This window comes from Ylistrum balloti, unplaced genomic scaffold, assembly GCF_031769215.1.
Source record: "Ylistrum balloti isolate Yb309-2 unplaced genomic scaffold, AGI_CSIRO_Ybal_v1 Utg370332, whole genome shotgun sequence".
NCBI lineage: Eukaryota > Metazoa > Mollusca > Bivalvia > Pectinida > Pectinidae > Ylistrum > Ylistrum balloti.
The window spans coordinates 1150656-1294834 of record NW_026782241.1 but is presented as its reverse complement, the minus strand read 5'-3'; the positions used below and the strand labels follow the sequence as shown (position 1 = coordinate 1294834).

Here is a 144179-nt window from a genome sequence, read left to right as displayed (position 1 = left end):
TGTTTCTATGGATAATAGGTAAATGTTTTGTGGAAGTTTCTGATATAAAGAACAAATGATTAATAATACTCGATCGTAATCCATGTACACGTTACGTTTCCGTACAGTCGAATCTCTTTATCTCGGCAGGATCACGGGAAAACCTCGAGATAACCGAGTGTTCGATTTATATGAGTTTGAATATTTTGTGTAAAGTTAGGCAGAGGCCCGACAAAATGTTCCGATTGAAAAGGTGCCTTCGTTATAAGAGTTCGAGGTACCGAGGCTCGACTGTTATTGTAAAATTTTTAATTTTTACATCAAATGAAACAACAGGTGATATTATATCAAAGACTGTAAATGATATTGCAGATGAAAACGCAAGACATATATTCTGCATGCATTCTATTTCGATGCACATGAAAATAATTATAATTCTGTACGTGATTATTGTGGTGATGACTATATCATATTTGTTTTTATTTCCATATGATCTGATATGTAGGGTGTTAAAATATTTACCTATCTAGATAATATTTACCTGTAACAAGGTTTGATATGAGTGGAAATAAAACAGATTTACCTCATTAAAGATGAAATTGCATAGGTATTAAGGTTTGATAGCGGGTTTTAAAACAGATTTACCAAACTAGATGACATTCCATTCGCTTTAAGGTTTGATATGGGGGAGATGTTAAGCTAACTAACGCAACTTTAGATGGTAGATAATTTGTATAAGGTTTGATACGAGGGAGGTGTTAAGCTAACTAACGCAACTTTAGATGGTAGATAATTTGTATAAGGTTTGATACGAGGGAGGTGTTAAGCTAACTAATGCAACTTTAGATGGTAGATAATTTGTATAAGGTTTGATATGGGGGAGGTGTTAAGCTAACTAACGCAACTTTAGATGGTAGATAAATTGTATAAGGCTGGATATGGGGGAGGTGTTAAGCTAACTAACGCAACTTTAGATGGTAGATAAATTGTATAAGGCTGAATATGGGGGAGGTGTAAATCAAAGTGACTTAATTGAGAGTATTTTTATTTGATCAAGGCTTAATATGGGAAGAGGTAAAACAGATTTATCGTGCCGGTGCCGAGGACTATCTTCTGTCAATTTGGAACCTGGTCGACTCCTTCATGCTGACGTTCCTGTTAGCGTCCTTCACATTGGATGTAGTACTTCCTATCAGGATACGGCAGATGATTCACCACTTCCAGCCAACTATGAACGCTTCCGGTAATCTCCTCAGTATGACGATGTTACCGCTCTGTTACTCTAATGACGTCTACAATATGTCCACGTCATACCAAGACTGTCAAGCTCCAGCCACACTAGCAATGATGGGTACGTTTATCAAGGAACATTTGATGGTGTAGACATAGTTTAACCTTGCCGTTGTTTTTCTTGTGTATTGTCAGTTCATGAATGACGTAGGGATGTTACAAATCAAGTTAACAAATTGTGATTGTCTTTCTTGTTAACATGATAAACATGTAAATGATAAATATAAACAGTGAACTCCTTTTAGTTGACATTCCTAATCATTATGAGTTTTATCTTGATTAAGAAAAATTAAAGATAATGGACTAAATTCATTTATTCTTAATCTTTGCTCACGAAAGAAGACAGAAAACTAAATAATGAGAGAAATCACACAAAACAAAAACAAACTTTAAAAACCCAGATCGATGGGTATACATATCTGTACTGTTATTGTTTTTAAGTTTCTTTTTTAAAGATATGATTTTTTTGCCAGATCACTATACAGTCTATGTATATACAAGAACAAAAGCATATACGGCAGGGACATTATTTATATCATACTTCAGGCTAGAATATCTATCCAGAGTTACCATTCTTTTCATAAAGTCAATCAAATAAAGCATTCAGGATCTACAACTCTAGAAAGATATTCTTCATCCTAAAAACAGAAAAACAACTTTAGTTCATCAGGAAACAAAACATTTCTGTGTTGTCTGTGAAATAAGTCACGGGAACTGGTAGCTATACATACAGATGTACCATAGATCGTAGTATTTTTTTTTTTTTTTTACATCGTTGATCTACATTTTCAGCCGAGTGGTCTCCAGCTTGGGTACCCGATCCAGAATTTCTGTCCGATGTCCTTTTTTCTGCTGGAATCATCTTGAGTGTGAGTCGTATATCTTTCATCATGCCAGCCAATGAGACGTTTGGAACTATGTTAGTGTCTTTTCAGAGGACGTTCTTTGACCTCGTCAAATTGTTTGCAATGTTTGTCCTGATCTTACTTGCATTCACGTGCGGGATCGCTGGTCTATACGCCGCCCATGCGTGTCAGACAGATAGTTTTAAGGGGTAAGTGATTGTATTTTATCGATTTGTTTTATTCAAAACAAAAATGGAAGAAAACAAGAAAATATCGAAATGTTTGCAAAACCTTAATTCAGACACAAAATAAAGACCATTGAAATTTTACAAAGAAAATAAGACCAAATGTTCCGAAAGGTTTAACTTCATCTGCTTCATCGATGAAACCTAGCACATAAAGCTTGGTCTATGCGAGTCAGCAATGAGACAAGAACCAGACTTGTCACATTGATGGTAGAAGATTCCTGCACTGAGCCATTTTTTCGGATCAGGGAATAAGAAAAGAACCTTGGGTTAACTATTTGATGAAACTGTTAGACAGCTATCAGGGATACCCATTGCGGATCTAAACATTGTCACCTGTACCATCCATTTTCCTGATTAACAAATACGTCCTTTGTGTCATATCGTATCTTAAAATCCTACTTATTATAACAGAATTTAGTTCCATGGTAATACATCTTACTATTTTGCCAATTAGGCGTTGATACCTAGGTTCTTGTGAATGTTGGTTTTTGCTCAAACATGACCACTTTGATAAGAAGACTATATCTGTTCTATTCTGTGCTAATGTTAGGCGGTAATTGAACTCTTTTGGCATCCTTATATTAAGCGTGTTGTCTAAAAACGTCAGAGTGTGTGTTTTGATAAATACATTTTTTGTTCCTTTATTTTCTCTAGTCTTCGTCTATGAATTCAACATTTGTGATATTATTCGATTCTTTCCTATATAATATGCTAACGTATAACCTGTTTTACATGTTAAATAAATCGATGAGAGACTAAGGCAGGGGTTTGTGTTCAGGAGGGAGTTTTTTCATTTTGTAATGTATAAGGTATCTTACTTACGAATCTCGTGGTTTCGGTTTAACAGATTTGGCGGGACATTGTTCCTTCTCGTGTGGTCATTGCTCGGATTTGGTCCAGGAGAGGCACCAGATCTACGCCATGATGCACCCATGACATCGTTAACGAACAACCCCTCTCGCGGCACGATGGTTGTCGCACTTGGGTACATCCTGTACGGAATCTATGTCTTCGCGGCGCTTGTTGTCCTCATGAACCTTCTCATTGCCGTGATGTCGAACACATTCCAGGAAATTCAGGTGAGTGATCAAAGGCCAAGCACAAAACAGTTGTACGAAAGACACACAAGCGAACAGCAGTTGTAGGATTACATATAGTTCTGCCAAATAATGGGGAAAATGCTTCGTACTGCTGTCTCGTCCTTCTAGTACCCATCAGTGATACGGAGGACCGAAATTTAAAAACCTAGGAGGCGACCGAGGAAAATCCAGTGATCGAAAATAAAGATCAAAATCTTGATGAGAAGGTGCACTTACCCCGTATTTCAATAAATTTCTTTTTAGACAGGACAAATGTAGTTGATTAGCATTAACGTTATGATTAAATTGCACAAAGCTTAATTGGATTTTTTAAATTATTATTCATTCAAAGATGATATTGATAATTATGTGCAAAGGCAATACAAGCCTGAAGTATTATATATATTATATATACATATATAGTGAAAATGTGATAAATTCTCATACATATATACAAAATCTTGATATTCAGCTCTATGTGTTTTTTTTGTTTGTTTTTTGTTTTTATTTTTTTGTTTATAAACCTTCAAAATAATGTTCGCTTGTAACGATCAATTCCTGTGGTACTGTGGCTCACTATAAAATATCTTGGAAAAAACCCAGAAATATTTATGAAATAAAAACTTATATGCCTAGAAGTTAAGATGAATAATTTCGGAGTATTACATTATATATAGTATCCGTGCTATGATATATACTGTTTGTGTATCGTGTGATCTGGGGCGATTACATCACGGCTTATTTAATTACACATATCACTATTATTACACGTGTTTGATCTCCATTGATCAGTTAGATTGTCCTCTTTAAATCTACTTATGTCGTTATACACTACATTAAATGCCACTATTATAAGGATCGGTAAGGTCAGAACGTGCAATGTCCATTTCCAATACGACATACTTGTGATACATGTACTTTGCTCATAAGTTTCCCAATGTTATACATAAGTTGATCAGAAAACTGACGGTTTGTAGCATTTAGAAATGAAAACGACTCATCTACGAAACATTAGTTGCAATTTTATCAGAACAATGAAGAAACTAAGCACGACAGAATATCTAATTTGGCACTAGGCATGATATTTAAGAATTGACAGATTTTCAACTCATAGTTGGCTTTGATACAACATTTAAATCTACCTTATTGGTCAGTAAAATGTATACTTATGTATTTATAATCACTTTCCAAAGTGAACTTATGTTCAGTGCATTGTCGCTGGATTACCGACAATTACGTATCACTTTAAAGTTGTTAAGTGACCTGTGTTCTTTTACATGGCAACTGCATTCACAGGGTCTTTGCTTGCCAAGACATCCGAAGCCTTTCAATCCCCTACCTTTTCAATCGGAGCTGTCAAGGACACCCAATGTGTAATGTTAACGACGGGCCTGCAGTAGAGATCATAGTTTTCTCACGTAATTGACAAAGAACAACAGAAGATTCAAATCATATTTATGTGCATGATGACAACAATTCAATCTAAAATATCTTTCAATCACTTTTCCTCAGTTGCCTCCTAGGGATTAAAATTTAGGCCCTTACCATCACTGACGAGCCGAAGTAGAATGAAACAGTTGTATGGTGTTTAATTAATCATTAAACACTGTTTCTAATTTTAGCTTGTATCATAAGATGTTTTCATTTGTACTTTTTTGTACAATCTTTAACGTCACCAACATGACATACTTTTGACTGCAACATGGCTTTGTCTGATCGTTCTGTTTACCCAAATAATTTACAATCTATAGCCACAACAGCTACACGAGATGAGACATATGCCGGTGTTTCGTATCTGAAATCACTTTAAGTGCTCCGACATCAATATTGAAATGAATGGCAGAACAAAGCCATATTTTCAGGGCCCCAGGTTACTAGTTTAACTGAAAAGAAATAACTGCATAACACTGCAACACCTGTTTGTTAAATGACCGCAGCATTCTGTCTTAAATCGATGATGTAGATATAATTATACATACTGGTAGATTTATTAGGCCAGCGGGAGTTATCGACCTTACCACTGTATTTAAGCTACGAGTTCGGTAACAAGTTACTTACAAAAGTACAATTTTATTTGATTCTGAATGACGCGTATAATTCGAAATATGTATCAAATATAATAACACTATTACATATTCAATTTTAATGTACATTTCATATTTTAAGGACGAAAGAGACACGGAATGGAAGTTTGTGAGAACAGAATTATGGTTAACGTTTATAGAACCCGGATGTTGCGTAGCACCACCATTCAACGTCATACCAACCCCACGTGATCTCTGTGCATTGATCAAGACCATGAGGAAATTCTTCCGCCGACTTTTCCGGAAGTGCCATAAACCTAAACACAGGTGTACAAAACGAGAACGCTCGTTAAAGGTAATGTAAACACAGGAGATCTGTCATTTAAAGTAATCGCCCTGGAATCATTAAAATAAAGTAAAGAAATATCTCCTTGTGTGCTGTAGTTATATACGGAGCTCGTATTTCTGTATACATGTATGTACATTTAAACCATGAATACTTGAAAAGCAGACGCATCTTATTTTCATTAGTAGTGAGCACTTTTACAGCTTGAACACGGGATTATTTGAAAATAAAGATAATTTTGGATGTAGTTAGAATGATTCATGATGGTTAAATTGAAATTGCTTGTTCGTTGTTATTGATTCTACTGAATTTACTTTACACAAGTGTCTTAACGTGAGAGACTTTCCTTGGTTCTTTTTAAATGTTAAAGAGACTTATTAATATGATGATAAAATATTTATGATGACTTTACTTTTCAAAATGTACTTTTCAATGTCAGTGACAACTCTGAAAATAACGTTCATCAGTTATGTTCATGTGCCATTGAATGATATACCAATATAATATTGAACATGTTTCCTCGCAGAAACTTCAAGAAAAGATAGAGTTAGAAGAAAAACAGTATACTGCTCGTCAGGTAATGTAAAATCAAATGTACTCCCACAATTAAATTAACTAGCAAATCTTTGCTCCCACAAACTACAGTAATTAGAAGATATTTGCTTTGTTGTTTATATTTTTGCTTTCAATTAGCATAATTTTACAATTATTTATTCGTTCTTGTTGCTACAAACTACACTAATCATCAGATATTTGTTTGTTGTATATGTTCCCACAAACTACACTTACAGATCTTTGCTATAACGTATATAATCTGCTGTCACAAACTACAATACTCAACAGAGAGTTATTTGTCATACATGTGATTGCTCCCACGAACTACAGTAATTAGTACAAATTTGCTATAATGTATATAATCTGCTATCACAAACTACAGTAACTATCAGTTATTTGCTCTACTTTATATAACCTTCTATTTCAAACTATATATTTTTTTGCAGATATTTGCTTTGTTGTATTACTTCTTGCTACCGAAAAGTACAGTAATTAGTAAATGTCTGCTATGTCGTATGTATTCATGTTGTGTGACTGACTTGTTCGATTTTTATTAGAAACCAACCTTCCATTAGCTTCCAACCTCGAATTACATTTACTGGTTTTGTTTTTTATTGGATACAAAATGACAGCGGGAGATAAATGACAACCTTTAATCTTGTTTTGAAAAAAAAACAATCTTTGAAAATCATTTCGATACATTTAAGCCTAGTGTTTGTTTGTGGCTTGCCATACCTACCAGGCGCTTACTGTTGGTTGTTCACCTCTGTACGGTGCACAATTCACACCTAGAGAACAAATCAATGCAGTACTGTAATACAAATTGTAGGGCGTTCGGTGCAATGCATCAGTGTTATCTGTAGCATTCCTTTGTTTATGCGGTGTCGACACTCTTATCTCCCCCGCTAGCTCTGCACCAACATAATGGTTTGCGACAAGCGTCACCAGCAATTTATGATTAACAGTCAAGACCCTTCAAATCTATTAACGATTAACATAATGCTACAGGAATCTTTGCTGTATTCTGATTTTGCTTCAGTATACCCTTGGTCATATGACCATCGTTAATACGACAACATGTTGGACGCCACTATATATAACATTTTATCCATCTATTAAGAACATATTGTTCTACCTCAGTCTTGTTTAAGAGCTTCAGCTTGTTTCCATGTTTTGGTTGTGAAGCTATTGCGTTGTATAAAATAAAGACGAGACCAGCTGTAATTGGTAACGACAACACACGCTGTCACTAATCTTAACGAGTACTTTGTCATTTTCGGGAGAGATTGGAAAAATAATATCCTTATTTTTGGAACGTTGCTTCTAATATGTAGACCTGTTTGCGTCAGCAATGTTCAGACAGTTCTCCACTTATCATCCAGTGTTTTTGCTTCTAAAGATGAAGATGAGAAATAGCTTCATTATTCCATTTGAAAAAAAAATCTTTTAAGTACAGAATTTCAAATCTAAATATTTTGTCATTGTATGCAATTAAAAAAGTGAATATAATGTATATTATGCAAACTACATTCCTGTCACGATAGCATGTCCTGGGTGATTTCAGCAACTCATAAAGCTACTGACTTCATTGTGTGAATGGAATTCAAACGATGCCTGTATCAATATGTTCTTATTTTTTAGGTAGCATACCAAATAGCCAAAGGAAACCATCAGCGCATTTTATATCTATTATAGAACAAATAAAGTAGAAATGTTGGAGTCTAGCAAATGTACAAATCTTATCAGTACATCTACATTTCCTTTCCGAAGCAACTTGTCTATATTCGCGATTTATTGTTTGCTTTAAAATAATCTGCGAAGGAGTATGGGATTAGGCTAAAAAGGTATAGATCGATTTTTCACTATCTCGTACTATCTAGGCCATAAACAACAAATAGATTTAATAGTGCTCCTGGTATCAATATCGCGGCCATATTCAGGACTTTCTCTGTGGATAGCGTGACGTCATGAATCGAATATTTGTTTTTTGGCACATACAGTGTAAATGAATTGGTGAAATTTACGGACTTTGGTATTGCTGATCAAAATAAGAACAGTGAACGTACAGCTACCGGCAATTGTAAAATATTCGAAACATATCACTTGAAAGTCGTTGACAGTGTCCTGTCGGTATACAGTGTATAGTATACTTTAGATTATTACATTTTCGTGAGTCTTAATTTTCGTGATTTTTCATAATATTACATCCGCAGTAGGTGATAGTTAATAATAATAATGATAGATAATAATAGTGATAGCTCAATAAATACTGATGTAAGCAGTTCATGGACACAGATATTTAGACTCGCGTCATCAACGAAAATGAATCCCCCACGAAAAATACTGATTTACCGTAATTTATTTTATGTTCTAGGCGAAGCAAACAAAAATACAGAATACTGAATAAATGACGTACATATAGGAATGGAAAATACTCAATGTTTTATTGCAAATGATCCAAACTTTATCAGAATAAAATACAGTTGTATTACCTCACTATGGGAGGAAATATCACACTTGGTTCTCACAAGTCTAATCAGCAGATTGAAACTGTAATTGATCGACAAATCATTTAATTGAGAAATCATCATTCTGTCTGCATTGTATTTCTGTGTATCATTGTTGCTCGGTTAGATTATCTTTTAGCAGTAAATTAAACGCTGCCCCCACCAATCCAATTATCTGTGATATCAATTGTGCATAGAATACAAACCTTGCTTAATTTTTATTTCGTGATTTCATTGCATTAACGAGAGTACCGACAGGACGAAACCTTTTGAAAATATCAACCCTTATATTGATATTTTACCCTATATCCCCGACAGAATGTGATGTGTAGTCTGGTGCGAAGGTACATCCTAGAGTCAGAGAGGGAGAAAATCGAGGAAGGTGAAGGTAAAGTTACATATAGCACAAAGTATATACTATAAAAGAAAATATGAATATGTCAACACAAGAATACGATCGATGATGGAGTAGAATAAGGCCCGGTTACTCATAAGAGGTAACGTCTTCTCCATATCCAACATCCGGCATGTTAGCGAATCTTAGTAAGTAATGTGGTGTTCTCGTATGAGAACAAGATTTACGACAGAAAGACATCAATTAGGGAAGGGAAAAAGATAATAACATGTCAAGATGATCATAATAAAAACTCAAATTCAATAAAACTATGACAAAATATAAACAAGAGAAAGATTTACAAGAAGACTCCTGCAAAGGTACAAGGAGAATAAGACCAGGTGTCCCGAAAGAGTAAGTATCTTAAGCTTCATCGATGACACCCATCACGTCAGTCTTGGTCAATTCAAGTATGTAATATCACGTTCTCAAATGAGAACATGGTATACAACAACGGAACTAACATGCACACTAACAAGCATCAAACACGTCCAGCTTCATAACGTACAAACTAATAAATCATTTCTCAATGCGATTACTATGACGACCATAACACGTCATCATAATTTTCATCTACCAAGCTTACTGTAAAAGCTTTAATTTGCATTGAAATTTTATTTTCGTTAATTTGTAAGAACACTTAGATAACAAAATCATATGTTTACGAAATGATAAAAATGTAAGAGTGTTTATGTTGTCTTAGTATTGCTTAATTCCGTGATTACTATTGATACAGGAAATTAGATATCACGGAATAGGTAACCACGAAACTTCAGCTCTTTTTATCTTGACTAAAATCTGCTCTATACTACACTACCATTCTGTTGTTTATAGACGCGGCAGAAGATAAATTAAGACGTCTGATTGAGAATGTCGCTAACAAGTTGGACGAGAGGATCGACTTGATCGAGAAGAACCTACAGACCGTCGAGGACAACGTAAATAATGTACAGAAAGGCGGCATGAACATACAGACTATGCAGAAATCTGAAATCGACCTCACTCAGACTGTAAGTCGTATGTCTTATAAGCGATTTCTATATGGGTTATTTATTGATTAGCACAAATGCATCACATGTAAATGTTTATGATTATTACTAATTAGAAAATATGTAAAAATACACACACTTTGTATCATTTTATTGTATCCATAGTGACAACCTAAATAGTGTAATTAAACATACATCTTTATGAACAAAGATGAGCCGCGACAGGACAGCTCATTGGGTCAGAGCGTTGGCTTATAAAACCTCATTTGAAGATGCAAGGTGCGTTGTTCAACGCTCTCTACCCGTAACCGTTTGTGCCTCTTAGGAAGATGAGAGACGGAGCAGTCTAAACTGTCATGGTTGTATCCCCGTGCAAGATTTTTACCCTCATTTATCTGTACGGCATGCGACGGGCCTCCCGTATTTTCGGGGAGTTAGTAACCATCTACTACGCTTTTTTCATGGGATGATAAAGTCTACAAACAAACACACTTTTTTTACATAGAATCATTGCATACCATCACGTTGTTTCCTGTCGCGGTGCGTCCATTCCAAATCTTGAGAACCTCTCCTTAAACTTCGTTCATATTTATCCCATAGAATTATATCATCAATTTCTACACCTGACCAAATTCTGGTTTGTATAGAAGCAATGATATCCATACCTTATATATATGTATTTATATATTTAATTCTGAATAATTTAATGATAAAAACAGGCATGCCATAATTCACTAGAGTCAGGTTTTAGTACAAGAGCGTTCATACATTTCCAAACCTCTAACTACGTAGTGTTAAGAAATATTTTATTTACAGCTATTATCATATATAATGTACCTTTACAGCTAATAAACACACATGAAGGCTACCAGACAATGGTAAAAGAGATCTGGGAGGACGGAAAAGCCTTCCGCGAAACCAAGATGGAAGCAATTCGCGCCATGAGGGATGAACGTCTAAAGCTTATTGAAGACATGAAGGCAGCGGAAGCCCAGGCCCTAGAGGACTCTATCATAGACGTCTATGATGAAGCTGACTTCATTCCGAGAACTACCATCAATTGATAACTGTATATTGACACGATGATAAGGAAACAAACCCTAAGGAGCTGCTCAGCGGCTGTGTTTGTAGTAATCGCTGTAAAACAGTATACCAAACACTGTGTTAAGTCCTGTGAATACAGTGGCTATTGATTGTCGACGTTCTAAGCATGCCGATAACGCCGATTCATGTGATTTCGAGTTCTGAGATTTTTCTAATATACATATGTATTTCTAACCACAAGAATTTGAAATATAGCGAAAGGTGCACTATTCATAAATAACATGACGAAATAAGTTTTGAACACAAAAAGGTTGCTTGTATCACAGAAGAAAGAGACAAAGGATTTCAGAAGAGTGTTGAATGGTGATAATGTTGGTGATAGAAATGTATGCTATAGTTAAAACAACGCACAGTATTACAGAAGTGAACAAATATCATGTATAATACACTATGTAAGATGTGAAACTTGTGAATCAAAATACGAAATATAGTGTTAAAAACCTTAGAGATTCTTGATTCGAGAAGCATGTTTATACATAATATTTTATCATCGGATTTATTTTTAAACTGAAAGTAATAATTATCGTGAATATTGATTAACGGCAAATTATCTGTATTACAATATTATACGAGCATATAATATGCTTGTTTCATCATCTACAACGTGTTAATTTTGAACATATTTCAATGTGAAACATCAATGATATAACATTTCAATTTATCACATAAGCTGCCTGTTATTCAGCAAATTCATCCTTGTAACATCTTTGCATGTATGTCACTAGTGTAATATATCATAGAACGTTTTTCATTGGCTGCGCCAGTCAGAAAACCATTGTGATGTCATAACAATTATTTACGTCATTAATTGGGAATGGCGATACAGTATTGGATACCAGACAATTGCTGTAGTTTGTAGAATGAGCTATGAAGATGTGTAAACCATTAGAACTTTGATAGAGGCGGCCATTTTTAGGCGATTACATTGATGTCATAGGTACGTTAGACAGTAACCTACATTATGACGTAACGCTATTGTCCAATATGTGCGTTTAGGAACGGGTTGAAAAGTTTTCCAAACATTTCTTCTTTACTTATTCGTTTTGATGTAGTAGGCTCTGACATTTTGTAAAAGGTGTATATCCAACCTGCCTATAGCATCAATGCAACAGCCTGAAAGTGACCGCAGGATTGGAAACGTTAATGATTGTGATTTGGAATTTTACTTTCAATGTTAATATTTAGATTTTATATTCATATGTAAGATACTCTTATTTGAATTATATATATATGTATATTGATCTAATGTACACATAACCGAGAAACTTGTTTGAGATGTCAGAAACGACAAATAATTGATTGTCGATTTCATTTGACAATATTACAGGATTGATAAAGCCTTCAAAAAGTGATAAAAATGTAATGCATCTTGCTGTGTTTTGACTTTGTTATTATGTGTATTCATCATCATCATCATGAGAATATTGGTATGCTGCTCTGTGTAATTCATTGTTGATCACTTGGTTACATTTCAACCATTGTAGATGTAGGACATTATAGTGTTAACTAATACAACCTCATACACTTGTTTCATTAAAATGATAATAAATTCGTCTGAAATTATACTTCGCTTGACACACTTAATGTGTCACGCTTGACAGCGCTGACAAAGCATTTCTGAAATGTGTTTCAGGAATTACAAAATCAACCATTATATACTATCACTTCAATTGAATCTGATTTAATACAATTTTATACATTGCAAAAACAATAGGAACATATGTATCTATGTATCATAGACGTCTAGTGATTTCCTGACAAACATATATTATACTTTTCATGAATTGTTTATATTGTTAATTCGTGATGTAAATGGTATTGAGTCGCTAGACGAGATCACAGAATAATTGCCAATAAAACCACATGTCGTAAACTAGTCTCATTTTTTTTATTTCTAAACGAGTCACATTATCGCGCTCCACTGGACCTTCTCTAGTGTTATTCAACAGATATAATCAATGCTAGGAAATCAATAAACACTGTTTATTTAAGCCTATCCTTGTATCTTGTTTGTTGTTGAAAATATTGTTGTATATTTGGAATAAACATAAAACTCTTTTTATGTTCTTCTTTTACGATAAAATCCTTTATTTTGTGGGTCTCATGTTTTTCAATGGTATTTTAAAAATTTAATGTTGTAAACGTACATATTTACCGTTGTTGCTAATATTGCTTTATATTTCATTGGAATAAACATAAATCCCTTTTCTGTTCTTCTTGCACGATAAAATCTTTTATTTCGTGGGGCCCAAATTTATATATATTTTTTTTATAAATTACATATTGTAAACGTACATATTTAGCGGTTATTTCATTTTAGCGCTTTTCTCGCTAACGATATTTGGAAAAGATATGATTGCAACAATTGCAGTTTACATATGTCGTTAGTGAATTAAATGTAATTATTACGAATACACAAATATGTCATTGTGGTTAGTTGTCCACAGCTGATAATACGCTAAAATGCAGTTACTTCGAAATAAATACGTTACAGCACTTTCGCGCGCACTTAATTTCGTGGATAAATGACACTTAAATACACAATATTCATATCAATTGACTCATGATGGACTAAGTATACAGTAAGAATACCCACGAAATCAACGTAATTATTTTCTTCGCGATTTTTTTATCTACATAATGGACTAGGTCCGTGCAAAGGTGGTGCACTGTATATGAGATACCCTGTATTTAAGGAGTATATTTCGTTTTTGAAATATTTATCCAAACCAAAGCACCTTAATATGCTGAATCGGAGAATAAATACATGTCATTTTGCACAAGCTATTAATAATCATTCATTTTACATTACAGCATTCGACTTTATATAAGAATGCAAAAACGGTGATATATTAGTATGAGTATTATTAATGTATTAAACCAAAACTTATCTATTATTTCATGAATGATTTAAGAAGTGAATATAAAGATGTTTAATCTCAACATAAAGTCATTCCATTTATCATGTAATACACTAGGATAAAAAAATATAATTTGTTTCTACAAAATACTATTCTACTATGATACAATTCATTAATGGCTTCCAAAGTTGTAGCAAATTACATTTTACTCGAAAAGCTTTTAGCTGATCAGGCGTTTATGCAATGCAAGAGAACGGATGTTAGTCCAGATCACTACTCCGTCCTGTTTCGATTGGGCTATAAACATACTTGATAACATGGGAAATCAATGTTGTTGAGCCGTGATTATACCTGGCTCTAACGTGGTTAATAACTGCGTTAGTGAGTTCCTTCAAACTTACACCGTTATGTTCCACGATTTGGTCGATGAAGTGTCCGAACATTTACGTTCTGCTGTGTTCACTGTCCAACAAGACACGGCGTTAATATGTTCTACTACGTAAGTATGACTACTATTGAAGTCCAGACTCGTGCTGACCAGTCTTGTGTTTAGAAAATGTGGTTAAGCTATCACGTTCTACCAAGATTACCCACATATATTCACGATTACTGTCGCGGTCTTCCTATGGATTCGCTATATATCTACACGAGATATTACATTGACCCTACAAATAGACATGTTCTGGAAGTTTACTTCCTATAGCCAATGCCACTCTCAGGAGTTGAATGTTAGCGTGATGACAATGCATTTACCAAGTGTTCTCAGGAGCTAGAAACACCCTGTATCAGCGTCACGTTTGCTTTGCGTTCCCCAAAGGATACTCACGACTCGCTAGTCGTTAATCAGGTCGTATAGACATGAATCTGAATAGGGCTTTACCGTTGGTCAAAATCTAGCAGTGGTATACGATGAAATAATCACTGAATACTTTTTCTCCTCTAATAATGAAATATGTCGCATTGTTTACGAAAAATTGTTAAAATTCTTTTCTTCCCTATTGCCCTCCAGACACACACAACACACCGTCAATATTCAACTCTTGCGTCGTCCAGCGAGAGGTTAGATTGAAATGTCATCATTCATTGACGTCGCTACTCCAGCAAGGATTTGTCAAGGGTTTTATTGCATGGTAACGGTAGTCTATTTTAAGCAGGTGTGTGAAGGTGAACTCGCTTACTATTGGATATTACGAATTTTCTGTCGACATTGAATGGCTACACAATTATTATCTCAACAGTATTGCTGGTTTTAACGGAGAAACATTTTGATAAGAATTCGTTGTAAACAATGAACAGCTGATTGCTTAATATATATCGTGATTCGTTATGATTTAGGTAGGGTCTCGGCTATTCTCATAATCATTTGTTGATAAGGCTACCGTAAATAACCACAATGATATATTTTTGTATTCTACCTTAAGCGTCAGGATACCCAAAACACACCCTCAATGACATTTTTTATATTCTACAATAAACGTCATGGCACCCACAAAACACCAATGCTATATGTTTGTACTCTACATTTAACGTCAGGCTATACGTAAACAACACTCAATGACATGAATTTGTAGTCTACATCAAACATCAGGGAACCCGTACATGACACTCAATGACATGTTTGTATTCTACATTAAACATCAGGTTATCCGTAAACCACTGATAGGACACGCTATTTATAATTAATACTTAGAGATGGAAGCCTACTTTTGGTGCTCCATTGAAAATTCACGCAACCGTCTGTTTCTAAGATCAGAAGTCAGATTCTTATTGCTTTCATGCTTACATTTCCCTAACATGTTATAATAGCAGTGACCTACTTCATAACATTTGTTATGCTGATGTAGCAGTGCCGTATATTTTTAATTTGTAAACTCGGCAGCATGTCATGTTTCTTTTGTCAGTTGTACAGATTGGTGATTGTACTGAAACACCAAGGTGTGTATATTACGGGTCGGTAAGACTTCTTTGTATAGCGGGAATGAAAGTGACACCTACACAAGGATTTTGTCACAACTTTGTAGTAATTGCGTCATGTATTGATTGCGGTTTGAAGGATGAAGCAGCACAATGGTTATATTACTTGAATTTTTTCATCTGTCCTATTCTTTTGACCAATAGTGTTGGTTGCATGGAATTACAATTAACATGCGTTTACATGGTACTGGTGGCAATGATTGATGAAGATGTTTTACTTCGGTAATGAAATCTTGTTTTTATCTCCTGTTATGACGCCGGGTCGTTATTTCTGAGCTGTTTAACAGATTGTTTCCAGATTACTGTTTGGATGATGGAATAATGAAAGTCTTAAAGATTACCTGTCACTCAATGTTTCAGTATCCTTTTCTTTACTGTAAACGAACATGTTTTTGCGGTACTTCTATTTTAGCGCCATTCAGGCCGAAGATACGACGCTAAAGTATCATAGCTATAATTGCTGCTTCTGTGTGTAGTTGATGCAGAAAATTCAACATTTTGCTTTTTGCTTCAAAATCGATATTGTGAAATCGATGAAATAGGAACGTTTACAGTACCTACCTTTCAGAGATTTAGAACTTTTAAAGTGTTATGATACTGGAATGCGTATGAAGTAAAGGTTCAAGACAATGATAAGGTTGTAGGATTAGATACTTATAGATACGGACTCTGGTTTAATAACGTTTTAACAATGTATCTATTAAATTACTTACGACAGTGTTATAATATTAAACCTTGCCTCCTCAAATTTCTAAACGGGTTCCTTGTATCATTTCATTTCTCTTACACGTGATTAACCATCAAATGTGATAATTTTACAGCAGTCGAAAATGTTTCCACTAGCGTATTTCATTGCTATATAGATTTGCATACAAATATATCAATAGATAAAAATATCAAAAGTGATATGAGAAATAGTAAAATAAGATTGAACACACACAAATCAGCATTTTATGAAATACATTCTTCTACTATGTTAAATCAAAACCAACCATATTATCAAAACATTGTATCATGGTAATCACTTGGTGATCAGGTGATGTTCTGTCCTCTCTATGACCCCTGACCACCCTATGACCCTTGATCACTCTATGACCCATGTTGTAACAACACGTGCCATCTCCTTTTTACAAAATCTAAAAATTAATATAGCTAGCTCTGGTTCACTGTTCGAACATGAGATGTTCATCCGCATAAAGTGCCAAATTCTCCATAGCGCCTAATGACGTCATAAAAAAGGGCCAGTGTGAGGCTTATTCCTGGCCTTATCCCATTGATTTCACTAAGTGAAATATTAGGTTTGTTAGGATATGTATGATATAATTTTGTATATCACAACACTTAGATGTGTGAGATTATTACTGTAGTGTAGCCAACAAGACCTGTCGATAAGACAGTTCTATTGTTTAATGTGGCACGTGTTGTATGAAGCCGAAGACTCTTGCCCTTCCGAAATACTCGGTCATACTCCTCTATATACTTTATACAGTAAATATGAAGAAGGGTTGAAGCACTGGCCTCTTTTCCCGAACGTTGTGAAAAGGTATGGGGTCACCTATCCTGGAAAGGCTTTACCCAGGTACTCCGGTATCAATCCACAGCAAGACCCCTCGTTCGGTTCAATCCTGGCTTACCAGAGAGACTAATATAAATCTATAGCTTGTTTCGTACTTGTTCTAAAATAGATAAAGGTTATCTTTACATTAAGGTATATATTTTCCAAGAGGAAATCGTCTTTAACTTCATAATGATACCGTAAGCTTTATTTCCGTTATCATCATTATTATTTTTTTTTGTTTTTTTTTTTTTTTTTTTTTTTTTTGTTTTTTTTTTTTTTTTGTTTTTTGTTAGGGTTGACTCGACAGGAAACAATTATATATATATATATATATAGTCTATTTCCACTTGACATATATATTCACGCACTGTTTACAGGTCAAATTAGCATAAAACAACAATAAAAACACCACCCTATGAACAATATCGTAGTTTAAACTCAAATAAAAAAGGAAGATTTACGCGGAAACAACTAAAAACAGTACGAGGAAATGAGACCATTTTATTCCAGAAGGATGCGCTCAGCAATTTAGATCTTGTTCAATCTTATGTAATAGTATTGATAAAATTAAATCCTTAATTAAAAAATCTCATAGTGAGAACAAGGTAAATTACACAGAACGGAACCAGCAGGTAATTATCAAATATCGTATCAACAAATATTATATTAACAATTATCAAATAGCATATTAACAAATATATTAAAAATGATCAAATAGCATATTAACAAATATTATAGTAAGAGTTATCAAATAGCATATCAACAAATGTTATATTAACAATTATCAAATAGCATATAAACAACTATCAATATCATATTAAAAAATACAAATTTCAATAAGTGGGTTTATGACTATTTAGAAATGGTAAGTGCACTCAAGGGGAAATGAGATCACTCTGTTCCTGGCTAGTATCGTTGCAGAAAAAAATCGATGTAAGCGATTGATGTAGAACAGTCACTGCTAAGTCTTTGATTTTCCAATTCTGATGGGTTTATACGATGGACATGGTCAATACATTTCAGGTTATTAAGATGCATTAAATCATATTTTCGAAGTTATGAATATTATTCTTATTTATCGACATAGTCGACAAGAAAAAGAAGTTTACCATTCCGTAAAACCAAGGGCTATCTTTTAGATATTCAACGATGTTTCGGCGTTTTTTTTTGTTCATATTTTGCCCTCAGTGTACTGTTTTTAATAACAATTTTGATGTCATATTGGTATTTTTTTTATGTTTTCATAAACATTATTTTTTATTTATTTATTTCATTTCTTTATCCATTATTCAGACTTTTTCTGTTGAAAAACAATTTTCCATACTATAACATCACAATTGATGTGCAGCCGATGAAAATGCTTCAGAGTCTATCACACAGTTCAAAAATGTAATTCCTTGCCATATTTGGCGTGTATGAAACGGTACAGCTGCATTTTAATTACTTATCTGTCTATACTGAAGCTACTTATAAATTTGTATTGAAAGATGATATTTTCTTGTGTCTTTCGAACAATCCTTCATACTTCGATTACATAATTGTTCATCTTAATAGCTTTATAGTCGTGACTTGGTATCTTTTTTTATTAATTATATTGGGCATGCGCTTTTGAAAAGACGTGACTGGTAATTTGAAATTTAAAGCTGCCAATTTTCCAATAATAAATCGACATTTAAGTAACCATTGATAGTTACATTTTAATGAATTGCAAAAGGGTTGTTTGCAAATTAGTAATAGACAGGGAAATGTTTACCAACCATATCGACCATAAATCTGGTTAATTTCTTCATATTGATGTATCAACACATACAACCTTTTTCGCCTTCTATACTAGCAGGTTATTGAGAAGACGTATCCGAATTCTGCATATGCTTCTTCCATAGAGATGTTCTGGAAAATCTCAACTCATTCGCTGACTAGACACACGCACACTGTGTGTCAACCTTCGATCGATAAGGAGGAATTGGCCTTTCACGGAGACAGCTCTACAGACCTAAGAAAAATAAACGCTCAATTTACAGTGTATCAAGCTCAAGTAGGAAACTGGTTCAAAGAAATTGGTGTGAACAAGATGTTTTGAAGGCGTCTAGTTTGTCACAATCTTTGTTGGACTTTAGTTAGTCAGCATTCGTTATTCAATGCAATACTACCATAAAAGGCTTGCAGAGGATTTGGAACTGGATCAATTTTGAGATTTTATATTTTCATGTCAACATTATATTGCAGACTGCGGAAGATATTTGTTATGAAATAATCTTCTGAAAACGCCTACTACTGACAAAACATTCCAACTGTGGCTCAACGGATAACGATTAACGATTGTGACATGCTATGTTTTAGTGCTATTACCTTTCATAGAATTGAGTTTCTTTGAAGGAAAAGATTAACGTTTAAGGTCGTAAATGATACAGCAATGCCTCTGTGATTTGTTTGAAAACAGGAAAAAAGTCTTCACGATATATTCACGCCTTGGTCATATCACCGATATAAACGGATCTACCTGAATATTCTGTAGGATACAAGAATGCTGAAATGGATAGTAAGAATCACATCCTTTAATGGTGCTGGATGTTACTGATTAAAGGTAAGATACGTCACTGTGCACTACAGTATATAGCTATATCTAAATATTGCTTGTCTATCACGTGATATTTCAAAGACTGGGCGTTCCAAAATCAGTTCAGGAGATTAGCTTATATCAGTTGTAGTGTCAATCTGTTGGCTTTTCCACTTCTGTATCACGAGAATTTATTTCTATACTGACTGGTCGTCATGAATGTACAATGAAGTTGGAATTACGACAAGGAAGTAATATATATATGCCCTGTAGTCTAAGTCCTCAATGGAAATTGCATGAAGGGACGTAAAAGACCCGATTTTATATTCACAGTTTGATTAAATCTCCATGGTGGTGTTAAGTGTGTTCGATTGAAAATTCTCCCAGGAAACATCTGGTAGGGAGGGTTTCTCTGAAAGAATCTATGCTTTAATGATTACGAGGCCGATACTTCTGATTGTGAGTCTCCGACTATCTACCAGGAAGCCCGACCTAAATTGTCATTTTGATATAAACCCTAGGTATTTTGTGATATCATTAATATATAAATATATATACGTATGTATGTGTTCCTTAAGTACTTTTTAAACAAAGTTTGTAATCTTGCATGAAATAGTACCTGTATGAAAAGCATGCATGCAATTTATGATTATTATCAATATCAAAGGACAATACCACGAACGCTTTTCTATAATCTCTAGATATTTTGATATATCATATATCGTATTGATATGCTTCTTAAGGATTTAATTACAAATTTTATATACGTCACGTGGTACTTACATGGATAATAGTCTTTATCATTATTGATAGCATACTGTCAATACCACAGATGATAAACGAACGTTTTATGACATTTTTAAGGCGTGTACATTAGTGCAAAAACGTAGTATTGACGAAATACGACATTATCAAGTTTATAATTATGGAATATATATGATAGCTAGCGTACAATGCATTCTGTTTTGACCGCTGTCTCTATATTAATGACACATTAATGACAGCTGCATGCCTGGGGATCGCTGTCCATTAGATATAGTGCTTTCCTAGACATTTCTCAATATCATTCAATACTACCATTAACCCATTCCACTTCTACAAATTATTGCACACGATAGAAACTAGTTCCAGACTTGAGTATATAATCGGCAGCAATACATTTACTCCATACCGACATGAATTTTTCTGATATCGATATCATTTTTTTGTATACTGAAGAACTTCACCCCTCGACCTACCAGACAGTCCAATGATATGTACTTCTTAAACATTATTTTTTTTCTGAAAGGGCTCACTCGACATGAAACGTCAAGCGGGTTTACGAACATTTTATCATTAGGAACTTTCTTTGGCTGATTTATTGAAATTAATTTTGCATGTATTCTCAGTCTTTCGTGATTTATACAGAAATACTGTCCCTGCTATCATTTACGGTTACAGCACCTTCGTAATTAAACTTGCTATTTATATTTGCATTCCCGTTGTGTAGATCAACATATGTCGTTACAATCCAATAACAGCCATCGAGATAATACGTGATGGATTTGCAATCGGAAAGACATCAGGATGTGACGTCAAATTATGACGCCAATTATTGACTTTTTTCCGGATGGTGCTTCTCATCTAACAAAATTGGCAACTATACCAAACATGACATTTCTTCGTGTGAAAAAGTTTAAGCTACATAATTTTGTGTATCTACTATTGAATACGCAATGATTTAAAACGAAACCAGTCCATTTTAATTCAATTATATTTATATTTACATTTTTTTCAACCTTATTATCGATATTTCAATTCAATAAGTGTTTTCAAAACCATGTAGATATGTTTAGCGTTCCATGCCATTGAAACAAATGAATAATTTCCGACTTATTTGAATATCCAAATATGATGTTTCGAAAACTAGGGTTAAAATGCGTTCATTGTCCGTAAGCTATTGGGCATCGATTAAGATTGTACAAAAGACACACACGTGATTAGCTCTTTATAATCAAAATTTAGTATATATAGTCATATAATGAATTAAACTGCATCATAAAGCAGTTTGGTCTTTCTAGGATTTGTCACTGATGATAACGGCCTTAAATTATGAAATCTAAGTATAGAATGAGGAAATTCAAAAATGACTGAAATCAATGTCAAAAACCAAATGGAGAGGGACGCTGACGTGAAATTCAATATAACCCTTCTAGAACTTGTCTATGGTGCAAAGGGCCTAAATTTTGAAGCTTATGAAACGACTGAGGAAAATCTGATGTGATCGAAACAAAGTCAAAATCAATATGGGAAGGTGCACTTTTTCTTTTTTTTAGATTTTTAGATATTCCAGAACGATGTCAAGTACATGTGTGTATATAGTGAATCGTGCAATTATTCAAATTCATTCACGATAATTTTCGGGGTATAGGTCCACTACCAGTGTCTTTTGCTGGGAACAGGTCATGTATGACTGTCTATTATAGATTGCACTAAGACGCTTTATTGTGTTTGTAAATGTCAATAAAATCACAATTAGAATTTAAAATCACTTAGACAAGAACAAAAACCTAAGCAGGGAAAGATTAATCAAGGAGATTATCAAGTTTCCCAATAGAGCAAACATCTTCTACTTTTTCTATATCTCCAGTCATACAATCTACGCCAACCCATATAATGTCACGATTTCAATATGAGAATCATGGTTATAACAAAACATCAGGTATCCCAATGCGCATCGAAGAAAACCATTTCGTTTTATATCCCATCAAGGAATAAGATGGACATGGAATTGATTCACGGATGTATTGTAACATTACTTAGGGAAGGAGCGGAGGGTAATAAAAGGAAAAAGAGTCACACTTTTGGTAGGTGTGAGAGAGGTTCATCCCTTATCAACAAAGACAATATATTCAACGGGGGGGAGCGGGGGGGGGAGGAGGAGGCGGGAGCACCTTCAGCTTGATGGTCAATTCTTGAATTCCCAATGTTGACCTCAACAGTATTTATCAGAGAAACAACCTCCGTTACGTTCCTGTAGTTAGGCACCAAGATTATCATTTTCTTACGTCTCGGAAAGACATTCAACTGGTATTATTTGTCCCCAATTCAGGATGTATTTGGAAGAGAAAATCAGAAGAGTTTATAATTTATTAGGAAAAAAATCAGAAATAAAGTGAATTATTTTGAAAATAAAATCGGTTAGACATTTCTTCACTTTAAACTTTCTATCCATTTTCAAAATGCCTGTATTTCACTTTTTGCTGTATGGTATCCGGTATCCCATAATTGTTTTCCATAGCCTCTTAATAATATTAAGCATTCGTTATTTAAATTGCACTCGATTGTTTTATATCTAACTCTCCAATCATGTCTTCTAACTATAAAATTCAAGACCAAAAGTCTCTTAATACTGTATGGCATAATGCATGGTTTGTAAACAATCATTTTTTTTATTTATTTAATTTTTTTTTTTTTTGCTGCATTGCTGATCCTTCTATCAACACTTATGCTTTAGGTACGTGTCCAAATGCATTAAAAGAGAAAATAGAATAATAAACATCCCGTATCATTATCAGTCGAGGTAAGGATGACATATATTCAATATTTTATACAAACTGCTGGACTCTAAGTGCCTGCAGGTTTTCAGCATACAAGTTAATGTTGTAAAGACCTGCATTTTATAATTACATAAATGCACCAATTAAGATGAGTGTCTATGCGGAGACATTGCTATTCACTACCCTCATTGTAATGCTATTCATGACCCTCACTGTAAATAGGTGTTTTGTCTTCCGTCCTGCACTTAAAGATTACCATAAATTCTTTTGACTATATCTGCGTGTTGTTACAAAAGAATAAACTGACTGATACATTATCAAGGAAGCGACATAAGTACTATTAACACAAAGAAAACAATCTGAAGATTATCATAAAAATATTCATACTTTTCAGTGTAAACACTGTAAAACCATTTATTTTCCAGGGGGACTGATTTTCATTGGTATAGTAGATATTCTTAATCCACGAACTTTTATCATAAGTATAGTAGATTTATAGATGTCCATGAAAAAGTTATATTTTAGAAGAAAAAAAATCGAAAACAGAGCTCCACGAAAATATGTGATTTTACAGTACTCCTATTGTTTTTTCCCAATATATATGCTAGAATACATTGGAAATCAGTAACAGCCATTCCAAATCCTCTCTGAATCATAAAACAGTTCTAAAACGTTGCTGTTTCTATAGTAAGACAATAACGTGGATGTGCTGGATCTCAAGATGCCTATTAAAAATATAATTGGCCGACTGTTATTGTGGCACTAGTGATTAGTACTACTAATCTTCGACTGGGTGGTTTTTTGTGGAAGACAGACTCGAATGAGTTCACGGCCTCAACATCCTCAATAAACAACCATATCACATGTCTCACGAAGAATCGCAAAACAATCGATTTACAGCTGCATTGCCACTGAAACCTCCAATTGTGTGGAAGTAAAGAGGTAGTGTTTGTTTTTTTATACATGGGAGGTAATTATTTTGGAGTAAATTCACAATGGAAATTGGTCCCAAAATGAATGTTTTATTCGGGAATATGTACAAAATTACGAGGTATATGAAAATTGAAATTTTAATTGGGCTAGTGCACCATCTAGATTTTGGCATTTCTTTTGAATCCTTGATAATTTCCTGAGTCGCCTTCTCGGCTTCAAACTTAATGTCCTCAGCATTGTTGACCAGTCCTAAGTTGTATGATACAGCTTAATTCATTGCTTGTCTTAAAAATATTACATATTCAGAAGTTTCGTATTGAATTGCCGTTTTGACATGGAGTTTCTCAATTGTGGTTATGCAGAGATAAACTGTAAACGTATGGATGTATTATATAAACCATGTTATCGAAATGTTGTTCGTTTGGACATTACTAAATGGGAAAATGGTTTTAATTTTTGACAAATCTATTAAACGCCGTATATAAAATCAAATTGCGTTGTACAAGCTATACTATCAAGTATAAATGGATGCTTCTAAAGTCTGAATATGGATTAATTGTAGATATATATGATACTGAAAAGAAGTATTTTAGAATCCTGAAAATGTTTGCGCTCTTTGAAAAGAACGGTTGTATGTAGCAGGTTTCAATATGAAATAAGTAGTTAGTTCAGAAGGAAAACATAGGAATAAAAGTGTATCTTGTAGTTTTTATCTATAATTGCTCAATGGATTAAAAAACGACAAGAAAGTACCGACATGTCAGTAGAATCTTAATCTTATCTTAGATTCAATAAAAATATCGCAAAATATGAATAAAAGATTCACACCCAGACTTCAGGCAATATTGCAAGGTGTTTTTCTGCTTCGTTGACGAAACATCCATGTAAATGCTGGTCAATTTTCCACTTTCCCAAATGTGACATGAATGTACAAACGAGCATCAAACGCGCCCAACTTTATATCGCACAGTAAAATTGATAGCCGAGATGCATTTTTTTAAAATAGAATGCTGACATCTAAATGGAAAATCCAAATCTGTCTAAGCCATTTCCGTGCAATGCGAGCTCATTCTATCATTGTTTTCAACATCTTTCTATCAGACACGTCACCGCATTGTAAACCGATGTCAATCTCAATTAGGAGTTAAGTCGTGTTCTCACAAAAACAAGAACAAAAATGAATGTAATGCAGCAACAGTGAAATAGCTGTATTTCCCATTTAATGCCACGTGACAAAACGTAACTGCCATTTTGTGGTTGCCTAATTAACATATGATTATTTTCCAGCAAAATGACGATTAACAAAAGGCCTTAAGAAGATACGGGTTGTTCGAACAATATACAATATTAAACGCATTAGATGAAACTTGGTTCATAAACTGACTTTTTAAATTACTATTTCAACTTAAACAATCAGTTTTGTTATGCACTCTGTCTTGCATACGTGGTTTCCATATCAGTTCTTATTGTGAAATGATGGAAACTGCAATACACTTTCCAAAATCAATTACGGTTGTTGTATTGTGTTTGTTTAACCGAGGAAATTGTTTCTTGTCAAAAGTGCAAATAAGGTCTGTGTGCACTCTTCTTCCAATTGATAGTTTGCTTTTCCGATGTCGTTTTTATCTGGTAAACACAACTTTGATTTGAAACTTGTAGGTGTTAATTGGATTATACCACTGATTCTTCACCTTTGATTAGTCACTACGGTTTCCATACTTGTTGCGATCATATATGAATGAAGAAATATAGACCTTGGGTACAGCGTCCTTTCCAATAACGCTTGAAGATACCATTACTGAAACATCAATTCAAACAATTCATTTACAGTGTGCGTATAGTTTCATCGATTATGAGACTTTGTAAGCTTTTTCTTATTATTACGACTGTAGTAAAAATTGATAACATCGATAAAAGCTTGCAATTGTAATGAAGAATTTCCACTTACAACGACCAAAAAGACACCAAATACAAGGTGAAGGTAGGACTTTCCAAATGTCATTTTCATTGATATGGTAGGTCATTCCATTTAAATATCAGTAATGATGAAAGCCTAAAAGATTTTGTTAGATGAACATATTTGCAAGAGTGTAAACTATTCCCGTTAATGACAAGAAATGAAGAGGCTAAAAGCGTTACATGCCAAGTATACTGATATTATTGGATTTTACTTCTTATAAGATAACAGTAAGAGGGTAAGAGATTCAGCTTTTGATATCAATTGCAATTAAAGTGTAAAACATGATGGGGATGGGTATCCGCTTGACCTAAGTGCAGCATTTAACATCCATCAATGAAAATAGAAATAACAGTTATAGAAAGACTGCTTACAAGGTAGCTGTAATACTTAGTAGTGGAATTACGTATAAATCGGACAAAATAGATTTTGTGCTTGAATCATACAATTTGTATCAGTGTTATTCAGTGCTGTACCTCTCCATGAAGGAAAAAAATTCATTTAAGACTGTTTACCGAATAGGTTTGCCATTTAATAGAAAACAGAATGTAAAATTCATCAAGCAAAAGCTGGTAGTGCCGCGGACGTAAAACATCTTTTATAACAAACAAACAACAAACATTAAAAGTGCAAATGAACTGTAAATAAAAGTCTTTAAAAAATCAAATACAAATTATGAAATGTCGCATGCACCTACATCATGTCCATATAGTAGAAGTCCATAAAACACAACCAGTATCAGGTTTGAGAGGGACGATTCTATGACTAACTTCATCAGACAAATGGCTAGTGTGGAGCGCATTAGAGACCTTGTTATTCTTGATCTCATTTCTAAAATGTAGGATGAAATCTTGTTTTCTGTGTCTATAAATAGTTGACCACGTGATCAATTATCTAGATAACACAATATATGGATTGAGAATACATTTGTTTGAGTGATTGAGTGATCAGTACTAAGAAAATAATATGAAATAGGACTAAAGAAGGACTAATGTAATGTAATGTAATGTATTACGTAAGTTATCATCGTTTACCGCAGGACAGGTGTCTTGAGATGACATATTCTATATTTGGATCTATGCGTCCTAAACACACGCAATTTTGATCTCTTGAGTCACCTCGACAACCAACTAACTACGCTGAAATACAAATATTATTTATATTGAACGATTTTGTGCATCCTGTTAACTATGGACAATTAGTAGAATACACATAAATGTTTGGGTTTGGTTTTGCATTTGATTGTCATGTCATTGCTCGCTACCATGTATATTTTTGTTTTTATTATTGTTTTGTGGGCGTGGTTCCTTGACCTCAATATTCTGTGTTGGTGAAGTGACTGTGATCATCTCCTTGACAACCGATTGTATACATATCCTAAAAATAATCAACCAATGCAAGAACTTTAACGCATAAACTTGAATTTGAGTACGTCTATCAGCTGCCTTCGTATAAACAAAAACAAGGAAATACCTACTTATATTATACTAGGGCACAATATGAACAAAAGAAATATTAACGCGGATAATTCTGAAAGCGCAGAAGGAGAATAAGACCAGGTGCTCCGGAAGAGTAAGCGTTTTTTGCTTTATCGAGAACATTCGCCATATTAATCTCGGTCAATGCGATTAATAAATATTATCACAGCCTTGGAACCTTTATCTTCTGAAAACAAGATTGTTGAAGAAGTCACACACTCACAGATTAGATTGTGATGAATAAAGATAGAGCCGAAAGATACTCCAATTTTGACCTAGAAATGTCATTATCTACAATTTTTGTCTAAATATCTGATTCTATGACAAAAAAGGCATATGAAGTTCGTTCCCATTTCATATGTGATGAATATACCGTGTCCTTATCTACCCTGGATGTTAATATGACTCTTAACAGCTTTCCCTAATATCATTGAAAAGTGTCCATTTAAGTCGTATATTCGAAATTTCGCATTGCATTCCCTTTGAAGGTGATTTCAGTTCTGTCCTCATATCTCATTCTAAACTGAAAAAAAAAATTCATTCTCTTGTTACGAGAGCATTTTTTTCTCCAAGAAAGGTGAACGGAATTACAAATGTGTGACAGTGGACTATGCTAAAGCATATTTCGGTCAAAATAAAAAAAACATGGACGGAAGATGAAATAAAAATAAATGACAGAGTTTCTTGTCAACATCTCCGTCGAGTATGTTGATAAAATTTTCCTGCAGAATATTTGTATACCTATCGGAAAGTACTTTGTCTCTCTTTTGACCTACTTGTTCTTGTTTTCATTGGAGGAGGAGATTATCGCAGAGCTTATCGAAACAGTTAACAAAAGACCTTGCAAAGTCTTTCAATTAATTTAACTTACAGATGCATATTTACAATGATAATATTTTGTCTTAGAATAACAAAGAGGTTTATTGACCAAGTCCATCATACACGAAAGATACTCCGCCACCAACCGCTTATCTTGATATGTTCTTACAAATAAACCAGAGTTGACCGCTTTCCCTAAAATCTTATGATAAGCGTAATTATTTCAATTTTCTCCATTTCTGGATAGCAACAGCACTGTATATCCACCAAATTCTGGCAACTGACACATAAACTCACATCAAAAGGTTTCAAAAGATGCTAGTTGATGTAACAAAAGTTGAGGAAAAGCCTTCAGGTCGCCATAGTCATCTCATTAAGAAATGACCTATTTCTTTTGTGCGAAGTTTGCCTGTTCATTCTGTTGCTGGCAACCTTGTTGTCATGTTAGATTGTAACATTAACTGACCAAGATTTACATGACGGGTGTCGGCGATGAAGCAGAAAACGCTTCCTCTCCGGAAAACCTGGTCTTATTTCCTATGTACTTTTCCAGGAGTATTTGTGTAAACCCTTTTTTTTTCATAGTTTGCCCTATTTTTGTTGAATATGAGTTCGGATTATGATCATGTTGACATGTTGGTATTTTCTTGTCATTTCTCCATACAAACTTGGTACTGTGTACATTTCATCAAAATTTTTAGCCATCATTAATCTTCCCTTTCAATTGTTTTTTTCAGAATTCTTCCAACCCTGTAATTTGTTACGTGACCACTTATAAAAGAGTCGACAAGAACAGCTTAATAGCAGGGTTGACTGCCATACCACTACTGGCACGAGCCACCATGGTGATGGATGGTGGAAGCGTATACGACGCTGTGACTTTCTAATGGTACATTAACGTTTTATACGTGGGACAAAACATTCTGCAAAGCTGAGATCACAACAGCATTACTGAAATCAAACAAAAAGATGATACGCGTGCATGAACAATATTTTTGCAATGATTTTACAATACGACAAAGTATGTATATCTACTTCCAACTCATTACCAATGAACTATTGTAACCTTTTTAGAAGGCTTCCGCAGACAATTGTTGGCCAGCATTTTTATGAAACACGACAGTTTGTCCAGTACTACCAGAAGCATCATCCAAATCTTTAAACTTGTGTAGAAATACACAGAGCCCGTATCGCTGGATCTTAATGGAAACGACATGTTCGTTTTGTTTGTTTTCCGATGAAACAATGTTACGAGAGTCGATATGGTATCAAAAGAAAACGTTTCTTTAGAAATGATGAATCATGGAAATCATTGTTTTTATAAGTGGTAAAAATCTTATTGCGAAATTGAAAACTTAATTTCATTCTGAAACAAACGCTATTATTTGTTGTCGTTTTAGGTATTTTTCAATCAGTGTTAACTGCAATTGGTTCAATTCGAATTAAACTAAACAAAAAACAGCATATGAATAATTATAGTGCGCCTGACTTCCCGGAGCCATGACCGAAAGATTCCACTTCAGATAAAAGTAACATCGATAGATTTTACTCCTGCAGTTTACTACTACAGAACGACGACTGTAACAAACAAACAATATCAGTCATGTATCCACGTCGTATAGATGTTTGCCTGTATATTGGATAAGGATACTAAGTCAGTTTCATATTTTTGTTTATCTATTGGATTGTAAGGCTAATCTGCTGTTTATGATTGACTTAATAACTGCAATACTCCTCCACAGACATACAAGCGCATGAATGGTATGACACATGCAGTTAAAATTTTAAAATGCATCTGACAAAGGTAAAAACATCAAAATGACAACGAAAAACATTTTTCATTAACGACTAAATCCGGATAGCTTTATTTCGTTCATGTAAATTGTGTTTCATATCATACTACCAATGTTTTAAGCGCGATGCGTACACACAAGCACGTGACTTTTTGAACCTGACTGGCTAATAGATAGAAATCTATACAAACACTTTTCTATCAAAACTCCCTAGTGATGTGTTTGTTGACACACACGCGAACAGCTCAACACCGCATCATGGATGTGTAGCCGTATTTCAATTAATGGAACATAAATTATCGACAGCAGCATTAAAACCTTGATGTGGATGTCGCGTTACCGAAAGGCTGCCCTTAGTATTCTGTCTTTCCGATCAGTTATTGTAGAATGAATTCCCCACTAATGTCGTGTTTGATTAACCTTGACGGGAGGTCTTGTCTCCCATGCTAAGATATGCCCTTAACGGATTAACCGGTGAAAGGTGTCTACAGAATTGCTTTCTTCACGTCAATAACTAGCTATTTCGATTGTGTTGAATTGGATATGATCATCGATAAAAGACCCGATTATCTATTGCAACGCAGTGGACCTTTGCACTAGATAAAAACGACACCTATATGTGATCTGTCAATGCAAGTTTAGACCTGCAAAAAGCAAGTTAAATCAACGAACAATTGATGCTTAGAAAAGAGACATCAGTCTCCTCACATATCGTATATAAATGTCAGGTTGTAGCATAGAGAGACCAATGCATCAGCCGAATGCTTTCCTTAATATAAACGGCGATCCTGTCGTTATTAATATAAGCGGAACAGTGTATCACCTCAAACGGGGAACATTCCGTCGTCTTCCGCCTTCTTGCTTGGAAAAAGCCATAAAGATAGACAGTGGCGTTCATGAAGAGTATTACATCGAGGGCCATGCTCAGTGCTTTAGTGCCATTTTGTGGTATTTCACACATGGGGAACTCCACATGCCTACTTCAGTGTGTCCGGCTGTCTTCAGCAGGGAATTACAGTTCTGGAAAATTGATCCTAAAAGGTTATCTCGTTGTTGTAATATGAGGTTTATATCCTTCTTCTCGGATCAGGCATTGCTTAAGTCGATGGAAGAAGTGGAAACAAAAAACGCCCTTATAGACAAAGGCATTCATCTTAGTAACACAAAATGGGAAAGGTTCAGAAAGAAAGTATGGGACATCTTAGACGATCCGACATCTTCTACAACAGCAAAGGTATGTCCGTACTCATTTGTTTCTTTAATATTATTTTTAAACAAGTCTAATTACTCGTTTTGGAACAGTGAGGACTTTGGGAGGTTTCTTTTTATACTTAAAGAAATTATTGCATTGTATTGTTTATAAAATGGTTTGTTCGTTTTCTTCCTGACGAAAAAAAAAACTTAAATTGAAATTTATCGTTTTCATTTGGTAGCTGAACATCGCTTGTGCAGCCAAAGCATAAGGATAAATTCAATTACAGAATACAACTGTGATAAATATGAATTTTTGGGGAAAATATTTTTCAATCAAGCTTTTTCTTTTTAACCTAAGACAATCATCTATCCTGATTGTAAACTTGGTAAATAGCTCTCTTTCAAGTTAGATGCAAAACCGACGTTTGCTTTTAATTTCTGTCTGGTCAGTAACTTGATTTTTCGATTGTGTAAGGAATTTACGGTCTGTGAAATCGATAGCTTTAAGCGAGGGAAGGAAAGTGTCAATGCAGCATTCTATTGTAAATAAATTCTGTAATGATGGAAATAAAGCGAAAGTATGTTCCTGTATATCATATATATCATATAAATAATCTAAGGGCTAAAAGCTGGCTCAGACATTTTGGTATTACTACAGTAGTAACTTTCAACTCTGATGTTCATTCAGCAAAGATTCTATTAAAAGCTTTCTGACATGTTTCCGATACACATATATCTACGATCACTATATTGAATGATTTGAAACAAAATCAAAAATATAACATTGCCATCATAAGTATAAATCATGCGAGTTTTCTCATTAAACCGTGTTTTCCAAAGACCGGATGTAGCTAGGGCTGACAAATAATCGCGAAGTCCTGATGAAAAAGGCAGCGTTACTAACGTACCCGTCTTTTACAAATATGACAGCTGCCTTTCCAAGTCGAAAGAAATCGTGGAAACTGGGTGAACAAGTGAAAGGTCGAAATATATAAACACTTGAAAGGGTAACGTGGAATATGAGGTATGGTTGCGATTGCAGCCCAGCAGACCGTAAGCTCACCCATTGCTTAATGTACAAAGACTCACAAGTTAATGCCAAAGCCAAATAATGTGTTTAACTGCATCATACAAATGATTCGTTCTTAAAGGACTTGTCTTCAAGGACAGAAGGAGATGCTAACGGCATACATTTTGGAACCTAGGAGGCAAGTGAGGAAAATCCATTGATCAAACGAAATCTGCAAATCTTGACAGGGAGGTGCACTTAATTCATGGTTCAATAAATTTTGTTATTTCAAAATATCTGATAATTTCACGGAAGCATCAAGTCTCTTTGTAATTTTTGACAAATAATTTCTGAGATATGATCATATCAGGTTGAAATATTGCCGGGTACCATTCCCAAAACATCAAAAGCAAGATCGATCTCTAGTATGAATACATTTCTAGATAGTAAAATCATTGTCCACAGCGCCTATAGTGTTACATGCTGCTCCTGATACGATATTCCAGGACTTCTTCCAAATAAAACAATTTTTGTGATGAATATCAACAGATATAGTAGATATGCATACAGGACATCGATATACAATTTGACAAAAACTATTGAAGAAATTGTATGGTCGCCTTCATGATTCATGTTCCATTTACTCTTGCGATATGAAGATAGCAGTGATCGATGCCCGCTGACTTCGTTTTGAGTGACTCGGTTCTCAATTAATGAACATGACATAAACTGAAATTACATATTTGTACATAGTGAGTGATGTTGATGCAAGAGAATACGTCTAGTTTTTAATCATATTTCAAGGATGAATCAGAAGAAAACCTTTTTTTTTTATTCTTTCGTGATCCATGCTTATAAGACTACATGATACCATAGAAAGTCCTATTTTCTACTAAGTCAATTAGTGTTTCTCATAGAATTAATCTCACTCTGTCAGTAATTGCTAATGATTGCATCCTAAAGCTTATGTCTGGTACGGTTACTTTTGTACCCGAACGCGTCCTAAATCACACTTAAAACATCTTGAAATAAATTACAGGTAGTGTCAGAAGAATACATGAAAAGTGTTTCAAAATTAGCGGAATTTCTCGTTATTTTATAGAAAACGCGCTATTCGTCTGAAGACGATATCAATCCATTCCAAATTCACCCTAGGGATTTTGCCAGAAACATTCCACTACATCGCATCGAATGCACCCCCAAAAAGCCGTCATTATCCGGCTGACAATGCAATGAAAACGTCGAAGACTGATGTACTGATGCTAATTATAGAAAACAGTCTTTTCTTTAAGCACTATGTACTCAAACATGTACTTAAATCATTTCTTTTCATTATTCGAGTCTTGGTGGATCTTATCTAGGAGGCCAAGAAAGCCTTATACATGATTGATGGCTTTCCCTCAGTACTTTTAGACGTCATCTTTCAATGAAAGCGAGGCTGACAGTCTGGCCCGGGGTTCGCTTGCGTGTCAATATATAATGCGTGTACAAGCTCCTGGCGAAAGCTGTCTGATCGTAAATATCAGACAGCTATGTAAAAGAATTTTTTGGCAGGCGCATTCTTTAATATGCATACATAACTGAATATTTCATGAAGTTTATATGCAAGAGATACCATTAATAACTACTCGACTTTGTGACATCGACAAACACGTGCCCGTAAACAACCGTATTTTCCTTGACATGGTTTATATGTACGTGTTAGTATTTTATTTTTGCTGACGTTCACCGTTTCCATTTTGAAAGTCTAAACATGACATGTCTTAACATATTTTTTTTCAGTATTTCATACTGGTCACATGTGACAGTTGCATTTGTTCAGCTTAACATGTTCGCACTGTCTCAGTTCTATCTATGTATATTTATTTTCTTATTTGTGACATATTCATTCAAATTAAAACTTTTGATGGCAATTTCATGCAGTTTCGACACAGAAATAATTATACCATTTTTAGGTCACGATACTTCAAGGTCATACATATTTTGAAGAACATTTTTCTTTTTTCTTTTTTTTGGCCGGGTTTGGGGGGGGGGGTATCTTATTTTTTATGAAAACTATCGTGCTTAATTTTTTTTCGTTGAAAAACATCATATCACGTTGCTTTCATCATATTCAAACGTATTGAAAGCAATAAGTTTGTTTATTGTTTATATACCCAATTGTGTCTGAGATGAATGACTTCTTGGATCACGTAGATGGGTCGGACCAACTTCTAAAATATAGTACAGATATATAATGGTTCATTATACATTTCAAAACGAGGCCCTTATTTGTTATGAATGGCAGATATAAGTCTCAATGACAGCAGTGAGTAAGATACTTTTCTTAAGATCTCAATTGTAATTAATGGCGGATGTAAGTTTCATTGACAGTAGTGATTAAGACAGTTTTCGTGGGATGTCATTTGTAAAGATAATGGAATACAAATGGTTGTACGATTCAATTTATTCATCAAATTCAGTTCAGAAAAAAAAATTATTCAAACATTGTAATTTCTGCCTCAAGGCGCCGAATCTTTATCGCTTTGTAGCGAATGCAGTGACTATTTTGTTCCCTGTGTTTACCTCGCACTTCGTTGTCTATAGTAAAATGCTGCTTGGTTTTATGCTTGGTCAGTTCCTTTTCATCGGATCAACAGATATTTTTCGTCTGCGTGCACATTTACGATTTTCAGTAACACTCGGTCCCATGCCTCATCTGTTTATTCAGAATTTGGGAAATGAAAAAGAAAAAAAAAAAAAAAAATCACGTGACCATTTTTCGTTATCGTTCATGTTCACGATATCATTCATTATTTTTAGTTTTCGTTCTTTTTGACATAATTTTTTTTCTTCTGTACTCCTGACTTATTCAGTATTGCACTTTTACCTTTGGCGCCGATTTCATTCCCACCATTTTCTTTGATTTAATATGTCGTGTTAGGTACAGAAATAACAATAAATCTTGGCGCCACGGCTTATCAAGCTCCACAAGGCTATAGTAAAATCTTGCTTAATCTATACCCTAGTTGGTATAAAAAAAAAGCCAAGCGTGTATGATTTTAGCAATGTTGTCTAAATGGCAGCGTTCAGTATCAGTTGGAATGGCATACGTTCATTGGTGTTGTCTGCAGAAGCAGAAAATAAACGCATGAAATGGTTTCCATGAACAAATGTCGATTAACTTACACGTGCGGGTATCGATGAATTGATAGCAAGGAAAAAACGACTAATTTGATATAAACTTTGAAATAGACGACTGCGGGTTCTGTAATCCAAGCGACTCCTTGTCTCGGGAATTATACGGGGATCAAATTCTGCTTGGTGATGGAAAGGCTTCGTAATCAGCTAGGATGTCGCAGTTCACACGGAAAAATCTTCGCTATGGTTAAGTAACATTCGACAGAATATCTGAATACGGAATTAAATCTATACACAAGAGACGCCTGATGTGATGAGGGACAATCCCGTCAACCCTTTCAGAATGTTGCAGCGACTAGACAGGGATGATTTCTACGTGCTGTAATGAGGCATGGTCAGTGATTTGCGCCTGGACAATGTAAAATGTCGTAATGCATAGAGTAATTTGTTTTTAGTGTTTAGACCTAGCTATCTTAGAGCCTTATATTTATATACCTATAGTTTAGAACAATATTCCTGTCACGTTTAGCGATTTATACAGTACAATATATTTACATTTTACGACAATGTTACTATATCAACTAATTGAAAAGAAAACACAAATCACATAGACGCATTAATGTATGGATTCAAGATGGCGATGACCCATCTTCGGTGTTATTTGTATTTACTTTCCTTGATGGGGTTCTATTGAATACCACTGAGTATCCATCCTGCAAGTTCTCTCCCACTCAATAAGGTATGGTAACTGAATCGGGACATCGTAATATCGCTTCGTTTAATGGGAATCGAGATTGCGATATCACGATAGCACGATGCGATATCACGATGCGATACCACGATAGCGCGATGCGATGTCACGATATCACGATGCGATACCACGATATCGCATCGTGCTATCGTAGTATCGCATCGTGCTATCGTGATATCGCAATCTCGCTTCCAATTAAACGAAGCGATATTACGATGTCCCGAATCAGCCACCATAGTAAGAAGATTTTATTAATCGGAAAGAAGTATCCTTTGAGGTTCGCCAAATATTGTCCATTATGTTGTCATTAGGACATCAGTTCTGTCGGCATAGCAACAACTTCGGTCCGCCATCTAAATAGGTATTCCACTTGACTGACTACTTGTCAATAACAAAATAATTTCTTTTAGTTGAGATAAAATTAAAAGCGGTAAAAGACGGCCACTTGTGTAAGGAATGTATATATTACAAGCTAAATAGCATACACACATGATGCTTGCCTGCAAAATTATTCCATCTATAACGATCAAGATTGTTCAGTCTTCAACTACATCACTAGCTTCCAGCGTTAACGGTCGTATTGATAAAACGACTATTTCTACGACTACAAAAACTAGTTCGCCGTTTAATTTAAGAAGACGGCAAGGCGAAAAAAACAGTGTACATAAAGCAAAAAAAAGTACTGCTAACATCTATCTCATGCATAAGCGGAATGTAATTTCTGCTTTTTTGCGCTCTGTCAAGGGACCGTTCAAGTAAGTGAAATGGAGTTTTATCTCCTTGCCGGGACAAGTATTTCGTTGTGAAGCAGGAGATATTTTGTAAAAGAGATAAAAAAAAAAAAAAAAAAATGGAAACCAATGTCGATTATGTTTTTATTGTTTAAGATAACTGACTGTTTCAAGACAGAAGGAACTCTGATATGTACCATACACTGATCCCAGCTGTCTGGCAATTAATACACGTGAGAGGGGGTAGAGTCAGTATTCAATTTATAACTAAGGTTTCAAACCTGTTTCTTGATATGATACATACGGGCTGCAAGTCTCCATATCCAGATCATTACATACAACAAAAATTATATCATCAGCTGTTTGACGTACCGGTGATCTTTTACACACAGACGCACTCCTCTGTCTTAATTTTCTGTCCAGGTATAACGAATTCTGATTTGCTGGTAGGTATATATTTTAGGGTATGTTTCTGCTATGATATCGCTTTTTAGTACCTTTGCTTTATTCATTAAACTCTCAGCATATGTATATAGACATTCAAGAAATTTCTCATCCTCATTTTTTGTTTAGCAAGATAGTATTGCGGCGCAGACTTCTTACTGCAGAAATTTAACGGACAATGTTCCCGTTCAAGGATTGGCCTTTACAGGGAAGATGTATATCTCCAATTGTGAATTTTTTTAGTTGTTAGCCATTTTGCTTCTTCTCGAAGTGTTGTATTTCTTCTTCTTTCTGTTATTGAGAGGGCGTTACAAATTTGATTGGTTTGTAGATTTCATTTTTTAAGTTCCAAGATATTTTAGCAGAAATATTTCCGATCATCTGTGGATTTAAGTGCAACGAAAATTGGTCTTGTTGCTTCTGCATTATATTGATATCTTCCCAGTCTCCAGAAGCTTTCATTATCATTTAGACCTGCAGAATGAGTTTGCATATTGGTAATAATTTCTTCTCGTCCAGCTTATCTGCTTCCCTTCACTCCCCTATCCTTCAACATTGTTTCTTAATTCCATTAATCAAGATACTATTTTCTCCACGTTTTCTATCCTTATTTTCAGTATTGATATCAACAGCTGGTTACTGTTCTCGATTTTTGTGTCAATTCCTCATGTACCAAGTATCAAGTTCCTTGTTACATGTTCTTTTAAGTCCTTTTCTATATTTTTCACCTTCCCATGATCTGTTTACATTTCTGCTCCAGCAGTTTTTTTCTGAATGAAAGTTCTTTTCTGTTGTTACCCGATACAGGACACAGAACTACATAGAGTCTGAGGGTGTCAACAATACACACTGATTCTCTCCTTTATCATTTCGTTAAAACATGGCCTAGGCAATGTCGACATTGCAGCAGTCTAGCATCCTGTTTCTGAAATATTAGTTTACATATAGTGCATATCCACGAATCAGCATCCCATGAAAGATGTGTCATCTTGGAACTGTCCTTGGACGTTCCGGAACACAGACTTTCCTTTCTGTTGTCATCGGCATTTTCTGTTTGTTTACATCGCGTCCAGCTGATATCACCGTGATATACCACTTCGAGTGAATATCCTTGAGATATTTTACGCAGAGGCGCAAATACTACCTAGCTACTTATTATATGATTTCATCATTCACTTCAAAACTCGCATGTGTCTTTCTTTCATCATGTGAACTATAGCAACATTAGTTTCTTACTCCCGTGTTTACCGTAAGTGGTAGGTGGGTCATACAATGACAAAACCCCGTCAAACCATTCAGCAATGATACTCACACAGAATAGATTTTATACTTTTAATACCAGACGTCAAAAAATTTAATGACATTTTGCCATTTTGTTCTGTAGGTCTGACTCGCCAGGCGAATTTTACCTGGAACATTTAAGACAATTTTAATCATTATCAACAATTATTGCAAGTTGTACAAAGTGCAGTTCATGTATGTTATAAGCTATCTTTCCTGCAACAACTTGGTGATGAATCCCTCGGTGCGGTTTATCGATTTTTTTCAATATGATATTGAAAGGTGAACATGCGAGAATGAACAGACTACTGAAATGGTTCATCATCAGTATAAAGATTATTTATGATATAGTAGAACGTTATTTGACAGTTGAACATTCCGGATTTCCTGTTCTAATCCGGGTAAATCAGTACCTCTCTTCATCTTGTTCCGGTCTAGGACTGACTGAAACCGCTTTAACCGTCAGTAACTGATTCAACATATCATGATAATAAAATCGAATTTGGTAGAGGACAACCCGTGGAATTAGTTTTTCATCATTGATTGCTTTCAGGGAAATTCTGAATAGTATTGGTAAGTCATTCATTTTCGGCGGGATAACTGATATAAGTTGACATGGTTAAAAATTGTAGCGGATGCGTGAGCAAGACAATTACGGAATTAATTGCCAACGAAAATGTATATATTTAGATAACCACAAAATTTCAGCCTCGCGAAAAAGATATGATTTTACAGAAGTTTATTTCATTTACAGTGTGAGTGCAATAGAAAATAGCCTCTCTCGTTTTCTTCTAAAAGAATATTAATGTTCATCGAGCCTTATTTTCACTCAATTGCTGAGAGAACGTCGATCACTTTCATACAGAGAACAATATCATACAGCGATGATTAAGTTTACAGATGAGCGTTTTACTACGCAGATTACAGTTTTATCGCTAGCCGCAGCACGTATCACATTTACGTTGCTATGGCGCGACTACGCACTTATATGTGAATGCTGACAGCTTTTAATTTTGTTTTTCAATATCTGACATACACGCTATTTAGGATAATTTGTATAGACACGTGTATGTTATATACAGGGTTGTTTGATAAAAGAGGAAGGCAACTACGCTTCTAAAACCTCTCAAATAAACTAATATTTTTAAATCTTTACCTTATCCTCTAACATCGCCCTTCTACTAGAGAGCCTGGAGTATGTTCCCAGTTTTTAGGTCCTACGGAACTCGGAACCAGATCCTACTTAAGCGGAACTGAAAACCTTATCATACTTCCGCTTAACCTTATACGGACCTGGAAACATCATCATTGTTCAGTTTAAGGTTAAGGATTAAAGGGAACTAGGATCTGGTTCCCAGTTCCTTTCTGCTTAAACGGAACTAGTAACTAGCAACTGAGAACCAACTTCAGGCTCCCCTTTTACTAACCATAGATATAATCGAATCGTTATTTATCATATAGCACATCGCGTTTTTTCCCAGTGGATACGATGAATTGATTCATACCTACCAAGATATTGATTGTTTATAGTTATTAAAATCTTATGATCACACACCAAGTTTTTGGTACACTGACTTATTTAGTTACAAGAAGATGATACGTTAACTCGGGTTTCGAGTTCGGGTTTATGTTGAAACCTCTAAATTGTGTATCTGTTGAACACGGAACTGTCTGTCGAGAGACGGAAAACCTAGATGTTCTCACAACGAGTTGCTAAATACATGCCTTTTACTTACGAAAACGAACCTACTCTCTTAAAATAAAAAAGTCGACAAGTACATAGCAATTTTAAATTTCTTCTCCTGAAAATAATCAATGATATTAGTTATCACAGGGCAGTTAGTCAATAATTAAGTGACTTTACCGTTTTCTGCAAAAAAACCATCAATTCGACATTTTTTTTGGATGTTTTGTTTTATTTTGTTTCACGTCCTAGTCATGAAAGGACGGCGCCACACATGCGCAGTATATGTGTAGAGGACATGTGCTGATATTTATGTATATGCGATTTGAGGAGTTGAAGCTGACTTTGTAGTGTTACCTCAATAAAGTATACTGCCGAAGGTAACTAGCAGAACAACACACCATTATTGTGAGATAGGGAACAAAAATGAGAAGCGCCTTAAGTCTGTCTAGAAATGTCATGCATATGCAATCACGCCAACATATAAAGATTTTGAAAACACTTTGCCTTTATATTATACAATGTCCACGCTTTAATGCTCATTGAAATATGGATGTGCTTTCAAGAGACTTTCCCATGAATAGAGAACCTGGCGTTGTCGGAGTAATTGAATACCTCGACTGTGACAGTGGCCTGCTTTGTCTCTCTGAGGCAGCAGCGGAACAATTTTCTATCTGTTGTGGTTGACGCTCTCTTGTTCCTCGTCATAAAACGCGACACGACAGCGAGCAGCGTTTCGCCTCCTTGCGCTGGAACTCTAGCTAGCTGGTGTTTTATTCAAAGGGGATACAATTGAATGCTTAGGCCTAACAGGAAGCTATTGTGTTCTCGTTGTGACAGCATACACAAAGCCCTGTTATATATTGGCAAGAATCCTGTAGATAACATTAAAATATCATTACGTCTAGTACCATTAGATATATATTGACATTGGGATTTCATGGTGGTCAGGTTATATGAATGTCATAATGCAATTTCAGAATACGTATTATAACAAAACATCGATATTTGTTCATGTAATTACGTAATTAAAATTGGAGACGAGGCCTGTTAATCTGAACCCGTTTTCAATATAGTAATTATATGGGGTCCGATAACTTTGCATCAATTTTATGTTCAACCATGATTCCTGTTTATAACAAGATGAATCAATCATAATGTCAGTTTAATGGTGCCAGAAACAAATTGATTGGAATACTATAACATTATACATTTTTGTGGGACTTAAATCTCATGGTTTTATAAAAATATGCATTTTCGTTGGCATTTCCTCTATTGATCTTGCATAAGTACCATAATCCATGTCATATTTTTAAATCAGGTTTCATATTGTGGATATATAAATTCGTGAATTAAGAGTTACTGCGAATTCTACAAAACTCAAACGAAAATTTATGATTTTGCAGTAAATTTGTACAAAGTTAATCGTTCGACGATGCAGAAGCTGGAATGAAGACTGCATGTAAATAATGAATTTGCGAGGTTTCATCAAACAGATCTAGTCTTATTATTTAACATTCATAAATGGAAACGATAATAAATGCATAAAGTCCCAACATTTCCCTGATTTACAAACACGAATTGAAGCATCCAAAATCACATGTTAAGTTAATAATTTCACTATTGTATTGTCTGTAAGTATTTCGTTTATTCACATTTATTTTTCCTCAACTTACTAAAATCCTCGTTTAATAAATGACCATGATTCAAAAACAGAATAAGACGTATCGATAAAAAACCCACTTGGTATGTTCTTATATTGTATTTTAAAGGTTTTATACGATTCAGCAAGACTAGACGTTTCACGTTTTACTTGGCGAATGAGCCGCAATACTGCATACATGACTATCAAAAACTTCTGTAGTCATTTGACGATGCCAATTTGCGGTGGAATGTTAATCTCAACGCACCATGAAAATCTTCCTAAATCAGCCAGGATCTCGTGTCACTGTGTTCCCTTGGGATTACCTTTCGCTACATTTACTCTATCGATCCACGTCGTTTTATCATAGGTTTATTTTGTGTCTTGTGACGTCAAAGGATTGAATATACTTCCCACGATTCCAAGACCTTTGGGAAAGTTTAAATCGCATCTTGTCAGGCTCTGTTCGTGATAACATTTTATTAGATATGCGACCCTGTCTTTTGTGATTACAAGCTTTCCATCCCCTTGAAGCGTTCTTCTGTTTTTGTTCATTTGATCAAGACCCTTTCAACATGTATACACGAATGCTCTGAACGGCTTAGACGCATGCATGTATCAGGTTTGCTTATAACCTGTATTCAGTTCATGCTATTTATAAACATGCTGCATACAGGCTTCCTGAGGTACATATAGATTCATTTACTACAAGCATGATTATTCCTCAAAGAAAACAGCGACACGTCAGCAGATTTCCCATCAAACTTCAATTTGATGAAACTATTGCAAAATATGAACAAAGAAATAATTCATCGGAAAAGCAAATGGAGAATAAGACCAGCTGTCCGTGGAAGGAGAAACATCTGTTGCCTCATCATGTAAATCCAAGAAGGTAATGTCATGTTCCCAAATGAGAGCAATGTTAACAACAACAGGACCACCGGGCATATTTAAGATCATCAATTACGTCCAACTTGATATGGCACAAGGAAATAGAATAAATCATTGTAAAGAAAGAGTTCTTACAAGCCTCGTGTTAACCAGTCAGACTCTTACGCTCAGGTTCATATATCCCTGTCCACCGCCGAGACCAATGTTAGATTCTACTAGTCTCAATAATTGGACCATGTGTTCCGGAAGGGAAAACTTCTTCTACTTCATCGGTGACACCTGGAACGTCAAAATAGTCTTCAAAATATTACTATATTTCTAAAATAAGAACTCGGACAGCGACAGAACCATTTTCCACATAAACGGGTATCCAAGATGTCTATCTTTTTATCAAGAAAAGACAAATATTCCTAATGAAGTCATGTAGGAGACCAAAACACTTTTCATCAATCTTAATCAAACTGTACCTCTAGAAACCTTGTGTTTATTCATTCTTTCCCATAAATAGTGAACATCAGTCATGATATTTGGAGCTAGACTTTGGATTTGCACATATGTAATAGCAAAGATAGGGGAAGCATTACAGCTTTATACAAAGGAAATGGTCAGGGTAGTCGGATGGCGTAGTGGGAACATACTCACATTTCACCTTGGCGTCTTGGGTTCGATTTTCGGGACGGACGTGAAAAGGTATAGGGTCATCTGCTTGACAACATGGGTCTCCCCGGATACTCGTAGAGAGAGGCCATATGGTAGTATAAGAATCAGAAAGGTAATTATGATTGTTTTCAAATTATTTCATCTTATACTTTATCAAGATGCCTAGGAATAGGTCGAATCAAAGTGTACAGATCGGAAAGATAAGTTTTCAAATAGAAGATCATTTTTCTCAGTAGCATATGTTCAAGATTTATAATATGCTCTACGGAGTTGTTATGACTCCGAACTGATTTCTCTACTAGAATTTTGGATTTTATAATGATGAAAATGGCAGTAAGAAGTGTGGATTACGGATTTACGAGTTAGGTAGCCAAACCAACCATAAAACATCATGTATTCTTATATAGTTCATGAATCAGGAGGAGATAGTGTTGCGTTACCAGTTCAGGAAATCTGAAAGACTTGATGATTAAAGCAGAATCAAATAATGCATCATTTGTGGCACAAGGCATAACGTTTATTGTCGTTGATTATCGATTGCATCGTGAAATTCATAGTGATAGCACTTTAATTTGATCTAGTAATAACCGTAATAACAAAAAGTAAAAATATTGGTTTTCTTTCATTACATTGAGATTTGGTATGATTTTCTCTGCAACTAAGGCAACTGGAGAGTGACTATTTCACCAGTCCAGGGAGTATCATTTAGATCATTATGAATAAAATTTTATTGTGATATTAAACGGAAAAGATCTTCTAGATGATTATTTTTGTGGTATTCATATCACTTTCATACATTAAAGAGTAAAAGTTTAAAAGATCAGATTATGTGATAAAAACAACAAAAACATAAAGGAAAAGAGAAAATTATTGAAGTTTGAAACAAAAACAATAATTTCATCTTTTCTCAGATATTGCTGTTATCAAGACTTCATCTGATTTTGTCCTCTGTCTGTCTGTTTTTCTCTCTCTCTCTCTCTCTCTCTCTCTCTCTCTCTCTCTCTCTCTCTCTCTCTCTCTCTCTCTCTCTCTCTCTCTCTCTCTCTCTCTCTCTCTCTCTCTCTCTCTCTCTCTCTCTCTCTCTCTCTCTCTCTCTCTCTCTCCTATTTTGACAGTGTAGGTGATCAGTGGTTTTCTTACTGATCAATATTGTATTCTTATACCTTACTATATATTCTGAAGTTTGCTAAAGTCAAATATATAATCACGTGACAGTAAATTCAAAATAAATTACATATGCTATATAGAGGGCAAATAAGGGGTTATGTTTGAATAACTGTAAGTATGGCTTTTGATTAAATTTCTATTTTTAGAAAAATCGAACGATAATCTATGGTTATTCCACGGGAAACGCGTTCTACAGAGTTGCTTAATATAATCCGTGCGTGCGTGGGTAGGTATGTCCGTCCAAAACAAAATTCAGCAAAAAATCTAAAATCGTTCTCTCTAAAAAAAAAAAAAATGTCTTCTCCCGAAATGCACATTTCTATCATTTGAGAATTCATTTTTATATTTCTATTTTATTATCGAAGAAGAAGGAGGAATATGTCAGAAATACATTATTAACTTCACGCTTTACAATATTTTCTCGTGCAGGTTAAACATCAAAGATTACTGACTATCGAATAAATTTGTTCATGGCAAATGTCAAGCTGCCCTTAAAAATCAACATTGAGAGATACTTATGATTGACATCAAAAAACTAATTCTAAGGTTGTAAAAAACAAATAATATAAAGTAGAGCCAAAAAATAAATAAGACTGAATCTTACGACTGTTTAGTCTTTCTAAAACTCGTTAATGATGTATGCAATTGTTTACATAATGCAGGGTTTAAGAAGTCAACATATAAACGCCAGAAAATGATAACACGCTTAACAGATCTTCAGTTAATGGTAATCTTCAATTAAGAAAATGGCCAAACATGGGTTGATCTCTGTAAAAATTAACTAGATCTATAAAATAAGATTTCAACTATTCCAAATAAGAACATTTTGCCAACTTCACTAAAACATTACCACGTTTTTAACTTTATATACGAACTAAAAACTAATTTACAGTTGATCAGTCTACAGAAAAATGTGTTTGGAAACTGAAAATGTGGTATGTGTTACGTCACAGATGGCAACAATAGCTTATATTTAATCATAGCTGATTAGGTGCACCTTCAATTCTATGAATTGACATTTTTTCTATCATTTTTTTAATTTTCCTCTCTGTCCTAGGTTTTATATGTTAGGCCCTTAGCATCACTGTCGAGTCCTAGAAGGACTGTATCATGCTATTTAGTTCATTGTTTGGCTTTGGTCTATCTTTGTATCTAATTCTTAATTTGCATTAAAGGGTTTTATTCACTTGTGTGTCTTTTTGCACAATCTTATCTCTGTTTGAAATGCTTTACTTTCTTCAAAGTGTTTACCTCGAATAAATGTATTTCTTTCTAACAAAGAAGTCATGACTTTAAAAAGATACACATATATAAATAACCCCATCTGTGTACTAATTTGAATCATGGTACATACGTTTTTGACATGTGAAGGAAAAGTAAAATCTATGAGAAATTGATCTGTCTTATGCTAACTATCAGCTTCTCGCGTACAGTTCGGCTCCATGAAATCGTTTGCTATTCTCAAGAGTTAGTATAATACAACACTTATCTAATAAAATTTTGAGCTTAACGGAACCTGACATTTATAGACAGTATCCTTTGCTATTCAACACAACTTCAACTCAACTAATGTTCTCTTTAACACTGCCCGCATATGATGTAAGATAGTAATGTCGTTGTAATTTCATTGTTTGGCTTCCAAACTGAACACTTTAATATGAAACATCAGATCTGTTTATCAATTACCTCCTGAATGACCCGTTCTGTAAGAAAATTGATCATGGGTATGATATTCTTCACAGTAAGAGAGGGTATATTGACTTGTAGTTTGAAATCTAGCAATAAAATGGCCATACACAACCTGGTAACAGTATAACTGATTATTATCGCGGAGGTGATATTTTCGCTATTTAGCGATATATTAACGTTATCGCGAAAATTTCATCCGTGAATAAGGTGACACTTTATATTAGATTTCGTGTTACGTCCAGATGACGATTTTGATTTGTTTAGATATAATTTGTGAAAATTGTGAAAATTACCACTAATACGCTATATTACCTTTGGAAGCATTACTGAAAGCTATCATTCTGTATCAATACAATAAATAAAAACAGAACAATCATTTCCGGGGAACATCGAATGCTTCCCTGTCGTTTGAAACTGTCAAAGTTGGCTTGAGACTGTGATAAACAAAATGAATGAGTCTTGTAGTTTGGAATCTTAACATATATCTCTTGTTTCTGGACATCGAAGTGTATCTTCGTTATCATCAGTTCGTTCTAAGCCATGGACAATATAAATCTTGAAAAAGTAAAAGAAAAGAAGTTAGAAGAAAACAAGACAAGACAAAATAATTATCTAGGCGAGATTTTTTAATAAATCGCTGTCGCCGTATATATGCCCAGAAAATATAGATGATTGTCAGAGGATACACCAAAAATATGTGACACCAATGTATTGGGTTTCGACAGTTTTCGTCATTGGATTCCTGTTTTCACAATGTGTGTGTAATTCTCGTCTCAGGAATGATAATATTTTTAAACAATTTGTACCGTAAAAAATTGTTCGCACAAGGGATATTATGTGCTCAAAGATTATCAGACATGCATGATTTCAAATTAAATTATCTCTGATAACTCCATAGTCCAAGAACGATATAAAAAGGGTCTCTCTTACCTATTAAAAGACGGACATCAGCGATGATAATGCCTAGTGTTTCAAGACATCGGTACTTTTGAATTCATGCCACAGAAAATTTATTTTCGAGGGTTCAAATTACTTTTTATAGGATGGTAAAAATATTTAAAAGGTATGTGAAGTTGCCTACAATTTTATTTCAATGTTTTAGTGACTAGAACCATCGAAAAATAAGAATATTTACCGTAATCATCCTTTTTATTTAATCCATGAACATGAACATTATAGACCAAAATTTCTGACCTCGGCATAACACTGTCGTTCGTCGGTGAGAAGATACCCGGACTCGTGAGGAGTCACGGAGACGGCTTTCTTTGTAAACCAACCAACCAAGCGAAATTTCTTTACATCTGTACGTAGGAATAGGGCATTTTTGACGGTAAATTTGGTACTTGAGTCACCCTCGTTGTTGTGTTGTTGAAGACTACGCCACCATAGCAGCGTCCTTAACTTATTGACAGACTCATCCAAATCGTCGCCAGGCGGATGTCAATGACAGATGACCTTTGCAAAACAAGTCATTATTTTCTCGGCTAACGTTTACAAAGTGATCTGTTTGACAAATTATTTGTAACCTTGATCTAATAGAGCCCTTACACGTGATCACACATGTCCTTCTGTTCGGCGGAATCGTCCGTGCGAAGAGGAGATCTATTCTGTGTATGTGTTTGTGTACGCCATTCTATTGTCTGTGGTTAATGTAACGTATCGTTTAATGCCGTGAGTGTTGTTACAGCAAAACCGCTGGAAATAATTAGATAGTTCTCTGTGAACAGTGCTACCGTAATTAAATATAAACTGCTGGTGTTTGGTACTTCGTCGCAATGTATTAAAAGAAATAAGATGAGTGCAAACCTGCAGTCTACTATGTTATGAATCTGACTTGTTGCAGTCAGATAGGAAGTTAACCAGCCGTGTTGTTTCATTGTGGTACACAAGAACTGGCAGGGCATTACACCAGACAATTTTTTTCTGAAGCCATATCGTGGTAATTGTGTGGTATATAATGTCGTTAGATCCCAAATAAAAAAGTGAAAGTTGAAATAAAATATTACACCAAAAAGAGTTATGAATTTTTTCGTTTCTCTTTTAAGATATCGTGAGCCTTGAAATTTATCATTATTTTGTACGGATAATTCAATATGCTGTTGTGTGTAATACAAAACTTCTCATTCTCACCCAGTAAAGCACCAGACATGGATACTGTAAAATTTCAAATTTTCGTGGGATTCGAATTTCATGGATTTTCAAGAATATGTTTTCGATGACACTTTTATCGTGGTCAAATCTTGATCACGACCTTGTAAAATAATCCTTGTCAACTTTTATCTAGGTTTTTCGTGTACATGAATTAAGAGCACCGTGGAATTCAACAATTTTCTTTTTAAAAAAAAAAAAAAAAAACCCACCAAATTAAGCGATTTTACTGTAACATATTCTGGGGTCCAATGACTGGACAGTTATTGTGGCCAACAAGGCAATTCGGTTTCATGAAAAGACAAATGCATATACATATAGTTGATATTGTCACCTTGTCTTTCTGTTAACTCTAAGGTATCTCAGGATTGTATAAATACATTTTTAATCACATAGATATAATTTTATGAAAAAGCTTTGCATTGCAATTCCGATATATCTCTATATAGAAATAGGATATCAAATGATTTTCATTTCACATTGAATTGTATGAAACGAGTCTAAGATCATTGTTTTAATTCGTTGGGCCTGGACTAGCAAAACAATTGAAACTTTTTTAAGGTTTCATGAAATATCATATGAAATGAAAACAGGATACTTTCAATCACATCATTCAGAAAAAATGACATTTTGCCAGGTTTAAAAATCAAAATGTGGATGACAAAATAAAACGATTGCAGTAATTTGTTTTGTTATTTTCAACATATGACGTAACGCCATTGTCCATATTATGACATCATAAACGATTACTGATACAGCCAATGATATACGTCCCAGGGTATATTTCACTAGTGTCATATACAAACAATTATAACATGGGATGATTCACTGGATAGCTGGCTTATTATATGATAAAATATAACATTAATCGTTCAGACAATTAATTTTTTTATTTTTATGAAGTTCTTCCAGCTGGTGATGATACAAGTGTCCAGATAAAAAGACAAGGGAATATTTAGGATTGTATTTATATTAATGTTTAATGATTAAATGAAATAACACATGCTTATAAAGACTAACTGCATACCAGGGTAAAAAGAATCTTTCACCTACACATGTGATATGCAAATCTTCTTAAACAGGCGAGGAAGTGGATCGTTTGTCATGTTTTCGTTCCTTCAACATGCTGCATATTATGAAGCGGACCTTCATCTGAAATTGCAAAACTGCGGTACTCTACTGTCTAGGTTATTGCAACAAGTGGATGATGTGGTAAAAACAGTGAATATATACAGATTAACAAACCCCTATAATATTATTTCTGTATTGTTTTGAATGTACACATTTTTTCCTTTTATATGTTGTAGGTCTATGTTGGCATCTCAGCATGTTTCATCGTAATTTCAATATTTGTGCTGTGTGCTAGTACACATCCTGCTTTCCAGAGAGAACTGGAAATTTCCGAGTGGAAAGAATATTACAAGAGCGAGCCGGGAAAATTTGACGAAATGTTCGAAAACAAGAAAGCACCCATTGCCAAGCCGACACTCCAACCAGGAAAATCTGGAATTTCGAACAAACCTGCAAATCAAGTTCTCGACGATAAAGGTGGCAGTGAATCTCAATCTCCAGAAACTTTAAGAAATGAGCAACCTCCGGTTCGAGGGAAACGCGAAGGCAATGACGCAGACTGTATTCAGAACGACACATTATTGAGTGACCAAGCAACAAGTTTTAATAAATCCTTGCCAACGAATTTGCATTCTCGGTACCATTTCCTGGACCTCGTAGACTATGTCATGGTGACCTACTTTTCACTTGAGTTTGGACTCCGGCTCCTCTTTTGTCCTGTTAAGAGACGTTTCTTTAAATCTATTTTGAATATTGTAGATATTGTTGCTCTATCGTCCGAATGTCTTATCATGATATTTGAAACCATTTTTCCAAAGGAAAGATTTACAAGTTTTTCTCTGCTTGATATTATAGAATGTATACAAATCGCTCGTGTTTTCCGACTATTTCGTTTGATCAAAAATTTCATAGGGTTTCGTGTACTTGTGTATTCCGTAAAAGCCAGTTTCGCCAATATGATGTTAATGGTCTTCCTCTTGATGGTGGCGGCACTCATCTTTTCCACCTCTGTATTTTACCTCGACCGTGATCAATTCCCATCGATACCAGACGCAATTTGGTGGGCGATAATCACCATGACTACCGTTGGTTATGGCGACATGCATCCTGGGAATATGGCGGGTAAAATCATCGGCTGCCTTTGTGCAGTTTCGGGTGTTTTTGTATTAGCTGTCCTTATTCCCGTTCTTGTCACCAACTTTCTATTGTTCATTGGCTTCGCCCGGATTCCTCAAAGGGATAAAGACGGGCTGGCGTCTATGGTGAGGAAGGAATACGAAATAAGAGAGTTCCATAACACCAAGGCAAAGGTCAGAGTTCAATTATCTTGCCCATAGTGGAAGACAGTAGTTCATTCTTGTATCAGGGAATATGCAAATGAGTTATTGAACTTTATGATTATCGACTGGTATATATGTGTCATGTCTTCGTTATTGGCCTAAATTTTTCGTTTTGTGTCTTAAAATTAACAATGTCTCTACTCGCAATTTTTGATGTAAACATTATTACGCTCATCAGATAAAATAAAAAATTACGGTCAAAATCTAAGAGAGAATACAGTTTTATTTGATGCGTTCATTTCTTTCATTTTCACTCGTGAAGTTATTAAAAGTTTGTATTCAATATGATACACAAGTAAATTACCTCATATAAAAATGCGGTTGGACAATAACACTGTAAATTAAGTCATTTTCCACAAAGGTGAGCAATTTATCATGTGACAGAATTGATAAACTGAATCTTGATTCTCGATTTCAAATAACCGAAGAATAAAAATTGAAAGACGATTTTATATTGTCATGAACAAACCATCACGAGGTGTTAATTTGGAGTTTCTGTATCAGATTCAAAATGTGCCATATTCCACTTTCATAGGGAAAACTACAACACAATGCGATGTATGGAGATTCTGAGCGTTTCAAATTTTCGAATTCTTTTTATATACTAAAAACAAGACGAAAGGACCTTTTTAACCTTGACCTCTTCATGTTTACTTGTTATATTCAACTGTACACGTATGTATTTTCACTGAATTGTCTTATTATCGACCATGTTATAAGGTATGCAATTTTAACTTTGATATCGATGTCGTGTCTTTAATACTATTGGTATGTACGTAATTGGGAATTGATTCAAAATTAAGTGTTTATTCGGGGTGTTTACTCAAACAATTTACAAATTTCATTGCGATTGTGAAATAACGCAAAGAGAATATTTTCTTAATTCTCCATCGGAAAAAATCTTTCATTGGATTTCAGCCAGAACACATAGGAAAATCTGAAGCTTGGAGACCTTGTTCTGTGGGTCCGGTTTTCGATTTCGTTGAGAGTGTTTAATGGTTACTCTTAATATTTGGTCACTTATTATCCGCACTTAATATTTGTCTTTTTCCTATAGCTATTAATACAAATAAGCGAAATAAGCTGCTGATACTTCATTGGAGGATATGTGTATATATATATGTACTCCAATGTCTGTCGTGGTATTTTGGCGGAACCTCTTGATATCGTCATCCTCTGGAACACATCAGTCTGTTTGCATACAGTTGAATTAAGCTGCGTCATACAGCTGATTCACCCTTTTAGGGCTCGTCAGTGATACTAAATGTACAAAGGACCCAAATATCATCGAAAGAAATACCAAACGCTAGATGAGGAGGTGCACGAGTTACGCAGTAGAACTTCCCTTCAGTCTTCAGATAGTACAAATCCTTGAAAGAAAAAAAATCATATACAATTTGCTAATCCGGTCCTCGGAAGTGGAGGAGTAAAACGAATATTTTCAAGTCTTCAAAGATTAGATCTGGCACTTAACAAAATCACTCGATAGATCCTGGTAAGTCTCAACAAACAAAACGATATCTTTCAATCTGTACATTCTAAACAGACCTTTTATCTCTATTACGATGTAAAACTCAATATTTATATCTGGGAAAGATCAAAGGTTCGGACGGCGCCCTATATGTACCAAGGACTGTTGTATATCGTTTTATTGGTCCTGTGTTTAAGGATAAGTATCTGCCCAATGCCATCATGCATTATACAAGTGCATTTTTTTCGAATAAGTGCTCATTTACCTACATATGCAATTATCCATTATGTATTTATACATCTGTAGAAAAATAATAATAAAAAAAGTTTCAAGAATCTTGTTTGTTTTATTTCCCTTAATTTAGAGAGGAACCTTAAAAAATAACAAAACAAAAATCCAATCACATACGCTGTCTTCATAAGAATCCTGCCATATCATCATCCTTCAATCAAACGACTCAATAAAACAAATAGATACAGACCCTCATAAATACATACACAGTACTCTCATCACACACTAGCGTTTTGTTTCCTTTCTGGACTCATTACTCCTTGAACAATTATGATCATTCTGAGTTTCCTTTAGTAGCTGGTTGCTACCTCACATAACTATATACGGGAGATACGACGCATGCTATCCAGTTAAGATGGAGTAGTATGTCGTTCAAAAGGACCCAACAATGAAAGAAGGGACTTGTCCGTTTCTTAGATTCCCGTGAAATAACGCATGTCATGGGTAGTGAGCTATACGGACATTACATGTTGTAGTCTCCATGCCCATGAGATCCAAGAAATAATTTTACATACTTAGCCAACACAAAACGATATCAAATTCACATTTCATATCTTCATCAAACATCTAGAATTAAAATATTCTTGAAGCACCAATAAAACATTATCACATTTTTTAAAATATAGCAGTACTGGCATGGTCAGATTTCATGTATAAATTGCTCAAAGACTCATAAACTAATTAAAACACTTTAAGTCAATAAAACATAACAGTATACCACACAAGCATCATGCATGCTCCTATGTCAAAAAAATTATAATGAAAACGGGACTAGTAAAATCCGCTATCTACAAATTCGAAAAAATGTCAGCCTAAGATTGAGAATAAACACTTCAACATTTCAAAAATAATAGAAGACCTGATAGGATTCTTAAAACACAAGACAAGTTTTAAAAATGCATACGCATTAAGTAAAACACAAATAGAGTCATGGCCCAGGTTGCTCAAAAGTTAAAGTCAGCCAGTGGTTAGTAAAAAATTCAAACTGAACTAACAGTGTTAAATGAAGAAAACTCAACATATATTACCTGTCTCTACAACGATACAGCTATGAAATAATAATGTTTCCAATTTTTGTTTAATTCATGTTTGAACATTTTCACTAATCACTGGTTACAACTAACCAGCCTTCCTGATGGACCCAATAAAATACATGAAATACATAGAATTTTACATTCAATGGAACGTCTCACATTTTTCATTAAAACACAACTTTTACTTTTAAAAATGTACAAAATATTGCAAGGAATATGAGTATGAGTTTCGGGTCTTAATTCGGTGTCATCTCTCCTTCTCTCATGATCTATTTATTGTAAAGCACAAAACAGAAACTTTTAATTTTGTCATGAAAAAGTTCAATTTCCAAAATACAGATGCCATCCGAATCAGTACATAAATCAATAGATCTTCATTCACACTGAAATGTTCATATCGTGACATTACTTTTGATTATTATCATTTTATTTATTTATTTTTATTTTTTTATTTATTTTTTTTTTATTATCAAAATTTATTATATATTGTAGTTACCAAAGTTATATGTATCAAACGACTTTAAGTGAAATATGAATTTTGTAATTTTTGAATAACTCATAAAGCACTTAAATCATCGTTGCAGACAAAATATGAATATCTAACACATCACAGCCGTATCTAGAGACAAAGGTCTATCACATACGTTCATTTATCTGAAAGACAGAACACACTGCCGAGAACATTGGTCCAAGCATTACGAGTTGTGACTGGCCATTTTGAAAACTAGTCCTGAAGAGGATAATTATAGTAAAAATTGGAATGTTAATAATGTCCTAGAGTTCTCCGGTACGAGTAATTTGATATTGGGACTACTAACACTTGCCCAACATATTGCACTGGTTATTGAGGATGTAGGACTATAAGTTATACTGGCCGTTTGGACAGCGCACACATTGCTGCCCCTGCAGCTGTCACTGCTATCCCGAGAAACAGCAGACATAGATTCCTTTTGCCCTGGTACGTGGAAAAAATAAATGTAAGGACATTAACATAATATCGAAATGCAAATTAAAATCTTATTAATTAAGTAAGGCAATCACTAAGATTCGATTTTTATATTGAGAGTTTATGTCTACATTCACCTTATCACAACAGAAAATTATCCAAATGTTCTGATGTTTCGTGTAAACGACCAACCATACCATAATATGATTTAATGATACGAGATTGCAATGGATGAGAAGCAAGAGGCCTTGAAGGAAATAGCAGCTTAAATCACCGGTTACTGAAAGGAGTTCAGATTACTTTCGTTCATTACAAAGTCAGAGACATCTTATAACTCGATATCTATAGTGGAGAATCCCGAGTCTCGGTATTAGTACATCATCGTACAATCATGTAGAGGAACAGAGCAAACCAATAAGTATAGTAACAATAAGATGAGATGCCTTAGTATAGACTTAGTTCCTCCCTCTCGGTACATTAGTACAATTTACGGTAGAGTATCTTATTTATTTATTAATATCCAGATAATACGTATTAATATCCTTGAATTAACAAACGGTGATACACCTAAACAGTTCAAAACATTTCAGTCTAAATGTCATTCAACTTCTCTTCCTCTCACATATCAGCCTCCCTTAGTGTTAAAGAGACCAACCTTATTGCACCTAATCTGATTCAAATGTTACCTGCCATCAACTCATTTCAATATCATTCGAATGGCAATTTATGTTTGAAACAGAGAAAATAAACATCGATACTCTTAGCATAATCATTACCATATCAACAAACCAGTATGAATCTAGGTGAAGTATCATTGCTGTATATGAACATGGCGGTATAGGAAAGAAAAAGTAATCAACTGTCAGTATTTACAATGCGTTATACAAAATACCAACATGTTAATTCAGTCGGAATCCAAACTCCAATTCAATAAAACTAGGGCAACATACAGAGAATTCTGAAAAGTACCAGGAGAATAAGACCATGTGTTCCGGAATCGTTAGCTTATTCTCCTTTATCATGGCACCCGCCATGTAAATTTTGGTCAATCCAATGTCAAGTTCTCAAATGAGAACAAGATATTCAACACCGGAACCAACAGGCAAGACTAACGAACATCAAACATGTCCAGCTTCATATCTCACAAGTCAATGTTTATTTCAAAATTTATGATATATGAAATAATTAAACTTAGTTCTATACGTTAATCAGTTTGATCAATATATATTTTAGTCTTTATCTTTCTTTGAACATCTATTTTTTCTAACACATAAAAGTCACCAGATTTTCTCAGTTTATCGAAGAATACAGCAGCAATCATTTTTAACTGTTTTATTACTACCACGATGTAATCTTGTCTCCCTTTTCATATATAAATTTTAACCCTTTTAAATCTTAGTCTTGTCTTGATTTACATGGCGGGATCCGTCGATGAAGCAGAAGACGCTTACTAACCCAGAACTCTTGGTCGTATTATTCATGAGTCTCGTGTATTTTTTTCCTTTTGATCATATGTTGACTTAATTTTATTGAATTTGAGATTGGATAACGATTACTTTGACATGTTGGTATTTTCTTCGCTGTGTTGGATACAAGGGAATCCCTACATTTACATTTTTATTGGTAACTTGGAATTGATTTCCAGTTACAAAACAATCTCATATATGCATTTCAATCCTTCATCATGCCTTGATATCAGACTTTGTGAAACAGTTCGCTTTTTGTCTTACCTTGATTTCCCGGAAGAAGACGACGCCCACTGTGGCGTTGATAACGATCGGCACAGTAGTCATAATCGGGAAGGAGACATCTTCTGACAGCGTGTCGTTGACTAGAAACCAGAGAGAACTGGCTGTTCCCCACAAGAGTCCGGTTAGTAGGCCCGGGAAGCTTGCTCGAGGATAGACCCGAGGTATATTTCTCATCACAAAACAGTATATAGAGAAGTAAACTGTATTTCCTACAAATAGTCCGCACATCGTGGCAAAGGCGTAGTCCATTCCTGTCAAGATCATAAACATTCAGATAGTTATAATAAGCGCTAAAGTCCATTCTGAGAATGAGGTTATCTCCCCCTACCTTTCCTTTTTTAGCCAGTAGACGTTACCAATCATAAACAACATATCTTCCGGGCGCAATTGCATATTAACAAGATAAGAACGTCAGGTGTTGACAACTAACTACCATGTACTCAAAGACAAAGAACTTCATGAACATCTATAGCTTAATATTACTATTCGACAGTCTTCTCTAAACTATCGATCATCCAGAAGTTTTAACAGTAGTGTGAAATACAAATCAATCACTTGTAGGCCAATACATTAGTGTGTACACGATAATAGCTAAGCTTATTTTAGTTAAAAGTCCCATTGCGATATTTGTGGCTATTTAAACGGAAATCAGTCAACTGAAAATTAAACGTGAAGACCTTATTTAGAAATACTCAACAATGATGAAATTATGGAAATCAGCATAGGTAATAGAAGAAATATATAAAGATATTAAAGACTTCTTAGTTTGGTCTCACGATGATAGGTTTACAATGTTTGTGGTAAAATAAAGCTTGCAAATTGGCCTGTTTTACAAAGAGTTTTGTATATTACTGTGCATCAGCCGACACATTACATATAGGTTTAATCTAATTTGTTGATAAAACTAACTAAATCCTGCATATTAGGTTAAAATGTTAAATTATTTCAAAGATGTCCAAGTGAATAGCTAAGTTCAGAAATAAAGGTATGTGAAATATGACGTACAGATTCTAGTGCAATGTATAACCTATGGCAGATTATACAAAAGACAAATGAAAATCACTTTCCAATACAACGTTAGAATTAGATACCACATAACGAATTGAACTACATTTTACAACAGTTTCGTCCTTTAGGATTCAACAGAGATGCTAAGGGCTTAAATATTGAAATCTAAGAGGCGACTGAAGAAATTCCTTATCGATCCAAAGAAGTGTCATGATAGAGATTGAGAGGTGTACTAATCTATAATGCACTAAATGAACTAATGAAGATGTAATACATGCTGCACTAAATGAACTAATGAAGAAGGTGTGACATCCATGAGTTACCGCTGAAGTACAGAAGAGGTAAGCCAATAATGAGTTTTAACTATTAAGCATTCACATATTGCCAAATTACAAAGGCATAATTTTACTAGAAATCCGGTAACTCGGACACCGGAACATTGTTCGGTGTCTTTGAATGTAAGTGTGATTTCGAATATATCTAGCTGTTTATGCGTATCGTTTTACTGAGAACATTTAAAAATCCTGATAATTATCTTCATGATCTGAAAGCCCTTCTTGAAATCTCCATGAAAAAAGATTTTTAACTCAAGGCAGTGCTTACAAAGCTTTAACCAATACTATTCTCTATGATGTGAATCTTATGGGTGAAATCGATTTGACAAGTTGGTTTATACTTACCAAACTGGCTGGAGCCTTTACGTGACTGCTGTATGTAGATGGACGGAGTGTATGTCTGACCGTACAATACTCCCGACACCACAGACATGGCAATGCCTCTGTAACAGATTCCATGATTCAGTAACATAGCATTGAACATGTTTTTTCAAACAGTTTAAATCATATACAAAAATGAAGAATAATTAACAGAGCTGCAATTGACTAAGACCTTCTATAAACTGACTATAGACTTCGTTGGTATTAATGAGTGATAGAGATACACACACCAAAACAAAAAGGCATTTGCTGGCCATATCCATGGTACTTTTCGTATATGTAACCACCAGAATTTGAAATCAGAGAAGTGACAGATTCTTCTTCATCAGTCCCTTACCTTTATATCATTCTATAGCGAAATCTGCTGGAACGGCTTCCCACCAAATTGTATGTTACACTTAATGATTCGATTTGCCTATTATGAATTTTCCATTTCTATGTAATAACACGCCTGCTACCCCAGCTTATAATGTTTATACTTCGCGAGTATTCTATATTAAATAGATTGGTTCCCAATATCACGACATCCGTGATAGCATAGATAGCATTCGAAGGCTGATGGATAAACATTTAACACAGGAGTTCAAGATAATGAAGATGATGGTAAGGGTCTCGAGATAATAAAGATTACCGCCGTCTTTATGATGTCATAAGGAAATAGTCAATTTTCTTGTGCGATATGAACTGAAATGTTGCCCTTTAGTAAGCCTTTATCTTAGTTTCATTTCAGAACGTGACATTACTTACTTGGATCGACCAATATTTATATGCCGGGTGTCGTCGATAAAGCAGAAGATATGTGCACTTCCGGAATACCTGGTTTTATTTTTATCCAACTTTTTACAGTGAATATGGTCAATATTTTTAATTCATGTTTTGATACCATTTCGTCGTTCATTCTGATTTCGCCAACTTAATAATTTCTTGTTAATTTCCTCCTTGTCTTATCAGCTAAATTTACTATCTCCTGTCAGGCATACACCACTTCAAATACAGTACCAACCGTGAATTAAACTATCGTTTCCTTGCTAATTCCTTTTGCCTTATTTCCTTATCATGTGCATAACGTTGTACTCACATAATTTTTTTCTTGGTTGGAGGCAATTTATCAATAAAGATTTTCACTTCCTCCGTGTGTTTGATGGTTGGCGTTATCAACAAGCTCTCTTCCGACAGAGATCTAGGTGTCGCTGCGCTGTTTATAGGCTATAATGATAAACGTCATCCTATTAATGAGGCATTAGCACAATATAATTAAAGATATATGATGCATTGTTGGATACACATACAGATGTAGCACTCACAGATCTATTGGCAAATACATTTTGAAAAACTAACATCATGCTCACACCAAATGCCCGAGAATTCAAAATCTGATACTTAACAATAATACATATTACTGTATGTAAAATAAGGTGTATTTTTTCATACTTAATTAGGTAATTTTATATTTACATCAATACTGTTGTAGTGCCCAGAAGGGTTAGTTGGGAAGGTTGTCTGTATTTGTTCTTTAACCTTGCGAATGTCTGGTTTCAGGAATGAAAATATCACAGCACTGCAATGAAAACATAAATATTTTGGCAATGTGAAATATTTATATTAATTCAAATAAACGATTAATCATAAGGGAACATACTTGTCATCATGTAAATAAATATTAATTTATTAACTTTTTGAACATGCATATACGTTCAGTAATCGAAGTATATTTTTGATAAAATTTGAATTATGGAGTAATGCATTATAATTAAGTTACCTTATTATACAGAACAGGACACCAACATAGTTTAGTAGGATAGAATCAGGTTCCTCCTTCTGTATACCAAACAACCCGAACCTGTTAATGAAGAATGAAAACGCTGGAAATCTTACATCAGATTAAAATATTTCATTGTCTTCAGCAAAAACTTTTATATTGTATTTTGAAGCATCACTAATTGACAACAATCTGAAACTACTGTAGGAATACCGTATTATTTCAGAAAACTATAAAATACTGCTGGTTCTGTACGTTTGCTGAATTTCACAGACCTATTACAGCTTCAGATTTTCCGATTTCTGTATAAAAACATTGGAGGTTTGAAGTTCCAATAAATTCTTTATACTAAAATATCTTTATGCTGATAATAACATTTGCTGCCTAATCATAGAAATAGGGTAAAGATTGTGCAGTAGACTTCTTTTAGAATTCAAAAGATATGAAAATAAAAGTGGTATTTTCACAACAATTTAGCAGACATATTTGTGATTACTATTATCTTGTTTAATCACCCTTCAAACCAAAAAATTACATACCGTTGACCACTAATACTCTACTAGATCACATAACGTCATATCTTAAGCCAACCAATATTTCTAAAATTTGAACTATAGAAAATCATTTAGTTAGGATAAAAGACAATGCGTATGACTGGACTTCGGGTACAGAAATCGTTTATCACAGAGACATAATGACCATTAAACCCGATAGACTATCACTTCTAACAGATTGTACAAAAGACACAATAGTACATTTTGATACAAATTTAGAGGTAGATACACTTGAGCTAAACAATGTATCAAACTGCATCATACAGCTGGTTCGTCCTTCTGAGACTCGTTAATGGTGCTGAGGGCCTAAATTTTGAAGCCTCGGAGGCGACAAGTGATGGAAAGGAAACGTCAAAATCTAAACGGAAAGGGGCATAAATGTTCCTGAAGTCAACAAACGGTAAACTCTGAAAAAATTGAAGTAAAAGTATTCGGGCTAGACTGTCAGCAGCCGTGAAGTCTTACTAACCACACTGTCCGTCAGTCAAAGTTATCGAACTCTCTGTACGATGCCTTACTTACCTGCCCGTAGCCCAGCCACTCAGCATATTACAGATCCCCCACACACACATCCCTTGTGCCATGCCTATGGCTTTCACGATAGGCACCATGAATAGATTGGCTGAAAAACAAATATAACAAGTAAGTACCAATTACTTCATACTTTCCTTAAAGCAGGACTACTCGGCAAGTTCATAAAATTCAATGATCCCTGACCATAATGATACGATGATATACATCTCAGCAAAGGATAATACCGAAACAAGTACTAATGTACATAGCATAATCTTTCTCCTCAGATAAAATACTTTTCTAATGAAACAAGTAACCTATATATGAACAATTACACTGGAACAGAAACGTAATCTGTGACAATGAAAGAGGTATTTAACCTTACTACTAGTGTTTATACAAACATAAATTACAGAATCATCAGCAAAGAGCTTGATAACAGAGGCAGTATCACTAAAATGTCGTTGGTACAAATAGAAACACAAGCGGCCCCGGGATGGAACCTTGAGAACCACCGGTCTTGATTTCTTAGAAACCAAAATTCATTAATTGTTGATTCGCCAAGGCGAAATTCCGGTTGTTTTTTTTACAAAGCTAGATCTCCAAGAGTTACTGCCCTTCGTTTCCTTTGATACATCGATAAGCTTGACAGCCGATCGTCGTGGCCGACAATGAAGATTGTAAGCACACTTGTATATATATATATCTTGCCATTATTTTTGTAATGATATTCAAGCGGGAAATACGACGATAATCTATAATAAAATCGGTATCATTTTACAAGTGGATTCTGATAGATTAACTTACACGAGTTCGTTAATTTGTTGCCGCGAGCCTTTTGGAAATGGCAGTTTATTTCACTGATATGAAATCTAACTTGCGATATTCTCATTCAAACTCCAACACACACCGTTTTTCCAGACATGTTATACATTATGGATAATGAAGTATGACACAAGATGGAATCTATCGAAACTTATAACCAATCATAGCTCTGCTTGGTCATATTACGAGAGTGTCATAATATTTTTATGTAAAGGGTATTAATACACTGATAAGTGAGTACATTTGTTAATATTGATTAAAACATTTTATCATTAATGAGTTTGTATATCATACACGAAACAGAAGACAAAAGCAACAACAACAACAACAAAAACAAGCGAACAAAAGAATGTAAGATAAGAGGAGTTATTTCCCTTCATTTAGACGATATTTTTAGACGTTACGAAACGAAGCGGAAAGAATAGATGGGAAAAGATTCTCGATCACAAATATTAACAGATATTTTAATGATATGTAGGTAGAGTGGTAGATTTTACATATGAGTGAAAATCAATATACAGTGTAGCTGTGTCATGTGTTAGTGAATACAGTGTAGCTGTGTAATGTGTTAGTGAATACAGTGTAGCTGTGTCAAGTGTTAGTGAATACCATGTAGCTGTGTCATGTGTTAGTGAATACAGTCTAGCTGTGTCATGTGTTAGTGAATACAGTGTAGCTGTGTCATGTGTTAGTGAATACAATGTAGCTGTGTAATGTATTAGTGAATACCATGTAGCTGTGTCATGTGTTAGTGAATACAGTGTAGCTGTGTAATGTATTAGTGAATACCATGTAGCTGTGTCATGTGTTAGTGAATACAATGTAGCTGTGTCATGTGTTAGTGAATACAGTGTAGCTGTGTCATGTGTTAGTGAATACAGTGTAGCTGTGTAATGTATTAGTGAATACAATGCAGCTGTGTCATGTGTTAATGAATACAGTGTAGCTGTGTTATGTGTTAGTGAATACAGTCTAGCTGTGTCAAGTGTTAGTGAATACCATGTAGCTGTGTCATGTGTTAGTGAATACAGTGTAGCTGTGTCATGTGTTAGTGAATACAGTGTAGCTGTGTCATGTGTAAGTGAATACAGTGTAGCTGTGTAATGTATTAGTGAATACAATGTAGCTGTGTCATGTGTTAGTGAATACAGTGTAGCTGTGTCATGTGTTAGTGAATACAGTGTAGCTGTGTAATGTATTAGTGAATACAGTGTAGCTGTGACATGTCTTAGTGAATACAGTGTAGCTGTGTCATATGTTAGTGAATACAGTGTAGCTGTGCCATGTGTTAGTGAATACAGTGTAGCTGTGTAATGTATTAGTGAATACAATGTAGCTATGTCATGTGTTAGTGAATACAGTGTAGCTGTGCCATGTGTTAGTGAATACAGTGTAGCTGTGTAATGTATTAGTGAATACAGTGTAGCTGTGCCATGTCTTAGTGAATACAGTGTAGCTGTGTAATGTATTAGTAAAGGAATTATAAGTTATATATGTGTATAAAATGTACGACTTGATAATATTTGTGTAATTGAATCACGTGACTTACCCGTTATCCATACCACACCGCCAAGCATGACGATGGGATAGAATTCAGCTTGGCTTCGAAACAGCTGTACGATGGCGCCAACGAAGAGGGCTCCGTGACAAAACATGAGTTGAAAATATAAACCTGGTAAATAAAAAGATATCATCAAATAGGTTTGATTCTGTTATACAAAGGATATAGTGTACATACTATCCAGCCTTTGTCAATTTTAGAAAAAAAAATAGCTAAATGTCAAATTGGACGAATCTTACATCGCTACAATCGTACAGCATCATTTTACAAGATTAGATATGGGACAAAAAATTTGAGAAAGAAACTGTCATTCTCAGGACGACTAATACCTCTCGCAGAAACAAAAACATCTTTATAATAAATTTGGTAAAACAAATTGTTGAAAATTATTTTTGCATCCCTTAATATTGTACCTCATTATACAAAATTCAATAAACATCAGACAATATCGAAATTCCACACAAATAAGAGACCACACTTTGAATCATATATAGTGATGTTAGGTAATCCCCTGTGGCACCTATAAATCAAATTTGGTCAAAATCGGGCAATATCTAAATCTTAACCAATCAGAGGCCATGTTTTGCTTTAGCGTGGTTTAAATGGCAACGCATGAGATTTCAATCCCGTTTATACCATATTTGGTCCAATTCGGATATTTAAATTTTAACCAATCAGAGACCAGGATTGTGTTGCCATAGACAAAGAATTCTTCACGTGTTATATTATCGATTGCTTTATCTCAATCTCGACCTGACATTCTGTAACATGTCTGGAGATACGAAGCTGAGAAAGAGATTTTGTTTCAGAATGTCAGTCCTTGACTGAGTTAAATCAATACCGACTACACCCGATATCAATAATATTTCCTTAACTTACCATCACCAGTTTCGAATCGTTTGATTGGCACCACAACATTTCCTAAAATTATGACAGCTGCAGCCGCGGAGATATACCCCCAATGGGGAGCTATGACGTCATCACTCGCAGGGTTCAACGTCGTGCCGTTGATGGGCAACGTGGTTGTGTTCGAATTCATGACGTCAGTGGTTTCTGTTAAAGATAGATTGGTTAAAGTGATGTAATATGTACATTTATTTGATAAAGAAGTAAACATATATATATAAATATATACAAACTTTCGTTACAATGTCTTACCTTCCGAGTTTTAGCCTGTGACCTATCTTAAACTGTCGAAACCTTACAGAATTTCAAACGAGATATATGATGTAATTTTCATTTTAACGACTTTGCTAAACATAGGAAGATAAAACTGACTCATGGAATAACAACGTAAAGGTCATATCATAAAATTGTGGTCGGACATACAACTATATTGTGGTAGTGTATACCACTAAATTGTGGTAGTATACCACTATATTGTGGTAGGGGTACACCACTACATTGTGGTAGTGTATACCATTACATTGCGGTAGTGTATACCACTACATTGTGGTAGGGGTACACCACTACATTGTGGTAGTGTATACCACTACATTGTGGTAGGGGTACACCATTACATTGTGGTAGTGTATACCGCTAAATCCAAATACTATGTAATTTTCTAAGTGATATTAATACTAGCTACAAAACCGTTACAAGTAACTCTGTCCACAGCTTGTTATTTATAAGACATGTAAATTGTATTAGCGACTGCGTGTAGTGTAGACTGAATGGCGTATGTGTGTGTATACAGGACTATAATACAAAGCCATCGTACGTGTGTGAGTGTCGCTATATATTGTACCGATACCATTATATACAACACATAGAAGTCAGGAGTCCGTGACCTGTATAAAGCTGTACAGGATAATTTTTTTCCTACTTGTAGATAGCGACCATTGACTTGGGTAAAACAACTGTGTGTTTACCTACCTTACACAGGGTGTAGATGTCTGGTTATTATAATATCTGATGTCTGATGCCTTATGAGGCTTGGTCAGCTGGCGTTAATACGTACCTCCTGGTGGACAACCGTATCCACACAATTCCCTCACAAACAGCTGATTCCCATTGACACTTCCGGTTTGTGTTACGAGCGATACACCTCGTCACATGAGAGTTACACACGTGTGGGCGCTCAATTCACGTGTATGTGACTCACTAACAAATTAGCCGCTGTAGCAATAGTTCTCCGTTCGGATCATCTAGACTAAATCGATTTTAGAGGGATTCCGAATAATGTATAAATGTAATGCGGTACCTGGTCTCCAGCCAGACTTAACTTGCCTACGTTCTACCAACGAAAACAAGTAATGAAATATCATAAAACTTTGCTAAAGGTCTGATTCTCATATCATATTGTCTGTCTATTCAAGACGTACATGTACCCACCGTCTATTGGGAAGTACCTCATAACCTGCACATAGGACAGATAGTTTTATTCAAATGTCACTACCCTTAATAATGATAAGGAAGTACACAAAACTGCAAGATTTCACTACTTGAGCCTCATTCTGATGAGAAATATGTATATATCTAATAAAGAGAAGTCTAGAACAAATATGCACTGCGTTCATGTACCCGGAGGTAAAGCAGTAGTTTGAGGTCTGCATGTACATTGATAACCTTGAAATGTGGTTCAAACGAATTTGATTGTATAGTTGTCTCAACAGTATATTAGAGATGCTTGTCCAATTCCGACTCCGGTATTTTTAGTGCGGTCGGTCCTTATGAATTATGTACATTTATTTAAGTAATAATTGTTGTTATTCCGAAGGTAAAATAAGACTTAACACAGAGTAGTCCGACACAACGCGAGTTTTTTAAACATCCATATAGTTTCTAAACTAAAAAAATTAGGGGTTTTTTCCCCCAACAATTTTAGGATAAAATACATCGAGAAGTATACAGTTATTCTTGATGGGTTATATATCTTAGGATGACACTCTCATTTTAATACAGCCTTCAGTTCTTGATGACTGAACGTGGTCATCACTTAAGTCACGTCTCTAAACGCCAAGGTCTCCATATCTAAGATCAACTGAACTCACTGACGACAACCTTGGTTCCTCCTACCATATATTATGTTATGATGTTATGAATCAGTCAAATTAAAAATCTAGTCTCTGATTCTATATCGTACTTTGTGTTATCGTGTGATACGATATGAGATAATTGTTTTTATTTTGCTGCACTTTGACTCGAGGATTCCTTGACATTGAGAACGGGTTAATTGTTCTATCGTTACGACACTAATGTCCGTCGTCTATTCCCAATGAATGAATGACTGTAAGGCTTCAAATCTAGAAAACATATTTGATGAAAATATAAAGTAAATTTCGTGTAAAAGTTGACACTTACCTCTTATTAAGGAGAAAAATTAGATAAATAAATATACACGCGTCTGACCTTTACTTTTTCCACTATTAGGGATGGCGCCCAGGAACGGGTAGTATTCTAGATATACGTGCTCCGGCTGAGTCGCAATAGTCTGATGCGTTCCGATTTCACCTGTTTAAACCCACGTTCATATTCAAATGTTTTACACATTATTAACTTTTACATAATTATGAATACCGTCATACCTCTGTCAGCTATGTAAAGACTGGGGTTAAAACTTATACACCGTTCTATTTCTCATCTGCCAAAATGTTACAAGGGCCTTCCTGGGAGTGTTTACTTATGACGTCATTAGTTACGTCATAAATGTAAAATATCAAACATGGCTGCCAAGAAGTGAAAAATGACGCAATTGTTTTCTACAAGAAGCAAAACGACTGACAGATAAAAACAAAATGGAGACACAAGAGTCACTGCCAACATTTCGACGGACGCGACGGATACGAACTTTCATGTTATTTCTGACATGGATATGTATGGTGAGTAGCTTAAATGTGCAAACGGAACATGCAAACATGTTCAAATATACGAGAATGTCGGAATCTAAGGCTTACTTACGGCTTTCCAGTTTGTACTCATATAAATGTCCGCCGATCCATTTAAAGTCTTGTGTGTGAGATGTGAGACTTATGATTTAATATAAATTTGATATACATTACATTACTTATAGGGAATGTTTCTCGAGATAATTGGACCCACGCTCCAGGATCTGAAAGACCGGACCGATTCCGACTACGAGAGTTTATCACAAGCAGTGTCCGGACGCAGTATCGGGGCCGTCAGTGGATCCATTATAGGGGGTATTTTGATTGACCGTTTTGGTCAGTACTGTGACCTGATCATAGGCTTCTGTCTGACTGCAGCGGCGGGCGCCACCATGGCTGTCCCACTCTCTACGAAGGTGAGTAACTGTGTCTTTTGTATAATATTTGTAGACTTTATGAAGTTCAATGTTTAATTACAGAGTTTGATTTCTTCAATTGCGTTATTGAATGTTGTAAATAATAAACATATACTGACATGCTAACAAAATCTTCTTTCGAAAATCAATCAATGAATCGAAGTCAAAGAGACCATGAAAATATAACGAGAATAAGACACTGTGTTCCGGAAGAGTGAGCGTTTTCTGCTTCATCAGGAACACTCGCCATGTAAATCTTAGTCAATACAATTAAGAAAATAAGATATTTAGTATCTAGGCTAACGAACATCAATTATATATAAATTCATATCACAATAGAAAGTAGAATATCCCAGTTTGCATTGAATTTTATCTCGCTAACCACTGAGGCCAAACTACCCAGTGTGTATTCAAACTGTTTTCAGGAATATAATTACTGTATATATAAATGTTGTAAAACCTATCGAACTAATTCAGTTGTGAAAATACTGACAAATATGACTATACTTGCTATTCAGATCTCGGATCTCCTCTAACTCGTTATGTCCAGTCCCTGATGTGGTCTTTACAGCGAGGTTTCACTGTACTACACACATCTGGCACTTACTATCTTCTATTGCTTCTCTGTATAACAGGTGCTGCTGACAGGAGCTCTGATTATGGTCCAGGGTTTAGCTGAGCTCATTGTCAACGTAGGTATGTATATACAAATATATAACATTTTCCCGTCTTTATATTGAATTTCTCATCTCTGTTTTGATGGGGTTCGGATTTAATGAAAACAACGTTTAAACAGAAGGAGGCACTTAACGACCACATGCAGTAAGGATGAGGTTTGGCAGCAACAGTCGCGCTCGAGTCTGTCTAGAATGGCTCCACGGGACCTTTGTATTCATCGCCACAAAGCTCTGAATATCATAGCGGATCGGGTGTATATCTAAATACAATGTACTTGTATAATACAGGCAAGGTCATTATAGACCGGCAGTAATTATATCTCTTAAAGATATCAGGACTACAGTAATCGACAGGCAACAAATAGACGCATTTTGTTATCATTTCAAATTTGAAAAGATACATTTGAATTTGCGTGTTTTTTCACAAAACATTAATAGTTATGAACTTTATCGCGTATACCCGGAATAATCAAGATAGATCCATTCTCTGTGTTTTAAAACAAGTACTTTCTGCGGTTACAACAAACGGAACACTACCTTGTTTGTTGGTTTATTGTCTCGTGAACAGCCAGGGTCATGTTGAGTTGGAAACTGAGACTCCCTGGATTAACAACACACCGAAGGCCCATCGCCTGTCATCCCAAACAACATCAGGGGTAACGTTCACCGCCCACAAGGCAAGACACAGGCACGTCAGTGCAGAGTGTCCCGTTTCTCAACTTCTCTAGAAACAACACACACCGCCACAGAGAGAACTGAACCAGGAACCTTGGATACTCACCCGAGGTCACGAAGGACAACGCTCTAACCGACCTGGCTATCGTGGCCTCTCATTATCGAATGGGAAACTAGGAATAAACATGATACACCTTAAGCAACTCCTTATGAACACCATTTTCACATTCATTAGCATTTAGCTAAGCTAGAAAATGGCATTGAAAGATAGTTTTATCTTGATATAAATCGATGTGGCTGCAAGTAAATTGATTTCTCATTAATATGTCTTCAATGTGAAACTTAAACTAGATAGTAAATTTGAGTTGGTAAGTATACTAAAAAGCTTATTATGTTAAGTTTTATAATAATCCTAAGGAAAAGTTATCTATTTTACCGGAGTATCGATTTAACGCTTCGATTTGAACGTAGCTTCATTGGCATCAAATAAAATATTCTTGATTCTGTGGCGCGCGTTCGGTTTTAGATTTCGACTTAGTTAAGTGCGGTGTCGAAGACATTAGCGACAGTAAGCAATATAAGTGTATTTTGGTTTGTTTCAGCCGGCAACACTACCATCCTCTATCTATGGCGGGAGAAAGCCTCGGCTCCAATGCACATGCTTCACCTAGGTTTTGGGATTGGTTGTCTTCTTGTACCGCTTGTAGCTAACCCGTTCTTGCCGACGATGTCCTATCTACCAGACTGTGACAACTCGACAAGCTCCATCACCAATGTGACAGACCCGAACTGCACGATCTCCGATCTGTATTCTACGCCGGTCCTCGAGGGCTCCATGGTGGATTATGCTTATGCAATAGTAGCCATACCAACAATGGCACTGGCGCTGGTGTTCATGATTTTCCAGTGTATTTTATCACAAGTTCACGACGAACGTGGAGCCAACATTAAGAAACGTGACTCCAAGGCCATGCTGAATCCGGCCACTTGTGCTGGCGGTGATTGTTGTTTCGGCCTTCTTTTGTTCTCACTTGTTTTCTTCTATTTTCTTTTCACAGTGGGGTTCGAACGATTTTACACCAAGTTTATACGTACATATGCAGTTGACGAATTAAATTTCACTAAAGACGAAGGCAGTTTCGTTAATACTGGATTTTGGGTAACATTTTCTCTAGGCAGATTAATCGGATTTGCAACCGGAAAATTTGTTTCGATTAGGATTATGATGATATGTGAAATATGCGGAGTGTTTCTTAGCGCACTTGGACTAAATGTGGTTACCATCTTCAACTTTGAACCAGAAATATCCTTTTGGATCTTCTCACTTCTGATTGGCCTGTTCCTCGGACCAATGTGGCCAACCGGAATATATTGGGCAGATTATCACGTTGAGCTTACAGGAATGGGGATAACCGTTATCTGCCTTGCTGGAGGATGTGGGGGTTTCTCGTGCGTTAGCATTATGGGATACATCTATGACGCAATCGATCACGTGTGTTTCGTGTACGAGGCACTGGCTTGTGGACTTCTCGTTTTGATTATTGGTCTATGCCTGAACGTTGTCGGCATTCGTCATGGAAGTAGGTTTGATAGGATTAAAGACGACGATGTTATAAAGGATGAAAATAAAATGTAATAAACAGTTAAAACAACTGGTTTTGTTTATTTGTTTACATCAATATGTTTGGTTATACATGACAGGGAAACTCCCAAAAACAAAAGTAAACCTGGAAACTAATACTGGTAACTTCATAGAAGCGTGATATCATTGTCGAATAAAAAAAATTCAACGTACATGATGTACATGTTTCAAATGCTGTGAATTGTGCCAAGATTTCTTCTGGGACGTGAAGCAATTCGCATTGTAACGTAACTACTGTAAGTAAAAACCACTTACCCTATACTTAGTAAGATTCCCTGTTGGAAGACATCAGTTGAAAGTGCCACTTAAAACTACTTTTAAAAATCGAAAAAATACCCTGTACGTGAAGAGTTTACCAAACATGAAGTGGTCGACACAAACCATGAGTATATTTTATTCTTGGCTACAAAAGTTAGAGCACAACTTCCTAAAATCTGACAATAGGTTTTCCTTCCCTGAAGCTTGTATGTAATTAAACCAAAAACTCTACCAACTGTAGGCGTTAAATGCCATTTGATTGTACTGAAGTGTTTAGTATCTACATACTGCTGTGGTTTGATAAGAGTTATCACAATTAGTTGAACGAAGACCAAAATTGTCTAAATGTCATTTAAATGGCAGCATTTTATGTCTTCGTGTTTAAGGGATATTCAGCACACATTTAATGTCATATGATGTTCCTATAAAATTCACGAAAGGGTTAACGTATTTTCCTGTCGAAATTTTAGACTCAGTTCACCATCTTGATATGCTATATTTAATTTGTGAAAATTATAGAAATATAACTAGTTAGATCGATTTACAAAAATTGTCTTGATCATGATTGAGCCACACAAGGTTTGCTTGTGATAAGTCTAACAGTGTGAAATATTTGTGTATATTTTAAAATCGACAAAAAAAGGTCAAACAAAGCACTGGAATTCTGACATCAGTAGCTATATTATAAGTGTACAGCTTACAAACCCGGTATTTCACCAATACTTCACATAAAATCTATGATCTAGTCAGTGACCTAGTCCCGGATTCCCCGAAGTGCTATATTTAGACAGTCTAATTCTATATTGGCAAGCGGTATTTCCACCAAATTTGCCTGTGAAACTGACAATATGAAAATATTTTGATGATAACAATAGTTTTAAAAATTATTAGAATGAATTCTTAAAAAGTACCAAAAAAAACAGAAATGTGCCAAATATGCTGAACATCCCTTTAAGACTATGTGTATACGTGCACTTTTAAACATATCTACTCGTGATCAAAACACACAAAATGTATGATTTACTACCAAGTTTATAAAGTAAAGCCATTTTGAACGAATCCTCAAACTGGCGTGTAGATCCATGTGTGTTCACATAGAAACATCACGCTTTGTATCACAGAGAAGGAAAATAAATGCTTATCATATGTAAACAATTGTTAATTTAAAATGTCCTTCAATAATATATAATCTTGCAGTTTTTTAGGGAGAGCTAAAAGTTCCACTTTTTTATGTGGGACATGTCCAATGGCATCACGAATTTGGATTCTAGTTAAATTCTTGAGTGACCTTGGACTGGTGATCTTGTTATGAAACCATTCCCTGAGGGTGACCGGTGTGTTGTTGCTGTCAGTAAGCCATCCTAGGTGATGACAACGACAGCCTGACTCAACTAATAACTCCACAGATCTCATCTTGTGAAATTTGTAGGCCAGGACAATCGGGGTGACCTTCTTCGGTTCTCGTTCAATGTTTTCGACCCCCCAAGTCGTACTTGTTACATTCAAATCACAATTTGCAGCAATGAGGACTTTGAGAGCAGGGATGTTGTTTTTCCTTATAGTGTGAAATATAGGTGTTTCACCATTGTGTACCACATCGGGACTCAAACCACAGTTCATTAAGGATTGTAAACATTTTGCGCTCTCAGCGTTACGACAAGGGTTGTACATATCAAAACACAGATGCGCTGTGGTACTGCCATAGTGTTGCATGCGTAGATTAACGTTAGCCCCAGCACTGGTTAAAACATCCACGGCTTCATCACGGCCGTGTTTAATGGCTATCATTAGGGGGGTCCTTCCCTCACTGTTATAGACGTTCAGACGAATATTATGGACGGTTAATAAATATCTGAGAATTTTCGTGGAAAACTCTGTTTCTTTTGGACTGCTGACTGCAACGTGAAGAGGTGTTTGACCGCTGTTTCTGATTGTATAGTTAACATCAGCTCCCTCTTTTAGTAAGAACTTGACTAGCTCGTCCTTGGAATTCCTTATAGCGTGCATCAAAGGAGTCTCCAGAAAAACTGGGTCCGGAGTGTCTATGGAAACACCGAGCTTATTAAAATGACGGACGACATTCTTGAGTCCTCGTCCAACAGACTGGTGAAAGGCACATGCGATCAGGAAACTGTCTCCTTCATTTCCTTTCACCAGACGTGTAATTTCGTCCAAATCTTCATTAATTACGGCTCCTTCAATACTGAAAATATGAAATTATACAATGTAAAATAGTTATGAAGGATTTATAGAATGTTAGGTCCAGATAAGGATTCAACCCGACATGGCAAGTTGTTCTTTGGATCACTAGCCAATGCAATTTGTACTACGCGTCAGTGTATCGGTCCATTTTTTCCAATTACTGAGCTAATCATCACATCCCTAATTAGATTTAGCTTATATCTATTACTCATTACGTTACTGAGTTATAACAAAACAATAAAAAAAAAAAAACGGAGAGTACTTTTAATAAACCGTGCAGTGGTTTATGCAAATACACTCAATTTTTGTGTTATGGATTTATAACAAGAAATTAACTACAGTTAATCATAGATTGCATTTTAAAAATATCTATAATGGACTTTTTATCCTATACAATTACTTACACTCCATCATAGCCAATCAAACGTAACGTTACAAATTGACGTTCATGTTTTATGTAAAACGACAACAACATATAAAACTGGCCAATTAAAATGTTGGTTTCATAGCAGATTAAAAATTATTTACATGTAAATGAAACCGGTCGACTCTTACATAATCTTTTTTACTTCTCTGTGTGATTAACAATGACAAACAAGCATCGATTTTTCGTTGCCTTACAGTGGTTGGACATGGAATTATATATGTAAGTAATTGTAGACATTCATATCTGCATCCACCTGAAAACAACACCTTTACCTACCAGAAAACATAAAGTATAGAAAATGATATATCTATATATGGATATAGTAGGTGTTCATTCTAATTATTGCATGTTAAATAGAAACATACAAAAATACCATCCAACATGTTTTACCTTTGTCTGTAACGTGGTCTTTTAAATATGACTTTTAGTTTCAGAAGGGACAATTATTAGCGATGTCTAAACAGTTACAATGATAAGATTTAATGACATATGACAAATCCCTGACATTTCTGTCCACAATTTGCCAGCTTCCAGAATTCATTCTTTTCACTCTCGTCAATTTTACCATTTATTAAGCCCTTATAGTTCCATTTTGCTGATGTTCCAGTGAGGAAAAACATAAAAAGACATTTGAAAATATCATGCCGCACCAGATTGTAAACTATATGTTGTCCAGTGAATAACATATACACATAAGACATGTACAGTAAGGTGCATAGATCTCAGGGAGAAAGTGTATATCGACATGTACAGTAAGGGGTACAGATCTCAGGGAGAAAGTGTATATCGACATGTACAGTAAGGGGTACAGATCTCAGGGAGAAAGTGTATATCGACATGTACAGTAAGGTGTACAGATCTCAGGGAGAAAGTGTATATCGACATGTACAGTAAGGTGTATAGATCTCAGGGAGAAAGTGTATATCGACATGTACAGTCAGGTGTACAGATCTCAGGGAGAAAGTGTATATCGACATGTACAGTCAGGTGTACAGATCTCAGGGAGAAAGTGTATATCGACATGTACAGTAAGGTGCATAGATCTCAGGGAGAAAGTGTATATCGACATGTACAGTAAGGTGCATAGATCTCAGGGAGAAAGTGTATATCGACATGTACAGTAAGGTGCATAGATCTCAGGGAGAAAGTGTATATCGACATGTACAGTCAGGTGTACAGATCTCAGGGAGAAAGTGTATATCGACATGTACAGTAAGGTGCATAGATCTCAGGGAGAAAGTGTATATCGACATGTACAGTAAGGTGTATAGATCTCAGGAAGAAAGTGTATATCATTATCTAATTAATCCTCTCACTCTTTAATGAAGTTCCCAGTCCTTGTCCTTGTCCTTGAGTCTGATGCTGATTTCTTCATCTTCAGAGTATTCTATTAACTGTATTCTGTCAAAGAAAATATTTGAAACAGTGAATCAAGACTTAAATTCTGCCCATATAAAGTATACCACATACACAGCTGACCTACCTGTAGAATTCTATTTCTCTACTCTTTTATTCGTGTCCCGTGTCCTTCTAAGCCATGCATAAACCGATAGAATGCACACCTATAGGTCATTTATGTTTGCTTACCATTAGCAGTGCCGAATAGCTTTCAGTTATCCAATATACAGGTAGTTTGTTGGACTCAACACTCCTTTTAAGATCAAATATAACCGCAGAATTTACGAGTTTACATGCACAGTGAGAGTATTTGGAAACTAAGAGGACCCTCTCATTCAAACATAAATATTTATATCATGCAAGGGGTCCGCTGCCCTTATTCCTCCTTCTACTCATTTAAATATCTATATCCATATTCAGATATGCAATGTAGTAACTCCTCCAAATTTAAATATTTATAGTATCTATATTTAGATAAGATGTATCACCCATAGTACAGGAAACTGTCAGAGATATTTCTACACTATAATTCATATAAAGTAATCAAATATCAATGTAACCTCTGGCTATACACTTCTAAGGATTTCCTGCTTTATTTAGAAACACCTTTTAGATGTGTGGATTTAAGCCTGGTGTACTAAGTATGGCTCTGACGGTGTCAACCCTTTTGGTGATATGTTTGGCATATCTTAATAAAGATATATTTAACATTTAAATTGGCATAAGAGGAGGAGGGAGAGGATGGGGGGTTAACAGTAGGACAAGGGGGGAGTAGTGCCTCCCGTTTATATCTTCTTCTCTAAACTAGTTATGTCCTAATAAGGAAGAAGAGAAGGAGGTGGGCAGCAGGGCAATGGGTGGGGGAGGGGGGAACAGTGCCTGCCTCCTGCCTTGCCTATTCAAATATATCTTTATCTAAATTAGGAGGAGGAGGAAGAAGAGGACAAAGAGAGGGAAATTGCCATTCTTGCATATCTAAACATATTGATATATCTATACCTAAATTAAGAGGACGAGGAGAGAAGAAAAGGAGGAGGTAAGGAGGTAAGGAGGAGGTAAGGAGGAGGTCAGGGCAAGGGGAGGATCAGTGCCCCTCTCCACTTCATATCTGAATATATATGTCATGAAAAATAAGCGTCTGGACGCTATAAAGTGTGTTCTTCTCCATTAACTTAATTTATATCTATAAATCAAACCCATGTCCATCAGCACTTGTGATGCTGACACTAATGCTAGATGTTCATCAATCTCGCCTCGTTGACGTACAGAATAAATCCCAGTATCCAGGGACTTAGAGGTATTTAAGTCCTACGTGATATGTCTAGATATATTACATACTGGATAGTGCATGTCATTGGTATACATTTACGTTAGTATCGATTTTCTATATTTATCACAATTCAAGACTATACACTAAGATTGTATGTTACGGCTTTGTGATCAGTTACAATCACTGGCAATATCGAAAACTACAGTAATTCTGGTTAATATGATATCGTAACTTGGATCAACACTCTAGAAATCTTTGTTTCCCATGCTGCCTGTACGATCCGGTACTCACCTAGAAGATATCAAGTCCATTTAATGTGACACCACCAGGCATATCCTGTCGACTGTCGGTTTATTTACTTCCTGAATAAGGGAAGTAACTCCGAATAAAAACATTTACTGATTATTGTGGCAACACACAACTTATTTGTGATGTACATTTCTCTTTCCAAAGGTCATCAGGAAAACAATAGAAACACACCCAAAGATGTTGGTATCATTGCTTTTTTCTATGATGGTAGCTCATGTGCCGGAGACATTCTGTTGAACAAACGAGCACGGAAAAAATTGCAGTGAGATAAGTGGTGTAGTTCGAAGTGACGTGACACAATAATTTGTTAGAGTTATCTTTCTTGCGCCACGTTATCAGCTCTGTTATAACAAATTGATAAGGGGCAGTAACTGTAATATCTTCAGTTCCTTTTCTAACAAATTATTTTCATCTTTTACTGCATCATATTCAGAAAAAGAAGCTGATGGCGAACAATCCTTTGACGTCTTTCTTTAAGTAAAACGATCATCTGATTTGCCTTTGCAAAAAGTACGAAAATGTTCTTGTTTACCGCAAAAACAAAAAAAAACAAAAAACAAAAACAAAAAAACTCTATATCTGGGTCATGCCTGATAAAATAAGATATTTCTTATTGTTGTTTTTCCCCTGTTATCATTATCTATTTATATGCTGTTAACTTGCTGTTGACACTGTGTTCTCAAATACCGCATATTGATTAGGGAATGGTTTACCTATATGTCGGGTATAGACAGGTGTCGCACGTGTGTATTGTAAGATGTTTATCTCGTCTATAGGATTCTGACTGTCTATAAACGATTTGATTTTGTCTTCGTCGTGGTCGATAGTTTGAATTCCTCACTATATAAAATGACGAAATTTTAGCGGCCTTCTTATGGATCTTCCAAAATTATTACAATGGCCGCCGCTAAATGGAATCTCTCTAGACTTGTCAGTGTAAACCTACTGTTTCCGCCAATCTTGTGAGAGTTTACTCATTGGTAGGCTTAAAAAGACAACATAAGAGAGATTCCGCGTATTGACGGCCAGTATAAGTGTTAGTTAACAACAATTCTGACTATCGACGGCGGCAACACTAAAATAAAATCGCGATTATAACATCTGTGTGAATATCTATACTGTTTGACTTTTGAAAATGATGATCTTTCCTGAATTCACATAGAGGTAGAATCACAGTCAAGATATGTATCTTGTTTTTACTTTTAAATTTTACCCTGTTACTCTTGGTGTTTTGGCGGCCGCCATCTTCTCAGATAGGTGTCAAGAGAATTTTTGACATCGATTAGTATAAACACATATGTCAAGCGTCTAAGGGAATCATACACATGCAATGACATTGGTAATTATTTCGACCAAACTCCCATTTTCCGGCAGAGATCTGTATAGAGCAAAGCTTTATATGTACTATTTTCAAACCTGTAGTAACATTACCCTGAGAATGGATCGCTGAATAAAAACAAACAAACAAACAAATGAATACATAAAGCAACTTCTGTCCTCGTCTTCAAGAGAAAAAACATCCGGAACCAGAAACAATACAATTAACAGTCCCTAGAAACAACATTCTTGTCTAACTCTATAACACACTCAAGGAAAAAAAACATGGACAGATCAGTATTTCTAAAACGAGCTTACATGAATATAAAATCATTTACCACAAAAATATTTTCTACCCAAAATCAGAAGACCGATGTGTCTGCACGTGCCCCACACGAGTCACATTAAATTCTGGTTTTCTCCAGTGTACCCTAAATGCACCTTGTAGAAATTATTTTCTATTCTGAGTGGGACACAATCATAAAGTGCCTCTGTTAACAGACATTATCCGAGAACAACACCACCTACTACTGGATTATCCCTTTTCCTATTACTTCTTACAACACCGTAAATTTCATAACAGAATATTTTTATATTTAACTATCCCAATCACCTACTCTCTGGACTATAATTTGTGGTAACATTGTGGACCTAACACATTCTCTCTAACAGGCACATTTGAAATATCTATTGATTCCACAATGGCGAGCTATTTTCTGCACTCACCTATTACATCAATAAAATAACTTCAAACAACACGCCAACATACTTAAGCATTGACGCTTTCATTTCTTAATTTTCATGATGCATAATAAATTGCCTATATACATAATATATGACGTCATAACACCGTGCACCGTGAATTCAACCTTTATGTATTCCATCCCATGAACATTTGTTTGTGAGGATCCAGTAACGATATTATACCATATCGTTGATATTGCTTACGAACGTCGATATATGTATATATATATACATTGTTTGAAGTTTATGTTGTTATTTGTAATAGGTTCTGGAGGAAACACATTTTTACTAATCTTCCATCATGGTGTCGGAATGTCACGCGGGGGACCGCTATTTCTGAACCTGCCTGTTATAATCTTGATGCGCTTTTGTCAGGTAGCCAACACTTCATGCATGAACACCAAACTTTCTGTAATCGTTTTATAGAGTAGGAAAACCATTAAAGCCACGTTTAGTTTGGATTCCAATAATCTACACACAGATATAGATATATATAATATATATCAGATAGCAGGAAGGGTTATTTATCTTTTGAATTATTTACTTATTTATTCATTTATTTCGGATATATGCATATAATTTCGATGAATAGTTTGGGTCGTTTAGACAGAAAGCTGCCAGATTCGATTAACATCCTATATTAACCTCCCGTGCTGCCTATTTTCCAGCTACTGATGTGAGAACATCATACTCCAGAATTCACCTATACAACGCTTAAATATATCCGTCAGGTTCAATAAAACAGATTATAAAACAATTTTCTAATCCAATATATTATTGCTGTGTAAATGCTAAATGTATTCCGATCATTTAGAGGTGTTGCGAGGTCATCCCAGGTTGAACTCATTTGGCTACAATCACATGGTCGTCGGCGTCACAGAAACGTTTTGCAGGTACTAACTTAACTGAAGCAGTTAAAATCGCCTATGTGAAGTTAATTTAGCTGAAAATTTCTATCATCTTGCTTTTTACACCTTTGCAAATCATGGATTATCGTTACCAATAGTGCCTTTGATCTTGCTACTATAATCTTTATATGGCGAAATTATGTTTAACGGTTTATTTCTAATGTATATGTTTTCTTGTTTATTACAAAGGATATTCCCAATGCCGGGTAATGTGAAATTCAATAGAGAAAAAAGTGCGTTTAATGGCGCGAATATCTGTAGGAACACCGATGATATGATTTAACTAAAGTCTATATATAATAGGCCATTATAACTATACCCTCGTATGCGACAAACGCTAGAATGAATCCGATTACAGATGCAAATGGCCGCTGTATGTGAAAGTGATTGGATGCAGTGTTACTGGTGAGGGATGGAAGTGCTCCAATGATCCGGTTAAATATGTAAAATTCTAGTTGTAATGGCCTATTGTACTTTGATATGATTTTGAATGTTAAAAATCACACGGTTTGACCTCAAGTCTTACTCCCTTCGTGTGTGTGGCGCCAAAAAGGATCACCGCCACTGATTTTATAAATTGCTTTGTGGAAGATATGTATTTTTTTATATAGGTATTATGATACTTGGGATTCCAAGAGTCGATTTTTACACGGGTGCATGTAATACTCTTTTTACCTCCAGGTTCTAACTTACATATGTATAATATTATTGTGCAGATAGAAAGGGGCGAAAAATTTATTCAGTAACCTCAATTTAGTGCAGAAATGTAAACTATCATTTGAGATAGGTCTTTTTCTGAAATCATAATGAATGTATGTCCTCGTATCAAATATCCCCTTAAATAAATAACACTAATCCAGCTACATCACTACAATATCTAAATCTATTTTTCAAATTTGACATATCTACACATATTACACACACTCTCCCTATATAGAAGTTAATCTAAGTTAAATGCGTTCTCTTCCAATGGGATTTTCCTAACTGGTCAAATCTATGATGAGATATGAACATGACTATGACCTACTATGATATAAATTCAGGATCAATGTAAACCGCGAAACCAACGAAAATTAATGAATTTACAGTATGTGGAGCTTAATGTGTAATGACATTGTTGTGATCCAAAATGTATAATATGGGAACAAACGGAAAGAAAGGGGATAGCCTCAAGCCACCACATGTTTCTAATATAAATATAATTATTTACAACGACTCCATTCCATTTTTCTAAAAGAGCGATAACATTCCATTTTGGTGTTAGCGTTCAAGTCTCACTCACAAAAATGTTCTTCGCATGAGAAGTGCAATCAAACGCAAACGCAAAATAAGTCTTAAAAGTAACATAAATAATTAGTAAAGATAAATGAAACAATAGTGGAACGATTGCTTGAATGATGGAAACGATACAAGATTCAAAATTCTGGCGCTAAAGATTAAACTAAAACATCAAAAACATTGACCTCGAAATGTTTTTGATACATTTTAGAAATAAATATAATAAATTGGTAATAGTTTTTGTCTACATTTGAAGAAAAGGTGTTTTCTACTCATGTTCAATTACGATTTCGCGTTATATTCCAATATGTATTTCGTACTTTAGCAATCACTTCGACATTTCTTTTTTAAATCTCCCTTTTCTAACATTGATATACATTGTATATATGTAAACCCCTAATCTATATGCTGCATGGTATGAGTTTATTCATAAAAGTACCTTACATTCTTTTAAAGTTGTACTGAAAACATCTTGAAAATAAAATTGTTAAGAAAGTAAGGCTATCCTGATAATAATAATAATTCGTTAAAGGACAAAACATATTTAAGTGTCAGGTTTGTGGAGAAATATTAAATAATTACCCAGTTTCTCTTTACTAATTGGTTTTATTATCAAAATGTAGAATTTATGATAAATATTTGGTAATAATTTCTGGAGAAAAGAATACCACATTCTAAATTAAACTCAAAAATAACTTTTTAAAGACTGTACACACAAGTGAATAGCGCCCTTTCAATGCAATAAAAAGTTTGATATAATGGAGCAAAACAATGATTTAAACTGTATCAACAGTTGTTTCGTCCTTCTCGGACTCGACAATGATGCTAAAGACATCAATTTTGAAGCATTTGGAGGCGACTGAGGGAAATGCAACGTGATTGAACGAAATATCAAAATTCTGACGGGGAAGTGCACAATCAACGCACATTAAATAAAAATTTAATTTAATCAATTTAGCAGTTTTCATATATCTGATAATTTAGAAGAACGCCCAGTTCATGTGTAGAATTAGAATGTGCACATACAGGTTAGCGAAAAAATCGAGGATATAGATTAGCGTACAACTAAATGCAACACTCCATGTACATTCTTAAATACATAAATGAGTACCTAAGAGGTATCCAGTCCTTCTGGATCGACCTGTTAGTGAACGCAATACCATAACATTGAAATATAGTAATTTTTACTTATGACAGAAACTTTTATCATTTGGGCGTTTGTATCTATAGCCCTACAGGAAGAGTGTAAGAGTTGCGAATGCTGCTTTGCTTACATGTGTAGTTCGGAAGCGGAGACTAAATTAGGGATCTTTCCTTTCTTTCAGAACGATTGTTTAATTATTGTCTCCTTTGACACTCTTGGCTTTAGTTGAGTGTTCTCCCCTGTGGGGAAAGCTTCGGGTTCCGTCCCAGGTCGAGAGGTAAAAGAGTCTTTAAAACACGTATGTATAAAGTTACAACTACTAAACTCTAAGCATTATGGTGGTGTATGGACTGGTTTGCCCATTCTCAATATAATGTGACATGGTGGGTTGTCCTGTTTGTTGTCTTCGGCAGTATACTTCAGTGTACAAGCACTATAAAATCGGCTTCAGTTCCGCACCGTTACAAGGAGGCTTACACGATAGTCTCCTTAAAACCTATTCACCTCCCATACATGTCGATAGGACTTTAAGAATATACAAAATGTAAAACCAAAGCAGACCACTCGCTATTCAGACTGTCTTTGTCCTTTAACAAAGAAGACGTGACGTTTCATTGTCAAACCAAAACAAACCTAACAGAATTCTTATCCTCATAAATGGAATAGACAATAAACTTATCATTGCTTTCAAACCTCGTTTCTGCAACATTTTCCACAAGAGTTACGAACTCTATCTGGCATCTTAGAAAAAAATTATGATCATTCTTTACCCGTCATACAATAATACTTTCCACGATATTGAATCGTTTCGTTAAGGTGAAAACGATGTCCCTTGCATGAGTTTATCATATCGATAAAATTAATTTAAAAAAAAAACATCTTCGGGGGTAAAGGATTTAGCAATTTATATATAAAGTTTTCTATTCCGGATATCTTCACATAAATTTTGATTTAACGAAAATTTTAAAAATAACCTTTAAATACCAAAAGCAACGATTGTCTCCTATTGTCGGAATATTTGTCAAGTGATCTCAACCAACGGAACTCTCCATAAACTCTCATCAATTTAGTCATGTAAAATTGCGGCGCATCTTTTCAACGACAATCCGACCTGATCCTGTTTTAAGTACCACGAAACGGTGTATTTGATGGGTATTAAAGAAACAGGTACATACCGAAACACCGACTGTCGCCTTTCGGCCCACTAAAACGTCATAAACTATTTATTGACGAATATTTTGTATATATAAAATCATAACGTATTGTTGCTAAATGGACCGGAAATACGAACAAGACGAGAATGTGTCAACTCTTTATCAGCATCGTTATCTTAACACTATCATTATCAGTAAAATTAATTGATAAAAAGAAAAAGAAAAAAGAAAAGTATATAGAAAAAACAGTCGTCTGACGTTACGATATATTACATTTCTTCATGTATCTTTTTTTATAATTTAGTCGAGTTTTTTCAAACTTTTTTTTACAAAATTACAAAATGATTTTAAGCATGTCATACTTTTGGTAACAGTTAGTTTGATTATTGCTGTAGCATTTCTTGCCTGGGATGTGTGCGCTACTGGGGAGAAAGTAATCGCCGAGTCTAAATGACTGTTTAATGGTTAACTATGGATAGTGATGAGATCAAACGATCGTACCGTCCCGTCCACTTGTGGCCTTTGTCACGCCGATAATACGGATGAACATAGAGTATACATTAAAATGTATCGTGTCAAGTTTAAGACCAATTTTATCTGCAAGCTTTTTTAAAACTTCAGTTTTTGTGGTTTTGATTTGTAAGTGGACTTGGTGTGAAATGTTCTTTCACCTGTACCGTAGCATTGTCAATTGATACCAATACTGAAATCTTCACTCAAGTCCCGCTTACAATAGGCCTTTGTCGTGTTATGCAGAGTGCATGCGATTTTTTCAGCCTATACGCCCATTCACTTCACTTAATAATAGCAAAGCCACGACAGAGATTCCAAGTTACTACAATTGCTCCAAAATAAAAAGTGGCCTTACTAGAGGTCAGTGACAAACACACACTTAAGTGCGAAGTACTATGTAAAATCCTGCCGCTTTTTATGGGGGTGTGGTGGGGTGGGGTTGGCGGGGGGGGGGTTGCGCAGGAATGGGTATAGGTATGATTATTTGTTGGGTGTACGGCCATGGCCATTATGTAGGAAGTAGCTAGTGATTACCTCACTGAACATTATACGGAAGGCCCGTTGCAAGACTGTCAGAGCAGTGTTAATAAACTCTCGACCAAGGACACAGTGACGATAGTACAGACCGGTTAGCTTCACGAGAAAAAACTGCCAAATGTATGAAGCGTCGAACCACACATGTCTGGTCGTCACCTGAGGTAGGGTAGACTAACGCTCTGTCAACTGATTGTTTGTATTGCTGTCCCTTTCTGATAGGAATGAAAGCAAGCTGCATCAATCCTAATAACAAAACGTACATGGATAGTTTATGTGATGCCGACTATCGGAATAGTCACTAGACAATGTCATGGACATTATTAACGGTAAGTCAGGTCATGAATCCTGCATCCGTCGATAGGCTTCACGTTGGGTCGCCTAACTGGCCTTAACTAATCATTTCCTTGTTTTATCGTTATATCGACTTGCGTCTTCGTATATCGTGTCAATCATACACAAGTAAATGCAAAACACGAAAGCCAGTCTAATGAGTCATTGACATCTTACTCCGTACTCGAATTTTGAAAAAAAAAACATCTGAAACGTAACTGAAGACTTTCAGGAAAAACAAGATACCTTTACAACTGGTTAAAACTAATCAATTTCCACTGTGATGTGTAAGTTCCAATCGCCAATGGGTATATCTGTCTAATACGCCATGTTAAAAAAAGTCGCTATTACAGACCGATGGTGTTCCACCTGCGTAGATTGAACAAAAACCAGTCTGTTTAATCAACGACTTCAAGACTAATTAAATTTTGTTTATTCGTTTGAACCTCACACAAAAGACTCCTCGTTTTTAATGTTATGTTTCGACCTTTTCCTTTATCAAAATACTAATTACATACTAGAAACTTATTTCAGAGAGTCCATAAAACAATTACACCACACGCCTGACCGAGCTTCATTGCTCAACATTTTCTGGGAAGAACATCAGTCCGCCATTTTCGATTCTTCTTTGTAAACTTACTGTGCATCTAGTCATGATTAATTTCTTACTAAAGGGATTTTCACACATCTTCCTCATAGCTGTGTTGATCAATTATGTTTATGTAGTTTTTGGTACATGACGGTGTCGTTTTAGAATCATGGATTCCAGTCCATTTTATATGTAGGAGTTCATAATGTCTTATCGCATTTTTCTATGAATCTACACTCCTTTTTTGATGTAACTGGTTTATTTTATCTTTGTGATCTGTTTTCTGTGTGGTGATATGTTTTCGATGTAAGTAAACAAAGTGACCTGTTGATGATGTTCGAGGTTAAGTAAATTTCACAATGTTAAGTTTAGTGAGATAATGCTGTATTCTTGAAAATCAGATCATATCACAAGTGGTATCGTACACACAATACCATTGATAAATTATAACATATATATCAGCTGGATTTTTTTACAAGATGAACGTTGATGAAATAACTGGGCAGTTTTACTGCCGTCATTGTGATCTCATAGAGAAATATTCTATTTCTTTGTGTGATATGAAGCTGGACATGTTTAATGCTCATTAGTTTGCTTGTTGGCTCCATTGTGTACATTGCTCTTATTTGAGATGTGACTTTATTTAATTAGAATGGCCAATCGTCATTGGATGAAGCAGAAAACATTCATCCTTCCTAAACACCGGGTCTTATTTACCTTCAAGAGTCTCCGTGTAAATCGTTCTTTTGTTAATAATTTGACGTAGTTTTATTGAATTTGAGTTTGGATTATGATTGTGTTGACAAATTGGTTTTTACGTAAGTCACCTGCTCTTATTCTAGATTACTTCAATTGTTCAGATTTCACATTTTTGCATTTTGTTTAGTTTTTGCCGTAGTTTCATCGAATTTAAGTTTGAATTAAGATTCAGCTGACATGTCGTATTTTCTTTCTCTTTATTTCTTTCTTTTTTATTCTTGTTTTTTTTAATTTCCCAATGTGCCCCTTGTGTCCATTCATAAATAGTATTGACACTGTTTTTATGTCAACAAATTTGTGTGTAGATATGTTTCTTATTTTGTATGTTTTTGTAAAATCGAATTTGATATAAACACACTCTTATCTCATTATTTTCATTTTCTTTCATTCCTTTAACCTCTGTGTTGATACGATCAAATAATATACATATATTTCTATTTCGTTTAATACACGTACATAAACACTGCACTAGGCACGTGATTGTAGTGTCGGTTGATATTTCATTAATATATTCATAACGCCCTCATTTGACCTCAGTGCCCTGGTGGTCCAGTCAGATTACATTAAATTTGTCCACGCCTTTTATCCGAGTGTTAATCCTAACACTGGTTCTCACCAGGGGCAGATAAGTATGTATGACACTAATTAGATGCATGACACCTTCTATAAACATTTTATTATGTATTCTGTAGCTACACATTTGTCAGATATGACCAGGAATATATTAAGACATTTTCCATGAAAACAAAATCTTTTTATAGAAAAGCAAATATTACAGGTAATTGTAGATTTTATTAGGTGTTGTATGTTTTTGAAACTACCACTGTCATTGATACAAGATTAAAACTAATACCAAAAATACAAAGTATGTGTATCTCAAAAAATGTTAAATATTTCATTAAACACGTTTGTGTGCAGAAAAGTACGAATATGTTAAGTATACTAGATAAAATATATCAACTGATGGTCATCGTAACAAACCTGATCTAATATTTTTTATATATAATTTTTTCGTTCAAAACATCGAAATCTTTAAAACTAATCGTATGACCTGGAGGAATTAACAAATATATACAAGGACTTGCAACAATTCAATTATATTAAACATTGTCAGCAATTGCCTTGTCACTGCTTTATGTGTACACGTGTTTATCTATTTGCTTCCACAAACTTACCAGCAATTAATTTGTAAAGTCGATCTTATTAAGAATCGAATTATTTTTATCATGTTTTTTATTTCAACCAATTTTCATTTTTAAATATATATCTACTTAGAATTAAATCCCGAGCTTATTTCTGTCATGTTTAAATTAGTGTACTTTAGAAAAGTATCAAAATAACTAAGGTTATTGTTTCACGTTTTTTATACACGTGAATCACTGGTGTTATGTGTCCATGTATTATTTATTTATTTAAAAACATGTTTCCGTGTCTAAGCACAGATTCATGCTCACTTCAATCAATTTGCTTCAGATTTCCAGTTTACTGACTTTATAGTATCTCCAAAACATAATTGAAAAATTCCTTCTAACGGCAATTATTTCACTGTTTTTCACTGTTTATCGTGTGCGTCCACAAGCATAGCACGTTCTAGTTCCGGTGGAATAACTTGGTCTTTATTTTAGTGTTGTCATTTATGGATACAGACAGATACAGGTTTATCAGTTCAGTCAAATTACATCATGTAGGTCGCTTATCAACAAAAAAAATATTGCCGTATCTGTAAAATATATATTTTCGTAGTGTCTAATTGATTTTAAAAAAAATATCTATTGTCGATGGCGCTCAATTTCGTGGATAAATCTTGCTCGCTAAATCCACTGGTGTTATTCTCCATGTATTATTTATTTATTTATTGTATCACTTGGTGGACGAATATCTTCCTGGATTTTTAGTATCTTCCACGAAAATTACTGACTTTATAGTATATGCCAAAACATAACTTGAACATATTCCTTACTAACGGCAATTGTAACAATCATTGTAATTTTCGTAATACAAATGTAGTGTCTAATTGATAAACTTGGGGACAATTTTACACTGAGAAAAATAGTGTTCTAATGACAAAGCTTACTGTTTACTTGATGGTATACACTGAGGAATTAATATCACTAAAGACGTGATCAACAAAAAAAAATATTCAGTATCTTGTCATTATACAATGTAGTGTCTAATTGATAAACTTGGGGTCTTATTACATACTGTAACAATCAGTAATTTTCGTGATACAATGTAGTGTCTAATTGATAAACTTGGGGTCTTATTACATACTGTAACAATCAGTAATTTTCGTGATACAATGTAGTGTCTAATTGATAAACTTGGGGTCTTATTACATACTGTAACAATCAGTAATTTTCCTGGGGGATTAATTATCGTTAATCCATCGGTACCCTAAATCCACGAATTCACATGCAAATTTACAGAGACAAAAAATAATAATAGCACTAGTGGATTTTATGAGCATAATTTTTCCACAAAATCAAGTGCCAACAAATATACATATTTCGTATCAACCACGAAATTTAAGTCTCATGAAAATATATGATTATACTGTAAATCACACTTTTATCATATTAAAAATAGACAATCAAATTGTTAGGTATCACAAGTTAAAGGTAAAGGAATGAAGAATGGAATATAACGGGAATACTAATATATTAATCAGAAAACAGCAATGTCCAAAAACAGCAATGTAGATTATTTCTTATGTAAGAACGAAACTTTAAAACGTGAAAAACGGTTATCGAACTTGGTCATGTGATTATGTAATTACCAAACTAAAGATATATATATATAAAACATGAAATTATTAAAAGAAACGTTGATTGGGTGTCATCAACTTACATTCTCAACAATGTAACCTGATTGTAATATATGTTTATTATTGTGTCTTAATTAAAAAATTGATAAATGAGACAATAGCCAAACAAAAGTACATAAAAGCATTTCGCGTGATCCTCTTAAAAGCATAGTTAACTCGTAGGATCGTGGGAGTTGCTTTCAAATATAAATCATATTGAGGACAAATGCCTTGTTCGTAAGCATTGTAATTCCGGAAATGAAAGATTATAAATTCATGGCTCAAATTAATTAAAAACAACAATACCGACATTTCAACGGAACTTAAGTATAAATAACATTCTATGAAATTAAAGCAATATTTGAACAAAAGAAAGATTTTACGGAGACTCCTGAAAGAAGTACAAGAACAACCCTCGGTTTTCCGAAAGGGTGTCACCTTCTGCTTCATTGACGACATCCGACATAAAATCTTAGTTAATCAATTAATTAATTTATGTTATACAATTTCCCATTGGTTAAGATCTTAATCAATTGAATTAAAGCTCATGAATTATATTTTCCATATTTTGGGTTTACAGCACAGAGGTGCATTAAATCCTGTGTATTATCATTAAATCCCTTTGATTCGAAAGTAGACCATCGAACCACACCTAAGGAAGAAATGTTAACTTAAGTTCGTGATAAAACTTTGGAGAATATCGACACGATTTGAATCTGATTCATAACAATATTTGCTTCATAACCATTTTATACACTACAATAAAACAGTATTTATCTTCCTAAATTGGAAACAAACATGACTATTAACATTATCAGCCAATTGCTGATTATTAAGATACAAGAAAACACAGTATGTTACCAAAATAGGCGTTGGATATATCGATGGCTGTTTGTGTCTACATGCACGGTTCAGAAACTGACCCGTAATTGCTCTGGATATCATGCTACGGGCCTTCCGTATGCTGTTCTCTGAGGTCACCAACAACTGCTGCAAGGAGACGCCGGTACATGAGGTCCTGGCTGTTCATAGGGCGAAAAATTCAACAAACAAACACCAAACAAATAAACGAAATTCGTGACATTTTGATGGCAGGGAGAAAACCTCAAATTGAATCTGGCATCTCCGTATATGGTATCATCATATACAACGTTAATAAAATCAATATTTTTTTATTTGATTATGTGTATTTAATTACTTTATCAGGCGTGTTATTATAATTAAATTTATATCATACTCGATGACTATGTGAAGGAATGATTCATACTATTTTAACACTACAGTTATACCACATTTATCGGGACGCCCTCCTGGGTAAGTTCACAGAATGGCAAATGTTTACCCAACCAGTGAGTCCCCGCTAACGTTTACATGTTGAAATATACGTATTAATTTATTTATTAAGCCAGTTCTCCCACAAAGCCACCAGTAAACCACTCCGATTGGAAACCGAGCGACTAAGTGCACTCTATTTCTAAAATGGCGCCCAGCTTTTGTGAACGCACGGCAGGACGATGGGATTATATTCAAAGTCGTCTACGCCATGCTAATAACATAATTAACACACCAAATAAAAAAGGGCCACTTGGGGAATTTTTATACTGAATTTTACGCTTGTCATCTCAAAAATTGCAAAGAACCAACACGTACTTTTTAAATCCCTGTCGATAAGAATATCAATGTAAATTAACTATTGAACTATTGGTCATAGGAGCAAACTGCGCCCTTATCCAATCAAGGCGGAAACATCTCATACACCGGAAGTGCGGAACTGCTTTATTCCACGGACGTGACTTAATATTTCCCGTAAGGGAATGTGCTCTTTTCTATGGGTTCAATCGAATGTTAAATGCATGTAAGGATGAGGACAAGACTGACATATGTATTGGGAACATTGGTTTACGGTACATTGGGGTTTACAATTAGAACAGCGAGACATATATTTCTATTTAATCATCATACCCGGTATTGGTGGTAAGACTTAAACATGTATCACAAGTAAAGAAATGGAATTCAAAAATAGTAAATCCTGATGTTTAAGATTAAGTATGTAAATATCCCTAAGTTTCGTTTGAACAGCAATAGGTATCAACATGTAAACAAAATTCAATCTTAAAATTGAGGAATCGAGAGCAAGATATGAACATGAGACAAATATGAACCGAGATTTTTAAAAAGTCCAAGTAAAATGAAACCAGATATTTCGGAAGGATAAGAATCCACCATGAATTCCTCAACGACGGGTTACCTAAGTTGAGTGTTGAGAGGAAGTTTTATGGTCGTCATTATGATGTCATCGGAAAATTTATTTTCTTGTGTGGTATAAAGTCGTACTTGTTTACTGTCAGTTAGTTTGCTTCCGTCGTTGTTTTACTTTGTTCTCATTTTGAGAACGTAACATTGTTTACTTTGATTGACCAAGATTTACATGGCAGGTGTCGTACATGAAGCAGAAGACGTTTACCCTTCCGGGACACCTGGTCATATTCTCCTTGTACTTTTTTCTGCGGGTCAGTCTTTCTACTGTTCCTATTTTGGCACAGTTTTGTTGAATTTGAGTTTGGATTGTGATCCAACTTAATATATAAAGACATATTTATTATTAAGTTGATAAAACTTATTTTAATGGAAAAAGTCGAGTAATATTTGTTAGCAACTGTTGTAAAGTACATAAAGTTGTACATTTATGTATTATTTGCTTTGTTTGATAAAGATAAAGATAAAGGTACTTAAAAATGTAATAAATGCATCAAATAATTATCACAGATACGATTGTATAGCATTAATCGTTTAAGGCGAACAAGGGTCAGAACTACGATACAGAAATTGAGAAACCGGAATAGAGAAGGAAACGGATTCCTCGTGTAAATTAGTATATTTTTTAACTCAAAACTATTCAAATAAAAAAGTTATATTGTTTTTGTCCAGAAAGACTATATATAAAAGCATTATTTAAAGGAAAAAGTGTGAGAATCATACCGGAGTACCCGGGGAAAGCCAACGTTGTCGGGTATATCACATTCATTTGGTAATTTATCGCGCAAGAATATAAATTTTCATTTTAATTCATTCGAAACTAACATATAATTTGATTGGTCAATGGAAATTATTTGTGGTAGTGTAACCATGATCAATCGTACACTAGTTTACATACCTAGTAATAATAAATTATCGTGTTCAGAATCTGACGCATTTAATGTTAATTGGGAACATTATACACACTACCGTTAAATATGACATTTGTTCAGGTGAATCCTGTCGAAGATCTAGCTTGCAACTATGGATATCCTTGTGAGAATGTCTTTCCTTTTTCTTTAAATGTCAACTTTTGGCCAGGTAAAACGTTGTATGCTTCAAAATGTGAACGCCTAAGTCATATAGTTGAATTAAAAGTTTTTTATTTAGTAAATCAGATTTCCCGTTGGACCTAAACTCCCTTTTTGTTGTGCAAAACCTCGTCATATCAAATCAAGCAATATATTTTGAAAGAAGATTTTACGTTGTGTTCGTGTAAATACATTTTTTATTTACATGTTATATATACACGTGTCTGCTTCATGTTATTGCTTTTACAATCATGTAAGGTAAGATGTATGGTGGAAGAAGGTTTTAATAAATTTGTAACATTTTATGTCAATCCATTGTTCAAATTGATATCAGCGATACAATAAGTTTATCGTAAGTAAATGTAATCATTTGGACATTTACCGCGGTTTTCAGTCGCATATATGATATTAAAAGTCTGTAATCACCAAGATGTTGTTATTTTCACAACAAAGTGGGATTATATCTTAATTTAATTTTCAAGACATGTGTTTTCTAATTCTGTTGATTTAAGAACTCCACCTCAATTTTCACAACATAGTAGGATTATATCTTAATCTGCAAGACTTGCATTCGATTTATTTTGATGATATAAGAACAACTCGGGTGTTAATTTATTGTCTTTATTAAGTATGAGTTGACGGTATGACATTTGAATGAATAATGATTTGTGTCAACAATGTCATTCCATTGATAAAAACTCTCGTACATATATAATACATATACACATACACACACATCTAAAACGTATTATAAACACAAAAATCTAAACTACAGCGCAGTTGTGTTTCAAGCGCTTTGTGTGCATCCAACTGATGTCAAGTTCTGTAAATTTGCTTCTATATACACAGATGCTCCTTTCATCATTTGCGAAATATTTCATTCGTAATACTTGAATTATTTTTATTGTTGCTGTTTAAGGCGTCATTTTATGTAGTGAATAAAAACGATTTTTGAGGGGATGCATTTCCTTATATATTACTAAAAGAATAGAAAATTCTACAAAAGATCCGACATATATATAAATTTGTTAACCTTATTGGATTGTCCACAATGACACGATTCGAAATCATGAACATACGTCATCAGATTAAATGTAATCATCATGTGTTTACACAACAACGCGATCTTCTCCGTCGACCAATACAATGCTTCAAAAGGGACACAAGCTCACATTACACAGAACAGTGTCTGTACATCGGATATTCACATGAGTGTTGATTGTCTGATGGAAAAACTCGACTCAGCATTGCCTGTTGTTAAAATATCGATCGTAGAACTACATCGACACGCTCTAGGATACATGTGTCTTCAATAAAACAATTAAAAATACTCGACTTCATACCTTGGAGAATGAACACTTTCTTCGTAATATCAGTAGGAACGTGTTTCATAATGCAATTCATCTCTTGGTCCATATCCAAACATGTCCTTGTGAAAAGTCTTGTCTCTCTCACTATAAACTGTGTTGACCCGGATTCCTACAAACACCGTCAGTGCCAACACGTACATCGTATTGTTGTTTATATCTGGGTTAATATCATTCTAATTTCTATTGCATCAAAGGTCAAAAGGTGGCTGTCATCTTTCCAGCATCCGCAACATGCATCAAACTGAGTGCAGCGGAATGTTCACGAGAACGCATGCGCAGAGCTGCCAGACTGTCATCAATTGAGCATCGATCGGTCATATTGGGTACTGCAAGTAAAAAATTGTATACTAATAAACATTTCAGCAGACGTCTAACTGAAGTACTGCATATAAAATATTTTCATGGGGCTCCAATTTTGTAGGTTTCCAAAAGTATACATTTTCGTTGATATTTACACCATTTTGGGTTACATTAATGTGATTGCATAAATATATTTCGTGAAATAATGAGACAGGGGTGTATTCGATGTCATTTTACATCCAAATCACAAAATATTAATTCGTTAAAATATTATTCTTTTTGAGAGAAATTTTTTCCCGGGAAAATTACTAGCTTTACGGTATTCAATTTTGAAAAATGCTTCAAGACTGAATTTTTTAATGTGAAATTCATTATAGAGGGATGAAAGATCAATTTCTTGATATCACTATTTATGTATTGGAGTTAAAGGCTTTAAACATAGTAAATTTCTTATATGACATTTTGAAAGAGTAGACTTAGTTAAATTTCCCGATTCCATCAGGCCTCAAGAAGAACGATAATCTTGATGATCATACAACCCGTATACACTGCCAAATTTCCGTATAACTGATAATATCTTATATTCTTACAGGACTGGACCTTACAAAAACAGGAATTTTTTATTACTCTTTATCTTGTACTGTCTACGTAAAGTGTTTAACCGATTTATCCAGAAATCTATGGCTTGTGTTTTTTTTTCTTTTTTAAAACGAATATTTTCCAACAAATCAGTCTTTGACACAAAAGCAAATATCCGACAGCAGTATAATGATTGAATTGACGCTGACGAAGTAATTCCATCATGTCTCCAGGGACCACGATACTGATGTGCTTCGGTAACTTATCTCACCTGTTATATGAGATGGGTAATGAAGAGGAGTTTTACTGACGTCACTGTATGGCGAGTGATAATGATTATTGGTTGGCGGGTAACTCGTGATGGATGAAGTCGTAGATGACGTCACTGGTGCTGCCCACGTGCTGCTAAATGTATTTTCTGTGTTAACCATCGAAGTCAGTGAATGCATCTGAAGAGACAAAGCATAGCTATAGAAAGATTTTCAAAAAATTTGAAGACAAAGACAAGACAAGCAACACACTAATGCAATAAAACATCACTTAGTAAAAGCTTGTCATTATCATAAAATTACCATTCACATTTCCGATACCAGACAAGGCACGCAAATAGTAACGACGAAAGTGCTCGTATGCTTTTTATCAGAATTTCATCCCCGAATATTTAAATATTAGAATGTTTTACAACAATTTTCTATAGCTGAGAAGGAAAGTAGAAAGTAGGATTGCTTTCATCAGGGAAAATGGTGGTGTTAAACATCAACAGGTGATAGATAATATTCTATTTCTTTGTGCAATATGAAGCTGGACGTGTTTGATACTAGTTAGTATGCCGGATAGTTCCGTCGTTGTTGTTGACCTTGTTCTCATTTGGGAACGTGACATTACTTACTTCCTTTCGGAAAAAGTCTGTATTTTTGACCTTTCTGTTTTTGTCGATCTTTCTCTATTCTGTCCATATATGTCACATGGAACGTTTACTAACAGGTGATTATGTCAAGCAAGAACGACGTCGATGTTATTGCCTTGAAAGCTTTGTAATCAGTTATCATTATTAAAACTGAGACGGAATTGTGACCTTACTTGTGATGAGTGAGACAGGTAGCTGTCCATTATTCCAGCGTACGAGTTTTCGTGTTTGATTGGCTGACTCATGGACTGTAGTGATTGGGGTACTGTTGGTCTATGGAACAAGCTCTCTGAAAACATAATCATTGATGGAAGTCAATTATAGATTCAGTACCTAATGGTTAGCTTTCTAAAACAGTTGTTTTTTCGAATAATTAATTATTCTATAATGCCGTCAATATAACATTTATGAGAAAATAAAATCGCATTCGTATGTATACGTTATTATCTAATTTCTAATATAAAATAATGTATAAACAACATATACTATGGTGTAAATCAATATTGGAAAGCATTTAGAAAAAAAAACATGAAGTCGGTGAATTTCGCTAGTTTTTCTTGACCAAAGCTAACCCAAAACCCTTGACAACACCAGTTTCAATATTCCAGATCATTATTTTTTAAATATACTGTAATTATGAAAATATGTGATATACATAATGAATATAAAAAAGGCAATCAAATGATATTACCTGGTGGCTTACCTGTTCCTGAGGGCAGCGAGTATCCTGTCGGCTCGTGGAAAACGTACGAGGAATTAGCTACACCTTGTGGTACCTGTAGGAAACTATTAAGTGCTGTGATTTGGTTACTACCCATTTGTTTTCTAAATCTTGCCCTCCGGTTGCTGAACCACACCTGTACACGAGCTTCCGTTAATTTTGTTCTTTGCGCAAGTTCTTCCCGTGTGTAGATATCCGGGTAATGGGTGCGTTCGAACGCTCTCTCTAATTCGTCCAATTGTTCCGCCGTGAAAGTAGTTCTACTGCGTCTCTGCTTTCGCTTCACTGAGAGGCCTGGTTCTGAATCACAGTCAGATCCTTCTGTAAAATAAAATAGAATAAAATCAAAAATTAGTAAAAGAACGTGTTTTCCTGACAAGACTTATTATAATACCGACGAAGAGATATTTCGTTTGCAGGAGGGTCCATAAATAAGAGAATTGTATGTCTCCAATTCAGTTTCATTTCCTCTTAAAACTCAACATAAACCAACACACTGTATTATCTGGAAACCTTACGAAACAGTATTCTTGATGTCGGTAATATGTTCTCTTCGTCCATAGAACTAGAAATATCATTGTCGTAACCGTACTGTTTGTAAAACATCGTTAATATGCAATGTACATATGTAAACCAATTTTGCACAATCAGAACAAACGTAATTTCCACTGGCGTCGGCGTTGAGGAAGTTCGTGAACATAAGCTTAGTTGCGTCCTTTCAAGCACATTAGAAGCTAATTAAGTTGGGTTTTATTTTCGAACTATATAATATTGATCCATTCTGATTAATTACTATTGTCTTTGTTCTGTTAAATGTTATATGGTGGCAGAAATCTTAGTCCTTACTGCAACAATATCACTAAATTTATTCATAAAAGAATTATTTAGTCATAACATACTAGTGGTAAAGGTGGTGGGCTGGGTCTGCATTCTACAAGCATAGTGGAAATCTCTGGTAAACACTGAAAACTATACAAATACACTATTTCTTAGAGCATGACAAAGCATCAAAACAGCATCACAGTCGTATAACAAATAGTCTACATTCCTTGAATAAAAACACCTGTTATTTCGGGGCGCATGAGTTTGAAAGTGTTTAACACTGCAAAAACACCAGGGAGAAAAATAGGTGTTGATTTAAACTGCAATGTTCACATCACTATGCATAATGCATGACCACTAGATATTCCGAGTATGTTTTTATATTTGTTAAGGCTGGTGATGTACATACAAATCTTAATCCATGTATCTATCAGAAGGTCTCGTGACTAGAGTCGCAATAAGGTGGATGGTTTTCTGTGTTCGCTCTCAACTTAAAAATCATAACATGCCTGAAATATCTGTTATTGTGGTCGCGTATTAGCGGTGACATGAATCCGTGCGTTGTTTAGTATTTGGTGTTTTCTTGTGTAGTTTTTGAGCCGTCAAGTAAACATTTACCTGTTTGATGTTTCGTTGACAAACCATTTTTTTTATGTACATGCAATATTTTCGAGTATTACTCATCTTTGAATAGTCAAAATGAAAACATGATCAGAACATCCTTTAACCATTGCTGAAAATTACGCTTAAGTCTTTGGGTCTCCTACTGTTTTGTTTTGCCAATTTATTCAGTGGAAAAAAACAAAACGTTCCCAGTTCAAGCTTCTGTAGTCAAACATGAAGTTCACCTTATTTACAAATATACTGCCACGTCATAACCATGTAACATATATAGGACCCTAACAAAGTTTTATAACGTTTTAGACTTTATAAAACGATCCTGAGAATTTTTTAGAAAGTTTTGCGATCCTCGGCGACTAAATATGAAAACTTACAAATGAGATTCATAAAATTTCAGTATGAAAAGAAGAAAATATAACCTAAAGTACTTTTTAACTCAAAACATTTTTATCAACACATTTTACATTCAGAAGGCGATGGATAAAATCAAACGGAGGCAGACATTGTTGTTGTGCCATTTTCAATTCATGACGTAACGTCACTTTCTATATCATGACATCTCAGTCGATTTTTGATTGGCACAAGTGACATATACGATAAAAATTCATCGATGTATTTATCAGTCAGATAGAATGATCAATAGTTTTCAAATGTTTGTATTTTTTCGGGTGAAACATTACTAACTCAGATTTACCTAGGTTAACCTGGTTGGGGGTCATCGATGAAGCAGAAGACGCTTACTCTTCCACAACACATGGCCGTAAATCTACCGGTACTTTTCCAGGAGTCTAATTGTAAATCTTTGTTTTGTTCATATTTTGTCCTAGTTTTATTGAATTTGAGTTTGGATTATGATTATATTGACATGTTGATATTTTCTTGTTAATTTCCAGTAGTGTTACCAACAATCATTGTTTGTAAATTCTAAAACTTATCCACTTCATTAAGAACTAATTACATTTCCTCACCAGTTACATTTTCTATCCCATCTACAAACATTTACCAGATTTGAATTGTAGTAACTTCGTCTAATGCTGATGGGTAGATAGAAGTAGACGCCGCAGTTACATCGATATGTTTCAAGGATTGCTGTCATCCGTCCTTCTAGGACTCGTCAATGTTGTTTAGGGCCTAAATTTAGTATGTGTTTGTGTTACATTGCTTTCAAGCAAGATGGAATTCATGCTCATTCAAATTGCAACAACTATGAATCATAGGCGCGCGGACTTGTCAACAGAGTTACTGTTTTAAACAAGTAAAACTATAAGTAATATACGGAGATAATGTTTAAACAAGTAAAGCTAAATGTGATATAACATACAATCAACTTGTGAGGTTAGATCTGTATTTAAAATGTAATATGTGACACACCTTCACGCTACGTTTTCATAATTTTACCTTTTCTGGGTTATTAAGGACAGGGATCGATGAGATTAAGGTATTTGACGCGGAAACACTCTGTCAGATACACAGCGGGACACTGTCTATCGTAAGGCCTCATAGTCTGGCTTAGCAGGACTCTGTTATAGATTTATAATTTATCTTAGCCAATCAGTGAGTGCGAAATTGTTATTTCAATTTAATAAATGACATACATCCATTCAATACTATATTCATGACGTCTGTTTGCTCCATTGCACCAAAATAATATTGAAATCATCGAAATGTTTCAAGTTATAAGTAAAAACTTTTGTAAGGTTTTGATAGGAATGACAAACTTTCCCTTGTAAGTTTAATATCCCACACACGCTGTTTTTATAAATGTATTTATAATGACACCATGATGTAATATTATAATATGAACATGATGCATCATCTTATAAGTGTACATAGAATAACGACAATATGATCAAGTGTCTATTGGATCTTAATACGATAAATAAAATCGTACAAAAAAAACAATATTGTGTAGCACGCTTCAATTCAAAATTTAGAATTAGATACAGTAGAGACACATACTAAAGTCATCTTTATCTTAAACAGCTGTTTCGTTCTTCTAGGGTCGAAATTCTCAGTAGGCCGTCTCATTGAACTGTATCCTTTTTCGATTTATGATAATTTCAAAAGAAATACTTTAATTCAAATATGGACATTTTATCAAACGAATGCTTTGTCATTTAACACATATCCTTAAGCAGTGTATTTGCGTATTACATTTCAGTAATATAACTTATTGCGCCATCAGTTTTAGACAATGAAATGACGTCACACATTCACAGATTGCATTGTGACGTAACAATAGAGACAATGGATATAAAGCCGAAATGACTTTCAGTTTGGCTTGGAAATATCCGTTTTCTACAGTACTTAACTGAATAATTAATAACATTTAAAAAAGAGGATAATTAAATTTGTTTTCAAATGTTATGTAATTCATGAAATTCTTTTACCTAAGAAATGTTTCACGATTCATTTTTATCTTAGCTTAGACATGAATAACTTATTGTATAAAAAGGCATGTGTGGTAAAAGTATGCACACACAAAGCGGATTGAATTACTTCATAAAAAGCCGGAATGAAGTGTCGTTTGAAGTTCTAGAAGGCTGAAATAGCTGTAGCAGGATGATGTTTACTTTGTTTATGTGTTGATATAAGTAAAAAACAAAAAACAGATTTTACCATGACAAATTAATAAAATTAACGATGTAGTTTTAAGCGTGGCTTGTTTTTAATTTTTTTGTTATGAAAACAAAATATCTTGTTGCAATAAGTTAAGTTCGGAAGAGACATTTTAGAATTTTCTCACCTCATGATCGCTAGAAGAAATCGAAAGTTAATTCGAAGCATGTGAGGTTTACTGAGGTGGAAATCACCTGGCTAGAGGGGTATAGGTCACAAAAATTTAAATTAAAACGGCAAATGGCTAACAATGATATCGACAAATTGCATACCCGAATTTACAGGTGTGACTTTATGGGAATTAATCAACAATTCAATCAGGTTCATCAGGCGCCTTTCAGGTGAGACATGATAGTATTGTGGTAGGACCGTGTTGATTTCACTGACTGTTTACTGTCCTGCTTCACGCTGGTCCAAAACAGCTGGACATAACGTCATTATCAGTACCAGCCTCATCAGAAAGGAGAAATATCCATGGGGACGGAGACCATTCCTTTGAAATAGGATTCCAAATTTTTCGGTTCAACAACAATAAATACATTCTAAGATTGTGAGATACTAAAGGAAAGACCATTTGGGAGAGTTGAACACTACCGTGTCGTATGAAATGTAAACTAAACCTCGGCATGAAATTTTGTATTTTTTTGTTATTGCCGTGGAAAATCTCCCGTCGCATCACCACAATGGGCCTGTCACGGCAGATAGTTCAATTCACCTTTTACAGAACATTAATTTTCTATTTTGACCCTTGACTTTATTAATTTCATGATCACTTCATGAATTTTGACATTTGATATTTTAAACTGTATTGAGATGTTAAACTATCAAACGACATGTGGGAAAACTTCAATAGACATTCATATGTCCAATGTCTGCGCCTAATGGGTGGCGGATGATACGGACCTACTCTGTACAAGATCGTCAATTTCACGGAATATGTATCACGTTAGAAAAGGTATTTCTATATGGTAAAAAAGGTTGTTTTCTTATATTTTACCCACATTTTACCAATGGAATGTAGAGCGTCTTCAAGGGAACTGGATTTGTTATTTCGATCTACATTTAATTGTGTAGTGGCATTTTTTCTCTATTTTTTATAATTATCACTTTCGCATTCAATAAACCAATCAAAATGCAGTGTTAAGTTTGAAGAGAAATTGTCAGTATTTACATATGACACCATATTAGGTGTGGTGATTTCCTAATGCGATTTGTCTTATCTTTAGATTTTGGCGGGGCGGGCTTCAGTACAATGAGCTTCACCTGTTTGTTAATTTTGTCCACACAACGTAAATGTGAAAAAAGTAATTATACAATGTGAAAAAAAAATAAACAAAAAAATTTTACAAAAAATATCGTTTAAATTATAATTTCTGTTTCCATAGAAATGAAACTAATTTATTGTTAAATTTCGAAAAAGTGATGAAGCATAAATTATTTCAGCCTAGAAAACAATTACTACCACGAACAAATGCACATATACACAATAATTATTACTAATTAAAATTTCAAAAACTGGATAAACATAAAATATTTCAATTCATTCTAAGACCTATAGTGAGGAGAGGACTTCCAAACAAAATTGTATCCAAAATGAATGCAGTATTCAAAATAGTGAAATTTTTAATCAGAATATTCATTTTCATTTGTATAAGGATATCACTCGAAGGACATATACAAATAGTTGCCGTAGTTTATAAACAATAAAAATTCGAGAAATATTGTGTTATGAAAAAATATGAGTTCGTTGCTTACTTCGTAACATTGTGTTGAATTACCAAATGATAATTATAATTTGTACTTTTCTTGCTTAAATTGACTTGCTAACGTCCGTTGTATTGATAGCATAACAAATGTAATAATTAATTTGTGTAAAACAGGAGCGACATATTACATACAAACTAAATATAACATTTGTGTTTCCACACCAAATAAAATTGTACAATTAATTTCTTATCAGTTCACTTAATGAGAAGTGTCCAATAAAATACCAGAAAAGATAACACATTATTATCATTTAAACAATATTGTAACTAACAGTTACTATTAGGGCTCCAATAAGTTGTAATAACTTGTGCCCAATTCCCTTGTTCAAATTTATTTTGGCAATAAAATATGTTTAAACTAAACTACTATAAGAGTTCAATAAAATCCGTCTATACCTGTAAAACTACTTTAATTATATAATACCAAGGTATCAAATATTACACGCGTCGCTATGCATATCGAGACACACTTGTGACATAGATGTGACAACTGCGTTTTATGTAAATCAATTTAACGTCATGATTTATAACCGTTCCGGAGAATTGAAAACAAGATGATTTTCACTATCTTTCCGTATGTAATAAATTCAGTGGTGGTTGTACAATCCTGATAAAAGAAAATCATCCTGATGTGACATTGTTAAGGATAAAGATTCCGATGAGCTAAGATTGTACAAAAGAGACACTAGTGAATGGCACCTCTTAACACACATTTAGAAGTATATACAGTAGAGCCGAACAACAAATTAAACTGCATCCTGCAACTATTCCGTCCTTCTAAACGGGCCAGTGATGCTAAAAATCTGAATTTTGAAGCCTAGGAGGTGACTGAGGATAATACCTAAAGCGACCGAAAGAAATGTCAAGATTTAGATGGGTTGTGGTGCGTAAGTAAGTAAATCAGTAAATTCCGTGATTTCCAAATAGCTGTTAATTTTAGAAGTACATGCTAAGCCTGTTTTCAGTTATTCATTTTAAGTGTGAAACTCATCGCCTCCGATTCAGTGGCATTGAACTGAAGGGAACCACTGATCCTATACAAGCGAAGGAAAGACCGTGAGCGGTGTTTTACAAGTAGATGGTAAGTGAGGTAGGAGGGGCGAGTTTGAAATGCCATATGGCATTGAATATACAATCATATTATGATTTATTTACATATTTGCACATAATTATAATAATTACGATAAGACATTTCGTATTCTGAAAAGGAGTGATTTTTTTTAGAATTGTTTATGAATTAAAATCTATTGAGTAGAATCGGGTGGTATGGAAACGATCCTAGAAGGAGGAAACAGCTGTATGATGTATCTATTTCATTGTTTGGATATAATATTTCTAAATTTGTATTAAAAGGTGTTATTCACTTGTGTGTCTTTTCTATAATCTTCAGCTACACGTTAAAGTTTTATATATCGTATTTATAATATTTAATATCAATTTTGTATCAATGTTGTCAAATTTCCTTAAAAAGTCCATCGAATAAAAAAGAAATACAATAAAAATGAATTATTCCATATTCTGTGTGAAATACTTTTTTTAAACAAAACTGTCATAGAATTTCATAACTTTCCTAAACTTAAATCTGGTAACTTGACATTAAGGAACTATATAATGATCTCAGAAAACGGACACTGCAAGTGTTATTTTAACACAAAACAAATTGTTTTTTCATAGTTTTATATCGGAACGAGCCATAAAACCTTTATCAAACTAACCATTGATTGAGACATATCGCCCAGTGGAGATGTAGATGTATCTGTTCACTTAGGGCGTTCAGCAGATATCCCTATCATTAAATTATGTAAGCTACATGGCCACGAGCGATTCAGCTGTCAATCATTCTGGTCGTTGGTCACTTAAAGATCCTAGCAAGTGCCTGCCCACTCACTGTGAGGAATAATGGCGAGTGGTCGAGCTGACCCTCCAGCCATCAGCCACACACTGACGTTTTAATTAAGTCATTTATTTGTTGATTCGAGAGGGATGTATTAAGAATGAGATCGGCGAAGAGAAAGGTAGTGTTTCCGTGATTATAAACGGTTCCAGTGATGAACGGTTATCGATAAAACGATTCAACTATCAATTATTATCTAACCACCATTGACGGCACTGTGTTCAATCTATTCATGCGGTATTTTTCAAGTTGAATGTTTCATCTACAAAAAAAAAGAAAGTCTCTAAAAGCGAAAAACAGAATCCGGGGGTGAAATCTCATTTCAGTCGGTCAATTGACTGATAAATACGTTTTTTGTTATCTAAAGTTACGCCCTTGTATGTATGGTAAGATCAAGAAAGGAAAAAATAAACGACCACAAAATAACAAAAACGTAAGACCCCCTCCCCACCCCCAACCCCTGAAATCCTGCGTTATAATTATACATGTATATGAAATCGTTTTCAGAAAAGTGTAATTCTAAAGTGATTTTAAACACTGAATACCCCGATTTAAATCATTTGCATTTGGGTACGTGTACCGCACACATAGATTTCAGTAAAGCGGGTACCTGCTGTGTCTAGGCTATCAACCTGTTATATTTTATTTCGCCAGAGACGTATATGAAATATGAAATATATGATCTCTGATCATAGCGTTACTTGTTAAAACACCGATGCTGAATTTCAGCACAGGGGCGGAAATAGGGAGGTACAAGGATTGGCTAACGACTTTGCAAACGGTGCATGTTTCCTGAACTTTGGCGATAACTTTTCACGGAGAATGGTCAATCGTGATGGTCAGCCGAGAGATCAAACCGTTATCGACCCAACTGTCAACGTCTGTGATGACATAAGTCACTTGACCACAAATGACTTCCGGAGGAACAGTGGCGCCTAGGAGTAGCCTGTGTTGGTGGTCACGCTTTTATCTGTCACGTCTGTTCTTTTGGCCAATGCGTTTAGTCTTTTGAAAACACTTCAAAGAAACGTATCGAGTTCTTATAAACATAAACAGTTCTTGCTGCAAAAGGTCAGAAAAAGAGAAAGACTCTTCAATGCAATATTCATTCTGAATGGTTCTGACCATCATAACAAGATAGCCTCTCTGTCGTTTGATCGACGGCAACAACGATAAAAAGAATCACCAACGATAGATACTTATAGATAGAACCCTTAAATCAGTGCCTTCGTGTGCTTCAGTCGGAGTACAATAGCACCCTGCAGTATTCTTGCCGAATTTTTTTTTTCAGATATGCACTACCGTTAGTTTTATTATCCAATAGGCTGTTGGACCAGAAATTGTACAGTATAAGTGTTTTATCTACAGGGTTATACGAAAATAATGAAAGAGAAAAAAAAAATCTTTTCACTTTTCTTATAATTCAATATTTTCTTTTAGCGTAATTGCTATTGAATTTTGAAGATTTTTCGTCTAATTATAAACACGTACCTCACCGTGTTCATTTAATATGCATGACAGGATAGGAAACAAAGGACTCTAATTACTATAGGCCTGCTACTACACAGCAGGTATTGCATTAGAACGGTGAAAGTTAGCGGGAGACTCCCGCGGTGTGGCGCTGCGGTCTGGCAATCAAATCATGTCGGCTAATTAAATACGTAATTACAATATCAGACACATAAATGAAGTTAGATGTGTGGGGAAATGTAACTCGAATATTAGCGACATAATTGAAACTTGTCTATCATTTTAAATAGTAACTGTCTGCTAGTAATTAAATAGCGCAAGTTAATTACTTCTTAATTGATTTTATGCAGATAAATTACTAAAACATAAATTTAGATACAACACTTACATACAAATTACAAATCGTCATAAATTTCGTTATGTTTTGTTATAATCTCATCGCTGTTCAAGAAGAAAGTAATTTTCTACTTAACATTAATAGCGATTGTCTAAGTCTTCATCGCCGTTTTACATAATTGGAAAGTAAAAGACGAGTCTCTCGGCGACCTGGTCAATGCTAGTGCATGCGTGTAATAAGGATCGAAAGCTATTTTTTCAAGTTCATCTCGCTCAATCAAATCATGCTGGCCAATTTGATGTCAATACATTACATCTAGACACAGCTTTAGCCATAGATAATGACCATTATTTAAAGGTAAAATCATAGGTATCTGACACTGTTCAGGAGTTTCATTATCCGAAATCAAAAGATAATATCCGTTATTATGGTCAAATTCGCGGTGAAATGAACGCGTACGTACAATCTTTCTCTAGGATAGCTTATCTAATACGTGGAAAATTACCGGTCTAATGACACGTGTCAAACACGTGAAATGGAACCCAAATGTCCAAATCACCGCTGATTAATACTAGCCGAATATAGCTGAACCATAAATGAGAGAAATCAATCTATCATACAGGGAAATAAGATCGATAGATAAACTAGTGAACAATATACAAAAAAAATGTATTGGTGTTTTAATTATACGAATCGTGGGAGTCGTGTGTCAAGTAATCTATACTCATAGCTTAATTACAAGTAAATCAATTACTGTTAATGAACGTTGATTCTAAGCTTTCATCATATAACTATGGCTAGGCTAAAAAAACATCGGTGGCACTGAGGGAAATTCAGAACGATGAAAACTGGCGGGAAATTGGTAATCAATTGAGTTGAAGAGATGTATTGTAGAATTCTCGGGATAAAAAAAACCGTGAGAAGTGTCTCGCTGTTTACAGAAATAAAAACATCAAAGAGACCTAGACTTCTGGCTACATGAGTTCCTAATCACCCAGAGAGAATACAATTTGAATAATATTTGGTAACTCTTTAAAAACACATTCCTTACTCCAGACTAATATCGTATTCCATTATTTAGAAACAAGGTCGGGGGCGTCGATGACTGTCAGATATATGTGTGTGCGTGTGTTTAGTCACGCTGCATGTACATGATAAGCTGTATTTAATGTGCGATGAGGCTTTGTGGAAAGAGGTAATTAGGATAATATTTTACTTTCCAATTGGATTCGGCAATACAGGTATTATTTATTTAATAAGATGACATGAATCGCTGTCAAAGTTCTCGGTATATCGCCAATTAGAATGAATGATAAACATTCATTTCGTTTTATTCCGAACTTGTGAACGTAAATACTAATTAAAGCAGTTGATAATAATGATTTTGTAATTGAAAAGTCAAAATACTGTTTATCACACCTTATATGGATCATCGGAAAAGTTCAGCTGTATGTCTGTAAAAATAATGAAATCATCCATTCTTTATGCTGGTAATTCAGCGCAAGGGAAATTGGGGTTTTTATCCATTGATTTTCATAAAAAATATTGTATTGAAAATTAAAAAATGATTTTCAGAAACATATATAAATTCTAAAGAATGACCTATGATTTTAATTTAACTTTAAAATCACGGGCAGATGTTTTTGTAACCTTAAATCTTTCTGATTAGAAGTTGAAATATTACAATACATGTTACCTTTGCATCAATTTCATTTTTAAAAAAAAAGAGAGATATGCAGTTCTAGAGAGAAAACGTTGATTTCTTATGCAAATAACACTCTCAATATCTCTCTCCCTAGAATTCACAGTGCGCATGCGCCTCATTAATATTCATTGATATTTATGCTTAGACCACGTAACACCAGATAAACAAATTTAAGTTACGCAATTATGTTAATTACATTGTTATAGATAAAATGCGTAGATAAACACAGGGACCTGTTACACTGGCATCAAACCCGATTATATTTAGTAGTAGTTAAATGAACATTCATAGTTATTTCGTTTAACAGGGCCCTGTGTACCTAAAGTACACCATGACATGTAAATAGTTTCCAGGGACCGTAATGTGTGTTAAATGCGTTTTATTTATAATGATTTTCCAAATGATGATTTTTTTTTCTATTCTTGATGGCGGCTTCAATCTGTATCAAATGGCTGTCAATCTAAGTTGATGTGTAAAACATATCTGTGAAATAGGTTAATTGGACAGAAATGAAGGAGAAAGAATTGTTTAACACATATAAAAGCTGTCTTGTGTAATTATATCTAAAGTTATACAGAGTTAAGTTACTTATTTTAAAAGAATTTATAGGATCCACAGGTCTTAAAAATATTTGAATTAAGGTCTATGATTAGATGAGGACATCCAAAAATATTTATCCAAAATGAATGCAGTATTCAAAGTAGTGACGTTTTAGATAGGAATAATCATTGAATACAAATGGACAGAATGACGATCTAATTATATTTAAGACTTGTTAAAGTTTCATAGATGACTTTATCAATCAACTTCTGGGTCAGGGGTCAAAATATCATCCCAAATAACGTGATTTTAGATTTTATTTCACTTAATGAAAACAACTGTGAAAAAGTCACTCACTTCTCCAAATTAGCAATTGTTGTAGATTTAATGTTTTACGTGTGCATTAAGGAAATTTTATATATTACCAATGACCAAAAGCAGTCTTGTTAGGACCAAACTAGAAACAGAGAGTGTTCTTTAGAAGAAAAAGATATCTTCTTAGCAGCTAATTTCCGACATTCATTAGAAAGGACAGACTTTAATCACGATGATGTCATTTAATAGTTTTATGGAATACCGTAATTTGTTATTTAACTAACTGTTGACAATTTTTACATGTTTTCCTATTTTGAATTAGAAGCCGTTACCTCACCTGCGCCCAAAAATGAGTTCTGTGTTCAAATTTGACCATATAACTGTAAACAGTCCATTTATATTCCCTACATTTCGCCTTTCTCCAACAATACAACATAATCTTAATTCAAATTGAATTTGATGGGACTTGGGCAAAATATTAACTAAACAGAAATTTACGCGGAGAATCCTGGAAAAAGAACATGGAGAATAAGACCAGGTGTTCCGGAAGGGTAAAAGATTCCTATTGAAACTATTCATTTCATAAATGGTAAGATAAGGTGACATACACTTTAATTTAATGAAGGTGAAAGAAAATGATAATGAGATAATGCGTAAATTCTACAATGATCTGACTCCGAAATAATTTTAAGATAGCGCCGACAACACTGCTCATCGATATTATAATTTCCGATCGGAATCCGGGTCGTATTATCCGGCCGTGTAATCCTATGTTACACTGTGCATTAGCATGTCTTCTCTACAACATATACTTACGTCAGATCAATATACACTTTATTATACAAACCGTTTCACGTAGATATTTGTCAGACCATGCAACCACCGGATTATAAGATAAATCCGCGGTGTTATGTGTGGAAAAAAATATTAAAAATCAGTCCGCTGTGGCAGTTTATCATTATTTTCATAAAAATGTTAATGTTCACAGGAATGTTATTATAATTCTATAGAATAGGATACGGCGAAGCTGTTACCTAAACAACCGTAGATAAATGTAGACTCAGAGTATGTATGTCAGACAGTAAAGCTGTACTGATGTAACAAAATCGTTGTTATTCAGCTGTGATAGCAGAGAAAGGACAATTATTGAAGATCCATTGCTATCAGTGTCAATTTACAATATACATTGTGCGTATGGAATTAAATATAAGTTACTCAAATAATTGACATTCCACGGCAGATCCATACGCCCCTTTTAACCCCGGTCCCACCCATCCACTCCAATAGAAAGCAATGTTAATATTCAAGCATATAAAAAGAAGCGTAAATGCCCTTAATCAGTTATTTTACGCGATAACCTCGGAAATAATTAATTAAACGACGTGATAATCTTCCGCTACACTTCACATTGGCTTTACATGGCTGGGCCGATCCGTAGTAATTGTAGATAAATTAGTTTTATATGCGTTCTGATAAGGGATTTTATCGGCGTGAAGAAACTAGGCTATTAATGCTCTTCTGAAGCATACACATCGTCATTTCTAATAAAATTTTGAAATAGGCATTAACATTTTTCTGTTATTTTAAGGCAACATAATTCGACGTGTTCAACTGAAATTTCGCCATGAATTTGAAATGACTTAATTTGTACGATTGTCTATGGTAGAAATAAAAGTCAGGAAATAGAGAAAAATTGTTTAATTGGGATTCAGTTCATTAACGTAAACATAGTTATAGGTTATCAAGGCTACTAACTATATTGGTGTATGACCATGTGTCTACTCACCATCGTCTGTCTTATCGTCCTTGCTATCAGCCAGGATACCGTCTATACTGTGTTTGTTGCTCGCTCTGCCGCTGACGCTTACATCGTCGTTGTCGTTGTTTTCTTCCTCTTCCTCCTCCTTCAAAATGGCTTCTGCCTCCAGGTCCGATTCGGACTCGGAGCGATGAAATTTACTTCGAAGTACCCTACTGATGGAGCTGACACTTGGCACGGAACTGCGATCACACATGCCTTCTTTTAACAATCTATCTCGTATCTCCCAGCTAAAAATTCCAGGATTTTCCTTCTTGTAGTTTTCTATCCTCTTCTCCACTTCCGGTGTGGCGACTCGAGGTTTGCTGCCTCCGATAACTCCCGGTCGAATACTTCCGGTCTCTTGGTAACGCTGTAGAATCTTACTAACGCAGCCGTGTGAAACTCTTAGCTGACGACTGATGACGCACGGACGCACCCCCTGGGCTGCTAGCTCTACTATTTTGAGGCGTATGTGATTTGGGAGGGGTCGACCGTTTATGAAAACTCCACCAAGTTGATTTACTCGACCTTGGCCTACAATAAAACGAAAAATAAAATATTACAATTCTCGTTTTCGCGGTAAAATTTATATCAATACTTTATGTCATTAAATTGCTCACGTTGTTTGTGTTTAAAAACACTAGTTTATATCAAGCTAAATTTTTATTGTATTTGTCATATTCTGAAACATAAAAGATTTTTAATCGATTTCGATCGGGTAGTTTATTCAATATTAGGTGTAATTAATATAAGATTGTTTATGAAATGTCTCATCTCATGTGTCCAGCCCCTGTGCTGATCCGGTTTAAAAATGTGTTGTGTTTCTTTGTCTTAAAACGACACCACACTGACCAGATATTGATCACGTGGGTCATTGTTGTACATTATCACATTTACTCTTTTAAATGATATGTATATTTCAGCTCTTTTTGTCTTTTTCTTGTATAAAAACAAACTAACAAACAAATACATCGAATCTATAATTAAACAATATGTGATTTTAATAAAGTATTTCAAAGATGCTACATTTTAATGAAACCGTAAGTTCATACATAGGTTAAACCAGTAACAATTATTTCAGATTAAAGTGAAGATTAGGTTACCGTTGTATGCAATGTCTTATTTGAATTATCGTATTTAGACTATTGGTTTTATTCAGTATATCTAACTAAACAGTTAAAATAATTCGTCAGTTATAGGTCTCAACTTTCAGTAAAAATAAATGGTTTTGCAAGTTGAACTATTAATAATATCAACATCAAATGGAAATATATAAATAAATAAATAATAATAAAAAATAGCTAGCGACGATACAACTTTTATTTATTGTCGATACTTGAGAGGAAAATGCGTGTGATTTTCAATAAAAACTAATAGGTCATCATATTATTTCATAATTAAAAATAATATCTATTGCAAAGCTACAGCATAACATATATGCATAGCATGCCTTGTTCAAACCAGTAGTTTAGGATGACATAAAATTTTGTTTTCTGTCTATAATAATGAACAGCTGCCATCAACGGTCCTCTCATTTAGTCCGAATATCCACATATCGAGTAAAATTAATTCATATGTCCTTAATTTACTTAAATATCGCAATAAACAACGTGATTACTATTTATATGTCTCGCGTGCGGCTACTGACCTAATCAACCGTGACAAACAGATGATTTCATACCGTAGATTGACTCATAATTCGCATTACCGAATCAACCACAAAACCGCGAAATCTTTACACTATTTACAAAATGTTCAAATCCGATTTCTGTCGGACAAATATATACATGTACATTTTGACGTGTGTCCTACCTTTCAATAGCGCTTCAGATTCCATGCGGGCGAATCCCATCATTTTTCGATGTGTAAAAATCCCCCAAGCACCTGTCCCAAGCAATTTATATTCACATACACGGTAAACGATCTGCGTACAAGACTCACACAAACTGATCTTGTGAGCGTGAATTTTTATCTCATCATCTAATATGCAAATTAGTTTCATGAATAATTTTGCCAGAAACAATCACGGAAATCAGCAGTAGGGACCTGTATCGAGTTCTAAGGGAAGGATTGGGGCTAAGGGCCGGGGAGTGGGTCGGATCAGGTTACCATACAGTCTGGTGTATTTCTGTATTCATCTTATCCGGACGATATATCTTACAATCAATTAACTTTGCCCAATGAAATATCATTTGGTCTACATGTGTACTCAAAGAGAAGTCCGGGTTTCCCAAATCTGCTCTCACCCTTTGAGTCGATATGCTTTAATAGCAAAAGACCCTTAATCAGTTTCTGATGAAGCGGGACGAAAGTTTCAAACATCAATTCCAAAACTTTCAAACGATAGCAAATATGGCTATATCACATCTACATCTGGATTGAAATTTAATTTAGAAATTAACAGAACCTCAAAGACCTTGAAAATCTTAACAATATCCTTAAGTTTTACGATTTTATTTGGTTACATGGCTGCGTTCAGTAACTAACAGGTGCTAATCATGTTTAGTTGTTCCGCTGGAAGATTATATATACATTATAAATATTATTCAGTAATTTTACCAAATGTGTTTTGATTTATGAAATAATATTTTAGGCAGTGTCTTGTAAGTCAATCATGCTGAACAATAAACAGATTTATATATTGCGTGATACTTTAATTAATTGATTGATTGATCGATTAAAAATCTCCTTTTTTCGCATACTTCTGCCCGTTTCATGCCAATCTGCTGTTTATTTTAATTATTTATTTCATTATCAGTGATGGTCAGTTAGTTCTAAAAATTTTTTATTTCGCTAAAATTCATAAACGCCTTTATAAAATTTTATCTCATTATGACTGTTAACATTTTGAAAGACAAGTCAAAAATTCAATTTTGTCTAATCTAATTTTAACAAAATTCAAATTTCAATTTTTATGAGACACACCCATTAAACACTTTCTTAACAAATTACAACTCGGAATGAAATCAAAATTGTTGGATATGCAGAAAGGAAAATAGACACATTAAGATATCGAAGGGAAATTTCTTGAAAGAATATGGGTAAATATTTTTTCGAAGTTATTTTGATATAAATTAATTAAAGTGTATCAGTTTGGATGGCTTCCTCTTAGATGCTGTCCGGTCAACGCTGTGATCTCGGTGTTCGTTCGTACCTTGACGCGAGGTCAATTAAAACATTTCATGGGGCATGCTGACGCAAATTCCCGATGTTTACACTAAATCAGGCCGTGACACACCATAACAGACCCTCGTGGTGGTAATGGAATCACTTGAAACGTTTCATTCGACTACAGAAAATCAATTTAATTTGGAAATCAAAATTTAGATTAGAAATTTCGATACTTTTAAATCGTCGACGATGCTGATGTTATACGGATTAAATCCGTGTCACAGAAAAGTTGGTTTAGCAAATAATGTTTGATTAATGAATTTCTCGTTGTTTACGTTTCATTTCCGTATTTGGAATGTAGTTTCAAATTACATGTAATCACAGCATGTAATGACACTCCTACATGTAATTACACATATACTTTATGACAATATCCGTAATTATATACCCTAATCTAAATATAGACAGCCCGATGAATAATAGCGATTAAATTGTCTCTTACATATATATGCTGAAAATTCTTTTTAATATTTTTTATGAACAAATTAAAATGAAAATGTGTAAATATATATTTACCTTCCATCTGAAATGTAGGAAGCAGTCCCATAGCAGCCAAGTGATAGGAAAACATGTTATTGATCATCTTGTTTGGGTACATGGGTGATGAGGTTCTCCTCTTCTCTCGCTGTTTCACTAGGTATTCTAGTTTCCTCAGGATCCACAATTACAGGGAAAATTCCACACAATTTTGTTATCCACTTAGATTTGAAATCCACGATTGATGATGTGATGTGAAAGTTACGGATATAGATAACACCTCTACGCTGATTAATGATATAGTTTTACCTGTACCAGGTAAGTTCATTTTTCAGGTATGCAATCAATTATGAGAGATTTTGCCTTTTTGATTGTAGAGATGTTTTATATCACTAAAGGACAAACCATTGGATCGCATTAGTCACGTGATAGTAGTTATACTGTGTAAAATTAACCGAAGCAAGACTAATTTGTCTCCAGAATGTCACTCTCGGATTCATCAAAATAAACCCGTAAGATTGACAAAACGGGGGCGGGGCTCACAGGTAAAACTACACAGGTATCTGCAGAGATACAGTGTTGTTCATTTCTCTTTCACCTGAGGTAAAATGGGCGTGGCTGAGTTTTCAATCGGATTACATTGGCGACTAGAGACCTGGAGCAAACGACGGGGAACTCAAGTCTGCATAATGTTACACACACAAAATAAACCAGAACGTATCACGATTAAAGCATCGCTGTTGTGTTTGGTTGTTACTTTCAATTTCACTTTTTGTCCCCGATTGACAAAAAATGAAATACGAATTCATAGAATTCTTTTTTGGCGTTTGCAGCCTGCCTTGTATTAAGCGACGCGTTGTCGGAGAGGGCGGGGCACTCATGATTGATGAAGGGGAAAAAATGGATATTTTAATACATGTATACAGAGGCGGGGAATATATATTATTGAGGAATATCATTAAATTAGAAGAAGTTATTCTCTTTTTTTTCTATACGAAATTACTACCGGTTTTAACGTTATCGGGAAATAATCTAACAAACTGGACTAGCAAACCATTCTCTGTCCTAATCACAAGATACATATTCCAGCAGGTGACCGCTGTATCTTAGCTTAGTAGGAAACTCTTTCAAGTGGAAAATACTGACGACATGTTTTGTGTAAGTCCGGGAGCGTAGAAAATTAATGAGGGATGTGCAATATCATATTGTTAGGAGCATGAATTTGATTCATGAGCACAGCACTTTTTAAGGAACAACAACGAAAATACAATAATGACAGCGTTTTTGTCACATGACTGGATAGGATACTGTTTACTTTTGATTAAGTGATGATAAAACATTTTAAAAGAAAGTTTTTTAACAACTTGATAATCTATTTGTTTAATTAACAGATAATTTCCATGAGTGCACATGAAAAACAAAGTTGATACATGTAAAAGCAATATTGAATGTTAGAATAGTTTTTTAAGGTTTATTAGTGACAAAGAATGATTTTTAACCAATTTTCACAGTATCGTGTTGTTTCCAAAGTCTTACTTTGAGTTTTTGCAATAATAACCAAAGTCAACCTTTTCAAAGCCAATGATTGTAAACTACAAATGAATGATTTCCCCCCCCCCCCCCGTAAACTGCGGCTGTTGTTACAAGATCTTACTTTTTGCAATGCTGTCGGGAAATCATTATCACAACTCATTAAAAAATACAACTTGATAAAGGAACGTTTCCTCCTTTAGATTAAACATCATATCAGTCAATATTCAATAAAATTATATATACATTTTACATATGGGATGAGAAAAACTAGCTTAGAGTTTAAATTAATTTCTTTTGAATGGTACAGATGACACATTATATGACCTAAATTTTTCACTTAGATAAGTATGATTTTGGACTGTCAAGAATATTTCATCGTTTCTTGGTCTTTTTAGTGAGTATCGTTTCCCTTCAGAAGTGTCTTAGTAACTTAGCTTGTCTGAGTGCAACACATTTGTTACAAGGTGCCCGTTTAGTAGGCATTGTTGCACTAATTGTGTAGTTCCACATCTATCACTTTATAAATGAAAAATTGGACACTTCAATTAATGTGTGACTCAATTTATATAGCATGTATCCTTCGAGTATAATGTAACGTATTTTGTCGATAATGACTATTGTAAACATGTCTTCAGACTTAACTTTTGTGAGTGTATATATTTCCGTAAATGTGTGTAATTGTCATGCAAATATCATTACCATTTGAAATATTTATAAACAATGTATTACTGAGTAATTTCTATAAAGTCAATGTCATTATTAAATATGTATTAAACACAATGGGTTTATTACCTATTGCATATGAAAAATTTTATCGGGTGAAAAAAATCCTAAAAGAGATAAAAGAGTTAAAACATTGAAATGTTTCGGCACAGAGCAAAATGTATCTTGATATGAAACATTTCATTGCCGATATCAAAATGACGAATTAACTCTTTTCCATCTTGATTGTAGCCTGTATGTCATGTTTTAATTAATTCGAAGAGAGGCTTGGTTTTAGAATATGCTCACTTTTGAAATTATCAGACATATGTAAATTGTTGAGTAATGGGATAGCACACTTACCTATCTAGATATTTATGTTACTTTCCATCACTTGGGATTTCTCTCAGTCGCCTCGTAAGTTTCAAACTTGAAGCCTTCAGCATCACTGCTGAGTCCTGGAAGGACAAAACAACTGTATGATGCAGTTTAACCGATATTCTTCTTCATATAAATAAAGTAGGATATTAATCCCAATAAACCGATAAAATTGATCATTTCCATATATTGATAATTTCACAATATGGTCAAGTTTATGTGTATATTCAGAACCGTGCAATTGTTTGAAGTTTTAGTTTTTGGACAAATTATACTTCCTACACAATGTTGCTTTATCTCTGGTGTATAACAAACGTTTAAACACTGTTTTTTTTAAACGGAATAAAAATAATGTTTTCGTCGCTCAAAGCATTTATACAAATTTACCAATTTGTAAAATACAAACTATACAAGATATCAGTGTCGCGTTTGAATGACGTTTAAAACTTAGGTACATATATTAGACCTCTGCCAAACAAAAGAAAAACATCTGTCTTTTAAACATTTTATTGAGCAATCCAATCATTCTTTTTTTAAGAATTTTCCCCAAGATAACCCAGTGGTTAGACAAATTATTTACAATTCTGTCGAGTAATAATACTTATCTAAGAATCGTTGAACGAGTAATCAATTTGCAATTTATTTTTTTTAACTTTATCGCTAAATTAATTATCCCCATAATGTGAAATATAGGTGTTTTCAGAATTCCCTTGTGTTGAGCATTCCAAATTCTCTCTAAATTCTAGGAGTCCCATGGAAATTATATGGGTACAGGACTCAGGACTCGCATGTAAATTTATTATAGCTTTTATCACAAAATATTTTCCTTTTAACATTCAATTGTCTTCTCTCTCAACGCCTAATGCATTCTACATGAAACAAGATTTCACTTATATAACACATACGTGATTAGTTACTAATAGACCAAATCTTATGAAGAAGGAATACAACACGAGACAATAAATGATAACATGTATCCATATCTTCGTGTTGGTGTAATGTTATTACAGAATTTCTTTGTTGTCTTACATTATATTTACTATCTAAATGTTTGTTTCCGGTTCAATTTGTTTTTTAATTCATTTTTCCTTGTATTAGATTTTCAAATTTTAGCACACAACCAGCATTCAAAACAACTCTACTTATGGAAGTGTACATGAATGATTATTAAGCCCTCAGCTAGCAGTTGTTGGCTCTTGTTTGACAGGTCAACTAAAAAATATTTCTGAATCAAACTGTAAATTTCAAATATACAAAGACAGATATGCATTATCGTATCTAAAGTCAAATAAACTTATGATTATTAAGACAATCAAATGAAAGTTATTGGGCAAAACCAAATATCTTGGAATATGTTGCTTCTTTTGTCTCTTGTAACGGGTTTAGAAAATGCTGTACCTATATCATAATACCTTATAGGATTAAATAACCATAGAGACGTTGATGCGTCGTGTTCCAGTACACGTAAGGATTTGACGAGGGCATGGATCTATCTAGGTACTTTTGTGACACTTTTATCGTTTTATTCAGTCTTAAATATCTAATTTGGATAACAAAAACTACAATCACATAAAATATATGTTTCTTTATGAAATGTTTACTGTTGTATCGAGAGGGAAAAACAATAAAATAAAAGGTGAATTTTGTCACATATTTAATGTAAATATGAGGAGTGTTTTCTTTGTCAAATTAAGGGTAAACATTACCATATATGGCTACACGACTATATGTAATGTATATTTAATAAAACGCATTGAAAGATTATAATAAAGTATATTTAGAAACGAGTGATGAACAAAATCTCACGTGCCTATATTTTAATTGTTTGTATACTTTTTTTGTGCAATTTAGCCAGAGTAACTTTTCATCTTTAATGCAAACTACCAAAATTAAAACGGACGGCACATTTTTTATTTTCGGGTCCATCGCATTTTCTGATTTTATGATCTTTCATATACAATTTTCAAGTTATGTAAAAACTTATGTGAAAATGATGATATATTACAGCCTTAATTAAAATTTTGCGGATAATCATTAAGCGGAAGTATTTAACGGTTAATATTCTCGAAAATGGATAAAACAGTTTCACCATCAAATGCTATTTTCGTGTTTTATATTTCATTTTGTAATTGGGTCTTGCAGACACACTGACATCATTATCATACGAGAATTATACTCAGTATTTTCCATACTTCCGTAGCATGTGACTTACTGAGTCAGAGGTTTGTCATTTCATTGAAATATGTATTGAAATGTAAGTACCGGTCCCAGTACATGTATGGTTATTGGAAAACAAAGTAATGACTTTTAATTTGGAAGATTATTAAGGAAATTTCTTATTGTTACAGTAGAGAACAATAATCTATTCATAGTTGACGTATATAAGTCATATATTTACTTATGCATTTTATGTATTAAGGATGTTTATTATTGTTAAGGTAGATAACAATAATCTATTTATAGTTAATGTATAAAAGTAATATATTTACTTATGTATTTTATGTAATGATAACCGAACACGTGTTATTCATAACAACGCAATAGTTGTTGCTTTTATTTTATTCTGTAATATTTAATTTACGATCAGCTATGAGTAGCATAATATAAGCACCTCTACAACACCGTGATTGCATGTGTAGGTTAATAAACAGTAAAGGAATTAAAAAACCTCTAAAATTACAAAATACAAGAAGAAAAAATTTTAAAAACCCAACAATAATAAGAACAAACAGAAGGGGAAACGAGGAAAGGAGAGGAACACTTACACTATAAAAACGTATTTTCATACAATTATTGCAAAACACTGTGTTATCAACGGGAACAATGTGTTGTGTGCAATGGTTATGGGTTAAACTTTGTAATGTAAGTACGAAAAATTGTTATAGGCTTTCTGTTCTGTACTAAGTTGGTTACATCACTTTCAAACCAATTTTTAATTTTTAGTAAAACTGACCTTTGAGAGATATTTCTTGCTTTGTGTCTAATATGAGTAACGTTTGGTGTTAGTTCCTTGTTACGTAAACAAACACGTTATGCTTATCTGCCTCTGATTTCTTATCAACACGGACGGTAATGTAACTAATGACCACATCAAATGACGTTGACCATCAGCTGACCGATTGAAGTGTTTCAGAAGGCATGGTCAGTATCCTGCAATCAAAGATCAGATAGACAGACTGACCAGTAATTTGAAGATACAATCACCGAGAGCGTAGACCACACATTGGATTCAACCTTGGTCTTCCATTTCTCAAACAACTCGTCTTCGTCACGTGTGTGTAGATCGGTATCACACACGGGATGGTCACTTCCGCCCACAGTGTTTCCAGTTGTTGGACCCTTGTGATGTTAGCACCTCCCTGTGACTCGGACACCTTAAATGTGTGAAGTAGGCAAGGTCAAATGTGATGATTATCGAAATGAGCATATAAATATCCTATCATATTCCAATTTGTTGTGCAGCCATTGGAGATTTATGGATGTTTTCGCAATAAGGCAAAACGATGCTAAATAACACTTTATGTTAAAATCAACAATCATTTTTGCAAATTCTAGTTAAGATTTTGGGCTGATACTGTATATAACGTTTATACAATACGAACATTTATCTTTGTTGATATTTGCGAATGACTCAAGAATTTTCAAAATCTATGATCACATAAAAGAATGGGGCATTGGTTTCATCGAAAAATATTTTAACCAAAATATCAAATGATATGAAGACGAATAAAAGAGTCGAAAACAGTGTGTTTTCATATTTAAAAGAGGGCGTTGTTCGTGGTCATATTTGAAAAAGAGCGTTGTTCGTGGGTTCCATTTGCAAATCATTTATATAGCTAAGTCTTGATCAAAAGTTTAAATGTATTGCAGTAAACTTTCTTTTCACTGCCACGTAGTAATTTCAGAACATTTTGCAATTTATTATTTTAAAATATTTTAAATTCGAATAAACATGAAATGAAGAAACTGATAAATCAGAGCGTATGATCACAAAACACAGCACCTGTTGCTTGCAGTATCTTCAATGCTATTTAATAATGATCTCAGGGCGAATAACAGGTAAGACGAATTCTACTGGGAAATTAAAAAGAAACTAGTCTCTTTCTTGTGGATGTACACAGGACCTTACAGTTTTCAATTCATATGAGATTATATGAAACGAATCTTCAAAGCTGAAGTAATAGATGAGATTCATAAATTTCATAAGAAATGAAAACAAGTGTAAGACACCTTTCATCACAAAACTCGGGAAAGCAACAGTTTGACAAGTTTTAAAGGCAAAATATGGTTGACATTATCAAACATAGCCAGCTACAATCGATTTCTTACAGGCGTAATGAAATTCGTTCATATGTTACAATTGTATCATATACATAAGATATTACCGTGTTTATTCACGGGATAACAGACGGATAATGTGATGACAAGTGTTGCATGGCCATTGATATATCTTAAGTGGTTCAATAAACCCAAAGTCGGTAATCTTACCATAAACATTTTATTCTTATTTTTCATAATTTGTGCAAAAAATTCTTGTGTTAGGATTGATCTCTTGAGCAATTTAGAATAAGAATAATTATTTTGGCCAAACAATTGTTTTTGGTATTCATTGCAATAAATGAACAAATCTCAAGGTTGTCAAAAATAGCAAATCACATGTCTTTATATGTATGAAATGTTAAATCAGTAATGTTTCTACATGGACGAATAGTGTTTATGAATTTTTAAATTATAGATCTTTGATGCTGTGCATGAAGTGTTTGATATATTTTACATGAACATATGGTGTATCTGAAAACATGCATTAGGAATGTATGATGTGTAAGATATGTTTGAAACGAGTGTTGTATACAGATGTCTGGTATACAAATGTTTTTATTTAGATAAATGGATGAGTATGAAGTGAAACATGTTACGATATTGTCATGTGTACGTGCTTTAAAAAAATAAATAAAAATAAGTTTTAAAAATGACAAAAAAAGGAAACTATGTCCTTCACATTTATACTTTAAAACCTGGCAAACTGTAATATTATTATGAAATAGATGGTGATAAGTTGTAGACAATGGTTCAGTACTAAGTATTTTAAAAGAAATAAACAATGAATACTACATTATAACCGTAAAATGTTTTGCTCTTATCTTATTTAGCGCGGTTCAAGCTGAAAGTATTGCCCCAAGGTTTACAAAGACACTCAAGTTAAAAGCACCTTTTACTACAAATTTAGAATTAATTACAGCAGAGCCAGATAATGAATTAAACTATACCATACATTTGTTAAATCGTTCTTAAATATGACTGTACTAAATTAAGTACGTTTACAGTAAACTGCCCTCTGCTTCGTATCTCTAGATGTATCAACACCTCTAGACACACATAATCCTAGTTTCTATAGTCAGATACTTACTTAATGTTATCACCAAGAGAATATTCGGATAAGAAATGTCATAGATAACCTTTCCTATGTATTTGTGAATTTTATTGTGATAGTGGTTTCTCGTGTATTGTTATTCACTTCTGTGTCTTATGTACAATCCCCGTCTAATCTAATTATATTTTAACTGTATGACCTCATCTAAGCATTGAACTGCTTTCAGTTGGCATTCATAGACATTCATCGCTCATGAATGACAACTGAAAACAGTTCAATGTTTTCACTTTTTATCTTATCATAGTTGAAGACAACCACAAGTTGCTTACATTACATTACATTACACTACATTACAAATTTCCTACGCTATTGGCAGTTAATGAACTGATAATGCACAACTAACGTTACATTGGTAAATATTGAGAAATATTCTATTTGTTTGAGCAATATGATGTTTGTAATGTTTGCTGACCCCGGATCATGCCTGGTGGTTCCGCTGTTGTTTACCTTGTTCTAACTTGAGAACGTCACATTAATTACTTCGATTGACCAAGATTTACAAGGTGGGTGTCGTTGATGAAACAGAAAACGCATACTCTCTCGGAAGATATGGTCCTATTCTCCTTGGACTTCTTAGTTGTTTGATTTGTATATAGTTTGTCCTAGTTTCACCAAATTTGAGTTTGCATTAAGAATCTGGTGACATCTTGGTATTTTCATTTTTGTAATTCTGTAGTCACTGTCTGCTTTCAAGAAGTCGTTATCATTGCCGCCATGATAAGATGAGAATTATCGATGTAGATTTTTTTTTGTTGGGTTGGAATTTCAATAAGGGCGCCATACGCGGTCCTTCCATAATAATGATAACAATTGGCGTGTTGATTTTTTTTTGTGATTTTGCCATTTTGTTTGATAACTCATTCTCTTCTGATAATATCGTGTATATTGAAATACCATAGCCTCCATACAGATTAATATATTCGCAAATAATTCCTATAGCTAGAAATATGATAAAATTGAAAATATAAAGTTAGATATTTAGAATGAATACGTAAAATGTTTCATAGCAATGAATACTGCATTGGCAAATTAGCAACAACTGTGAATGTATCAGATAACAATGGATCTGCAAATATTTTATAGAAATTTTATGGAAGCGTACATGTTGTCCTTTCGGCATCACACATTATACTTTCGTGAGCTTAAATTTCGAGGTTTTTCAAAAATATACAATTTTTTAATTCTATTTCACGAATAAATCTTACAAATCTGATCATTTCGTGAACGTTCATATTATTATTATTATTAAATTCGTGGATTTAGAGTACCCACGAAAAAGACTAAAAAAATACTCTACGAAAATCAATTATTTGACAGTAGCAACCAAACGAGAAAAGAATAGCAAACATGTCAAAAGATCCATTTAGATCACCTTGTTATCGGTATGGGTTATTAGTCAATAAGATAGGAATAAAATACCAAATCAAAGGGGTATAAACGACCGTTGTGATAAAATTACACGATTGTAGGGAATAGATATACGACTATCAAATCAAACTCTCGTTATCAAGATCGACAGCTGTTTTTAAGTCCACAGTAGATTACACAAGGAGTGTAGTTAAGTCTTACATCATAGGTTTGTGATCTCATCTGTTTTGCTTGGCTGTATTCTAATGCCAGGTTTGAGGACATCGATATCAGGAAATCATCTAGACAAACACTTTCTTTTTATTTACTGTAGTGCCAAAATAATCAGTGGTAAGTAAAAAATTCAAATTGTTGACACTAAAAATGGAATAGTGTTAAAGACAAATTATCACTTAAAATATCTCGACCTAAATTGTCTCAACAAATCTATAAACATCAAATGATAAGCATGTTCCGAAATCTATTTGTTATAAAGGCAATAATCTTGAGGCATTTGATTGGTTATTTTTTTAAACTTTATCAAATGATGCCCATAATTTGACATGTTTAGTGAGTCTTACCGTTACCATGGAAACAAAATAGTAGTTTCCGATCAGTGAAAATTGTGATTATAACTAAATGACAATAACGAAGAAGTTTTGGATAATGGGAAATACAATGGTTCCATGATGAATGTTTGATGTACTTGGAATTTTTGGTTTGTGTCCCTTTTTAAAATTATTTTTGGCAAAGAGGAATGGTAAGCTTCGAAGGTGAGCTTGGGTATAATTAAGCTATCATGACAGCAATTCCAGTTTGTAAAATATAAGAAAATAAGAAAGAAAAATTAATTAGTTTAACCTCTGGTGAAGGATTTCATAACCTCGATTTTTTATTTGACATTTGTATCATACCTAGATAAACCTTGTCTTGATTTCAACGTTAAAAATTTTACTCTTAATTCTGACGCCTCCTAATGGCATAAACCATATATTTATATCTACTATTTGTATTTAAAAGTAGCCAGTTGGTCATGAAATACGTCTGATATATTATAAACTTACAGCAATTCGACATCTTAATATCTAAAGGAACAAACCAAAATTCCTTACTTAAATGTCGAATTGAATTTGACATTAAATAGTTATCTTAAATAAGTTAGCATTTCATTCAAGATTTAGAAAATGCTTTTAATTATATTTAAAATGATAAGTTTCACAACTTTCCATTTATCTTTAGTGACAACAAGACAGTACTGACATGTATGAACACATCGTACTTCAAACTAAAGATCGATGGAACCAGGACAAAGTAATATTAATAAAAATACGACAGAAAAACAAAGAATTAAACGAAAACTCTTGTCAAATTGTCCCGAAGGGTAAACGTCTTCTGCTTCATCAGCGACACCCGCACCGCCGATTTCCTTTATTTATTTCGTCGTCCTCTTCAAAATCGTTCTTTACTTGTGCTACAATTTATCTAAATTCATCATGGCATAGCTAGCGTTATCTACAATATATTACAGGTTACCATATTTGTAATAACAGTTTTTGGTTCCTTTCCTTAAAATATATTTATATAGAAAGTTTTATCTACGAAAACAACAAGACAATACCATAATGTGACCATAATCATAATCAAAACTCAAATTTGATAAAAACTTAGACAAAATATGAAAAAAATAATTGGAGTATCCTGAATAAGTACCAGGAATATTAGATCAGGTGTTCCGGAAAAAAATAAGTGGTTTCTTCTTCTTCTTTCACGACACCAATCTTTTTCAATCCAGCAAATTGTTCAAGAAAGACAAAGTAGTTGTATTATTAGTTTAATTCATTATTTGTCTTTGCTGGATCTAATCATAAAATTGTATAGATTTATGCTATTTATTATGTGTCTTTTTGTAAAGGTGGTAAAAATTACTGATGGACTTTTAGTCCCGGAGGTTTGCTGTAACTTGCATGCTACGTTTTAATTCAATTAAATAATGTCAATGTTCAGATAGAAACATGTACTTAACCCTGTTCTAAAATCATGAAATTTAATTAATTAATGGGCTAGTGCATCTTCCTATCTAGATTTTGACTTTTCTTTCGATCACTTTGGATTTCTCTCAGTTAAGTTTCAAAATCTAGACCCTTTGCATGACTGACCAGCCCAAGAAGGACAAAACAGCTGCATGGTTCAATTTAATTCATTATTTGGATTTCCAGTATCTGTCTTATAATTTCTATTGAATGTGCTATTTACACGGGAATATCTTATCTCATTCTCCTATTACGTTTGGAAGGGTTGGATTACTTGCAAGTCTTTCCGTTTTCATTTTACGAGTTTATTTCATAATGTTTTTTGGCATTTCCGTTTTTATTTCCTATCAAAGAACAACTCACTGATTTTTTCTTTGTCTTTGAATAAATATTTGTTGTTATTATGATGAGTTAACCATAATTGATTATTGCAATTTGTTTATAAAAAGGAATTTGACTTGTATTTTTGCATATAAAATCTAGACATCAGTAAGTCACTAATATTCAAAACATTATTTAAATTCATAATGTTTCGTTAAAAAAGAATATATCTATTTTTGAAATTTTCAAAGAATTCTAAAACACATAAGTGTCTATTATGGTAGATCATATCGTTTTTATTTCTCAATGAAGTTGAAGATCTCATATTGCAGCACCTAGTCGTTTGCGCGTGACACAATATCCCTAAATGAAATAGTCGAAAAAGAGTATAATTTTAATTTAGAGTTCAAATATGTCAATTGTATGACGTCAATAAAATCTGTTTTCTCTTGTATATATATACATATCTTTTTAACAGCGTGCTTAAAATACAAAAAAAAAAAAAAACCCAAACAAACAAAAGAAAAAAAAATGAAGTCCTTTTACATCAATCAATTATATTGTCGTCATGATGATCAGAATATTGTATGTCACTTGCACTATTTCCTTTAAATTCATAATAATAACCCATGATTTTAATGAAACGGTTCAATTCAAAATTGTACTAAATATCATATTTTGCGTAAATTTTAAACTGTCGTTGATTGTTGTATCATTTTTATTCATATAATATTTATTTGCTTATATAAACCTCTTTATATTTTTGATAAATTTACGGTAGGTTATTTTAATACCAATGTCAATTTTCAGGGAAATATTGTTGAATGGTAATCCCACATGACCTCAGCTAATTTTACAAAGGTAATTTTACTAGTTCCGTTCCTTTCCAGGCCAAGTGTCCTTAGACGAGGTCACAGCGGCCTCTACGGGGGTTATCCTAGTCCACTCTCGACGTGGTTCCATTTTTAAATCGTTTCTAACTAGGAACGAATTGAAGTACTAAGCGGTAATGTTCGTCCCCTATCCATGGATTAATGTCAATTCAATGCTATTTTCCTACTGAATGAGAGAAGCATATATTGTTAGAACCAACTAGGTATGGTCAATGGTAGGTCCCCCTTGGACTACCATAATGAAAAATACAAATAAACATTATTTCGACACAGTTTTGATTTGACCAGACACAATTGTTCCATATGCTCACTACAATGTTTTTAACATGTGGATGTGAATATCCGGACTCCAGTACGGCTTTGTGACAGCGAAACATTGGCCTGTTCCCCCCGCCTTTAAGAATACGAGGAAATTATGGCATTATGTACATAATTAAAGCTCCTACTACACCGTGAAATTTCATATTCAGTCCCCAAGAAATGATCAGTATAAAGCAAAGACGGGGTGAAGATGTCCTTAACAAGGCATAATGGGCAGATTATTCACACATCACCGGGTACTGAACCAATAAAAAAACTCCATGCATAACATCATTTACGAGGAGCGGTGTGAAATAATCTATGTTTTATTCTAAGTCCCTGGTAGCTTTAGTGCATAAGTTTTGTGCACCATGATGAAGCTATGGGTAACATACTGAGAAGTATCATAGCGTTCTATTGCTGAGAAAATCAGTTGTAAAATTGACGACAATGTGCCACCAGGAGCGCGTCGCTGCTCCATTATTGTAGTGGCGCCAGAGCGCAGACCGTAACTCGCCCATGCTACACGAGCGTTACCAAATCAAAGCTAAGTCTTTTCAAAATCACATGCGATGAAACACACATCATAATAAATTGATTCATATTTCCAATATTTGCGCATGTAAACTTACTGAAGGGATAAATACAAGCCGGTTTTAATCCATCCGACCAGAGCGCCAGTACATACTGGTGGTAATCCCCTCTGTGCCTCAAGCCACCGACTGCTCGTTACTGTATTCAGAAATTACTATTTCTGCCTCATTATATCTTTTGGCACCAAATCGTTCTGGACTCCTTTGTGAATAATTATGTTATCCTAACGATATTCCAATTCAAAATTTGTAACGTATTTATCCATGACAAAGAATAGATATGGATATCTGCATACTTTCCTGTGGAAGAAACGTTGGATTTCGATATCACACATTTATTATAAGAACCATATTCTTTCTATAGGACAAGTATGATACGTTGCTAAGCTTGCTATGCTTGGAGAACTGTAAGTATCGGGACATGTGAGATTCAAATATGTTTGTTTAGGTGCTTTAGGGACAAACGAAGCAGAAATTCAATGACACTTCTCACAATAAACATCCATCCCTATGTAGCAAAGTTCAAATCTGCGTATTAGTGAAGGCGATTAATAAAAAGTTCTGGTTATATTTAATTAATTTTGCAGTAATATGACGTTTCAATTATTGCTTCCAAATGCGATTATGCAATATGCACCGATGGTAAACATTTTCAAAATAATACTTCATGATACTTCCCGCAGTTTATCTCCCCGTGAAGTTTATAATGTTCCGGAAAAATTGGCGGGTCGGAACAAAAGATTAGAATTATCCTATGGAAAGCATGAAATGTGGACACTACTCGGAGAATCATATTTATAATAAACATTGGAAATAGATTAAGCACAAAATTATGAGTATAAAATCAATGTCATTTTTCGCTGATTTTTTGTTTTTGGTTTTTTTTTTTTTTTTTTGCTCTTTTTTATACAGAAACACATTAAGGATTAGAAACTAAACTGAATACTGAGGTCTCTTTTTAAATGTTCTATCGTTTGTACGATATTTCATTGGTGCAGTGTGAACATTAACAAAGAATATACGTTTTCAACCAACATACAAAATGCAATTAATGTAAAACACCAAAACCAAAACCAAAACAAAGAACAAAAAAACAAAAAAAAAAAAAAAAAAAAACAAAAACAAAAAAAAAAACAAAAACAAAAACAAAAATAAAACAAAACAAAAAACAAAACAAACAAACAAACTAAAACCATACTCATTGCACATCTCGCAATGATATGAACATTAAACTTTATCAAAGTAATTACATTTTAATCTTCAAAACGAGACGGCTGATAAATACATATACTTGTAGCACACCATGTAAATTGGGCAATTAGGTATACATGTACATCTAATATCAAGGTTACAGTATAATCACTTACACTATTTGTATATACTTGTCATATGTACATTCTAACATCTCAATAGACATATCGTATAGCTGGTAATTTTTAACGGACCAAAACAACTAGTTTATATTTAAACGAAACAAAATTTTGTGATCTGGACAAAAAGACATTTAATATATACACCTCTTTGTTTTAGCGAATAATTTTCGTTATCTAGTAAATTTATTGCGAAAAGACGATACTATCATCACCGCGAAAATAAGAGGTATATCCTTGTCTGATATTTAATATAAAACGGCGATTTCGGATAATTAAGCAATTACAGCGTTATAATAGTAACTAAGTTACATAACATTATGGTGCAATACTTTAAAAAGGCTTATTTTACATACTGAGATTTCGTGTTTTCTTTTCGAAATATTATTCTTTGTCTGGCAGTTCATTGATAAACAATTCTCAAGATATCTACTTGTTCTAAAATAGATGTCAGTTTTAACAGTTCATTGTTTCGTGAACCTATATTATCATGGATTAACAGTAACCACTTAATCATTGAAATTACCCCAACAAAAAAAATTAATGACATTATATGAAAATGTGAAATTAAAACTACATGGATTTTTGCAAATATGTGCCTACGGTTTCTATATGACTTTTCTGTTCGTTATAAATGATGATCCTTTTATATATAGAGACTAAAATTACACACTATAAGATGAAATACGATTTACTCTGAAGTCGTTAATTTTCGTGTGAGTTATTTTTGCGTTCATTTTGTGATTAACCTTAATCACGGAATCCATGTAACCACGAAGTAGTAAACTGTTCAAAAATGATGATCAATATCAAAGATTATTTGCTGACTGCTGATAACCCGAGAAATCAAATGCCCAAAGAAATAACATTTTCTAGAAAAAGCGATACGTGCATGTGATACATTAGGTGAATATCAAATTAATATTCCGGTGTCGATAATAGTCACAGCCCTTTGTATCACTTTTTCGTGAATTTATTATTTTTGAAAGTTAAGCTCATTCGGCGAATCAACGTAGAATCATGCAATTTCGTTCCAAAACATCGTGACTCTATTATGGAGACAACTGAGAATATATTACAGACAATCTTGCATTAATTCATTGGCTAAGCAGCGGAACAATCAGTCCTCCAAATAATTAGCGATTTACTGAGACAATCAGCCATCTAAAACAATGGCTGAAAAGTGAAATAATTAACCTTCTAAAGTATTGGATGAATTGTGAGACAAACAGCCATCTAAGACAGTTGCTTATGTTCATGAAAATAAGCCCCCTAATCTGCATTAACATTGTCTAAATATTGGGACAATCCTCCTTAACTATAAGCTAGTTAGTGGGACAATCCTCCTTAACTATAAGCTAGTTAGTGGGACAATCCTCCTTAACTATAAGTTAGTTAGTGGGACAATCCTCCTTAACTATAAGCTAGTTAGTGGGACAATCCTCCTTAATTATAACTATTGAAAGGGACAGTCCATCTTAACTTTAAGCTAATTAGTGGTACAGTTCTCCTTAACTATAATCTAATTAGTTGGACAATCCTCCTTAACTATAAGCTAGTTAGTGGGACAATTCGCCTTTTAAAACATTGCCTGAATAATGGAACAATTTTTCGTAACAAAACATATGCTTATTAGATGTAGTTTGATAATTCGTCTCTAAAACTAGAGAATATGATAATCGTCTCCCCGACACACTGACTACATAATAGTAATGGAACCGTCTGTCAGCTGAAACATCCACTGAGGAGTTGGTGAATTAAATAAGTGTCTGCTGAAGTATCATACTCAAATATACATATCATATTTAACAAATGATTTAACATCCTAAAACCATAAAAAGTTTTTTAGTGGCATGATTTCGGTGAAATGCTGGACAAATCCTCAAGGAAACATATGTAAATTAAATCGCACGAGATATTCCTGACCAAAAGCATGTATAATCCTAATTGTTTACAGACGCGAGCATACAACCGTAAACACTTATTCACTTGTCACATCAGCTATTTCAATTTTGTAGATCGTCTTCAGAATATAATGTATTGTATACGAAAACATGAAAGTACAGTAATAAATGACAATGGTTTTAACTCCATCATGTTTTCACCTCTTTGTGACCTCTTTATCTCAGTATTATTCTGATTTATTTTATTTCATAACACTTTAAAGCATGTATTTTTGTCTTACGGTCCTGTAAAGTGAAATAATATTTTCGATCCTTAATCGTTGTCTTATTGACGTAAAATGATCATTCCCAATGAGTGAAAGGAATTCCGAATTTCACAAAGATATTCGGAAGAAAAAAATCCACATTAACAAAATGAACCTATTCAACGTTATTTTAAATTTTAGTTCAATTATCTTGGCTTTGACTGCGTTTTGGTATACTCTCTTCTTAGTTTTTGTTCGACCAAATGAATTATTTTACAGAATGCTGAATTGATCATTTGAATACAATCTTCTATAGAAGATAACATGTAGTTTCTGCTAAAAGCAAATGATAAAATCCTTAAGGGATTAGTTAGCAATTCAAACACATGGCATCGTGTTTTTGTCTTAAAAGTTTGATTGGTTATTTTGCTTTTTTAAACACTTCTTGAATTTCACATGCTTCACAAAATAATATGATGCTGAAAACATTGTACAGGAAACACAAATGCACCTTTCAATACAAGTTTAGAATTAATACATTATAAAAAAAAACAATGACTTAGACAGCATCATAGAGCTATTTCATCCTTCTAGGACTCGTCAATGATGCTCAAGACATAAACTTTTGAAACCTAGGAGGCGGGTAAAGCCTATCTGAAGAGATTGAAATAAATGTCAAAATTGTCAAAGATGGCAGGTGCACTATCCACATATTCAATTTCTTTATTTTCTTATATCTGATCAAGGGAAAAGTATATTGCCCGAATAAAACTCGAAAAAATAAGTGTCAAAATCCAATATAAAAGCAAAGATCTATTACAAAATTATTAATAGATGTATCCTTGTTTTAGTAGAAATTGCGGCATGTTATAACCAATTTATTTATAAAACTGATTTAAATATTAATCTGTGAAATTACTGAATTAATAAACTTTTACAGGAATGAAAATATGTCGATACTCCATTTATCGTTCACTTGTGATTAAGCAAGGATAAAGATTCGTTATGATAAAATCCCAGTGTTTTTCATTTCGCTTAGTTCAGTTCTTTCGCATTTTTCAGTACGGTTGAAGGTAACTGTTGTAGAATTACATTCTCTATACGATAACCTATATTACAAAAATAATAATCATTAAGTAATGTTTTCAATGTGGTCATATGTAATATTTTGACAGAGTTAGTAAACTACGCTTTATCATAGGATGTTGTGGTTTTATTTGGTTAGAATTTTCCTGCTGTTGCAGGACATTCCCGTTCCTAACCTCTACGATTTGCAAGCGAAGTGATTATTTATACGTATGTAAATATATCAATGAAACTTATCAATTAGATATACGTGTATATAATAATATGCATTTCAAACGTAACAATACAAGATTAATTATCTATCATACCTTGTATGTAGAGTAACTATATTGGGAAACTACACTTTAGAGCTCTTTTTTTGTTCTAATTATGTCTTAAGTTCGGCCATTTTGAATTAAAATTTCTATAATTGAGAAAAAACGTCTTGGTCCTGACCTGGTGATAAAACGCATGAACACAATATTTGGGAGCAAAACAGCTCCGTACTTCCACTGCAAGCCGAATCCATTTTCATTTGAACCTTATAAAATGCTTTTGAAATCAATCGCAAATTGGAATAATCTTGTTATTTACTATAGACAATTGTTATACACATGTGTATGCATCAAACATCGATTATATAGGAAACATTTCGACTACAGATCTACTATCAAATAAACTGCTGCACGATGGTAACATTTTGCATGGTTCATTTTACAAACGTAAAAGAATTTCTACATATATTGCCAAGTAGATAGTTAATTCAAAAGTCTATATTCCTATTGATATTTAATACTCACGAATGTAAAACATATTATCTGATGATTATCTGATAGTTATACGAAATGAAATGCGTTTTGCAATATCACCAATCCGTAACGTATAACAATGAAAACAGACAATCTATGAAGGGTTGGGGACCATCTGTTACCCTCAAACATAAAACAGAACATAAGGTATAACTGAGTTCAAGTACTGAAAATTATTGTTGAATGCCTGACGTGAACTATATCCTTTCACGACAGTGTAAGAAGAATGACAAAACCCCCAATCCCTAAATATAATCAGTTTCATTTACTATTTCAATAAGGTCAAGTCTACAGTCATTCAATATCGGATAAAAGAGGGAGTTGCCAATATTTACACAACGGGACTTCAGATTAGTTTTTTTCACATCTGAAATCAGCAGAAAACAATCCTAGTTTCCTGACTTATCAATTAGTTCCAATATGTTACATCACATTTGCGTTATTCATTCCAAATCAATATGATTTTACTTTCTTGTTTGATGTGTGTCTATTTAGAAAGACGTTTTGATATTTATTTAGAACATCAAGGTAAGTAGTGTTTATCATGTCTATCTATACTCCGAATATGTTTTTTATTATCAGTGGCAATAAAAGATTCGCATATCAATTTGTTGGAACTCCGTTCATCATCCCATGAAATCGACAAAAGCAACAATCGATGCTTAAATGATTTCCTTTAAATGTCTTTATCTACAACATAAAAATCAACATTATAGATATTTTAGAAGTATTTCCATCTAAAGCCATCCTCATATACATACCACTTAACATTTTGACTTGTGATAAAACGCTTCTATCCAGACGGTTCTTTTCTTGAGAGAATTTTCAAGCGAAAAAATAACTATGATAGACAAATAAATAAAGAGAGGCCAGATTGGAGACCGAATATTCTTTGCCCAAGTGATAACTTTATTTTAGCATTGTTTACGAATATAAGAACCATCTTTACAATAAGAGTCCAATCTGTTCCTTTAAACAGACCTAAAAACGATAAATCTATTTTATAGCTACCATAATATTTACCACTTTTCACAAGAATACTATTTTCGTTTTAACTCACAGTGATTTTATTTTACAACCGACATAAAACTTTACGATCTCGAATTTATTCTAGAAACCCTTGTATGGGTCCAAGTATAAGATTGATCTATCATATACGTTTAACAGCCCATGTCAAGAATTAGTATCAACGTTGTCAATAAATATGTTTTCAAGGAATGTATGACACCATGTATAAAACAGTAGGTAGTAAAATGTTATCTCGGATCATTAACCTTAATTACCCCAATAAATATATAGCCGTGTTCAATATATCTAAATTGTTTAGCTTTAGATATGACAGGTTTAATTTCACACCAATGTTTTGAATTAACTAATTTCTTCCCAACAATAAAAATGTGAAAATTAAGAAGTGTGTGTCTGTCTCTTTCAAAACCTTCAAATTTTATAAATATGAGGTTATAAATGAAGATGATGTTTCACAGCAATTGCAAAAAATGGGTACATTTGTTTGTCGAAGCAAAAAGACTAATTTTATCTAATCCATCCATAATAAAACAACAGAAAGCAAAGAATAAGATATAACAAAACAACAAAAACATATGTAATTAAAACATGTATGTGTGGTCTGTACAAGTAACGGCATCCGCACACCACATGCGGATTATTTCGGTATCTTATTATATAAGCTTTGTTCTACAGGCTTTTTTCAACCTTTGATAAATTTTACAATATATTACAAGATATCGTGAAAAAGAAGCGTGCTATTTATATCCAATGAAACAATACTGATTAATAAAAATCAGTCTCTGTTTTCACTAGTACTCTGCTGAACATGATTTCATACAGTGTTTTATTTTAGCACAATATATAAATATCTATTATAATAATCTTTTAGGTTGAATGTTAATATTGATTAGATTTATCAACGAATCATTTTTTTCTTTTTCTTTCCTTTTTAATATCATTATCTTTTAATTAACTAAAGATGTTTAATATAGTATTTCTTCTACATCAATCCTATCTTGAAGAGATTCGAGTTGTACAAATGTCTGATATTTAGATTTTCCAATTCATGAGAAGTATAGTTTATATATCTGAATAGCAGAAAAATGCACATTATACTAAGAACAGTGCGTGTTTACTATAACTTTGATTAATTGGTAAAGCTTCATAATTAGATGCGTTGTACAATCTTGAAAGTTTAATATCACTGTGACAGAATACATCAAGAAAATACCAACACGGCAACAAAATCATTATTCAAACTCAACTTCCATATTACTTGGGCAAAATATGAACAAAAGAAAGATTTAAACGAAGACATCTGAAAAAGTACAAAACCAGGTGTTCAGGAAGAGTAAGCGTCTTCTGCCTCATCGATGACACCCGTCATGTAAACCATGATCAAACCAAGTAAGTAATATCACGTTCGCAAATGAGAACAAGGTATATAACAACAGACCTGATCCCACTTTTCTTCCTAGTTCAGTGTTTATTACCTTTTCTTTTACTATTTTGTTATCTTTTTGAAGTTTATTTTTGAATAGGTAACTTGTAAGGAAATTAATTAATTCACTATTGTTTTGTAAGTGAATGTTTATAGTTGTCAGAACTGGAGTAATGCATAAATGTAAGTGTAATTTATCAGTTAATCTGGTAGACATTTGAGAACTATCAATCGTTGAATATAAAAACTTGTGCGAAGTTGATAGTTTTCTTGGTGTTTCTGAAATATACTGAGACACAAAATTTCAGACGTGTTTATGAAATCAATAATTGTCCCAGATGTATAACAAGGCTAGAAAATAAAAAAAGAAAAATGACTATATTTGAAAAATATGTTATTGTGTTTCTAACAAAAAGAAAAGAAGAACAGCAAAAGACACACATTTAGAGTTAGATGCAGTAGAGAAAAATAATTTTTGAAAAATGCATCATACAGTTGTTTCGTCCCTCTAGGACTAATCAGGTTACGAATAACTCCGGGGAATAACATTTGTAAAATCAAATTTAGAAATAATGAATTAAACTGCATCATACAGCTTTCTCGTCCTTAATATCTGGTTTTAAACGCATCCTTTCAAAATTAATTTGCAAATATGAAGTTACATTTTTATATGTAATTAACGCATATTTTCGTTTGTAGCTACAATTTAATATGTACGCAACACCAATTTTCGTTTACAGCTACATTTTGATATAGAATTAATACCATTTTTCGTTTGTAGCTACATTTTAAGATGAAATTAACACCAATTTTTGTTTGTAGTTACATTTTAAAATGTAATTAACACAATTGTTTCGTTTGCACCTACAATTTAATATGTAAGTAACACCTATATTTGTTTGTAGCTAATTTTAAAATGTAACTGACACACTGTTTTCGTTTGCAGCTACATTTTAAGATGAAATTAACACCAATTTTTGTTTGTAGTTACATTTTAATTTTGAAATTTAATATGTAACACCTATATTTGTTTGTACACACTTTAAAATGTTTTTTTCGTTTGTAGCTACATTTTAAGATGAAATTAACACCAATTTTTGTTTGTAGCTACATTTGAAGATGAAATTAACACCAATTTTTGTTTGTAGTTACATTTTAAGATGAAATTAACACCAATTTTTGTTTGTAGCTACATTTGAAGATGAAATTAACACAATTGTTGTTTGCAGCTAAATTTTAAGATGAAATTAACACCAATTTTTGTTTGTAGTTACATTTTAAGATGAAATTAACACCAATTTTTGTTTGTAGTTACATTTTAAGATGAAATTAACACCAATTGTTGTTTGTAGTTACATTTGAAGATGAAATTAACACCAATTGTTGTTTGTAGTTACATTTTAAGATGAAATTAACACCAATTTTTGTTTGTAGTTACATTTTGATATGTAATTAACACACTATTTCGTTTGTAACATTTTAAAATGTAATTAACACAATTGTTTCGTTTGCACCTACAATTTAATATGTAAGTAACACCTATATTTGTTTGCAGCAAATTTTAAAATGTAACTGACACACTGTTTTCGTTTGCAGCTACATTTTAAGATGAAATTAACACCAATTTTTGTTTGTAGTTACATTTTAAGATGAAATTAACACCAATTTTTGTTTGTAGTTACATTTTAAGATGAAATTAACACCAATTGTTGTTTGCAGCTACATTTTAAGATGAAATTAACACCAATTTTTGTTTGTAGTTACATTTAAAGATGAAATTAACACCAATTTTTGTTTGTAGTTACATTTTAAGATGAAATTAACACCAATTTTTGTTTGTAGTTACATTTTGATATGTAATTAAAACACTATTTCGTTTGTAGCGACATTTTAAAATGTAATTAACACAATTGTTTCGTTTGCACCTACAATTTAATATGTAAGTAACACCTATATTTGTTTGTAGCTAATTTTAAAATGTAACTGACACACTGTTTTCGTTTGCAGCTACATTTTAAGATGAAATTAACACCAATTTTTGTTTGTAGTTACATTTTAAGATGAAATTAACACCAATTTTCGTTTGCAGCTACATTTTAAAATGTAATTAACACATTTGTTTTATTAGCACCTACAATTTAATATGTAATTAACACCAATTTATGTGTGCAGCTACATGTGAAGATGAAATTTACACCAATTTTTGTTTGCAGCTACATTTTAATATGTAAATAACATCCTTTTTCGCTTATTGCTACATTTTAATACCTACGTAACACCAATTTTGATATGTACTTGTACGTATTTTTGTTAAGCCATCAACAACAATTTCCATTTATCTCTTCATTTCTTCCTAGGAAAACAACCCGGTCAATAAACTTTAAATTTTACTCCAAATAAAAATAATTAGTGAGTAAAATATAAGTAAATAAATATGCAAATACCAGTTTTTTTTTTTAAATAAACAAACTTTCAAAGATTTTGAGGTTTGTGTGATTACTTACATACTGGCCATTCTATTTTACAATGTAGATAAACTTCGCAATTATCAAAATCATTTATTGTACGGCGACCATTCGACAACGTAATCATCAATTAAATTTAACTTAACCTATCAAAGAAAATGGATTTACCATTATCAAAAAGATATAATTGTAAACAGCTGTAATTCTAATATTGTTTTAAGTTCTTGATTCATAATTTAATTAATTCTTGCTGAAAGTTATTTCATCTCAAAAGTGTTTACTTTGATGGGGTCTCTTCTCCGAGTAAATAAATAAATGTTTCCTCACTGTTCGAATAACTTGCTGTCCAGAATTTTTCCGTTTCACTATTTGATTTAATAAGAATGCGCTAAAAGAATATCAAAAGGTAACATTTTAAACATATCATTTCATAAATGAAGGAAACGTCATCACCCTTATTTCACTTTCAGAACTTTGATATGTCCAGTATTTTATTATATTGACATTGTGGGTAACACTGTTACAGCATTTTAAGTACTATCATAAGTAAAAGGTCCGAGGAATTTTACAAGGCATGCATCATTCTGTAATCTACCCGTGAAATCGTATTTAAGAAAATCTCCATCTGATATTTGACTTATGGAGCTAATGCATCTCCCAGTCTATATCTGGACATTTCTTTCGTTCAGTTTTGATTTTCCTCCGTTGCCTTCACGCTTTCAAACTTTAGGCCTTTTACATCACTGACGAGTCCTAGAAGGACAAAACAGCTGTATGATGTAGCATCACTGACGAGTCCTAAAAGGACAAAACAGCTGTATGACGTAGCATCACTGACGAGTCCTAGAAGGACAAAACAGCTGTATGATGTAGCATCACTGACGAGTCCTAGAAGGACAAAACAGCTGTATGATGTAGCATCGCTGACGAGTCCTAAAAGGACAAAACAGCTGTATGATGTAGCATCACTGACGAGTCCTAGAAGGACAAAACGGCTGTATGATGTAGCATCACTGACGAGTCCTAGAAGGACAAAACATTTGTATGATGTAGCATCACTGACGAGTCCTAGAAGGACAAAACATTTGTATGATGTAGCATCACTGACGAGTCCTAGAAGGACAAAACGGCTGTATGATGTAGCATCACTGACGAGTCCTAGAAGGACAAAACAGCTGTGTGATGTAGCATCACTGACGAGTCCTAGAAGGACAAAACAGCTGTATGATGTAGCATCACTGACGAGTCCTAGAAGGACAAAACGGCTGTATGATGTAGCATCACTGACGAGTCCTAGAAGGACAAAACGGCTGTATGATGTAGCATCACTGACGAGTCCTAGAAGGACAAAACAGCTGTATGATGTAGCATCACTGACGAGTCCTAGAAGGACGAAACAGCTGTATGGTGTAGCATCACTGACGAGTCCTAGAAGAACGAAACAGCTGTATGGTGTAACATCATTGACGAGTCCTAGAAGGACAAAACAGCTGTATGATGTAGCATCGCTGACGAGTCCTAGAAGGACAAAACAGCTGTATGATGTAGCATCGCTGACGAGTCCTAGAAGGACAAAACAGCTGTATGATGTAGCATCACTGACGAGTCTTAGAAGGACAAAACAGCTGTATGATGTAGCATCACTGACGAGTCCTAGAAGGACAAAACAGCTGTATATTGCAGTGTAATTCATTGTTTGATTCTCTTGTATCTAATTCTTTCGTAATGAAGTTCAAAATTTGTATTGAAAGGTGGTATTCACTCATTTGTCTCTTTGTACAGTCTTTGTTGCATTTGGTTTTGGCCAGTTTTGATTTTCATTGCGGTGTCTATTAGATTTTCACAGATTCCCAGAGTCATTGAAGTTTCTACGTAGGCCGAAATATCTGTATAACGCATTTTCGTTAATCACCATGGTTGCGCTGTTCCGAAGTAAAGATGCAAAATGCAAAATATGTTGGAGTTTTACTTTGTTTAAAATGTTTTGTTTTTGGGGTTTTTTTTCAAAATCAAGTTACATGTACCAGGGCCTAATTGTTAACAAGAAACAAAGCCGATTTGTTTCTTAATGGGAGATAATAACGAGCATTACAAATAATTAATATCTTATAGTATAGAACTGCTAACATATTTTGTTTCTGTGTCCCAGGAACTGAAAAAAACAGACCTATAAACAGATAAGTAACACATATTATTATATTGATAATAAGAATATCCTTTTTATCGTTCCAGGAATGAAACATAAATTAGACTGTTTGCATTTCCCAAAATAGAAAATAATATGTACAGGGTCAATAGTATATTCATTATAAATACAATTGAGGTCATATCAGTAACGGTAGTCTATCCAATTTTCTCGAAGTCGTTGAAATTCTGGTAAAAACGTTCAGGTCTTTTGACAAGGACTTTCGCGTTGCCATACATTTTTTTCAAATATTATTTGAAATAAATTCAAAATACCAGTGAGAAAAGGTCAATAAAGCCTAATACAGTATTCTTAATTTGAGAAAGAATTGGAAGACAGATTTCTTACAAGTTCTAGATATATGATACACTTCACTTGTAAACTTCACGCATTATAATTCTGCCCGTTTTTTGCCTTCTCGTAAAACATGCTTCTATGTCAATATATCAAATCACTTTAAATAATTACGTCAGTGAAATTGTAAAGATTTATATGTCTAAAAGATAAATTGATATAAAAAAATATTGATTAATTCGGTTCTTATATGATGGCGTTACGTCACAGAAACCTGCATGAGGGAGTTTCTGATTTGAAATTTGTAAATAAGTCAATTCTGGCGTAAAATATTCATTTGCTAGCTCCTTACGGAAGAAAGGGATACTGGGTGTATTTTCCGGTTGAGTTGATGCGAAACTGACTGGCTTATGCTGAAGTGTACTCTATATACCCTGGCTGCTCAATGCCATGCTATCACAGCTATTTACGGAGGGTGTACGCTCCACATCATTTGCACTAAATAGCATGAAATCACCGCGGGGTTCCGCTCGGCGTAAATCCAGCAAATCGATTATTCCATGAATTTCCATAATATCACAACGCTCCGAGATCACGCTAAGCTGTATACATAAAATCAATTTAATTTGTTTAAGAAAGCATTTCATCTATAGTATTAAACAGCCATACACTTAAATTAATCATAAAGAATTTACGAGGATTTTGAATATTAAGTTTCGACAGGTGAAATAAAAACCTTTTAAACCGAATGTACTTACAAGTATGGAGAAATTAATTAGAAATTCTCTAGTAAAGACGCTTTTGATAAAGGTTGAAAAAAAATCTTTAGGTCGTTATAATTACTCTCGGGATAGTTATCATCGAATATCAAACTTGACATTCACACAAATAGATTTAAAATTGGAAAGTCATAACCAGCGTGAAGTCAGAAAATAATACTGACAATATAACCGCCTTAGAACTGTAATCCAATGTGTCCCTGACAAAACCAGGCCATAGTATAATTTATAACTGCTATTTTCAATAGCAACAGTCCGTATTTTCCAAGCTGTTGAAATTATTTTCTCTATCTCGAGATAAACTTTATTAACAAGCGTGTAGTTTTCGATGTAGCCGATTATTTATGATAGCCAATTAGATAAATTCGATATTCATACAAATATGTCCGCTGTTTCCGGTTTAAAAAAAACAAAACTCAAATTTGAAGAAACTTGGACAAAATAGGAAAGTAACAAATGACAAATGGAGACCCCTAGACTGGCCGCAGTCATTAGAATATTTCAATTGTAATTAAATCTGTGTCATGTGATTCTGATCTCGTTGATATGTCTGATAGTTTCACAAAAAAGGGATATAAACCAATAGAAGAATGTAGAGAGTATTTCTTAAAACTGTGGGGCTAATTGCCAGTCTAGAAGACTACTATATAAACACAAAGAGAGTAAGACCAGGTGTTCTAGGGGAGTACAAGTGTCTTCTAGGTCATTGGCGACAGTCGCCATGTCAATTTTTGTCAATCAAAATAATGACACGTTTTTAAGAACAAGGTAATCAACACAGAACTATGTGACACAAAACTGATATTACACAAGAAAATAAACTATTTCCCAATAAGATTTGTAGGATAATTGGGGATTTTTTTTATTTAAGAAGTCGGCATCACTTGAATTAAACTAAATTCACGTGGTGGCTATCGTTGTTGAAACAAAAGACGCTTGCCCATACGAAACACCTGGTCTTTTGTTCTTCTTATGCTTCAACAATGTTGTTTACATGGTAGTATTATCTTGTGTTTTTCAATGGCTTCTGTGTAAATATTTACTGTGTTCGTATGTTACCCTCCTTTGATCTATTTTGTGTTTGATACATGAATTCGTAGAAGTAAAAGGTAACAAATTGATTTAGGTATACGGCGAGGCTATTTTGTACATAAAATCGCATGACTCTAGCGTCGGGAAATCAAATTGAAATCAACATGCATATTTCGGAAATATTTTTTTTCGCAAAACGTCTTAACTTTATTATATAAACATAAAGGAATACTTTACTTCTCAGTCTTTACATTGTCGAGACCATATTCGCTCTTTGAACAAGTAATTTGCATTTATCTCTTCTCCATCCATTGCATCTACATTTTGTTAACTAAAAATATAAAGCGCTTTAATGACAGTGGTTTTATACTTAAATAAAAAGTCCGTTATATATATTGTCAGAATCTTCTTAAATAACCACCACATAGTTCATATCAATGCACGTACAATGTATTTGCGAATTTTAAACTATCTAGTTAATCAGGAATGTGTGAAGTAATCAAATACATTTTCGATCGTTTTTATCTGATTCGGAATAATTTCTATATAGTTGGTGAGAACTTTTTGAAATATTACATCAAACATTCCACAACCTTCCACTTTATCACCATGTAATATTTTGCCAGATAAAATGTACGTTTTGAAATTTTGAGAAAAATATTCAAGTTTTATCATCCTTATTTCCCCGAGTTACTGCCCTTGGATTCACTTATTCGGACGGTAAAGCGAAAAGTTTGAAAGCCGATGAGGGGCGAGAATCTGAAACAATATATATAATTGAAAGTCATAGCTTCTTTTATTCAATTAATAGACTTAATTTTCAATATCATGCTTCATTTCAAGAAATATTAAATGTCTTCATCGATTATATATATATAATCCATCGGCCGAGGGGATTATCCAGACACTCTAATTTACACTATCGTTCTCAATTATAGTTTGTAATTTTGTTTTCTGTTTGCGATGTAACTTATGTATTTCTTTGTGTCCTGATTAATAGTCGGATTACCTCGAAATCTATTCCGGTAATACGCATCCAACAAACATTTGTTTGTTAGGATCCAGTCCCAATATTGGACCATACCGTCGATTTTATTAGTGCATATACAAACACATACAGATAACAATACCAAAACAAATGAACAAACAAACAATCTCAAATCATAAGAAATCGTACAAGAAATATATCTTAATATTACCTAGTAAATATAGAGTAAACTCTACCTGATAACTATAGTGTTAACTCTACCTTGTAGCTTAGTGTAAACTCTACCTTGTAACTATAGTGTAAACTCTGTCTTGTAACTATAGTGTAAATTCTACCTTGTAACTATAGTGTAAACTCTACCTTGTAACTATAGTGTAAACTCTACCTTGTAACCATAGTGTTAACTCTACCTTGTAACTACAGTGTAAAATCTACCTTGTAACTATAGTGTAAACTCTGTCTTGTAACTATAGTGTAAATTCTCTCTTGTAACTTTAGTGTAAACTCTACCTTGTAACTATAGTGTAAACTCTATCTTGTAACTTTAGTGTAAACTCTACCTTGTAACTTTAGTGTAAACTCTACCTTGTAACTATAGTGTAAACTCTACCTTGTAACTACAGTGTAAACTCTACCTTGTAACTTTAGTGTAAACTCTGTCTTGTAACTATAGTGTAAACTCTACCTTGTAACTTTAGTGTAAACTCTACCTTGTAACTATAGTGTAAACTATACCTTGTAACTTTAGTGTAAACTCTACCTTGTAACTTTAGTGTAAACTCTACCTTGTAACTATAGTGTAAACTCTACCTTGTAACTTTAGTGTAAACTCTACCTTGTAACTATAGTGTTAACTCTACCTTGTAACTATAGTGTAAACTCTACCTTGTAACTATAGTGTAAACTCTACCTTGTAACTATAGTGTAAACTTTACCTTGTAACTTTAGTGTAAACTCTACCTGGTAACTTCAGTGTAAACTCTACCTTGTAACTTCAGTGTAAACTCTACCTTGTAACTTTAGTGTAAGCTCTATCGTGTAGCTATATTTTAAAAACACAATGTCTTA

At 34.0% G+C, this 144179-nt stretch overlaps 5 protein-coding genes and 1 pseudogene across 5 annotated transcripts in view; 3 read left to right on the top strand and 3 right to left on the bottom strand.

The window, feature by feature from the left end:
* LOC132553552 (short transient receptor potential channel 7-like) overlaps positions 1-11320 on the top strand; it is a 17666-nt gene extending 6346 nt beyond the window's left edge. The window contains exons 4-12 of the mRNA XM_060217808.1: positions 1-18; positions 1037-1330; positions 2062-2323; positions 3210-3441; positions 5608-5820; positions 6338-6388; positions 9192-9261; positions 10102-10277; positions 11102-11320. The exon at positions 1-18 is cut by the window's left edge and continues 166 nt beyond it. Of these exons, the coding sequence (XP_060073791.1) occupies positions 1-18; positions 1037-1330; positions 2062-2323; positions 3210-3441; positions 5608-5820; positions 6338-6388; positions 9192-9261; positions 10102-10277; positions 11102-11320 (1535 nt within the window). The remainder of the gene's footprint in view (positions 19-1036; positions 1331-2061; positions 2324-3209; positions 3442-5607; positions 5821-6337; positions 6389-9191; positions 9262-10101; positions 10278-11101) is intronic.
* Positions 11321-31550: 20230 nt separating this feature from the next.
* Positions 31551-51648, top strand: LOC132553517 (potassium voltage-gated channel protein egl-36-like). The gene is made up of 3 exons (XM_060217765.1): positions 31551-32063; positions 50548-50669; positions 50796-51648. The coding sequence occupies exons 1-3, from the start codon at positions 31551-31553 to the stop codon at positions 51646-51648; spliced, it is 1488 nt and encodes a 495-aa protein (XP_060073748.1).
* Positions 51649-54913: 3265 nt separating this feature from the next.
* On the bottom strand, positions 54914-66108 carry LOC132553548 (transmembrane protein 144-like). Its single transcript, XM_060217803.1, has 10 exons — positions 66041-66108; positions 64960-65133; positions 64069-64191; positions 61704-61803; positions 60628-60708; positions 60324-60426; positions 59947-60074; positions 58833-58930; positions 57124-57395; positions 54914-55402 (listed from the first exon to the last, which is right to left on the bottom strand). The coding sequence occupies exons 2-10, from the start codon at positions 65117-65119 to the stop codon at positions 55313-55315; spliced, it is 1155 nt and encodes a 384-aa protein (XP_060073786.1). The 5' UTR covers positions 65120-65133; positions 66041-66108; the 3' UTR covers positions 54914-55312.
* A 1709-nt stretch (positions 66109-67817) lies between these two features.
* LOC132553532 (sodium-dependent glucose transporter 1A-like) lies at positions 67818-71311 on the top strand. Its single transcript, XM_060217779.1, has 4 exons — positions 67818-67901; positions 68093-68323; positions 68959-69019; positions 70278-71311. Exons 1-4 carry the CDS (start codon positions 67818-67820, stop codon positions 71309-71311), a joined length of 1410 nt encoding a protein of 469 aa, XP_060073762.1.
* Positions 71312-72637: 1326 nt separating this feature from the next.
* LOC132553516 (ankyrin repeat and SOCS box protein 3-like) lies at positions 72638-77212 on the bottom strand (annotated as a pseudogene).
* A 16936-nt stretch (positions 77213-94148) lies between these two features.
* Positions 94149-114092, bottom strand: LOC132553542 (paired box protein Pax-7-like). The gene is made up of 6 exons (XM_060217795.1): positions 114038-114092; positions 110336-110884; positions 96443-96781; positions 95913-96028; positions 95104-95281; positions 94149-94279 (listed from the first exon to the last, which is right to left on the bottom strand). Exons 1-6 carry the CDS (start codon positions 114090-114092, stop codon positions 94149-94151), a joined length of 1368 nt encoding a protein of 455 aa, XP_060073778.1.
* Positions 114093-144179: the final 30087 nt, after the last annotated feature.

What these genes read in the sequence shown, in the direction of transcription:
- LOC132553542 (XM_060217795.1), bottom strand. Translation starts at nt 114,092, where the DNA reads ATGTTTTCCTATCACTTGGCTGCTATGGGACTGCTTCCTACATTTCAG. An exon ending in ACCTGTCTCACTCATCACAA is followed by an intron (nt 95,282 to 95,912) that starts GTAAGGTCACAA and finishes TTGTCTCTTCAG; the next exon opens with ATGCATTCACTGACTTCGAT. An exon ending in TTACCCATCTCATATAACAG is followed by an intron (nt 94,280 to 95,103) that starts GTGAGATAAGTT and finishes TTTTACTTGCAG; the next exon opens with TACCCAATATGACCGATCGA.
- LOC132553548 (XM_060217803.1), bottom strand. Translation starts at nt 65,119, where the DNA reads ATGAATTCGAACACAACCACGTTGCCCATCAACGGCACGACGTTGAAC. An exon ending in ACGATTCGAAACTGGTGATG is followed by an intron (nt 64,192 to 64,959) that starts GTAAGTTAAGGA and finishes TTTATTTACCAG; the next exon opens with GTTTATATTTTCAACTCATG. An exon ending in GGCACTACAACAGTATTGAT is followed by an intron (nt 60,075 to 60,323) that starts GTAAATATAAAA and finishes TTATCATTATAG; the next exon opens with CCTATAAACAGCGCAGCGAC.
- LOC132553532 (XM_060217779.1), top strand. Translation starts at nt 67,818, where the DNA reads ATGGAGACACAAGAGTCACTGCCAACATTTCGACGGACGCGACGGATA. An exon ending in TTCTGACATGGATATGTATG is followed by an intron (nt 67,902 to 68,092) that starts GTGAGTAGCTTA and finishes CATTACTTATAG; the next exon opens with GGAATGTTTCTCGAGATAAT. An exon ending in CTGTCCCACTCTCTACGAAG is followed by an intron (nt 68,324 to 68,958) that starts GTGAGTAACTGT and finishes TCTGTATAACAG; the next exon opens with GTGCTGCTGACAGGAGCTCT.
- LOC132553517 (XM_060217765.1), top strand. Translation starts at nt 31,551, where the DNA reads ATGTCAGGTTGTAGCATAGAGAGACCAATGCATCAGCCGAATGCTTTC. An exon ending in CATCTTCTACAACAGCAAAG is followed by an intron (nt 32,064 to 50,547) that starts GTATGTCCGTAC and finishes TATATGTTGTAG; the next exon opens with GTCTATGTTGGCATCTCAGC. An exon ending in AAAGAATATTACAAGAGCGA is followed by an intron (nt 50,670 to 50,795) that starts GCCGGGAAAATT and finishes TAAAGGTGGCAG; the next exon opens with TGAATCTCAATCTCCAGAAA.